We start from the raw sequence: 144,179 nt of genomic DNA, 5'->3' as shown, positions 1-144,179 counted from the left end.
AACTATTGCGTACCGTATCTACCTATAATAAAATTTAAATATTTAAATTATCATTATAATTGTTATCTGTTTTAAATTTGAAGCAAGTTATATGATCTATCAGCTATCTATCAGCTATCCTCATAACAATCATCTTAACGTAAAATTTGCAATATTATGATGCGTTAGTTGTAAGACGGATATAACACATGGGTACCACATGCATGAAACGTGCTCTTAATAGTAATATAATACAGGTATAAAAAACATGTTGTATTATTTATTATTTTTTTATTATTATTTATACTAAATATGTTATCTTTATATCAATCAATTTTAGATTCTGAGTGGAGGTATTGATTTTACAGTGATGTATGTTTTTTTTGTCTGTCACCAACATTTTGGATAGAAAAAATGCTCGGAATTTCAAGATCATCATTTTTTCTGATATAAAAGTGAATCTAGTATTAGTACTTTTGGGAGGTCAAAAGGAAATATCATCCCATGATCTATTTTTCAATATTTATAAAGAAAATAATGTTGATGTATCCACAAAAATAATTTATTTTTATAATCTGATAAAGTAATAAGTATTAATTTGTAATAACAATTTTTGATACCAGAAAATAAGAAAATATATGAAAATATAAGGAAATTATTTTTTTTTTTTCTGATTATATAAACGATAAACTCTGGTACCTATCCATAGTAAAGTTAGTAAAGTTTAGTAAAGTTTCACAAGAACAGCCGTTGGCAATAGAACACAATATCTTATAATTCCTATGTTGCGCGTATGTTAGACAAAAATAGATAATCAGCGCTTCCGATCCCGCCCATTTGTATTTTCTGGGCACGTTTCGTTTTCGTGTCGAAATCCTAAAAAGAATCCATAAATTAAGTTAGACTCCCTTGGATAATAACACGCTTATGCGTGTAAATGGATGTGTGTGTGTGTGTGTGTGCGGGAAAAAAAATGCTTTAAACGAATTACACCGACACGCGTGACTACAATTTTTTTTTATTTACTTGGTTTATAGGTACGTATTGCTATAATATTCTAATAATAACTACATAATGTGTACAATGTACATAGAACCTACACTGAACTGCTATACAGTGTATATAGTGCATGCGCGATGTAATTTTACATTTATTCCTAACAGTAATAATAATAATATGCACGCGTGTTTGACCGCATCGTCGTCGCATGTATAATATTTATACCTATTATAATATATATAGCTGTAAGATGGCTGCCGGACAATTTATCATCCTATGAAAGCTTTTAGCGCGCGTAAAAATTATTCCCGTAGACGTTTATTATATCATCGTAAATAAAAATATAAGACAGTTTTAATTTTTATCTTTTTCAAGAAACCTCAGGTGGACTCATAAACCGCCTCCTCACACACTCCTTCAATTCCTCCAATATGCCACGTGATCTATTTAAGTATGTACACTCATTATTTCGAAAAGTTTCAACTATTTTGAAAACCTTTTTTTACATATTTTGATGTAATTTTCAAACAAAATTAGGTACTGAAAAAATTATACTTTTACTATAGTTATAATTTCCTAATTTTTTTTCTTTATTGAACGACACCGCCGCATACATCATTGATTTCACATTCCAAAGCAGAATATTATTCAAAGTATTTCAATCTATAAATATCAAGTTTCGGACGAGTATAGTTCTGCCCTAGGTAGGTATAGTTAAAAGCATAATATAATAATCTTCTTTATGAACGGAGTAATAGAGTTGTGATACAGGAGAATAAACTATACTATTGTATGAAATTTGATTTGTATAGATTGAAATAGTTTGAATAATATTCTGCTTATTTTTTTATATATTATGTTGAAGCCAACAAATGAAGATACATTACAAAATATACAAGATAAGTATTAAAGTAACATATAGGAGCGATATAAAAGTGATAACAATGGATAAATAGCCTAGGTACAATATTGGTATGTATGAATTTCCTTCACGTTGACGTTCAATATGTATTATTATTTGATGTAATGATGAGTTCACGTTCACATGTGGACAGTGTCTTTTGCTAAATATTATGAACGTCAATTTCGATGGGGGATTAAGACTGCAATATTTTAATCGTTACACAAAATACAATATATTAGATGACATCGAAGGAAAGTCAGCTCAAAATAAACACATCGTATTTAATCGATTGAAAATCTAATTCATTTCACCGTCTAATTAGAAGGTGCGATTATAAATTATTCGTGGATATTATTATTTTTATTTCTCAAATGTTAGGTCCGGTAAATTTGATGTGATATACTCTTACAGAAAATTTATATTAAAAATTACCATATATTACATAATATTTACATCACAATGTGTAAGACATACTATAAAATAATTATTTAGCGACTGTGGTAATAATATACAAGGTGAGTATAAATATATATAACCTTGAATAATATATTATACAGTTTAAATTTATTTTACTCATATTATACTGTGAATTTCAACCCCGAGCGAATGCGTGATCTGTTCTCCGATTATAAGCAACCACCTGTGGTGTCACGCTCACAATAATAACTAAACGTGTGAAAAACGTACTATGATGTGTAATCAGTAGGGTAATTGCGGCGAGGGGGGGAAGTACCCCCCCCCCCCCCCAGAAATGTTTGTGAAGGCAAAAGTATCATTTTGCCCCTCCAAATAATCCACATTTAAAAAGTATTCTTAACAAGACACTGTTAACATATTATTATTATAATATTAAAATATTTGTTTCCTCAAAAAATTTTATAAAAGTTTATATTTATTTTAGGTTTCTCTTGTTGAATAATATTATGTTGACGTATTGTCAGTGTTACTGTTATTGCAATAATCGTTTTATTCATGACTGTTATTATCCGTGATTCGCGAAAACGTTATTATCTTGAAATCGTGATTATGACTGCAGGAACGGCCGAACGGGAGGTTAATTATTTTGTCTAGATTTTTATCCTGTTACGCCACTGTGTGTAAAAATATAAATTTGATTTTTTTTCCCAGATCATCCCGTAGAGTGTTTTGTTTTTCTGTCCGAAAATTATTTTAACGAAGACCATAAAAATAATATTATATTATATTATATATTATGTACTGTATGTCTGTATATAATACAAATCCGTTATAATGTCACGGCCGTTGCTGCTGACGATCGCTTTGTTTGCATTTGTGTTTGGGTTACTGACCGTTCTATTGCAGTCGGCCGATGGTGCGGGAGCCGACGTCGGTGATCATACTTTGCAGCGGGATGCCGCCACCGACCCGATACCCAGTGTTTGGTTGTCCGATCTGTTATACCGGGCGCCGGCCAACTTCACAATCCGCCATGTACGAGGGCCATTTGTGCAATCACACTACCACCAGTTGGGCCGTCAGAAGTGAGTGATGACTGATGATTATAATATTATATTATTAGGTATGTTAATTATTTGCAAATTATCTCCGTGTTGTTCTTAGATGACAAACTCAGTGTATAAAATACATTTTGAACTATATAACATCAGGTTATCTGGTTTTAAGTCAAAAGACAAGGCTGAAGTTTATCTTTATACCACACCAAACATTGGCGTGCGCACGGGGTGGTGTAGGGTATGTGCTTGCGTACCCCGCGGGAGGACTCTTGTTTTAGGAGGCACATGAAAAGTCTCAAACAAGTAACAACACCGAACTCTCAGTTCATAATTTTGACCGGTGGTTAATGATATATAGCGATATCAATATGTTCGTATAATGGACTTGTTTTTGAATTTACTGTGAGTGGATTATTACTAAACCATTTAGTAATTGATGGCTCGCGGAAACGATAAATAGGTTGACCATGGCGTAGAAATAATATAAGTATTTGATATTATGTAAAATGGAAATGTATAATTGGCACAGTTTAAAATATTGTTACTATAAGTCTATAATAATATAGTACCAACTATATGCTTATTATGTACCTAATAATATTATTATCTTCAAAATAATATATTGTATACATGAAAAAAAAAATTATTATTTATTATTCAAATGTATATAATTTATACATCATAGGTACGTCATGAACATACGTACACAATGAACATACGTACACACATAATTTTATTAAGTTTAAAAACCTTTAAACTTAATTAAAATGTTTTGAAAATGCATTAATTACATAATATAGTACAATATTTACGTATTTTTGCGTGGACATTTTTTTAAGAAAAAATTAAATAAATATAATACAGAAAACCACATTTGGTGATCACTTCAAGTATTCACAGTTATTTGTTTTTAAAATACGCCAAAGAGGGGGAGATATATGACCCCCCCCCCCCCATTACATAATAAATTTGTTCAATTTTTTTTTACTGCACTCGTCATCGATCGACTTGTACAAAAAAAAAAGCGCAGGAAAAACGATGAAAAAAGATCGGAAAATGCGAAAAAAAAATGCAAAAAAATTCGGACTGTGGTCTGGATGTGACGGCGGGGCTGCGAACAGGCGTCCACTCGCAGACGCTATCCCGTTATTGCTCACCGCGGATACTTTTGGCTGCTGGGTTTCCCCCCTGGCCCTGTCCGCCGCCCCTTAGCTGACCTGGGTCCGGTGGGCTACACCGCCTGACCCATATCGACGACAAGCTTAGCGCGGACGTCCGTTCGACGCGTACCGACCTGCCACAGTTGCCCCCACCGCCCCCACCATCAACGCATTCCGACCTCCGAGCAGCCGGGTTACAGGAGCGCGCCACGGCTCCCGGTCGAAAACACGAAGCAAAATACTTCTATTTAAGATGATGTTTTTACACGCCGTCGACGGCGGCGATCCCGCTATTATTTTTTTCAATAATCAATCAAATATAATGATATAATGCCTTAAAACATAACAATTATTATTTTTTCACAGATCGCGAATATATTTTTTTGTCGAATTAAAGAGAATATTTTTTTTAGATTCTGAGCGAAGCGATAAATGTATTGATTTTACAATGATGTGTGTTTTTTTTATTTTTTTTTTTTTTGTGTCTGTCATCACATTTTAGGACAGTAAAAATGCTTGGATTTTCTTCAACAGTAACTTTTCTGATAGGAAAGTGAATCTAGTTGGTACTTTGAGAAGGTCAAAAGTAAAAATTTCCCAGTAGTTTTCAAAAGCGACGTGAAAAATAAAAGAAAAATTAAGGAAAAACGGGAATTATTACGCAAAATCTGTTTTCGAGAAAATCGATTTTGGTTTTTGGTGTAACTCTAAAACAAATGACCATAGGGACATGAAATTTTGAGTGAATGTTTAAAACAAATAAAACTTACTTTTGAAAAAACCTCTGTGCTAATCAATATAAATTTTTTTTTATACATAATTTATAGTCACTCGCGCTACACATTTGCTGTTATGCATTTGCAACAGTAAAATAATGTTTTTACTGTTTCGGATAATTGCAGGCAACTTTCACTAACGTTAATTTATCATTTAGCTTTTCGTTTTTATACTTGTAGAACTCATTTTAAGTAAAGCCTAAAAAGAAAATAATTTAGTTTATAAAATGGTTTACATCATACAGCTGAATAGCACAAACAAAATAATATCGAATGCTAACCAATCTATTGGCTGCTGGATAAGTGCAGTGTTAGGCAGTAAACCAAGCACTTCGAAATTGGGTCCTACTAAAAATATGTGCAGGGCACATCGTTTAAACCGTTTTCAGTATCAAAATCATATGATTGGATCGATGAACATGATAATGGAATGAAAATTTATAATTTAGCATAAGATCATAACGCGTATACTGCCTACCACGGTGACATTCACAGAATTTCCAAAGGAGGGAGTGGTCAGTGATTTTAAATCAAAAACAATTATATGTTAAACATTTTCATGTTTTTATACCAAATAGAGGAGCTGAATAATATATAGCATAAAAATAACATTTAAAGTACAAGAGAAAAGGTAAAAGAGTTGGACAGTACAGATGATAGGAAAAGGATAGTACAAGATTTTTTTGAAAAAACAAAATTTAATTCTAAGACTGTGTAGATAAATTCATACATGTTTTTCGAAAAAATGTTTTCGAACGTCAGGAAAAAAAGAATGAAAAATAAAATAATATACATTTTACATGACTAATGTATTATGTTTGACACATAAAGCATCAGATAACTTATATTTGGTCAGACAAGTCAAAATTATACAACACAAATGAAAGCTAGTCAAACTGTTAAGTTACACGATTTGTTGTGCAGTATTTGTCTAAGAATTCAGTCTTAAGAGTTACTAGAGAAAAAATACACACACGCTCGCGCTTTTGTAAAACAAAATAAAATCGTAATAAAAATTCAAAACGACGTTAGTGGTAAAAAGTAAAAGGTATTTTGATTTTTCCATTAAACACACATTATAAAATTATAATATAAACATGGATTGTGAATTGTGAACAACTTTCTTACGGTATTTGGCACAATCTAACGAGAGAAAAATAAGTCTAACAGAGAATGCGTATTGTGCGCGAACATGATATTATTAGGATATATCCCTCAGCACTTTCCTTCCATCCCTCCCGTCACCCATCCGTACGAAGACGACCAAAATATTATCTTCTCAGACGATGGTCAGCCCACCGCCCTGGGCCTTATCACCACCGCCGGTCTGCTCGGCGACCATCTGTTCATAGGACGGACCGTGGTTCTGTTCGTAGGTCTGCACCACGTTGTGGAGGTTGTGCTCCGGCGACGAGTTAAAGGAGTCCGAGCTGCACGTGAAACAGCCGCTCAGGTACCGGTCGTTCGGGCCGGGCGTGAACAGTTCGTCCAGGTTCCGGGTGAGCGCCGAGTCCAGTTCCACCGACTTGTCGGACGACCCGCCGCCCGACTGCGAGCTGGCCCGGGAGGCCGGGACCACTTCTCGCCGCCAGCCGGTCCGCGCGCACGCGTCCGCGACTTGCCCCCCGACCGCAGACTGCTGGCCCGGCGCACCAGCCGAGTGGCGATCTCCGACGGTTCCTCTTCCACCTCGAACACGTACGACAGCGAATCGTTCTTCTTCATCACTCCCAGTATCCGGGCCGGCGCCTCCGAGTCTACCTCTACCAGTTGGCTAGTCATCGTGTCTTCGTCACCGCTGAATACCAAACACAACCGACAATATATTATAATTAGTTTTGATATACATATTGACATTTTATTCTCGTAAAATTTATTACTGGGTAGGAGGGTTGCAAGGGTGAGCTATCGAGGCCAAAGTGGAAATATAAATACTATACGTTCCGTATTTGAGAGAAAGACATTTTTGTGTGTGCTCAAGTACACGGGAAAAACACGGTTTTTACAATACGCGGAAGTAGAAATACGTATTCGATATTGAATATGAAAATGTAATAAATCGGAAAAATTCCGAAATACCATATGTTCAACAACATTTTTGCAAGACAGAGTGCGTGTTAGTAAAATTTATATTTTTAATTCAGTTAGAAGTAACTAGAGTCAAGGATTTTTATTTTTTTAATTAAATGTTAAGTTAATAGAAATTTTAACAGTTTATGTTAACATAAACTCATTTAGTTTTAAAATATTTTAATTACATTTTTTCACTAAAAAACAATTAACGTAACACCGGTATAGTACAAATAAGCAAAGGCATTAAAAAAGAAAATAACATGCATACTCGGGAGACAAACATAAAATATGTAGTTATATAATGTATAATATGTAGTTGTTAATGAAAATTCAAATTTAACTTAATTGGGAAGTTGGAACAGACGAACAGTTGCGAAACATATTGCGTTACTTTAAGTCATAACACAAGGGCAAATAAATTAAGTTAATAAAAAAACTGAAATTATATAGGTAGTGCGTTAAATTAATTTAAATCGCCTAAACTTGTTGACTCGTTAATGCACAGGACTTCGAAAGTACAAGCTACAAGACTAATTCCTACAAAGACGACAGTACAATTCGTATTGCGGTGATAACATTTGATAGCGAGATAACATAAGAATATCGATCACGGATAACACACACTACAATAAAATTACTTCATAAAGATAACACCCATGAAAACACGCGACGCTCGACTCGGGCCCGCTCAAAATAATGAACAATAATGTGTAAATTAATAACTAATAATATTATTATAATATTACCTGTTTTCCGAATTGGAGCTCTTCCTGCTGCATAGTTTCTGATAGTTGTTTTGTGCCTCTCTCATAGCTGCAAGGTCTTGCGGTGTTTGGCCTGCAGAATTAAACATTTTTATTTATAAAACAGATCAAACAGATCGTTGTTCAGACGAGTTTCGACGACTTACTCAGTCTCTTTGTTGAAACAGCTAAATGATTAGCCACTTCGGTGCTCTTTTTCAGTTTCCACTGCAGTTCTTCGTTGTGGCACGAAAGCCGTTTCTTCTTTTGTTTTTCCAAGTCAATTTCCCGAGCCATTTGATCTTTTTCTTGACTGAGTTGCCTGTATAACGTGTCAAGAGAAACGATTGTATTATAATACATTTTTTTGAACTGCAATATGTAACGATTTACGAGATTAACCATGTGTGAGCCATATCCGCTCTGATTGTTATTCCCATAATTATTGCGGTTGTTGTGGTTAACATATCTGTTGTTATACCCGTTGAAATTATTATTTCTATTGCTTTGATTTGAATTACTGTTTCCTTCGCGATTAACTGCGTTATTTGTATTACCCCCATTTTGTCGTTTTTCCTCGTTATTGACGTCTGCCTGTTTTCCATTACCAATTTGTCTCTGCAATTTATCCATTTCTACTTTTGACTCATATTCGAGCATCTCATCGATCGCCGTTTTGAAACATTGTTCCAATGTACTGGGATTTCGACTTGTCAGTACTGTATATAGGTGATGAGGTAACCCTGTCATAAATATGATCATTGCCTGTTTCTTTGTTTGTTTTTTCACTATATCTGCCTCGGCCTGAGATAGACCTACCGTACTTGCCGCGCAGAGTTTATAATATAACTCTTCGATTCTACTAGTGAATTTTGCCACACTGTCTCCCTCGGCCATATGTGCCGTGTTTAAAGCTATTGATAGGGCCCTCTCCGATACTTTTTGTTGGAATGCCCCCTCTAATATTGTTTTTATTGCTCCCCATGTCTCTAAATTTCGATATTTTGTTACTTCTAACGCATTTCCTGTTAACTTAGAAGTAATTATTTTTAATAATATCGGTGTATCTGCTTCCGTTGTCTCCTTAATTGCGATTTCAGAAATATTTATAAATTCGGCTACGTCCTTTTTGCCCGTGCAAATAGGTATCATAGCAATTGCTTTATCTAAATCCATTTTACTCATTTTTTTCTTAACCACTGACTCTAACTGCACGTGAATTACGCTTGAGTCTGACCTAGTACCTAAACGACCTACGGTTTGTTTTCGTTGCGTGGTACCTATCTGTTCTGTTAAACTATGTGTTCTTACTAACTTTTCTTTACTAGTTTTTTCAGTTTTAACTATGTGTTTCCTAGTTTGTTCTAAAAATTCTTTCTTTACAACGTCTTTTAAAATTGCCTCTTTTAATTCTTTCCTAGATTTATATTTTTCAACTTTTATTGAACTGTCCGCAGAACTAGTGTCAATATCTGAACTATCGGATTCTGACATATATTTATCTAAACATTACATATATATAATTTTTACTAAATTATATCTACTAAATTTATTAATATCCTATCCACGTGAGTAATTACCAACAGTATTTACTCTACATGTATATTCTATTATTGATTTATAAACTAATAATACGTAACTACCTTCACCAAAATTAATAATACGTAAAAATTATTACTTATAAAATAACTATCATGCACAAATAATAAAAAGAAATTACGTAAACGCGCGTCGTACGTTGGATATGGATGAGTACCTACCCACATGGAAAATATATATTGCCAAAATATTTCACAAGTATTTTACTTAAAATCTAAATATTATCAGAAAATTGTATTAACGTTTTCATATGATTTTAAAATTTTGTCAAAATATTTTCACATCACATTACTGTAGAAGATAAAATATTGTAATTAAATTGTTTCACAATATATTTTAAATATTTTATCTAAATATTTACACATTAAGACTTATGAATATTTCAAACATATTTGAGTGAAATATTTACTCATTATTGGCTTTTAAAAATTATGTATATATTTGAGCAAACACCTTTTCAAAATATTTTCAATATTTACATATTCTATCATACACATAATATATATAAAAATACATACATAAAATGTATAGGATAAACCATTTTCCAAAACATTAAATGTATTTACTTTATTTATTATACATATAATATAGGTTAGGTATTATAATCTCATGTAAGTATGTAACAATGCAGGGTATAATCAAGTTTAATAAAGATAAAAACCAATATTATATTGAACTTATATAATATATATTACTCACTTTGTTATTATAATTATAGTAAAAATCAACTTTTTTATTTTAGAAAATATAATAATTAAAAAAAAAAAAATTCAAAACCTACACAATGGCAAAAACTTTGAAAAAAATCATATTAAAAATAAAAATTAATATTTCTAACTTATTATAATATTCATTACTATTACTAGTAATAATATTTTATAAATTATGCAACTTTGGAGACCTTTGCAAAACAATTTAGTACAATAAACTTATATTATTCAAAACCTACACAATGGCAAAAACTTTGCAAAAAATCATATTAAAAATAAAAATTAATATTTCTAACTTATTATAATATTCATTACTATTACTAGTAATAATATTTTATAAATTATGCAACTTTGCAGACCTTTGCAAAACAATTTAGTACAATAAACTTATATTATTAACAACTTTTTTAAAAAAAAAAAAAAATATTTTAATGAACTTTAACAACTGTGTGTATTGAGTGAACTATGCTTTTCGCCTTGGTCAGGTAGTGCAATTTTTTTTAGTCGTGGAGTAGCCTGCGCCATCCAATTTTTGAGAGGCTTTTCAATTTCAAAATCAGTGGAATTGGAAAATTTTTTCATTTTTCTGATTGACTCTAAACATGTTAAAAATCAATATATTATTATTAGCAAATAAATAATTATAATCAGATCTAAAGTGTAGGTGATTGCAATGATATATAATACAAAAGGTACAATATTGCAGGGCATCTATTAAATCACCAAAAAGGTTCCCAATAAGATCAAAGTTAAACTGCAGTTATCAGCACTCTTTAGGCCAAGAAAAACTTTCTGTAGTTATTTGTTAAAATGAGAGTAAATATCAATAATTAAATTGTTTTGAAAAAATAAATTATATATGTTTTTCAATGATTAGCTGGTTACATATTCCAATTACATTTATATTCATTTAGTGTGATGTATTGTGTACATTATTCCTATTATAATTATTTAATAAATTTAATTACCAAATATGACTTTGCAAGTTTTTAGTGTTGAAAAATTATTTTTTCCTTTAAATCCGATGTAAGAAAATTCACTGAGAAATGAATCAGTGAAAAGAGTTTTCATAACTTTCCTCACTGTCTCAGGTATAGTTTGTCCCATCAAACGGCTTAACTGTTTAATCTATAAATATGTCATTGTTAATCTTGTTGCATGACTACGTCATAGTAAATGTAATATATATATAAATAATTTATTTTACCATAGATTTCTTGAACCATTCATCATCGTTTAACTTTTGTTCCATAATATTCAGGTCCGCTTCATTGTCAATACACATTATATCAAAATCATTTAATTCATCTAAAGAAGCATTGTTTTTAACTTGTGAATTACATAAATGTTCATACATCTTTTCTTGCATATTGATGACTATATCTAATCGATCTTGCATATTTTTCATTTCATGTTTTAATGTTATAATATTTCGGTTTACAATCTTATAAGAAAAAGCTAAAAAATTTTAAAATATAACTGTTATTTTACAATGTATGATTTTATATTATATTAGGTAAACTACCTAGTGCTTGACTTGGAAAAATTAAAGTAGAGAGAATGTTTACTTTTAAAAAAACAGTATCCCCATCACTTGTTAAACATTAATGAGAAGTTGGGTCTCTGCCCCCACACTGCCTAAAACCCCTCTTTAAATTATATAAAAACTATATAATATACCTTTATAAAAAATTAAAAAAAAAAATTTTTAGTTAATATAAGACAGGTAATTACTGAAGGTGCCTATAAATATATTATTATATTATTGTTATAAATAATAACAAACTCAAACAGATAATAAAAGTTAATAAATTAATAGTTTATTAATAATTAGTTAATATTAGTCGAATCTCGATAACACAAATTTTTTTTTGTCCTTAGGAAATTAAAAGTATGTAAATAAAGTTATATGTAACTCGAAAAATATATACGTCAAATTAATTTTTATCTCCCTTGACATTCGAGTTACCAAGACTCTAGTGTAATTAGTTTAATGAATAATCCATAAGACAAATATTATGATGGTACCTATAGCAGGTATCTCGCCTATTTTGATAAAAATACAAAATGATGAAGTGTCCTGTATGTTCCCCTAAAAAATAATAGAAGAAGTACGCTAACATTTTTGAAAAATTAGTTGGGGTACTCTGTCCCTTTGCGCCCTTTCCCCAATAAGCAAACACTGATATTACCACAATTTATTATAGTATTATAGCCAAAGTTGGTATATTATTACATATTATTCAACTAGTCATGTTAACCTTTTTTATCACTTTTACTGTGCACTGCTACTGGTTTCATAATTGGTGTTGATGTTGGTGTTGTATATTGGTGTACATCAGAAGTTAATTTTATTTTTTTAGTCGATGACGGATTATTATCATGAAGTGAGACTTGGTTTTCATCAAATTCATTTAAGTTTATATCTTTATTACTTGCAGATATTGTATTCAACCAATTTTCAGGTGTATGATTTTTTCCATTAACATTAAGTTCCAATCCTCCATCTAAGTCTAAACGTATAATAAATAATAATTTTACTAATATAGGTACTTTTACAAGCATGTATTTAAATAATGTAAAGCAATAGTTACCATTAAATAATGAACCAAAATCAGGGAAAGTTGGTCCATTATTATTTTCTTCAGTAATAACACATACAGATGATGACTTTTCAGATCTATTTGGAGGAAACAAACTGGTTGTAAATTTTGGCTTTTCTTTATAGCTTTCATTTTCAGTACTGGATAAATCAGATGTTTGTTGTGCTTTAGAAGCTTTCTTTCGAGCTATATTAATATCATCTAAAAGTATATTTAAAAACAAAATTAAGCATTAGAGGTACCTACTTTAATTGATTCTTAATTATCATTATATAACCAATATAATTACCAAAAGGATTTTTGCTTAAAATTCTTGCATCATAATAGCGAAATTCATCTGAGCGTTCATCAGGATCAATACATTTTCTATGTAACTACTTATGTTGGCTCTCTTTTTTGGCCAGGCACATGATCCCTTATTATTGTACCAGATATTTGGGACACATTCAACAGACATATCTGCATTAAAATAAACAACGATCCACATGGTTCTGAAAAAAATATGGACATTTAGCTATTATTCTAATAAATATTATTAACATTATGAATTTCTAAATAAATTTTAGAATTACCTACTATTTATATTCCAGCTAGTTATAAGTAAATTATATTGGTCCAAACTTATATTTACAATTGGTATATATTATTTTATTATTATAATATAATTATATGCTTTTCTTAAAATTATAGGTATTATTATATTACAGATATTTACAGTTAAATTTTAATTTTATAAATTAATCATGATGAAGAATTGGTATAGCTATCATTGTATTTTTGAAACCAAACATAATCATTTTTCTTTTGATATCAGACATTTTCCATTGTTTTTCAATGTCAGACAAATTTTGAACTATATAAATATCTAATTTAGATGATTTTAATGGCATAGTAAAAAGCTCTTTTTTTTCAATAAATGTTTTACCAACAATTATAGAACATTTTTCAGCAATTGATTTTTTTAAATCTGTTATTTGAACAATTTCATCATCTTTAGTAAGAACATAACAATCTGGTTTTTTAGTTTTAAATTGTAATTTTTTAGTATTGTTAATTTCTAAAATTTCATTATTGTTACAATATTCAGTGTATCGTCGAACTACCTGTTGTAATGGTTTGTCATGTTTGCGGATCATTTTTTTTAGTACTTTCATAAAGTTTTCAAAGGGAAATGTACTACACACATTGAGGGAGCCATGTCTTTCATAATCGTCACATAAATGCAATAACCCATGTACATTTTGTGATACATATTTAACACCATATATGTATTGAAAGGATTCTACAAAATATTTTAGAAGTTCACGAGTAAAATTTAAATAATGATGATTATTTTCACATAATAGAATTCTCATTGATATACAAAGAGCTAAAAAATTGTTATAACTATCGTTGGGTAAAATATCTTTCAGTACAATGATTCCAGTGTAAAGAATAAATTGACGAAATTCTGTGGCTTTCCACCTTAAAACTTCTTTTACAGGCCTAGGTTTTCGAGCAAAATCACACGTTATACTGCCTTTAACTTTTAAAATCCCATCGGTAATTTATTGAATCTGCCGACTCGGCAAACGACCATTTGATTTGTTTTTACCTAATCCTAACCAAAGAACAAGTAATTTTTTAGTAATTCCAAGGCATACTAAGTGCATATAATCCATCGAAAATAGTTTCACAATATCTGTATCCGGTATTAGTGCAAGACATGATATTGTAGGATGTGTATGGTGTTCTTCATCCTTCATACAAATATAATCGGCATAATATCTTTCAGTATTGCCATTACTATTATACGGAAAACAAACACTTGAAAAATACTATCCTTCGTGAGTACATCTAGGGCATGAAAAATATCCAGAATGAATTTTAATTCTCATAATAAAGGATTTGGCCGGCGAATCACAACATATGACATTAATAGAAATTTTTTTTTTCACATTATTTATCATAACTCCATTTTGAGTTAAATCTAAAATTTCTTCAATTAAATCTTTAAGGAATATATTGCTATCTTTAGGCTTTTCATATCCATGATAAATCCCGACGATAAATACATGCTTACTATAAGGCTGAATATAAGCTAAAATTGGCCAAAAACAACTACCACTACTTTTGGATATTGGGAGGCCATCAATTCCTAATGAAATTTTTATAAGACTGTCAGAAAAATTAACAATTGATTTAAATCGCTTAATACCGAAAGCTAAACCAAAATGGTAGTACATACCAGGCTCTACTTGACGTATGTTAATTACTTTAGATGATCCTAAGCCCATCAATGTTTTACAACTTTTGGGGAGGAAATCTAAATCAAAATCATTTTTCAAAACATTAAGAAGCCCATCAACTGCAGTCTGAGGAACATTATAATTTACTGCCCAGTGACAAAGTTTATTTTTTTTAAATTCTTCTAGACTTTTTTTTTTTTTTTTTTTTGGTACAATTTCCTCTTTATCACTAGATACAATAAAATTGAATTCTGAAAGATTCTTATTTAATTCGTTTCTACTTGGATCACTTTGATCACTTTCAGACTTATCAGACTTATAACTGTTATAACTGTTAAAATTAATATTTTTATTTTCAATTAATTTGTCAGATTCCTTCAGTGGCGAGAAAACTAAATTAGTATCATCTGTATCATAATCAGTAGATTCTAAACCTTGTAATTCAATTTGTATTTTACTTCGTTTATTACTATAGCTAGCCATAGTGAAAATTAAAATTCTTATTATAATTTATAATACCTGTAATAAAAAAAAGAAATCTACTTTTAATTTATTTAAAATGTATTTAATTTATTTAAGTCTATGTATTATCCTAGCAACTATTCAAATATGTGAATAAATAAAATATAAGTTATAAGTACAGATTTAATTTAAATGAAAAAAATAATATAAAATGAACAATTAATACAATTTATAAAATAACAAACTAGATAATATATATTATATAATATATACCTATAACGTTATATTGAAATAATTTTCTACTTTCATCACTATATATTTTATTTTAATTTCAGCGCTACACATCACATGGCATATTATAATATTATATATAGGTACCTACTTTTTTATCAATAAAATGTTAAGGAACCAAAGTAGTGACACAATTTTTTTTCATCCATCAAAAATCTTAATATTATTTATGGACTTCTGTTAAAACATAATATACTTATGCTGGGTTGCATAAAATTTTTTTAAATTTAATGGTTCACTAAAAATGTAATGGACCAATAATGGGCCACTAAATCTTGTTTAAGGGACCATTAGCTCACTATTGATTCATTAAATGTTTTGTGCAACCCGGAATTAGAATATTAATTAAAGGTAATAATAAAAGAATAAAATAGGCAAAGAAACTTTTTACAGCTATGGTAATAAATTCATAAATTCACATCATTTAAATATTAAATAAGAAATTATCTTTAATATAGTAGGTACATATTATGTATAACTAATATAAAATTCTTTTATAAATAGGTCTAAGTATCAAGTGCTATATTAAAAAAATAATAAAAGTTTTGCTAATGTTGATAGATGTAAGATATGCACCTATACCTATAACTATGTTGGTATGATTTCAAATTCAATTTTTTAATTATTATCAGATCTGTAGCTAGGGTACATCAAGCAAGCCATTGAAATGGAAAAATGAAATTAATAGTCATAAAAAGACTGAATTAAAATGTTTGATTTACAGCGGAAAATATCTTATGACCCGCCAATAACTATTTTGGTATAGGTATAATAAATTATAATTTTATCATACTATGATGAGTATGATGAAAAATATAATCATCAATATACGTTTGATATTATCTAATTTAATAGGTAAATAAAATGTGTTTTTAGTTATAGGTACCTATGGTATATATACCTATGAGTGCTATGACTAGCTATGAAGCATGAACAGTAATCTTCATATTATAATGTAGAAAATAATCTATATTTTATAATAGATAATCATTATTGATTATGAAATATAAATATTGATGTCAGTCTCTGATGTTCAAAGAACATTATTGGTATAATATGTAGGTACCTACCTAAGTACTTAACCTCTATATCTAACCTATACTTAACAATAATAAATAATATAATATCATTTTCTTAATAGGTACTATAATATTGTCAATAGATAATAGGTAATGTGAAGGTAGATAATTATAGTAAAATATATAAGTATAATACAATTATAGGTACTTACGCGTACAGAGTGTAGACGTGGAGTACTTGTAGTCAAAAACCAGATCAAAAACACAGATTGCGAAAACGGATTGCAGTAACGGTTGCCGTCCTGACGAAATATCAAGTCGTGCAAAATATACTTTTAGATAATTATAATAAAATATATAAGTATAATACAATGATAGGTACTTACGCGTACAGAGTGTAGACGTGGAGTACTTGTAGAATGTAGTCAAAAACCAGATCAAAAAAAAAATTGCGAAAACGGATTGCAGTAACGGTTGCCGTAATGCCGTCCTGACAAAAATCGAGTCGCGCAAAATGCCACTTGCCGCGTCGTCGTGACGTCTTCGCTAGTTCGCTCACTGCTCAGCTATAACGCGGCAACGGGCATAATGGTTTTGGCGGGGAGAAGCGACGCGAGTCGTGGTCGGGCCCCGCATTGGATTTACTGATAAACAATTAGATATTGTAGACGGATAACGGAAATCGGAATTACCCATCAAATAAGTACTTATTTTATTTTTATATTCTTATTTATTTTGATTGGCCGGAGCAGCGGGGTGCGGGGGCTGTACGCTATCTATTTAGTTATATGGTAGGTACATCGTACATAGGTACCTATAGGAATTACAATTTACTATTTAGTATTTACAGCTGACTACATCGGTGTTTTCTGTTGGATCCAATTATATTATTTCAGATTTCTTTTTTATTTGACTAATTGACTATAATAATTATTTGAAACCATAGTACTAAGTTGCGTTGCGCGTCGCGTGGAGTGTGGAGCAGTCATAGACTTATAAACTAATGGACAGCGCTTAGAGAGAGAAGTCAGGGGTACGATATAGATTATAGAGAGAGCGTAAAAAGAAACAAATTAGTAAAATGTATGTAGTTCCTTATGCGGGCTTTATGCGGTGCAGTTCATTACTTTATGTTTTTTCTCTCTCAGTTATATGGTTATATAATATAGCCACGGAGTGCGCTGTCCATTAGTTTATAGGTCTATGGGAGCGGTATAGCGTGGTATAGTTGACGCGCCGTATAATTTGTGTTGCATGGCAAGATTTGGATGCGCGGTGTGTCTCTTTCCGACACATTTTTTATTCGTGACAGAAAACACCGAATAGCCCTCATTTGGCGACCAAACGTCAAAATAATTTAAACGCCATAATCCTTAATATTATCGTACAAGTTTTTAAGTTTGTTTTACAGACAAACAAGACGTGATGGAAAACGCCGAGTTCTTACCATAATTATTATTTTATATTATTCACCATTTAATTGTAAATAATTAAATCTATGAAATTGAATCAGACCTATACAGTATCGCGGGGCCGTCTTTATAAGTTATATGCACCCCGGGGCGGCGGGGCATCTTATAAAATTACACGCCTCTTTGAAAGATAGTAGTGACTAGAGGGGGGTAGATTTACGGGATTAGAAATAAAAAAGAGTAGGTCAGCATATTGCGGTGGTGGACGATTCTGACTTTCTGAGCTGACGAAAGAAAATGTATGAATCATAAATATTAAAATTATATGTATTAAATATTAATAACTGCAGTTTAATAAGTAACCATTAATAATATAATATAATACTGCACCTAGTATGGGAATTAGGTAGGTAGTTTCTAAATTTCATTCGTTTCTATGGCGATGAAATTATTCAGAAAATCACGTTTTACGTATTTTTTCGGTGGTTTTTCACGTAGTGTTAAATAATTATTCACAAAAATTATCTCTTTCAAGTACCATTTGATCAAGATCCGATTTGCTAAAAGATAATATACTATATCTATAATATGTTAAAATCGAAGCACCGAATTCTAGTCGTTCTGGTAAAAATGTTTGTTTACTGGATAAAAAGATTCTAACTAGCTTCCTTGCTCCTGCAGCCGCTTAAAATCAAAAATATAAATAGTAAATACCTATACCAATGATAAAATGATTAAAAATAAGGTGTTTAGATACGCTTAATACGTAAAAGTTTAGTAAAATTATGATTTTTTGTTATACCAGTATACAACTAACAACTATAAAAACGCCTGCTATTGGTGTATTGTGGAAATATAAAATGTGTACCTAGTGTCATGATATTATACTCGCAATTATAACCAAGAAATCATTCAACAAATTCGTCTAAAAATGGATTATTGAGAGATATTCAATAGTAAACCTTGGCTAAATTTTGAACTATATAATCGACAATATATTATAATATTATAGGTAGTACTATAGTATATTATATATATTATATATACCTATTACAGGTACAAAATAAATCATATTTGCCACATAAAATTTTTGACTTTTTGAGAAAAATGCCTTTTTATATTTTAACACCTTGTACATTTTAATTATTTAATTATGATATATGTTTTCCAGCTTAATTTTACCCGACGAATGCTATGTAATAACAATAAATATGATTCAATTATTTTTTAATAATCAAATTTTTAGAGTACTATATATTTATATTTAGTTGCAAAAAAACAATAAAATGCTTGTTATGATAAGTATCATCTTGAATTAGGTAGTGCCTACAATATGGAAACTATCTTTATTAATTTTGGTAAGTCTAAATAAGAAATTTATAAAATGTGATCGCCTTTATATTATCCGTCTTAAAATTGCCAGTTTATATTGTTATTATATTATAATAAATCCTAATATTGGAATTAATTTAATGTATTAATAATTTTAAGGAAAATTATGGGGATATTGTTTATATACTTTAAGCATGTCTAAAATATTATATAATATGGATTATTATTATTATATAACCATAATAGTTGAATATTATATAAAATACAAGCTATATATTATAATATATAGTTAAATTTTTTTTTAATACATATTTTACGAAAATATTATGAAAACTTTTTGGTTAAATTTCAGTTAAAATATATAGGTGACCAATATTTTGAAAACACAAGCTAAGATAAAAACGTCATAATATTTGATAGATAGTATTTTAGAAATTTTTTGATTATATCTGAGCTTCAATATTTGGACAGTAACCATTTTAAAAATGTTTGTAGAAAATGTTAATGTAATATTTTATACGCAATGTATTGAACATTTTTTGGCTTAAATATTTGGCAGACCAATATTTTCATAATATTTGTTTAGAATTAGAACTATAATATTTAGTATGCAATGTATTGAAAATAATTTGGATATATTTCTTTATAAATATTTGATAAACAAATATTTTCAAAACAGCTTGGAAATATTTTCATCATAATATTTTCGACAAAATCATTTTATAAAATTGTGAAAATATTTATATTTTTAAATTTCCATGTGGGTATCTAATAACACGTAAAACGTTCGACCGCCTATGTTAGGCGTGTTAAATTTCGATACGGTATCCCCTCACCCGTTTCTCTCGTACTGTTCCGCGATGTTTTTATGCGTACGCGCTCGTACTACGCTCGAATATTATAACAAAAAAATTCCCGGTTAATTACTCCGTAAATCCCTCCAATAATATTCGATTTCCTATCCCTTATTTTTCTTATTACTAATTTTTTCCTAAATGATTTAATTTCCTAATTTACGCGCTTTACCATTTAATCTTCTAAATACTAACAATTTATTTTGATTTTTAATAATTATTCTATCAACTTATTCTTAGTAACGTTATACTATTTCTTATCCTAGGGCGCCCCTATAATTAATTCCTTCTTTTTTTTTTTTCAAAACTTTTCAAAATTTGACGTCAATTACATTAACAAGGTCATCTACTGCCTTTTAATTCAAAATCTCTTTTCTTCAATATATATCAATTAACTTCTTTCAACAATTATATTCTATATTTCAATTCAAAATTCAATATTTCACTTTAATCAACTATTCTCATATATAATTCAAAAATGCTACGCGCGTGCATCAATTTCCTAGATCAGCCTATCGCCGTCTACTTTAATTTATTAGATCAGTCTCCGCTGTCTATCACAAAATACCATAAAATACTTAGGTCAGTCCCTGCTGCCTATCACAAAAAATCTTAGATCGGTCCTTGCCGTCTATTTACCATAAAAATCCTAGATCAGTCTACAGCTGTCTATCATAAAATACGTATATAGTTCTTCCCAAGCTTGTTTCCTATATTTTTTTTTTTTTATTTAATTTTATTCGAATATTTTAACCTAACCTATCGTAGTGCTAATAGTAGATAAGTGGCTGCCAAGATTTATAGATTTATAGATGCAGGTTGCAGACACTTTATTTGATGTTGAAGTCGTGGTTGTTGAATAAATAAAAGACAGATGTTGTTTATTGTGAATTTTATTATATTGTTCGATAATTTTCTAAGTCCAAAATAATGTTGTACAGAGTGGCGTGAAGGTGCTTGCACTAATGGGTGGTAGTACACGTCTGAAAACAGGCCGATTCGGGCTCCCTTTTATATGAAGTTCCCCGTACCCCTTGCCTATAGATACTGTATCTCGGCTCACGGATGTGGTTTGTGTGAACATCGTTCCAGCCCACGCCTTTTATGACTTGCAGTATAATTCTGTGTATTCGATTTGAGATAATCATTTTTAATATTTTTCATATTGAATATCGTCACGTACAGCGTTGTACTAAAAATAATCATTCTACTGTTTCATATTTTTAACTTTTGTACATTGTGGTATACAGAGCAATTATATTGTTTAGTGCGTTTCTTAACAAGAAATAATAATGTAATATTATTTACTAAACAGAAAGAACCCTTATTTCCGTTTCTATTATCCGATATATGCCGAATTACAGTATCTAAATTATAGTATAGTATAATTATGTACCTGTGGGATTTGTTTTATTGTTAAGTAGTAACTTGCTTACTACAATAACATTTGTATGTGGGTAACAACAATGTAGCATAATCAAAATCAAAATGTTGAGGCTTACGTTTTCATAATATGGCTTACAGCATTTGTAACTATTTATCATATTGGCTTACGACGTTAAAATAAATTAATAATGTTAAAAATTATAGTGATTAAATCGTAATGTCGGTTAAACACAAGCAAATAATATGCATTTTATAATATTGTTGTAACCACAATTTCAACAAAAGTGAAGATATTTGGCCTTTGCACCATCAATATATATGCTATGGTCAGAAGCACATGTGCTGTTTTAACACATATGATGGACCTATACACAAAGAAGACATTCGACTTTACTCCAGATGAACACAAAGACTATTGTCGCCGCCGCGACAATATGAGTACTTAGGCTCCGCCACCGACCGGCACACACATACACGCACACAGTCTTTATTATTATAATTTGTATAAATGTTTATTGTGAATTTATTATTGTTATGTAATATGCAGATTATAAAGCCCGTTATCGCATGCCACCGCGTCGGCTGTTTAGTTATGATTTTTGCACGGCCGCCGAAAGAGTCCAGTCCGCTCGGCAGTGCTAACGCTGAATTACATTATATTGTCTAGGCGCTAATCGCCATCAGTTTTTTTTATATCGTAATTTTTACGTGCACGAATCGCCGTATTTGTATAAAGTATATATTGTATTTTAGTGTGTGCTAATCACCACGAAATAACGTCTGTTATTGTTCATATTGTACATGGGCGTGCGCACGGGGCGAGCCGGTTGAGCCCCGGCTCGACCGGAATCTTTTTTGGGGCATAGTAAAATGATTGTATCTATTTATTATAATAATATGTTTGAAAATTTTATTTGTAGTGAAAATGAAATAAAATAACAATTATTTGTGTGTACCTCTTTATTCATATAACAAAAACATTGTGTACAAAATATTATGTACTATGATTAAATACATTAATAGGTTGGTTATAAATAGTATACATAAACATCGTGTTTATTTAATATTAAGATAAGCCGAGTGCGGACCGTCGGTAGATGCACTGCTCCACGGAGAAACCTATACGTTTATAATTAGTCGCTTTCAAATAGAAGACCGTAAACAAACTGACCTCTCATTTCTCAATAATCTATTCAGTTTGTTAACTCTTTACTGTTGTCACTCAGTCACTGCACACTGGTAATGTATTTTGTTTTTATACATAACTGTATTTATATCGTTTTAATTTTAACATTAAAAATATATGACTAGAAATTAGCACATATAATAATATGTTGTGTACATATTTAACTTAATTATATTTATACATATTATAAATATTACACTTTTTATATTACACAAAATTTACATTTTACAATAACAATGTATGTTAGGTAATGTGTAAAAAAAAAAAAATAGGGGCACTGTCAAAGTATTGGGGCACTAATTCTACCAGGCTCGACCGGAAATTGAAGTCTGCGCACGCCTATGATATTGTATAACTTTTCCTTATCGGCGAGATTATGGTGTATATTTAATTTAGAATATTATGGAGTTTCCTCCATTTTTAACTGGAATGCATTTTGTTGTTTTTTTTTTTTATATTAGTAGACAGTGGTAACCAAAATGTTTTTTTCGTTTACTATGATTAATATTTCTTTGGGCGAAAACCAAATAATCTTTTTTGTGTTTGGGTAAAAATGTAATTTGGGTGAAAACCAAAAGGTCGATTTTAGGTGAAAACCGATCCGCCCCAAATATTGACAAAATACGGAAAAATCACGAAAATTAGCAAATTATTTTGAGTTGAAAATTCATAAAAAATGTTCTTTTTAAATCTAAGACTTCAAAATGTAATACAAGATTCCTCATAAGTTTTTCTACCTTTATCAAAAAAAAAAATGTCATCAAGCAAATCAAATTAAATGTTTATGAGTGTTTGAAGTTCATAGTTTTACCTAGCGATTTTGTTATTTTGTTGTAACTCAAAAACAAATAACTGTAAATACATAAAAACTTCACTGAATATTCATTTTCTTTACACGATAAAATTTTGAAAATATTTTGACTCTTCTTGGGCAATTTACGGGCATTGTCAGTTTTCAATTTATTTGGTTTTTTTTTCTACAATTGTCAATAAAATATTGTTAGTTGGGTAAAAAAGCGTGAAAATGTAATACAAAGTTCCTGATATTTTGCTTAGATGGCAGTTAGAAATATAAAAAATACATAGACACAATTTTTTTATAAGCATTTAAGGTGAGCATCTTTACAAAATTTATCAAATTTAAAATTTAATAATTATACTGTAGTTAAAAATGTATAAAAATGTTCAACTTTTATAGCTATAAGGATTGAAAATTTATAACAAGGTTCCATGTAAAAAGGTTATATATTATATAAATTACTTTATTCGCAATAATATCATCAAATATACTTGGTATAGTAATATCATAGGCTGACTGACCGTTTTCGCTCAGAATCGCTTTTCTTATACAATGATATTATATTATTGAATTCAAATTTAACACCATCCGTAACAGTGACCAGTGGCATATTTAGGGGGGGGGGGATCAATGGCCCCGGGGTGCCGAAATTTGAGTCCTCAACGGGGCGCTGTCGCTAGAGGTAATAACAAAAAAAAATGATTTATTTATGTATTTTAAAACTGTTATATTATAAAACGAGAATCTTCTTTTTTACTGCAAATATATTACAAATATTACATCCGAGGCGAAACTTCAAAATTCGCCTTTATATGTAGGTATTTTAATTATTATTATATAAACTCAATGCTGAAATTTTTAAATCAATAATAATTAGTTATGATATATTAGTATAATGTGCGGTATATTCACTTATATTATTATAAATAAAGACCATATATTTATATGCATTTTAAATTGTAAAATATATATATAAATATGTGCTAAAAAAAGTCAAAATATGCCAGAAAAAAATTCATAAAACTACAATTTTTATTAAATTTTATATTTATTCTAATTTTGCAGTGCTAATTATTTATTAATTTTATTAGAATTGTATACTGCACAGATATGCAGTTCCAAAATTTAGGTAATTTGTTAAATTATAATTTAACTTTTAATTATTTATACATTGAGTGACCGCCGTTGTCTGTTTTATAATGCATACACAAGGTCAAACTCAAAATGAACAATAAATCTGCAGCGACATCAAGTGCTATATAATATGAAATTCCTATAAAAAAAAAGCCACTCTTGGTGTGTGTAGCTAATAGCTAGGTAGCTAGTAGATACCTATAAACCAAACAATGTCATCGATGATCGATTTATATGATAATTTATAATCATAAATTCTTAGGTCATTGACCGATATTCGAGCGAGACTTGTGTGATGTGATGTGCAACTTTATCGTCATATATATATTTTATAGTATATAGTTATATTGTAGTATGCGCGGCTGAATAATGTTCTATTTTATCAATGATCGAACGATCGAACAATAATCAACATAATATAATACAATATTATGAAGGTTTAAATAGGTACTAATTCTTATAATACATTTTTTTTTTTTGTAACGAATATTCAACGCGTATTTATGTTAAGCTTTTCGACTTGTTTTTACATGACGCTTTATTATAGCAATGCATATATTAAATAATGTTATATACAGTGTTAAGAGACATGTGAAACGAAAATTAAACATTCCAGTGTTCACAAATGGTATGTTAACTGAATGTCACTATATGAGCGCTTATTGACCGTCTTACGAAAACAAGAACTCGGTCAACTCTGCTACATCGATATCATGATCAATATAATAAACATATAATAGGTATTATTACGTATGGATCATATGGGTAAGTACCATTATGACATTAAAATAATATTACCTATATTATTGGTGACAAATTATTTCACGTATCTATAAAACAATAATTTGGGTACGCTTATTTAAAAAAAAAAAATAAAAAAACTATTTGCAATATTTATCAGTTATTGCGTTACAATGATTCACCTACCTATCTATCAATCGAACGATTAAATTAAATCAAATTTTTTGCAAAATTCCTCGCAACCAAAAAAATATTGGAGACGCCACGCGCGCATGGTAAAACGATCATGCACACATTATATAATGCACAAGAATAATTAATAATTAATATTAATAAATAATAATATTATATAATTATACAATAACTAGCTGATCCTGTGCACTTCATTGCTCGTTAAATGTGTCAACTCTATATGACTCAAACTTTGTTCAATTCGTTATTTAATATTCGGTGTATGGTGTTCAAAATTTATCTCAACTTTTCCATTGCCCGGAAAAAAATTCTAATTCCCAGCAGTATATCATCCGGTAGGCAATCTACCTGCAGCAAATCGCAGACCCCGTGCTGTTTGTGCATAAGTGTATGATTTAACTCTAAAGTATCAAGGTTATACCAAATTTGTCGTATTCCACCTATGGTGGATTAATATAATCAATTAATACAAAATCCTAATCTACCTAACCGTACTAATATCAGATGAATAAAAAAACCAAATTTAACCATTTTTAAACTAGCCTGTCTTCTTCCCAGAGATCTAATCTACACACAAACATTAATTTATGTATGTATATATATTGACAAATAATAATAATACAAATCAACAAACATGCCCGATTAACCAATAGCAACCAATATAATTTAATACATTGTTGCGCCACTGATGTATTTTTTACATCCAGATTTCCTACTTTTCCGGTGGATTTTCCTAAAATTTTCTTTCGTAAAATTTTTTCCCGGCAATTACAAACATCTTAAAAAACATTTGAGCCAAATCGGACCAGCCGTTCTCGATTTATGAGGTAACGTAAATATTTCACGCTCCATTTTTATATATATAGATATAATCATAATATTATACATACAGGTGATTGTTTTATCATGAAAAACTCAGTATTTATGTTATAAAAGTATTAATGTTTTTGAAAATATTTTTTTACATACTTTCAAGTTGTTAAAAACAACGTTTTTATTAAAAAAATTATATTTTTAAATATTTTTTATCCTTATAATTATTTAAGTTTTTACTTTTTTGAATGGCAATATAGAGTTTTAATTTCATATTCCAAAGAAGAATATTTTTCTAAGTATTTTGATTCATAAAAATCTAATTTAGGGCAAGTAGTTTATGAGTTATAAGTATTTAAAGTTTAGATGGGCGGGGTGGTGTGGTACGGGGTTACCCCTCAAAATGTTTGTCCGCCAATTCGTTTGTCTAAAGTTTAAATACTTATAACTCTGAGTTAGAATGAGAATAAGAAATATAAGATATAAAAAATCAGAATATAAGAATAAGAACAATTTTTACCGTAATATATATATACGTATACGTATTAATGTATAATACTAACCAACGTATGTCAGCATGGGTTCACTTTGCTGTGTACTTTCAACTTAGAGTGCACACTACACATAACACATAGTTAATTATTCAATTTCTTTGAAATTCCCTTTAAAAATATTATTAAAAAAAGGAGGGTAAGTGGATGTCCATCTACTGTACAGTAGGTTACAAGTGGGTCACTGTAATGGATGGTGTTAAATTTGAATTCAATGATATAATAATAAATGATATAATACCATTGTATAAGAGAAACGATTCTGAGCGAAAACGGTCAGTCGCCTATGATAATATAACCAAGTATATTTGATGATATTATTGTGAATAAAGTAATTTGTATATAACCTATTGACGTGGAAACTTGTTTTAAATTTTCAATTCTTAGCTATAAAAGTTCAACATTTTATACATTTTTAGCTACAAAATAATTATTACATTTGAAATTTGATAAACTTTGTCAAAATTTGAACTTTAAATGCTTATAAAAAAAAATTATGCCTATGTATTTTTAATTTTTTTCAACTGCTAATGTAACGATTTATCAGGAGCCTTGCATTAAATTTTCACGCTTTTTTACTCAACAAATAATATTTTATTGATCTTTATAGAAAAAAAAAAACTAAAAAAATTGAAAACTGATAAAGTCCGTAAACAGTTCAAGTTTTTCATAATTTTATCGTGTATAGAAAATAATAATATAAACATTCAGTGAAATTTTCTAATATCTACAGTCATTAGTTTTTTAATTGCAACAAAATAAGAAAATTGTTTTATGAGAAATCAAGTGAATATCAAATGTTGTAAAAATATGAATTTCAAACGCTCATAAAAATTTAATTTAACATTCTTATAGACATTTTTTTTTTGATAAAAGTGACAAACTTATGAGGAATCTTGTATTATAAATCTTAGATTTAAAAGGAAATTTTTTTATGAATTTTTAACTCAAAACAATTTGCAAATTTTCGTCATTTTTTCGTATTTTGTCAATATTTGAATTTTAAATGCTTAAAAAAAAAATTGTGCCTAAGGATTAAAATTTGCCTAATATTTTTCAACCCTATTGTAACGCTTTATAAGGAGCCTTGCATTAAATTTTCACGTTTAATTGTCTAACAAATAGAATTTTATTGATATTTATAGAAAATAAAACTAAAAAAATTGAAAACTGACAATGTCCGTTAACAGCTCAGAAAGAGTCAAATTATTTTCAAAATTTATCGTGTATAGAAAATGATAATATAAACATTCAGTGAAATTTTCTAGTATTCACAGTCATCAGTTTTTAATTGCAACAAAATAAGAAAATCGTTACATGAGAAATCAAGTGAATATCAAATGTTGTAAAAATATGAAGTTTAAACGCTCTTAAAAATTTAATTTGACTTTCTTGTAGACATTTTTTTTTTTTGATAAAGGTGACAAACTTATAAAGAATCTTGTATTATATATTAAATTCTTAGATTTAAAAAGAAAATTTTTCATGTATTTCTAACTCAAAATAATTTTCAAATTTTCGTCATTTTTACGTATTTTCAATATTTGAACTTATAAAAGATGCTTATAAAAAAAAATTGTGACTGGATTTTTAATTTTTTTCATCTACCTTTGAAACAATATACTAGAAGCCTTATATACACATATATTTATACACATACATATACATAATAATATATATGGATAATACGGTTGAGGCATATAGGGCCTTTTGGCCCATGAAAAATCACAGGGCGAAGTATCAAAATACAAGAAAAATATTCTGCTTGGGCATATGAAATTAAAACTTTATGTTGTCATTCAAAAAAGTAAAAACTTAAAAACTATAAGAATAAAAAACATTTAAAAATATGATTTTTTTTTAATAAAAACGTTGTTTTTCTAACAATTTGAAACTGTTAAAAAAATATTTTCAAAAATATTAACACTTTATAAAATAATGAGTTTTTCATGATAAAAGAATCACCTTGTATAGGCATGTAATAAGTAGCTAGGAACGGTATCGGAGGTGATTGGTTTATCTTCCGATATAAATATATAAACAGAGTGGTATTATAATTGGTAGATTTAATTTACAAGAGCTAAATCATTTTTTCTTATAACTACCTTTTTTATACAGTTAAGTAGTTTATTCGGTAATCTAATGACACTCAACAAAAAAAAAAAAAAAACATAAACAAAATTGTTGGCAAACATAGTTCATTATTTTTTTTTAACATACCAATCATCAATATCAATATTATTATTTTAATTTGTTATGATAGGTAATCATAATTAATTACTTCACAGTTACTTTTCTTACAATATCATAAGTTTGGATTCTTTATTAGGTGGCTTAAGTAATAATGGTAAATTGGTAAATGGTATTCGATTGTTGATATTAATGCCTTATGTATGTATGGGGGTTAAAAAAAATTGTGTAATGAAAAAAGTGCAATGTTTTGTAGCGCTCTTCTCGTAGTGGGATAAACTTGAAATTTGAACCATATTGGTTATACTTATTGGTAGGTATCGCGTGCAAAGTATGAATTTAGGAGTTGAATTTCATAACCCTTCTTATTTTTTAGTTTAGGATAATTAAATTTTAAATTTTATTTCGTACTTTTCCTATCATAAATTCCTACCATACTTTTTTACAATAGCATTAATTCGGATTCTTTATTAGGCAGCTAAGGACTATGGTAATAGGTACCTAATAGCATTTGATTCATGTTAAAATAATATTAAAAATCTATAATTAACTTGGATTAAAAGTATGTCTAAGTTAAGTTACAAACCTATATTGAGATTGACTATTTATCTAAATATCTTGCAAATAGTTTATTTTAAATTACGATTATTAAATAATTCTTAAAGAATTTCAACTGTTAAATTCATACTTTGCATGCGATACCTACCAATATAGGAAACTTATGGTTCAAATTTCAAGTTATAAAAGTTAGTTAGAAGAAAAATGTATTTAGCTCTTGTAAATTAAATCTATACCAATTATTTCAATTAAAAGTATTAATGCAGATTTTACTAAACTTTAAAGGGTCATAGTTAATAAAATAGCCAACCAAAACTGATGATTTGACTATCAACATATTTAGAATAAAAAGCTCTCCAGAATCCATTAAAAATATAGAAGTTTCCATTTGAAAAAATAAAGTTGATTTTGATATCGGTATATACACACCTGCGTGCTTAAACATTTTGAAATTTTTATGAAAAAATTGCCTGTTAAAAATAAAGAAACACATCTTTTTTCGTTTTAACGAAATTCCGTGTCATCGATCCATAATCGTTAAAAAAACCCGCGTACAATGACATAAGATACACACTGTATAATAATAAATTATCGTATACGCCAGCCGGTATAGATGAAACGCGCGCGAAAATAACGTTGTATTTTGATTGTTTCACGAATACACCTCCGGCGATAAGGTGCAGAGCGGTGACTCAAAACGTTCCGGCGCGCACGCACACGATATAACAATAATAATAATAATAATAATAAATTCCCGTCGTCCGTCTGCCCATACTAAAATTATTGTTACATCTCATTCAGTTTTCGCTCCATAACGTGCATAATACGATAATATTATTATTTTGCGGACTACAATTTTATAACTATAATACGCAAAAGTGATGTGTGCACAGTGCGCGTGTGTTGTACGTACATATCATTATACTGCGAATCGCAGCTTAGTGCCAACGTACGCGCGCTCCCCCCGCTTGACCGTCCCGCAAAATCCGAACACACGGTACATCGTTTTTATTGTATATGATAAATTTAGTGATGGGCGCAACCGAGTGAAAACCATCTAATTATTCGATTGTTTTATAAAACTATCGAATAATTTTGGTTTAATGACCAATAATAATCGACTATCGAGAAAAACTATCGAACTATCGAAATTTTTTTTTACCATCGCTCGGACGACGAACATGTGAAATTTTGAACCACATTGCACACAGTAAGCGCTTATCAATTATCAATTAATACTATCAATAATTAATTAATTCATTCATTCATTCATTTCACTATGTAGTTTTTCAAACTATCGATAGACAATCGATAGTCAAAACTAGTCGGTTGCGCCCATCACTTATATTAAGCTGCCGCAACGACCGGACGCGATGGACGGCACCGTCAATACTACTTCAGGTTGCTGAACACGGCAATACCCAAAGGTGGGCATTAACTTGTTAAAAAGTCAAAGTTAAGTTAAAAATACATTTTTTTTTAACTTTTAACTTTACTAGTTAATTGTTTTTGTTTTTAACTAGTTAACCTATTCAGTTAAAATGTTTATTGTTGTAACTTTACTTTTTATAGTTAATCATCATTATCGTGCAGTTAAGTCAATTTTTTTTTCGAATCATCTATAATCAACTAGACAATACTGATTCATCGACTCTTTTTCGATTTTGGTTATTTATTTTCGAATTATATGTTATAATAATCTAATTTTTTACACAGTGTTAAACATCTTGGTAAATGTTTGTGTATAACAAAATACTAGACAGTTTGTGACTTAAAAATATTGAACCTTGAAAAAAATCAACTTTTTTTTAACTGAGATAAGTTAATTGTATTTTCTATCTAAACTTTTAACTTTCTTTCTTTTGGGTTATTTGGTCGCTATGACCATCTCACAACCAATTCTCCAGCCGTCTCTGTTCATCGCCAAATCCTTACCGTTTACTCCGCCTCTTAATAACTTTAAACTTATCTAATTAAATTTTTTTTTGTTAACTTTTAACTTAATTGAAGGCAATTTAATTGAATTAACTTAACTTGCCACTGTTAATTATTTTCACTAACTTTCACACCTTTGGCAATATCGGAGAACTGTGCGTAACGTCACCACTCACCCGGTGTCTGCACTTCACGGATCCGACGACGGCAATAATGGACGCGTTGGCCGTCGCGGCGATCCTGATGCTTGCGCTGAGGGCGGCTGTCTGCGTGGACGCGGCCGCTAACGTGGACATCGGTCGCAGCGTGGACTTGCTCCAGCGGTTCGGTATTATCGGCGACGTGCTGTACGGCGACGTGTCCAACACCAAGGAGTCGGTCACCCACGACATAATCGACGGGGCCGATCGTTTCACGTGAGTGTGCTTAAAAATAATATTGTACTAAGCCTATAAGTAATCACAACAAATTTATAATCACAATGACAGAAAAAAATTTTCCAAAAGTTCAATTATTTTGTTGTTTTATTTTTTTACATTTTGGGCTGAAAATAGTGGCAATAGAATAATCTTTGGGTAACTACTTGCTATTGAACTTAATTAAGATATATTTATACACAATTAATTTGAAATCACCTATTTTGTTGATAACATTTTTTAAAAAATAGCTCTTTAAATCAATAATCAAAAGTGAGTAGGCAATTCGTTAGGTAATGACGTTATATAATGTGTGTTCATTTTTCAGGAGTAATAAATATGAACAATTTATGTTTTAGGTAGGTATTTCAAAGTTCAAAATCTTAGCATTTTAATATTAAAGTTTCAGTTTTTAAACAAAATAAATAGTTGGATTCCAAAGTATAACACTCATCTAGTTCATCTTAGCACTCGGCAACCGTTATATTATATATTGAAAAATATAGTTTTCGGACTACTATTTTTATAAAATCGTAACGGTTGCCGAGTGCCAAGATAAACCGGCCGAGTTATCAATTTAACGTTATTTTTGATAATTTTACAAAATATTGTACATTTGTAAATCTAAGATCCAACCAAAGACATTTTGTCCATAGGTATTGTAAAAAAATCGCGTTCAACATGACTATTAGTAGTCTATTTGTGCATTGCCTTCACCTAGTCAAAAATATCAGCCAAATAGTTGTTGTTTAATAATAAAATGTTTCAATTGTAATTTTGTTGAACGCTAACATAATGAAAACTCAGTGCTATAGCTATAATACACCTTACAATACATATTATAATACATTAATTATTAAAGGGTGTGCTGGTGTAAACGCATCACGCACACACACACCTTTATGATAGTAATAATAATAATTAATAACGCTATCGCTATACAACGATTTAGTGCAAATCGTACAATGTATTGGTTATTAATTGTCCATAGAATAACTGTTAAGATAAACTCTAACGTCAAAGCGTAACGTGATAAAATTAGAATTAGGAACCGTACATGGGTACGTCCATTTACGACACAATAAGTAGAAAAAAACCGCAGGTGATTAATGTGGTTAATCAAACGCAATAAATATTTCACAAATAGGAATTGATGGAATATTAAAAAAAAAAAAAATTCTTCATAAAGTTACATTTTCATTATTATATGTTAAAATTTGAACATTAGTGAAACATTACATTTACATCTTCATTTCATTTAACACCGAATATTTGTTCAATATTATTCTTCCAACTATATTTTATTTAAAATTTAAATATTATTAATAATAATAACCATTTGTATTTATATTTTGTTATAAATTCGTAGAAATTATACTTACTCATTAGTCATTATAATATACGAATAATATTGATAAGCTCCGTGTACCACCACTCCGCCACCGAACAGCTCACACACGCACACACACACAACACATTATTATATATTTTATTTTTCAATGTTAATATTGTGTCGTCCGTGAATTATTATATTTTAATGTAATATAAATGTGATAAATGTAGATTATATAATTATGTAATATGGCCACCACAGTCCATTTACTAAAAAATAATTATATGTACCGGACTTTTTTTCCTAGGATTTTTTTACCTCGGACTGTTAGTTTGTATAGGCCGTGTGCCACAGATCAGTATTGATAATTTTTCCTACATGTATAGATTGTATATAATATATTATTATATATTATATCATATCTACTTATATTTTCTAAAAATTTTGTTTTTTTATTACCATGTACTATGTAGGTACAGTGAATTGAATACATGCTGCAGGCTTCGTGTTTTTATGAGCATATATATTTTATAATATATATATATATATACAGTAGGTATCAATGTAATATGATTAAGCAGCCCACTTAAATAGTTAGCTACATTATGTGGTCTGCCGGCTGTGGTTTGAACTTCGAAGACCTCTGGACTATTAATAGTTGAATAACCACTATAACTATAGACATAAAGCTAGCGATAAGAAATTAGAACATTATTTTATAAAACTACCATTCTTTTGGTTAGTTTAGTCAATTAGTTTAGTTTATTTAGTCTATGGTTAAATATTTGTACGAGCCTGCAGTATACATTATAAATAAATATTATAGGATTATGAATCATAAAATACCAAAATGTCATAATACACGGAAAAAAATAAATACTATAACCAAATAATTTTTTCCGTGTGTAAATAACTGAAAAATCGAAACACATATTATTGCATTTTGCGTATTTACAAATATCATATAATTTACCATATTAATTTCGACATAGGTTTTACTCTTTTTTTTTATTTATCGAGTATTTTCCAAATCTTTTTGTAATAGGTAATTAATATAAATTATTATTTTTTTTTTCAGTGAAGTTTTAAATGTGACCAAAAACCATACAAATCTACTAAACATCACGTTTTGTCCCGATTTGGACTGCCTATTCGACGTATATTTTGATGGCTTTCAAGTTGATCTAACCGATAAACCATGGAAACTGTTGACAACAAGTAGATCACGACATATGGTATCTGAACGTTTTGGTGTGCCTGATATAGCAATGGGATTCGGACAAAAATTCGTAATTGTGTCTTATAGGCGACCGGTGAAACGTATTAAAACATTTGATAACTTTACACAAGTTGCAGAACTAAAATCATCAATATCCGACAAATTTAAATGTATGTCCATTGGTATAGAATCCTTGGTGACGGATTTTATTACAGAGCATGGATCACATTATATTGATGAATACACATTAGGAGATACTGTTTTCCAGGTATAGCCAGGTATATATTGTCAGTAGAATAAGGCCATAACTCAAAATGACCAGGAAATCAATATGAAAGTTTAGAATAAAATGACAATTTTTTCATCACACAAAAAAATAATGAGAAGGGTAGATACATATTTATAATGTTGTCGTGATTATAATCAAGTGATTTTTATCCTTGTAAATAGCTTTACTTTTGTGTGATTTCAACTTGAAAAAACAAAATTTCAAATTTTGCCATGGCTATATAAATACTACTTTATTGTACTACCTTTTGAATTGATTTTAATATTATTTTGGCCGTAAACAAAATATATGAAGTGTTAAAAATTATCATTTTATTAATGCAATAATATTATAAAATAAGTTTATGTTGATTGAAAAACACTTAAACGGAAAAATAAAATAATAGCATAATATGATATTTAGTTTATAAAATCAACAACATCAGTCTCTTGAATGTTTGATTATTATTAATAATATTATCATTGAATTATAACAATTTGTATATTAAATTATTATTATAACAAAATAATATTATAATTTTAAATTGGCGCTACTACTGAAAAATAGAGAAAAAAATTACGAATTTATAGTCACCATGGACATAAAAATCATAAATTTCGAGTTGTGGCCTTATTGGCTTATTGTACTGACAGTGCGAAAACGAGGACGATCTCAAAATTAACCTCCAGAGATGGGACAGAATATATTTTTTAATAAATATAGAAAACAAAAATTATTTTACTAACATTTAGGTCAATTATTTTTCTTTATAGTCGTCGTTCAATTCCATACACTTTTTGTGTCATAGTACAAATTGTCCATATTATCTAATATCTATATTTTTCCTAAAGAATGGTGTCGCAAGTGTCCCGAGCCATTGGTGATTGGTTTACTCCGTTCAGCAGGTTATCAAAGTATAATATTGTGATTCGGTTGACGATTTATTCTTTCGGATAAAAGTTGATAGTCACTCTGTGCCAAATCGGGACTTTAGGACCCCAATTAAACTCATTACTCATCCTTAGTTAATAATGGTTTGCGTGCAGCAGTGTGTTGGCTGTGTGTTTTAAACATTTAAACGCCTTTCATAAGCATTCCTCTGCACTTTGTTTTGTAATGCTCATCTACGCAGCGGCGGCTCCAGGGGGGCCTAGGGGCCGCGGCTTCCCCAAGCTATATTTCTAAACAATTTTATACTGTTAAAAACAGAATTACAAAAAAAAAAAAACCATAGACATTTTCTGAAAATTATGACTAGACCCCCTACTAACCATGTCTCTGGAGCCGACCCTGCATCTACGTATCATGTATGTGCCATTTCCAAAGTTGAAACTGTTAATCGAAAAAAACAATGAGGATCTTTTAAACGGAGTGAACCAATGGTTCGGGAGTCGGGACACCGGTTACACCATTCTCAAAGGAATAGAAAATCTCGTACAAAAAAGTGCACAGAAATTAGAATTAAACGTGGACTATGTAGAAATGTAATTCAAATGTTAATAAAACTTTTAATACTATGATTTATTATTTTATATTTTTTAATACATATTAGTATATTTTGTCCGGAGGTTGATTTTAATATAGCTATCGACATGCCTAAGTATTATTATGTGTATACTGTATATATGGATATCCGTTTAACGTAAGGCATACATTGTTACAGAAAAACACTTAAGTGTTTGAAAATATTTACATTAATATAATACAAATAATTTACATAACTAATAATATTTTTGGAAAAAAAATATAATTTTTATCGATATATATATTTTAGTTTCTTACACTTTCTGAAAAACAATATACGTTTTTAATTTCATATTCTAAAACAGAATATTATTCGGAGTATTTCGATTTCCTGTCTATAAAAATCGAATTTTGAACAAATAGTTTATTAGTTATAACTTATAAGTACTTAATGTTTTAGTGAACGGAGTAATGGATCAGTATTTTGGCCAGGGGTATCCCTGTACCATTCCACTCCGCTTAAAGTACTTATAACTCATAGACTACTCCAGACTCCTACAAAATTTAATTATTATCAATCAAAATACTCCAAAAAATTAAAATTAGTAAAACGTTTATTTTTTTAGAAAAATGTTTTTTTCAACGACTTCAAATTATATGAAAAATAATATAGTAAAACGTAATAGTATTTTAAAATAATGAGAGTCATATACGTAAAACGGATCACTCGGTATAATATAACTCATAACCACATATTATACGGTGTCGCTGTTCCGCGTATAGGTGTTGGTGTACCTTCCGGTGTTCTACGACAAGTTCTACAAATGCGTGCTCAACAACTGTTCGGAATCGGACACGACGTTGTTGCTGTCGCCACTGTACACCGAATACCAGGGACGTGTGACGAGCGTCGGGTTGGACGCGGTGGAGAAATGGGTCGACACCAACCTACAGGTCGAGTCCAAGCTGGGCCACACGTATATCAGCCTGTACGCGCTCAAGAACCGACCTGAGCTGTTCGCCGAAATCGTCGCGCTAATGAACGAGCAGTCGGTGGTCGGGCTGCACCTCAAGGTCGTGTCCGCGTTCCTCGCCGAGCCAGTCAAGCGGAAATGGTTCACCGAGGTGCTGGACAACCATGTAAAACTCCGCGAACTCAACCTCTAAACCATCGGCCGGAAATTATGAAGAACGGTCCGTTTGTATTAAATAACATAAAATATTATAGATTACACCGTTAAAAAATAGTATTATGTTCGAAACGTGTAAATTGTCTATACTCTAATAATATAATACATAGGAATACCGTATATACAATAATTGCAGCACATCGATGGTTGGTGGGAGACCGTCAACGTGAACGAAAAGAAAAAAACAATTTATTATTTATTATTTTCGAGCATTTTATTATAATAATTGTATATAACTATATGTTTGCATTGTCCAATGTTTGTTTAAAAATAAAACTAAGTAAATTTTATTGAAGAAAATTCAATAATTCTATTTCGTGTAAAATAATTTTAATTTTTTTATCATAGGTACTTATATATATATAGGTACACTTATATACTCGTAAATCGTAACGTTAACTTGTATACAGTATAGTAGGTACCTATACTACCTATGATACTTAAATATTTATAAATAAATACAATATGCATACATAATATATATTTTTATTTTTTATTTTATTTTTATTGATCATTCAGCCCGGCAACCATTGCTATTAGCTGTTTGTTTGTTTCTTTTTAGGGGAGGATACTGTAGCTTGGTAATCACGTGTGTTTTAGTTTGGCAGAATTTTCAAGTGGGCACCTGCAGGTATCTGCCATGCCCGGGTGGGTTATGGCGGTCTCTCTCTCGCAAAATCGTATTGTAGGTGACAAAACCTGTGTGCAACGGTTAATAGATATTAAATAAGAGATATTAAATTTAGAACTATATCGTTTAAAAACTCCAAACGTTTAATCACAAATCCAAACGTTTAATTGACAAATATATCATCTGATTACGATGGATCGTCACGTCATGTCAGTGCGTGCAAGCAGTCTTGTCACAAAACTTTTGTGTTATAACATATTATAAATTCGCAATCAACTGACTTATTAAATTGATATTTATTTGTATAGATATTATAATTTATTATTGAAATCATTTTATAAAATCGCTATTAACTGATTTATTAAATTTATATTTATTTGTATAGTTATTATAATTTATTATTGAAATTTTTTTATAAAATCAGAATCAACCGATTTATTAAATTTATATTAATTATTTGTATACATAATATAATTTATTATTGATATTTATTTTTATAAAATTATATTTATATGTATACATATAACATATTTTTTTTTTTAGATTCTGAGCGAAGCGATGAATGTATTGATTTTACAATGATGTGTGTGTTTTTTTTTTTTGTGTGTCCATCATCACCTTTTAGGACAGTAAAAGTGCTTGTTATGCTTTAGGGGAAGTAATGCTTTAGGGGAAGTAATGCTAACGCGGTTCCTCCTCCGGTCATCGATTTAACCGGAAAAAAAAAAAAGTAAAAGTGCTTGGATTTTCTTCAATAGTAACTTTTCTGATAGGAAAGTGAATCTAGTTGGTACTTTGGGAGGTCAAAAATAAAAATTTCCCAGTAGTTTTCACAAGCGACGTGAAAAACAAAAGAAAAATTAAGGAAAAACGGGAATTTTTACGCAAAATCTGTTTTCGAGAATATAGATTTGGTTTTTGGTGTAACTCTAAAACAAATGACCGTAGGGACATGAAATTTTGACTGAATGTTTATATTAGCATTTTCTATACACCATAACATTTACAAAATATTTTGACTCTTTTTGAGCTGTTTACGGACATTGTCAGTTTTAAATTTTTTAGTTTTTTTTTCTATAAATATCAATTAAATTTTATCTGTTGAGTAAAAAAGCTTGAAAATTTAATAGAATGCGCCTAGGTTATTATTTCAAAGGCAGATAAAAAAATTAAAAATCCTCAGTCACAGTTTTTATTTATAAGCATTTAAAGTTCAAATTTTGACAAAATACAGAAAAATCACGAAAATTAGCAAACTATTTTGAGTTGAGAATTCATAAAAATTTTTCTTTTTAAATCTAAGATTTGATAATGTAATATAAAATTACTCATAAGTTTGTCAACCTTTATGAATAGATTAAGTAAAATAAATAGGTACGGTCATGTAAGTAAACACTAAACATATTCATATAACTGCAGCATTGAGTAAATTACATTTGAAAAGTTATAAAATTATGTTACTCGTTACATTAAATATTTTTATTTAAATTACATTCACGTTACTCGACATTATTTGTATCACGTTACTTTACTTTTTTTAAAAAAAAATTTATTTAGAAAATATACAATCTGTAAGGTTTTTTACAATAGGTATATATGCGGTGTTTATATGATTTTAACGTGAGTTAACATGATTTTAAGGAACTACCCAACAGTAGTACTTATGGCTTGAGGGACATATATTATAGACATTTTTAAATAACTACCTATATAATAATATATTCATTTTGGCGCAAATGATAGGTCATTTTTGTACCGTTGGCGCTTATGTCATACAGTCAAGAGAAATGCCACCCGAGGCCCAGGTTCGAACCGGCTACGGTGCGTGTTGCAGTCGACGTCTTAGTCCGCTCTGTCACTCCGTCCCCGTATTTAATATAATAAAATTGTAAGATACTATTACTATTATTTCATATCATATACAAGGTATATTTATTGTCATTACTCATTACTGGATTACCTATACCTACATTGATCATAACAAAAAACGTCAGTGTCAATATTATGTTTAGGAAATTTATTATTATTTGTTATTTTATATACTGTTGTAAATTGTCACTTGTCCTGAAACTGTTAAAATAAAAAAAGTTGGATAAGTGGATGTCGCTCTGATTTACAGTAGGTTACAAGTGGGTTACTGTAATGGATGGTGTTAAATTTGAATTCAATGATATAATATCATTGTATAAGAAAAACGATTCTGATCGAAAACGGCCAGTCAGCCTATGATATTACCAAGTATATTTGATGATATTATTGTGAATAAAGTAATTTATATATAACCTATTTACGTGGAGCCTTGATTTAAATTTTCAATCCTTAGCCATAACAGTTAAACATTTTATACATTTTTAACTACAAAATAATTAATAAATAATGAATTTGATAAATTTTGTCAAAATTTGAACATTAAATTCTTATAAATAAAAATTGTGCCCGTGTATTTTTAATATTTTTCAACTGCTATTAGAACGATATATCAGGAGCCTTATATTAAATTTTCACGCTTTTTACCCAACAAATACAATTTTATTGATAATTATAGAAAAAAAACAAAAAAAATTAAAAACTAACAATGCTGTAAATAGCTCGAAAAGAGTCAAATTATTTTCAAAATTGTATCGTGTCTTTGAAAATACTAATACAAACATTCAGTGAAATTAAAACGTATGAACGGAGTTGTATTTCTGTTGAAATTTCAAATACCTACCAAATAATCGAATGATTCAAAAGTCGGCGAACAATAAAATAACATTATGTTGTTATTCATTTGATAACAATTATTACTATCTTAGTGATAATCAGAACGGTTATCTATTGCATGTGCTACTTCTGGCCGATGTGGCGGGAATTTAAATTTTACTAAAGTCCGAAACTTCGTAAACGCTGACTCCATAAGCACGAATTCAGCGGACGTGAAACGTCACATGGGCATTTTATTGTCTGCGTCTTGTGTAGCAAATTTACGATCAACAGACCACATTAATTAGCATCGTTAGCTTAAAAATTAGAGTGAAACGACCTATTTTGAAACTATTAGCGCTTTAAGCTCTGCGTAATAATTTTATTTTCCAATTTTTTGTGTCTGTCTACAACATAAGTAGTTGAAATAATGCTTTGCTTCTCATTTTTTCCGGTTGGAAAGTAAATCTTGTTGGCGCATTGGGTAGGTCGAAATTCCCAGAGTCTGTGAGGACAGTGGCGTACACACGGGGGGGGTTTTGGGTGTTCAAACCCCCCCCCTTTAGTATTTTTTCAGTTTACGTAATTACGTAAAAATGATGACAATTTAAAAAAAAATTAATAGTACTAATAAAAATTAATACAAAATTAAATTAAGAGAATTTTAGTGTTACCGTCACAATCGAGTTTCGATTAAAAATGTACGGCGAGAAGACCGTCGTCACCGAAGTTATTATTAGATATGGGATATTACAAATTATACTCCATTATATTATAACTTATGAGCAACCCAGTTTGTTGTTATAATATATTGTAGATATTATTGATATCTTGTTACAAATTAATGAAATTATTGGGAAATTTGTTCAAACACAAACATGAGGGTCGACAATCGTAGAATATTTAAAGATCTGTGTAATCCGATATAATATGCCTTAATAGCTATCGCAGTATCGCTAATACTATAGTATAGAATCTATTTCTCAATTTTCAATCAAATTCCTGACGCTTTGAACGTTTAGTAAATTGTACTTACTGTTTAAATATTTTATAAAACAATAAAAATGAAAAGAATAAACGAATATTTTTCTACTAATACGAATAAAAGAAGTCCCGTGCCTGCTATTCCAATAGCAGAAGAAGAATCATCACTAATTTGTGATACAATTAACTCGGAGGAACCAGGTAAATATTTAATACATTATATTATCAACCTAGGACCTAGGTACAAAAAAATGATTAATATGGTAAAAATAAATTTCTCTTTTATTGAATTGTATATAATATATTATTATATACATATTGTATGTACGCGTGTAGCGTTGTAGTTATACTAAATAATTACCTGTAGGTAATAGGACAGGTATATATTTTTAATTAATAATCGAGTATTGTAAAAATATTTTTAATTTCACCTTAAGTCATTGCTAATGAGCCGATTACTTATTATGTACAAAATAAATACTAAATAGGTACATCGTCCTCAAATGTTGTTATGTCCCGAGTTAATGATGTTGGTATGTTTATAAAAGTGGATCGCAACTTAACTGATAATGAAAAACATATAGTAAGTTATTAATTTATTTTATGATTTTTATGTTATAATAAATTGTATATTGTGAATTTTATTACTGTCCATTTTCTAGGTTCTCACAAATGCATGGATTCCGCCTGTTTCTTACTCGTTTCCTATACTAGAGCCTAATAAAGAACGAAAATTAAAGTTTCAACACCACTGGTTAACTTCATACAGCTGGTTACTGTATTCCGAAATAAAATCTGGTGCATTTTGTCGATTTTGCGTGGTTTTTGCTAAATGTGGTGGTGTGGGAAATCAAAAACTAGGTTTTTTGTCCTCTGAACCATTTAACAATTGGAAAAAGGCTAAAGAAGTAATTTTATTAATTATTTTAAATTTAATTTTAATATTACAAACAACTCATAATAATATAATGTATTTATACATATTATTATATTTAATTTTTTATAAAAGGTTTTTAATAAACATTCATTGTTGGAATACCATAAAACTGCTGCTTTGAAAGCTGATAGTTTTTTAAGTGTTTTTTCTAAAAAACAAAAATCAATTGTTGATGCTTTGGATGATGATAGGTAAAATATATCTAAGTATACTAATAACATATTATAATTACATGTAAATATAATAGGTAACAGGTATCATTATTATTTATTTTACAGGTCAAAACAGATAATTAATAATAGAAAAAGGCTTTTACCAATCGTAGAATGCATAATTTTATGTGGCAAACAAGAAATTGCTCTACGGGGACATAGGGATTTTGGCCCAATTGACTTTACATGTAAATTAATGATTTTATATTTTTTAAATGATTTGTTTATTAATTTATTTTTATTTTTTTAATATAAATTATATAGCAGCGTCAGCTAAAAATGAAGGTAATTTCCGAGAAATTTTAAAATATAAAGTAAAAGACAACGATTGTATTAGATCATTCCTTGAATCAGATTCACGTAATAAATATTTAAGCCCTAGGATACAAAATGAAATAATAGCTATATGTGGTGATATATTATTAAAAAAAATTGTTGAAAAAATCAATGCATCCAAATGTTTCTCAGTCTTGGCTGATGAAACAACAGACATTTCAGTTACAGAACAACTAACAATATGTGTAAGATACTTAAGTGGAACGGGGAATGATGTACAAATCAATGAAGATTTTATCATGTTTGTTGAGATTCATAGTTTAACAGGAGTTGATTTAGCATCTGCAATTCTAAATGGTAATTAAAAATAAATATTATTATTTTAAATAATAGTTATTAAATAGTTTTTCAGGTCTCAATGTTAGTGGTATTAACTGTGATTTTTTGTATGGCCAAGGGTATGATGGTGCTGCAAATATGTCCGGGCAATTTAAAGGAGTAAAATCTATTATACAAGCAAAGTATCCTAAGGCATTGTACGTGCACTGTGTTGCCCATTCCTTAAACTTAGCAGTATCCTCTGCGTGTGATTTACAACCAATTCGAAATTGCCTTGGGGTCATTGAAAAATTGTATTGTTTTTTTAATACACCTAAACGCAAAAATGCACTTTTTGAAGCTATTAGTAATAGTGATTTGATACCAAGCATAAAATCATTAAAACGATTATGTGCAACCAGATGGATTCAAAGGTATGATGCCGTTAATGATTTTGTTCAGTTATTTCCATACGTTGTAGTTTCATTAGAAACTATGTCAAGTTGGAAAGATGTAACTGCAGTTGAAGCCAATATGTTAAGAAATGCAATGGACTCAGAATTTCTTATATCAGTACAAATTATAAAGGTACCTAATTCAATATATTAAATCATGTAGTTGAGTTAAAAATTAAATGTTTATTTGTTTTTTAAAAGGTTTTATTTTCATATGGGCTGCCATTGTGCAAACAACTACAAAGCAAAGACATTGATTTAAAAGAAATGGTTGGTTTAGCAGAAGATAATGTTAATGCTCTTAAACAACTAAGAACTAATATTGAACCTGAATTTAAAAAAATATTTGATGAGGCTCAAGTAACTAACATTAATGATTAATATATATTATGCTTATACAATATTTTAATTAATTAAAATCACTAGTTTGCTTCTTAATATCATATTTATAAATACAGTAAAGATTATTTAAATTATTTCTTTTAATTTAGAAAATGGCTGAAGTTCTAGATTTTCAAATTGTAGTAAAAAGAATAAACAAAAGGCAAATAAACCGTGCTAATCCATCATTATCATCCGAAGAACCAGAAGATTATTTTAGAGTTACTATTTGTATTCCTTATATTGAATCATTCATAAATCAACTAGAGCTCAGATTCTTAGAGCACCATAATATTTTTAAAGGTTAGTTCCCAATAACATAAATTTATATTAATATATTATTTTTAAAACCTCCGTTATTTAGGTTTTTATTGTTTATTTGACAACAACGAAGATTCTAATGAAGCTGATTTTGAATCTCTCGTTTCATTCTACTTGACTCATAATGATTTGTCTACCACTCTTGGTGAACTTAAAATGTGGAAGTTAAAACTTGCCCGTCTAAATATTAAACCATCTAATGGAATTGATGCATTAAAACTTTGTAGTCCCGTGATCTTCCCAAATATTCATATGTTATTAAAAATTCTATGCACACTGCCGGTATCAACAGCTACTCCAGAGAGAATGTTTTCAAATTTAAAAAGAGTAAAATCTTATTTGAGAAATACTATGAAAGAGGTAAACAGTTTTTTATCATACATATTTGTAATCCTTATTTATTACATTTTATACTGAAAAATAATTATTTACACAGGACAGATTAAATGGATTGACCATGTTGTCGGTATACCGAAATATAAATTTAACTCCTGAAGAAGTCATTGATGAGTTGGGACAAAAACCCAGGAAAATAGACATTGTTTTATAATGAAAATAAATATTAGTTAAACGACATATTATTTTGATTTATCAATGTATAATATATATATATATATATATATATATATATGTATATAATTTTTACTATGTAAGCCCCCCCCATTGAAAATAGCTGTGTACGCCACTGTGTGAGGAAGGGCAATTGTGGTTGAAAAACGTATATTATAGTAGGTAAATCATTATGTTGACGCAGGGGCGTAATTACGGTGGTGGTGATATGGTAAAAGACCCAATGAGCTGTATTTACAAACTGTTATATACCTACAAATAGTTCAAAATCAAACTTATAAACTGTTACGAAATTTATAAAAAAAAAAACCGGTAAGCTGTATTAGTAGTTTTACCTACCTATATTATTAGGTTATAAATAACCTAATATATATAAATGGTTTCAATATAAATGGTACGTTACACTTTCATCGTTATCTTTGTTAAATCTTAATCTTAATAAACACGGGATCGTGCCCCTGCTGGCTGTCACATACTGTACCTAATTAGGGATTAGGTATAGTACCAGCCAAGGCTGGGCAAGCTAACTAATTTTAATTAAGTTAAGTTATTTTAGAAAAATTAAGTTAAGTTAAAAGTTAACTTTGAAAAAAATATAACTTCACTTAGTGTAAATTTTAATTTGCTTATTTGCAAATATAAAAAATTCCAGATACATAAAATGGTTTATTAGGTAGTTTTTCTTTACGTTCAAGAAAATTACTGGGGAAATAGCTACCAATTGATTTTTTTTTTTTTTTTGAAACATGTATTTTAACAAGTCAAGACCGATGGTGCAACAACAAATTTGCGCAAATCATTATTTTAGAAGTTTGCAATTTTACGTTTTTATAAATCCACAGAACGCTGTACTTTCCTGCCGCGTCTATAACAAATTTTTCATTTTTTTTTTTTTTTTGGCGGCTGTGTAAATCAACGTTTTAAAACTGATAGTGATAATACAAATTTGAATAGGTTAACCATTTTTTTAAAATAACTACCTATGGCATTTCAATTCATATAACTGTTATTTTTTTTATTCAGTTAATTTATGTGTGACATATTATATGCAACTTATTAATTAATATATTATGGATGAATAAATGGGGAAAAAATGACAACATAGTGTATCTAATAATATTAATGAATGGACCATTACGAACTACAAAGATTATATTGTTATTTATTAGGTCCTTCCTTTTAAAAATCCATGTAGTCAATAATAAAATATTATACAATTACGTAGAGATATCTAGATATCTAGATATTGCGATGACATTTTTGAGCCGTGTTTTTTAGTTAAAAATTCCCAAAGGTTTGCTTTAACATTTTACAGCATGGACGATCAAAATTCAGAGTAAAATTTAAATCTTAAAAATCTCGAACGACGATATCGTTACGTTACGTTTCAATACTTTCAATTACATCTGTGTCTACTTCATAGTGTGTGTTATTTTGGTATATTAGATACAAACATTTTTCTCCAAGTTTTGGGTTACCTTTTTAATTAATATTCTTAAAAAGCCACTAAGTGTGTGTCAGACTACTAAATATATATACTGAAGTTTTAAAATAAATAGCAGCGGCAATTATTTCGGTATCAGTACCGCAAACTTCTATTACAATCAGTTATAGGTTTTATCAATGGTTGTATACTTGTAAATACTTATTTGGAATAATTAATATTTACATACATTTTCTATTCTGTTTTGTTTTAAATATGATTGCAACTGTTCTCTACCTAAACATTTAAAAAATTTAATAATTATTTGTGTACCTACATCATCAAAATATTAAATTACTGTCACCATAATTTTATAATACATAGCGTGTTGTGAAAATTAGGATTAATTAATTTAAATTTGGACTACCTATTGTGTTATAATAATAGGTATCTCTCAAAAATTGTGTAAGTTCTTATGTTTTTTTTTTTGGTTTTAAGTTTTTGGCTTTTATAATAATACAAAAAAGAGTAACAATTTAAAAATACCTTCTGAAAGATACTAACAACCAATTCCTATAAAAGCCATTACTAACTTATACTTTCTAAGATATAAAAATTATACAAAATATAAACAACAGAAGACCTAATATTTTAATTTATATTAAAACTTCTAACGATTATTTAACAAATCTATTTTGGAACTGACCTCGAAATTAGTTTTAATAATAAATTAATATAAATAAATAATATATGTGGGGAGGACAATATATATAGTAACCCTACTATGAGACTTTTATATTATATTAAATATTTTTTTTCTTATATCAAAATATTAATTATGTTGTAATTATAAAAAAATAGTATAAATATGACATTCCTCTCATTGATAGACTACTCTGCAAAGTTTCTTAAAACTTGTTTTTGTTGAATTCTCCGGTAAAAATATTGTCCTCGATTATACTACTATCCTCATTTGGGAAAGTTTGAAGTCAACTAGAAGTAGTGGCTCTCTTTGGAATAATAAAAAAAATGACGAATATTTAGTTTATGTTTGTAGTACGCCCGGTTTGCAAAGAAAACACCTTGTAAAACGTTAGGCCATTAAATTTTATTTTCAAAATATCTAAAACTGATATTATTGTATTTTTAATAATATATTATTTTATATTTATTATACAAAAAGAGTTAACATACATTGAGCAAATAATTTAAAATGGCGCGATTGAATCTTTGTGGATAGTATGGTGAACTAACTTTATGAATAGTTCCAGTCAATTATTACAAAATTCCTGACACTGGTCGCTAATCACAATTTTTGGTAGGAATGTCAACAAATAATAATTATTATTATTTCACCATAAATATAATAAGCTACAGTAGTTGCTCTTGTTCGGACAATGGCAACACCTCACACCTTTTACTGCAATAATCAATGGCAACTGCTGCATACTGTAGGTAATTAGGTGGTTCCAAAATGCTTGAAAACCTAAATATTATATTTTATTAGGTTATTACAAATTAGTTTAATAATTTTTAATTTATTAGTTAAAAGTAATATACCTTTTTTGGTAGAGGAACTGGGTGTAGTTCAGGTATCACTTTTAGTGTTGTAACTGGATTGACACATTGACAAATATTACATTTTTTAATGTATTGCTTTGTATCCAAAGTCATCAAATATAATATAATACTGCTGGTTTATTAGATGAAGTGTTGCCTTCCCACCACGATGACTAGAAAAGGCAAATGCATCCTCAGTGGAACCTTCATAAACAATTTTGAATATATTCATCTGACATCTGTTATTCAATATCAAACTGGCACAATGTATTTTATGATACAGAGTATCATTGTCCAAAAAGAATGATTTTTGCTGTTTACTAAAATTGGAATTATCATTTTTATGATGTACATTATTAGAGTATACGGCTTAAAAATATAACAACACAGCTCTCAAGTTAATAGGCTCTAAAGATTATTGTCAATCGGGTATTTCTCCAATTTTTGGTTGACTCTTGGTGTTCTCCCATGGCCTAAACATATTTACAACAACTATAAATTAAAATAATAAATTACATATTTATAAATTAGTAAAATTCTCATTCACTTAAAATGAATAATAAATTTGATTGAGGAAAGATTAAATTAATACCTATTCAGCTATTCTAAAACTAGTATTACAGTAGATTGAAATAGCCCAAAAATAGCATTTTAAATAATCATTGTGAGATCAAAAATAATAAAACACTTTAAAAGATTGAAGTACCCACAAATAATATTTTTAAATTAACACAAGATTACTAAAATCGTTATTCGCCGATTAATATTTAACTGTGACTTAGTAACCTATTATCTGCCATTTTATTTATACAATTGTATAATAAAGTTTTCTTATAATTATAAATAAGTCAAAGACAAATAGTTTTATTTAAAAACATGATGGAGTAAAACTGAAGGTAATTAGTTTTGCTTACTTTTCTTTCAAAGAAATTTGTCTATCCTTGTTGAGAGGTAAGTTCCATGAATGGGAACAGTATTGACAACCAGTAATCCTATAATTTACATATTTAATTAAATTTGATAATTTATATGACTACGATCAATAAATGTACATACCGTGTATGTACGTATGTAGACCACTCAACTTCTTTTAACAACCTATCAGCAACATCTTCAATATATACCTTTTCACAGATCCTGCCAACCATTTTGACAGAATAAGCGTTTGACAAAAAAATCTTGTACAATAGTCGTGTCTTCACAAGTTATATGTGTGATAACAGCTGGAGATGTCTTTTGATCCAATTGTTTAGAATAAGACACGGGAAATTTGTGTGTAAAATCTATAAACATAATAATAATAAAATAGGAGATACAATATTTTTAGTAGGTGTGCATTTGGAAAGTAAATATATACATTTTTGAGCAGATTATTTTTTAAATAAGATTTAATATTGTAATTAACATTAAAATTTGGCAATAACCATTGCTTGAAACAACCATTAAGTGTAAGTCACATCTACTAAACAACAATACATGGGAACTGAAAGATATGTGTTATGAATAAATGTAATATTGTATGTAAAATAAACAAATCATATTAACCTATGCCAATAATTAAGGTGTAAACCTTATTATCTTGTAATTTATGACATTTTAGTTGTTCACAATGTTCACATGTTTACACACCTCAATAGAACTTAATTTGTATCAAGTTGCCACTTACTCGCAACGTACCAAAATACAGATTCAATTGTCATAACAATCAGATCAATAGTGACGGGACGAGTTCTAAAATAACTTTTTGTTTCAAAAAACAAATGTAGTTGATAACCGTATATTCTCATCATTTTTATCAATTAGGTATGAGATTTGTTAAAATTACAGTAATTAAAGAAAAGTTATGATTTCAATGTAATTCCACTAAAATGTCTTATCCCTCTATAGTCCAAACTAGTTATGTATACCTATTTTCTTTGCAATTTAAATATATTGAGGCCCTCTGAGTTATTGAAATTGGATTCCTGCTAAGCAAAATGTATTGTATAAAAAACTTAAACTTTGTTAAAAATATGTCAGTGCACCATTTGTTTTCTCTCATTGAACTACGAGCAACATGCAATTGTGAGGACAGTAGATCCAATTATGTACTGTCAGGTTTAATAGTATAGTAAAATAACATAATATTATAATCAAACTTAAAACAAAAATAATTATTAAAGAACCTCATAGAGAAGCTCTAAACTTTGATTGGTATTTTACTTTTAAAGCAAGCTATGGATATTTTAAGATTGTAACCTAAAATTGTTTATTTATTAATTTATATTGACTAAACGTGCTGAGGCCTTCGATAAGAATATTATACAATGTGTCCCGTGAAAAGGTGGGTATGTTAGTTAATAGCACAGTAAAATAGTTTGAAATAAAATCCTATCAATTATATTCTCAGAATATTCTCTTTGAGTTTCATAATTCACTCCAATATTGTAAGGCTACATCAGAACCACCAGAATTATCTACAAGTAAGTCATTGTCTGAAATTTGTTGGCGCGACTTTTTAATTCCTTGTATGTGGTACATCATATATTTCAGTTTTTAAAACCATAATAAGCATACTCTTATACAGTGGACTAAAAACGATAAGCTACTAAGTAACATTTGGTTTTGGCAAACATTTAAAATCAGAGACTTGAGTAATATACTTACATAGGTATGTGTGAATTAGACATTTTTCGGTTTCTGAGGCTTTTCTGGGTGAATTAAAATCATCAACTGTAACGTCTCCAAATCCTTTGTTTGTCTGTTCGTGTTCTTTCAACCCATCGTCAAAGAAATACAATTTTCTGAAAATGTCAAGTTGTTAAAAATATCTAAATACCTAATACATGAATCATATTAAATGAATTTACCTCTTAGATGATTTACTGAGCCTTGTCTATAATCACTGGTTGTGAAATAATTACCGCAGATTCTGTACCAGATAGAAATCGGATAATCATTTAATTAGAAGATTTGTAGCCATTAGTTACTTGTATTTTCTATTTTGGAAATCTATTTTTGTGAACAAATTAGCAAATTAGTCTGGCCTCATATTATTAAGAAATATAATCAGTACAACTAGAAAATAATACTTACTAATGATAATTAACGTAATGTGGCGAGGCGATACTTTGGATGTTTTACTAAAAAGAGTACACTTTTGCATGGCAATTTTTTACTAAAACGTATGAACGGAGTTGTATTTCTGTTGAAATTTCAAATACCTACCAAATAATCGAATGATTCAAAAGTCGGCGAACAATAAAATAACATTATGTTGTTATTCATTTGATAACAATTATTACTATCTTAGTGATAATCAGAACGGTTATCTATTGCATGTGCTACTTCTGGCCGATGTGGCGGGAATTTAAATTTTACTAAAGTCCGAAACTTCGTAAACGCTGACTCCATAAGCACGAATTCAGCGGACGTGAAACGTCACATGGGCATTTTATTGTCTGCGTCTTGTGTAGCAAATTTACGATCAACAGACCACATTAATTAGCATCGTTAGCTTAAAAATTAGAGTGAAACGACCTATTTTGAAACTATTAGCGCTTTAAGCTCTGCGTAATAATTTTATTTTCCAATTTTTTGTGTCTGTCTACAACATAAGTAGTTGAAATAATGCTTTGCTTCTCATTTTTTCCGGTTGGAAAGTAAATCTTGTTGGCGCATTGGGTAGGTCGAAATTCCCAGAGTCTGTGAGGAAGGGCAATTGTGGTTGAAAAAACGTATATTATAGTAGGTAAATCATTATGTTGACGCAGGGGCGTAATTACGGTGGTGGTGATATGGTAAAAGACCCAATGAGCTGTATTTACAAACTGTTATATACCTACAAATAGTTCAAAATCAAACTTATAAACTGTTACGAAATTTATAAAAAAAAAAAACCGGTAAGCTGTATTAGTAGTTTTACCTACCTATATTATTAGGTTATAAATAACCTAATATATATAAATGGTTTCAATATAAATGGTACGTTACACTTTCATCGTTATCTTTGTTAAATCTTAATCTTAATAAACACGGGATCGTGCCCCTGCTGGCTGTCACATACTGTACCTAATTAGGGATTAGGTATAGTACCAGCCAAGGCTGGGCAAGCTAACTAATTTTAATTAAGTTAAGTTATTTTAGAAAAATTAAGTTAAGTTAAAAGTTAACTTTGAAAAAAATATAACTTCACTTAGTGTAAATTTTAATTTGCTTATTTGCAAATATAAAAAATTCCAGATACATAAAATGGTTTATTAGGTAGTTTTTCTTTACGTTCAAGAAAATTACTGGGGAAATAGCTACCAATTGATTTTTTTTTTTTTTTTGAAACATGTATTTTAACAAGTCAAGACCGATGGTGCAACAACAAATTTGCGCAAATCATTATTTTAGAAGTTTGCAATTTTACGTTTTTATAAATCCACAGAACGCTGTACTTTCATGCCGCGTCTATAACAAATTTTTCATTTTTTTTTTTTTTTTGGCGGCTGTGTAAATCAACGTTTTAAAACTGATAGTGATAATACAAATTTGAATAGGTTAACCATTTTTTTAAAATAACTACCTATGGCATTTCAATTCATATAACTGTTATTTTTTTTATTCAGTTAATTTATGTGTGACATATTATATGCAACTTATTAATTAATATATTATGGATGAATAAATGGGGAAAAAATGACAACATAGTGTATCTAATAATATTAATGAATGGACCATTACGAACTACAAAGATTATATTGTTATTTATTAGGTCCTTCCTTTTAAAAATCCATGTAGTCAATAATAAAATATTATACAATTACGTAGAGATATCTAGATATCTAGATATTGCGATGACATTTTTGAGCCGTGTTTTTTAGTTAAAAATTCCCAAAGGTTTGCTTTAACATTTTACAGCATGGACGATCAAAATTCAGAGTAAAATTTAAATCTTAAAAATCTCGAACGACGATATCGTTACGTTACGTTTCAATACTTTCAATTACATCTGTGTCTACTTCATAGTGTGTGTTATTTTGGTATATTAGATACAAACATTTTTCTCCAAGTTTTGGGTTACCTTTTTAATTAATATTCTTAAAAAGCCACTAAGTGTGTGTCAGACTACTAAATATATATACTGAAGTTTTAAAATAAATAGCAGCGGCAATTATTTCGGTATCAGTACCGCAAACTTCTATTACAATCAGTTATAGGTTTTATCAATGGTTGTATACTTGTAAATACTTATTTGGAATAATTAATATTTACATACATTTTCTATTCTGTTTTGTTTTAAATATGATTGCAACTGTTCTCTACCTAAACATTTAAAAAATTTAATAATTATTTGTGTACCTACATCATCAAAATATTAAATTACTGTCACCATAATTTTATAATACATAGCGTGTTGTGAAAATTAGGATTAATTAATTTAAATTTGGACTACCTATTGTGTTATAATAATAGGTATCTCTCAAAAATTGTGTAAGTTCTTATGTTTTTTTTTTTGGTTTTAAGTTTTTGGCTTTTATAATAATACAAAAAAGAGTAACAATTTAAAAATACCTTCTGAAAGATACTAACAACCAATTCCTATAAAAGCCATTACTAACTTATACTTTCTAAGATATAAAAATTATACAAAATATAAACAACAGAAGACCTAATATTTTAATTTATATTAAAACTTCTAACGATTATTTAACAAATCTATTTTGGAACTGACCTCGAAATTAGTTTTAATAATAAATTAATATAAATAAATAATATATGTGGGGAGGACAATATATATAGTAACCCTACTATGAGACTTTTATATTATATTAAATATTTTTTTTCTTATATCAAAATATTAATTATGTTGTAATTATAAAAAAATAGTATAAATATGACATTCCTCTCATTGATAGACTACTCTGCAAAGTTTCTTAAAACTTGTTTTTGTTGAATTCTCCGGTAAAAATATTGTCCTCGATTATACTACTATCCTCATTTGGGAAAGTTTGAAGTCAACTAGAAGTAGTGGCTCTCTTTGGAATAATAAAAAAAATGACGAATATTTAGTTTATGTTTGTAGTACGCCCGGTTTGCAAAGAAAACACCTTGTAAAACGTTAGGCCATTAAATTTTATTTTCAAAATATCTAAAACTGATATTATTGTATTTTTAATAATATATTATTTTATATTTATTATACAAAAAGAGTTAACATACATTGAGCAAATAATTTAAAATGGCGCGATTGAATCTTTGTGGATAGTATGGTGAACTAACTTTATGAATAGTTCCAGTCAATTATTACAAAATTCCTGACACTGGTCGCTAATCACAATTTTTGGTAGGAATGTCAACAAATAATAATTATTATTATTTCACCATAAATATAATAAGCTACAGTAGTTGCTCTTGTTCGGACAATGGCAACACCTCACACCTTTTACTGCAATAATCAATGGCAACTGCTGCATACTGTAGGTAATTAGGTGGTTCCAAAATGCTTGAAAACCTAAATATTATATTTTATTAGGTTATTACAAATTAGTTTAATAATTTTTAATTTATTAGTTAAAAGTAATATACCTTTTTTGGTAGAGGAACTGGGTGTAGTTCAGGTATCACTTTTAGTGTTGTAACTGGATTGACACATTGACAAATATTACATTTTTTAATGTATTGCTTTGTATCCAAAGTCATCAAATATAATATAATACTGCTGGTTTATTAGATGAAGTGTTGCCTTCCCACCACGATGACTAGAAAAGGCAAATGCATCCTCAGTGGAACCTTCATAAACAATTTTGAATATATTCATCTGACATCTGTTATTCAATATCAAACTGGCACAATGTATTTTATGATACAGAGTATCATTGTCCAAAAAGAATGATTTTTGCTGTTTACTAAAATTGGAATTATCATTTTTATGATGTACATTATTAGAGTATACGGCTTAAAAATATAACAACACAGCTCTCAAGTTAATAGGCTCTAAAGATTATTGTCAATCGGGTATTTCTCCAATTTTTGGTTGACTCTTGGTGTTCTCCCATGGCCTAAACATATTTACAACAACTATAAATTAAAATAATAAATTACATATTTATAAATTAGTAAAATTCTCATTCACTTAAAATGAATAATAAATTTGATTGAGGAAAGATTAAATTAATACCTATTCAGCTATTCTAAAACTAGTATTACAGTAGATTGAAATAGCCCAAAAATAGCATTTTAAATAATCATTGTGAGATCAAAAATAATAAAACACTTTAAAAGATTGAAGTACCCACAAATAATATTTTTAAATTAACACAAGATTACTAAAATCGTTATTCGCCGATTAATATTTAACTGTGACTTAGTAACCTATTATCTGCCATTTTATTTATACAATTGTATAATAAAGTTTTCTTATAATTATAAATAAGTCAAAGACAAATAGTTTTATTTAAAAACATGATGGAGTAAAACTGAAGGTAATTAGTTTTGCTTACTTTTCTTTCAAAGAAATTTGTCTATCCTTGTTGAGAGGTAAGTTCCATGAATGGGAACAGTATTGACAACCAGTAATCCTATAATTTACATATTTAATTAAATTTGATAATTTATATGACTACGATCAATAAATGTACATACCGTGTATGTACGTATGTAGACCACTCAACTTCTTTTAACAACCTATCAGCAACATCTTCAATATATACCTTTTCACAGATCCTGCCAACCATTTTGACAGAATAAGCGTTTGACAAAAAAATCTTGTACAATAGTCGTGTCTTCACAAGTTATATGTGTGATAACAGCTGGAGATGTCTTTTGATCCAATTGTTTAGAATAAGACACGGGAAATTTGTGTGTAAAATCTATAAACATAATAATAATAAAATAGGAGATACAATGTTTTTAGTAGGTGTGCATTTGGAAAGTAAATATATACATTTTTGAGCAGATTATTTTTTAAATAAGATTTAATATTGTAATTAACATTAAAATTTGGCAATAACCATTGCTTGAAACAACCATTAAGTGTAAGTCACATCTACTAAACAACAATACATGGGAACTGAAAGATATGTGTTATGAATAAATGTAATATTGTATGTAAAATAAACAAATCATATTAACCTATGCCAATAATTAAGGTGTAAACCTTATTATCTTGTAATTTATGACATTTTAGTTGTTCACAATGTTCACATGTTTACACACCTCAATAGAACTTAATTTGTATCAAGTTGCCACTTACTCGCAACGTACCAAAATACAGATTCAATTGTCATAACAATCAGATCAATAGTGACGGGACGAGTTCTAAAATAACTTTTTGTTTCAAAAAACAAATGTAGTTGATAACCGTATATTCTCATCATTTTTATCAATTAGGTATGAGATTTGTTAAAATTACAGTAATTAAAGAAAAGTTATGATTTCAATGTAATTCCACTAAAATGTCTTATCCCTCTATAGTCCAAACTAGTTATGTATACCTATTTTCTTTGCAATTTAAATATATTGAGGCCCTCTGAGTTATTGAAATTGGATTCCTGCTAAGCAAAATGTATTGTATAAAAAACTTAAACTTTGTTAAAAATATGTCAGTGCACCATTTGTTTTCTCTCATTGAACTACGAGCAACATGCAATTGTGAGGACAGTAGATCCAATTATGTACTGTCAGGTTTAATAGTATAGTAAAATAACATAATATTATAATCAAACTTAAAACAAAAATAATTATTAAAGAACCTCATAGAGAAGCTCTAAACTTTGATTGGTATTTTACTTTTAAAGCAAGCTATGGATATTTTAAGATTGTAACCTAAAATTGTTTATTTATTAATTTATATTGACTAAACGTGCTGAGGCCTTCGATAAGAATATTATACAATGTGTCCCGTGAAAAGGTGGGTATGTTAGTTAATAGCACAGTAAAATAGTTTGAAATAAAATCCTATCAATTATATTCTCAGAATATTCTCTTTGAGTTTCATAATTCACTCCAATATTGTAAGGCTACATCAGAACCACCAGAATTATCTACAAGTAAGTCATTGTCTGAAATTTGTTGGCGCGACTTTTTAATTCCTTGTATGTGGTACATCATATATTTCAGTTTTTAAAACCATAATAAGCATACTCTTATACAGTGGACTAAAAACGATAAGCTACTAAGTAACATTTGGTTTTGGCAAACATTTAAAATCAGAGACTTGAGTAATATACTTACATAGGTATGTGTGAATTAGACATTTTTCGGTTTCTGAGGCTTTTCTGGGTGAATTAAAATCATCAACTGTAACGTCTCCAAATCCTTTGTTTGTCTGTTCGTGTTCTTTCAACCCATCGTCAAAGAAATACAATTTTCTGAAAATGTCAAGTTGTTAAAAATATCTAAATACCTAATACATGAATCATATTAAATGAATTTACCTCTTAGATGATTTACTGAGCCTTGTCTATAATCACTGGTTGTGAAATAATTACCGCAGATTCTGTACCAGATAGAAATCGGATAATCATTTAATTAGAAGATTTGTAGCCATTAGTTACTTGTATTTTCTATTTTGGAAATCTATTTTTGTGAACAAATTAGCAAATTAGTCTGGCCTCATATTATTAAGAAATATAATCAGTACAACTAGAAAATAATACTTACTAATGATAATTAACGTAATGTGGCGAGGCGATACTTTGGATGTTTTACTAAAAAGAGTACACTTTTGCATGGCAATTTTTTACTAAAACGTATGAACGGAGTTGTATTTCTGTTGAAATTTCAAATACCTACCAAATAATCGAATGATTCAAAAGTCGGCGAACAATAAAATAACATTATGTTGTTATTCATTTGATAACAATTATTACTATCTTAGTGATAATCAGAACGGTTATCTATTGCATGTGCTACTTCTGGCCGATGTGGCGGGAATTTAAATTTTACTAAAGTCCGAAACTTCGTAAACGCTGACTCCATAAGCACGAATTCAGCGGACGTGAAACGTCACATGGGCATTTTATTGTCTGCGTCTTGTGTAGCAAATTTACGATCAACAGACCACATTAATTAGCATCGTTAGCTTAAAAATTAGAGTGAAACGACCTATTTTGAAACTATTAGCGCTTTAAGCTCTGCGTAATAATTTTATTTTCCAATTTTTTGTGTCTGTCTACAACATAAGTAGTTGAAATAATGCTTTGCTTCTCATTTTTTACAGTTGGAAAGTAAATCTTGTTGGCGCATTGGGTAGGTCGAAATTCCCAGAGTCTGTGAGGAAGGGCAATTGTGGTTGAAAAATGTATATTATAGTAGGTAAATCATTATGTTGACGCAGGGGCGTAATAACGGTGGTGGTGATATAGTAAAAGACACCCTCCCCAATGAGCTTTATTAACAAATTGTTATATACCTACAAATAGTTCAAATACAAACTTATAAACTGTTACGAAATTTATAAAAAAAAAAACCGGTAAGCTGTATTAGTAGTTACCTACTTATATTATTAGGTTATAAATATTTACTCGGTAAACGGCAAGCTGCATGGTTTCAATACAAATGGTACGTTACACTTTCATCGTTATCTTTGTTAAATCTTAATCTTAATAAACACGGGATCGTGCCCCTGCTGGCTGTCACATACTGTACCTAATTAGGGATTAGGTATAGTACCAGCCAAGGCTGGGCAAGCTAACTAATTTTAATTAAGTTAAGTTATTTTAGAAAAATTAAGTTAAGTTAAAAGTTAACTTTGAAAAAAATATAACTTAACTTTGTGTAAATTTTAATTTGCTTATTTGCAAATATAAAAAATTCCAGATACATAAAATGGTTTATTAGGTAGTTTTTCTTTACGTTCAAGAAAATTAATGGGGAAATAGCAACCAATTGAGTTTTTTTTTTTTTTGAAACATGTATTTTAACAAGTCAAGACCGATGGTGCAACAATAAATTTGCGCAAATCATTTTTTTAGAAGTTTACAATTTTACGTTTTTATAAATCCCCAGAACGCTGTACTTTCCTGCCGCGTCTATACCAAATTTTTCATTTTTTTTTTTTTTTTTTGGCGGCTGTGTAAATCAAAGTTTTAGAACTGATAGTGATAATACAAATTTGAATAGGTTAACCATTTTTTTCAAATAACTACCTATGGCATTTCAATTCATATAACTGTTATTTTTTTTATTCAGTTAATTTATGTGTGACATATTATATGCAACTTATTAGTTAAAATATTATGGATGAATAAATGGGGAAAAAATGACAACATAGTGTATCTAATAATATTAATGAATGAACTACATTATGAACTACAAAGATAATATTGTTATTTATTAGGTCCTTCCTTTTAAAAATCCATGTAGTCAATAATAAATTATTATACAATTAAGTAGAGATAGTAATTGCAATTTTTTTTAAAAAATATAAACAAAAAAAACATACAAATCTATATATCGCGATGACATTTTTGAGCAGTGTTTTTTAGTTAAAAATGTCCAAAGGTTTACTTTAACATTTTACAGTATGAACGATCAAAATTCAGAGTAAAATTTAAATCTTAAAAGTTTCGAACGTATATAATCACTGGTTGTGAAATGATTACCGCAGATTCTGTGCCAGATAGCAAACGGATAATCATTTAATTTGAAGATTTATAGCCATTATTTACTTGTATTTTCTATTTTAGAAATCTATGTAACCTTGTGAACAAATTAACAAATTAGTCTGACCCCATATTATTAAGAAATATAATCAGTACAACTAGAAAATAATACTTACAAATGAAAATTAACGTAATATGGCAAGGCGATACTTTGGATGTTTTACTAAAAAGAGTACATATGGTAATTTTTTACTAAAACTTATGAACGGAATTGTATTTCTGTTGAAATTTCAAATATCTACCTAATATTTAATAATCGAATGATTCAAAAGTCGGCGAACAATAAAATAACATTATGTTGTTATTCATTTGATAACAATTATTACTATCTTAGTGATAATCATAACGGTTATCTATTGCATTTGGTACTTCTGGCCGATGTGGCGGGAATTAAATTTTACTGAAGTCCGAAACTTGGTAAACGCTGACTCCATAAGCACGAATTCAGTTGACTGCGTCTTGTGTAGCCAGATTAAGATCAACAGATCATATTTAGCATCGTTAATTTAATAAATAGAATGAAACGACCTATTATAAAACTATAAGCGAATTTATGATTTGCGTAATAATTTTTTTTTTAATTTTTTCTGTCTGTATACAACATAAGTAGTTTAAATAATGGCTATATCTAAACCTATAACCAGAAATAATTTTTTTTAAGAAATATTTTTGAATGTTTTCCAATTATGATTTCCATGAAAATTTTACGTACTAAAAAATATACATACCTAATACGAAATGTGCAAATTCACAAAGTTTGGAGTTTTAGAATTTCTTAACTTTTATAGTAATCGTTTAACGGTTTATTTTCTTAATCGGATAACTATCATATATTATTATGAAGGGTTCGGGAAAAATAGTCGAAATATGCATATAACATATTACAATTTTGGAAATAAAAATATCAAAAATAAGTTGTTACATAAACATAATATAAATAATTTAGACACGATTGCATGTTGTCTTTGGCATTTTTAAACTATAGTGAAATAAAATAAATTATTTTTTAAAAACATTACCACATAGACTGGGTTGAATAATAACGAACAATGTCATAATATGAGAACACGTATATCTACTGATTTTCATTTTTTCGTACAATCTAAAATCTATATGTAGATTCGTATTACCACAGAAGTGTCACAATGAGACTCATATAAAATCTGACGTACCTAACGTACCATATGCGCATATAGGGGGAATTAAAGGGCAAGCCTTCACCAACAGTTTAAACAGCCCTCCCAACCATTTTCTAAATTTTGTTTAGGCTTATTCAATATTATAATAGTAGGGCTTCACCAAATCTCAACCTATAACTAAATATAATTTTCTTTAAGTAATATTTTTGAATGTTATCCAATTATGATTTTTCCTGACAATTTGACGTACATATAAAAATAAATTATACAAAATATGCACAAAAATAAAAATTCAAACTTTGTATTTAATCTCACCATTTCATTAACCAAATTTATAACTTATCTAGAATAATCGACGTCCACCACAAAAAAAAAAAACATTCAAATGCAAGAAGTCCTGAACCCTACAGTCATATACCTATTATAATTATGACGTTGTAACATTGTGGAAACGTTGAAGGCAGTTACGTTAGTGATGGACCTCATAAATGCGCGATTTCTTTGTCAAATTTTCTAATTCCAACGATACGAGGTATCAACAATTTTTATTTTATTTTGGTTTATGCAACTCTCTGTAAGCTCGTAGAAATATAGAATAACTTGATAGTATATTATCAAAAATGTCGATAATTATTAGTAAAAATCACCTACTTAATAAATTACTTAATTGTCTACCTATAAATTATAATAAATAAAAGCCGTTAAATAAATTAAATTATCTGGATAAATTCATCTAGATAACGGTGATTTTTATCTTAGATAACTGTGTAAATTAATAATCTCTATTTATCTAGATAAGATAAGAGATAAAAGAATATTTATCTAGATAAACTCAACACTGCTAATATGTACAAACCGACTACGAGGGATCGATCGACCCATATTTTAAATTCTGAGCTGAGCAATGAATGTATTAATTTTAACAATGATGTGAGTTTTATTTTTTATTTGTCCCTGTGTACGATTAGTAGTCGAAATAATGCTTCGATTTTCAACTTCGGTATCTTGTTCGACGGGAAAGTGAATATAGTTAGTGCATCAAACATTTAAAATTTCCACTAGTTTTTAAAAAATCGATTTTGGTTTTTAGTGTACGTATAACTCTAAAACAAATTACCGTAGATTTGTGAAATTTTATTTACTGAATGTTTATATTAGCATTTCCTATGAACCATATAATTTTTAAAAATTTTGATTTGTTTTGAGCTGTATACAGATAATTTCAGTTCCTAATTTGTTAAGTATTTTTTCTATAGATTTCAATAACATTTTATTCATTGGCATAGGTTCAAATAGGCAAAAATTTTTTTATAAGTATTTCAAGTTAGATTTTTGACAAAATATATCAAATTTAAAATTGATTTTGTAGTTAAAATATATAAAATGTACAACTTGTATAGCTAAGGATTGAAAGTTTAAAGTTCCACGTAAGTGGGTTTCGTTTTAACAAAAAAACCATATAAATATAAAAACAAGTTTTTTTATAGTTCTTTTAAGTTTAAATTTGAAAAAAATTACATATTAAATAGCTGAGCATTACGATTTTAGTATGTTTCTCAGTATATTTAATGATATGATTGTCAATAAAATAATTTATAAATAACCTATTTACGTGGAACCTTGTTTTAAATTTTCAATCTATAACTATAAAAGTTGAACATTTTATACATTTTTAACTACAAAAGAATTATTATATTTTAAATTTGATACATTTTGTAAAAATCGAACTTTAAATGCTTATAATTAAAAAATTATATTCTATATATTTTTAACACTTTCCAACAACTATTGTAACAATACATCAGGAGCCTTGTATTAAATGTTCATGCTTTTTTACCCAACAAATAAAATTTTATTCATAATTATAGAAAAATAAAATTACAAAATAAAAATAAATATACTCAGTAAAATTTTCATGTGTCAACAGTTATTCGTTTTTGAGTAACAACAAAATATCAAAGTCGCTACATGAGAAATCGAGCGAATATCCAATATTGTAAAAATATAAACTTCAAACGTTCAAAAGTTTTATTTTATTTGCTTATAGACATTTTTCTTTGATAAAGGTAGACTAACTTATGAGTAATCTTGTATTACATTTTCAAATCTTAAATTTAAAAAAAAAACTTTTTATGAATATTTAACTTAAGATAATTAGCAAATTTTGGTGATTTTTCAGTATTTTGTAAAGATTTTATGCTTATAAAAAAAACTGTGACGAAGGATTTTTAATATTTTTCAAATTTCATTATAACAATATAGTTTGAGCTTTGTATTAAATTTTCAAGCTTTTTTTACCCAACAAATAAATATTTATTGATATTCATAGAAAAAAATTAGTATTTTATGACAATGTTGTCGATTGGAAATTGTTTTTACTTACCTTTTAACATGGTTGGACATAACTGTTTTACACGATCATAAAATGCTAAGATAAAAGTATTAAATTATAAAAATGAAATGTTGATCCTAAATTGAGTAAATTATATTCTCATTTCTTTGTTACGTAGTTCTTAGTCATAAATCATTACCTAATTATTACCTACTGGCTATTAAAATAAAACCCAGTGGAAATAATATATAAATAGTACAATATTAGATTTCTAGGCTCCGAGCCTTTTATTATTCATCCGACTATTTATAGAAAAAAATTAGTTTTTTCCAGGGCCGGTTTTAGTCTAACCTAACTTAACCTAAAAAAGTTGGAACCTGAGTATATCCGTAAACAGCTCATAACAAGTCAAAATATTTTGAAATTTTTTTCATGTATAGAAAAGTCTAATATAAACATTCAGTGAAAATTTCATTTTACAATCATTTGGTTTAGTGTTACACGAAAAGCCAAAATCGATTTTGTTAAAAACCGATTTTAAATAAAAATTTCCGTTTTTCCGTTATTTAATTTTGTTTTTCCGGGCAATGTTGTAAATTATTGGGAATTTTAAATTCTGACTTCCCAAAAGTACAAACTAGATTCACTTTTCCATCAAACAAGATACTGAAGTTGAAAATCAAAGGATTATTTCGACTAATTCGACTACTCGTCGTGTACACAGAAAAAATAAAATAAAAAACACACATCATTATAAAATCAATACATTCATCGTTACGCTCAGAATATAAAAATTTACTTGAAGTATGTAAACTACGTGAGTCATTGAGTATGTTGAATAATATAGTCACCAAATTATAAAAATGTATAGCGCTATTTCTGGCTATTTCTGTGGATTTTATTTTATTTATTTTGGTAATCACTCGGTCAGTACTCACTTCTCAGTGTATCGTGGTGTCCGTGATCGTTGATCGTAGTAATATTTAAAACATAAAATATAAACCATGTCTTGAAAAAATACGTTTTCAAACGTAAAAAAAAAATTGTCAAACAATTAGTATAATGAAGCAGTTTGCTTAATTTGTATAACACATTATGAACATGGTCATGGGCTGTCAAATTTACGTGAATATTTGCGACGAGTTCATTAAACAAAATTAGATACGGATAAACACAATATGGAGTTAGTGAAAGATTTAGATCAAGAAGAAAATAATGACCGGCCAAGTAATTCAAAAACTGTAAATTATGGTAAGTACTAAGTAATTAGTTTAAGTATACTTAAATTATAATTCGCCGGGTTTAAATACTAGTTAGTTCTAAGTATATGTATATTATATTAACGGTGCCTTCAAGCTTGTATAGGCACCACTACCATTTTTACCAGGGGATGCTATAGAAAATTCGACTTGGGATAAAAAAATAAAATTAAAAAAATTATTCGTTTTTCAGGGACACTAAAAAATTATATGGATTTTGATAAAAACTGGTTTTGCGTAAAAATTGACGTTTTTCCTTAAAAGTATTAATTAAATTAAATTTGTTATCAGAAACCACCCTCAAAGCTGAAGATCGAAACATTTTTTTCAAATATTTACCGTCTAAACGGCATCGTGTATTAATTACACATTACTAGAGCGCGGATTTCTATGCAATTGCATATTTTTTTCCTTTTAATATTTTTGGATTGTTGTCAGTTATCTCCACGAATCATCATAATTTGAAGCTAATGGAGAAAATTTTTTTTGCATATTTCTGCATATTTAAAGGTTATTGCATATTTTTGCATATTTTGGCAAAATTCAAAATTTATTGCATATTGAAGCGAAAATTTAAAAAAATGTATAAAATAATATTTTGTCAAGTAGAAAAATTAAAACTAAATTTCATAGTCACTAAATAATAATGTATACATATATTCATTTAAACCTTTATAAGATAAATAATCGATTACGACGTATACTTAATCGCTCTTGCTGTGTCAGTCGGTTATCGACATACCACTTGGCACTCGGTTACATCGTTTTTCGTTGTCCGTAAATCGTTAATATGCCGAAAATAAATGTGTGTCTACCTATAATCTAAATTGCTCTTGCTGTATCAGTCAGTTATCGACATACCAGTATACAACTGAGTTTCGTCGATTGTCGTTGTCCGTAAATTGTAAATATGCCAAAAATAAGGAGTTCGTATTCTAACAAAATTCGCGAATGGATTTCCACAGCAAACACAGACACCGAGGTTTTCACTACTGACGGGAAAATAGTATTTTGTAACCCTTGTGGAAAATCTATTGTTTGTGAGAGAAAGTCTCAGGTAGATCAACACATAAAAACAGGTCGGTACTTATAAAAATAGAAAAAGATTTTATTTATTTATTTTCTATATTTTTTTATTTTAATTTTATATTTTAGCTGCACATTTGTCTGCACTTAAAAATAAGTTATCAAAATAACAATTACTTTCAACTAGTTCTAGATCAAGTTCTACCAATAACACTTTTTTTGAAGATTTATGTTTTGCTATGGTCTCTTCTGACATACCCTTACACAAGTTGAAAAACAAACAGTTTCGTAATTTTTTGAATAAATACATTAATCATCCTATCCCAGATGAAAGCACATTGCGAAAGAGCTATGTAAATATATGCTATCAAAAAACAATGAATGAAATTAAAGAAACAATTGGGCAAAATTTTATTTATATTGTTGTTGACGAGACAACTGATGCACGGGGCTTATACATTGCAAATTTACTTGTAGGAGTTATGAATAAAAACTTTTCTGGGAAACCTTATCTTTTAGCATGTAAACAATTGGAGAAAACAAACAATGAAACGATTACACGATTTATCAATGATTCCTTGAAATTATTATGGACAGATGTGGGAATGGAACAGCGTGTATTACTTTTGTTAACATACGCGGCGTCATATATCGTGAAAGCAGGGAAGTCTTTAAAGATATTATGTTGTACTAATATGATCCATGTAACGTGTACCACTCATGCTTGTAATCGTCTTGCAGAAAAAGTAAGGGAGTTATTTTCAAAAGTTAATACTTTAATTAATAATGGGAAGAAAATATTTTTAAAAGTGCCGAGTCGAATCTCTATTTTTAAAGAAGTAATGAATGATACCCCTTTACCACCGGTCCCAGTTCTTACAAGGTGGGGAACATGGGTATATGCTGCGTTATATTACGCAGATTATTTTACCAAATATAAAAAAGTCATCGAGAGACTGGCAATGGATGATGCACAGAGTATTAGAAAAGTTTTGGATATAGTTGAAGATGGTACTGTTGTCAATGATTTAACATTTACTCATTTGGCATTTTTAGTGATAGTCATAAAAAAACTTGAAACTCAAAATATGACTTTACATGAAAGCATTTAAATAATTAACGAAACGAAAGAAAAATTAATTCTATTCCTGGATCGAAAGGGGCAACACTTGCAACAAAACTAAACGAGCTTTCCAACAAAAGTGAAGGTCTGAAGATTCTACGAAAAATTAATTCAGTGTTATTAGGCGAAAACGTTCAGCTCGAAGATCTTTATGAAGACCTGACAATACTAAGTTGCTTCATATATGCCCAATAACTTCGGTTGACGTCGAACGTTCGTTCTCAGTCTTTAAAAATATGTTAACCGATAAACGATACAGTTTCACAGAAGAAAAACTTGAAATGCACATGATTATTCATTTTAATAATAAATACAATTTTAAAAATAAATTAGGTTTTTCAGAAAATTCCCTAAATTTTTTTTTATGAAGTACCTATTTAAGTAATTAATTATTATAAGTTGTATTGTAAATTTTAAATAAATAAAACATTTTTGCATATTTTTTACATATTTTCATGATTTTTACTGCATATTTTTTGCACATTTTCATGATTTTTACTGCATATTATATGGCATATTTCAATACTTTTAAGTGCATACAAATCCGCGCTCTACACATTACACACAAAACCACACATCGATAATAATACAATATAATATTGGTTGTTGAATTGCGTCCCGAGCCACCAGGGTCCCATGCCGTAACGCCGCCATTCACGACGAGCTGCCGCCTGAAACACGGCGGCAAATCGGAATGAGAAAAGATCTCATCAACATAATATAATTTTATTATTTTTTTTACACCTATCCATCACGCATAACCACCACCGGTGTCATAAACACTGTTAGTTTTACGTGTATAATAGATTTTTGTCATATATTTATACTGTCTTTATTGATATAAATTTGTTTATACTAACTGGGTATCGATTATTGGCCGAATAATAATTTTAACACTAACCGGTTATCGAGTATAGGCCGAGTAGAAATGTAATTACAAAATGCGTATTATACTACTATCAAGTATCAACTATATAAACATAGGACAGTAAACACATTATTTTTGTACTATGAAATGTTAATAATCAGATATTTATTCCTAAAACCTTAAAAAACTTAATTGTGTATCTATAAGTACTAAATAATAATAAACGGAATTCGGAAAGTTATAGTTAAATTTATAATTATAATTTAAGTCCCTCAGAGAAATTATTATTTTTGTTATAACTTTTACGAATTATATATTTTGTAAACCAGTATTAAAAATTATTTTTGAATTAGATTTTATTAATTAATAATTTATGACATTGATGAATAAAAATAATTTTAAAAAAATGGCCGTGATAATTGATGGTACTACTATCGGGAAATCGGATTATCCGGTGAATGGGTGAAATCACTATTACAAAACAAAATTGGTATTGCAAATTGTTGCGGGGGGTGGTAATCCGTGAAGTTGGCATTATTATTTTTACACCTATCGATCACGCATAATCGCCACCAGTGTAATAAACACTTTTAGTTTTTACGTGTATTATAGATTTTTGTTATCATTACGATTATTGTTACAAATATTGATCCCATTCAACGTGATAAGTGTCCATATTGTACAGGATTTCGAGATTTACGATGGAAATATTTGTTTAGTATTCCAATACGAATTAAAATATAAAATAATAAAGGTGGATAAGTGGATGTCGCTCTGCTGTACAGTAGGTTACAAGTGGGTCACTGTAATGGATGGTGTTAAATTTGAATTCAATGATATAATATCATTGTATAAGAAAAACGATTCTGAGCGAAAACGGTCAGTCAGCCTATGATATTACCAAGTATATTTGATGATATTATTGTGAATAAAGTAATTTATAAATAACCTATTTACGTGGAGCCTTGTTTTCAATTTTCAATCCTTAGCTATAAAAGTTGAACATTTTATAAATTTTTAACTACAAAATAATTATTAAATTATAAATTTGATAAATTCTGTCCAAATTTGATCTTTAAATGCTTATAAAAAAAAACTGTGCCTATGTATTTTCAATATTTTTCAACTGCTATTGTAAAAATATATCAGGAGTCTTGTATTAAATTTTTACACTTTTTGGCCCAACAGATAAAACTTTATTGATATTTATAGAAAAAAAAACTAAAAAAATTGAAAACTGAAAATGCCCGTAAACAGCTCAAAAAGTGTCAAAATATTTTCAAAATTGTATGGTGTATAGGAAATGCTAATATAAACATTCAGTGAAATTTTCATATATCTACAGTTATTCGTTTTTGAATTACAAGAAAATAAGGAAATCGGTACATGAGAAATCGAGTGAATATCTAATGTTGTAAAAATATGAATTTAAAACGCTCATAAAAATTTAATTTGACTTTCTTGTAGAAATTTTTTTTTGATAAAGTTAGACAAACTTATGAGGAATCTTGTATTAGATTTTAAAATCTTAGATTTAAAAAGAAAATTTTTTATGAATTTCTAACTCAAAATAATTTGCAAATTTTCGTGATTTTTCCGTATTTTTTCAAGATTTGAACTTTAAACGTGTATAAAAAAAACTGTGACTAAGGATTTTTAATTTTTTTCATCTGCCTTTGAAACAATAACCTAGGAGTCTTCTATTAAATTTTCAAGCTTTTTTACCCAACAAATAAAATTTTATTGATATTTATAGAAAAAAAATTTAAAAAAACTGAAAACTGACAATGTCCGTAAACAGTTCAAAAAAAGTCAAATTATTTTCAAAATTGTATTGTGTATAGAAAATGCAAATATAAACAACCAGTGAAAATTTCATGCATCTACGGTCATTTGTTTTAGAGTTACACCAATAACCAAAATCGATTTTGTTAAAAATCGATTTTGCGTAAAAATTCCCGTTTTTCCTTAATTTTTCTTTTGTTTTTCACATCGCTTTTGAAAACTACTGGGAAATTAAAATTTTGACCTCCCCAATGCACCAACGATATTCACTTTCCCATCGAACAAGATACTGAAGTCGAAAATCGAAGCATTATTTCGACTACTTATCGTGTACACAGACACAAAAATAAAAAAATAAAAAAAAAAATAAAAAAAAAAAACACACATCATTGTAAAATCAATACATTCATCGTTTCACTCAGAATCTAAAATTTAAGTGTAATATTTTGGAATTTTTGAAATTGAATTATAATTTTCTTGAATTTATTAATTTATAAATTAATTTAAACAATTTTAAATTTTTTCGCGTAATTTTTCTATGGTTTTTACTCATTGACTAAATACCTAAGAGCGTTTGAATATTACAATTCCAAACGAACACTTATATGTTGTTTTAAATTCAATTATATGTTGAACGTATGACTTTAGATCAATCTTTAAATAACATGTAAAATATTATATTCTTTTTTAGTATTTAAATATTTTCTAAAAAAGAAAGATGATAATATATGTAATGATTATTTATTAAATATATATTATATTCAAACTATACTGTGAAGTGTGAACTGTAATGTTAAAAATATAATAATAACAAATTATTATTATTATTATTATTATTATTATTATTACAATAACGATACACGTTGTTACTTTTCAGCGCGTATTTTAATATTTTAAGTGGAGTTTTGGGAATTTTTTTAATAAAGTAACAATAAATATTATTAGTTTTTTACTGCTACAATATCCATGCTCAAATTATAATATATTATCTATAAAGTATACGACAGTACCCCAATACAGGGTGTAACAGAAAGATCTGAAAAAAAATTGTGACATTTACATGGATAATAAATAATTTAAGAAATATATAGGTACTTATGTCAGGGTTTAATTACCTATTGACACTTGTTTTCCGCAGTATTTTTATTTTATATTTTATCTAGGTTTGCCGTATAAAATGGTTCAGAATAAACCGGTGAAAGATCGCGCGGTCAAGATGTCGAACTCGTGCTGCAGCATGCAGCCAACTGTTGGTGGCAATAAAGGACGAGCGCGCAGTGCTTTTGCAAAAGTTGATGAACCTTACCAAAACGATACATATGATGGGAAATTATATTTTTATAAAAATTAAAATGGACCTGTATCGTCGAAAAAGTAATTTATAATACATTATAATGACCTATCCCTCTAACAAATATAGAATTAAATTGCAAATAATTTTCTCGATAAGGCCCATCCATGAGTATATAACGTCACTACGTCAGAAATCTGCGTCCGTATGATTATAGGGGGATTTTGACGTGAGGAATTCATCGATGAATAGGTCTCAGCTCCTAGAAAATTCATGTTCTCGATTTATGCTGAAAATTTATTAGGGGCACAACGCTTGGACGCCTTGGCAACCGGTATTTTTATTTAATTTTTTCTCAAATGAACCACGGCTTCGTTTTTGAAATAAAAATTTAAAAAAAAAAGAATCATTATAATTATTTAATCAATATTATTAATTACCGATCCCAAATCACGGTATTCCGTTTAACATACAACATTATATTTTTTATCAAATTTCTAAGATTTCCCAAAATGGATTCACTTTATTTTTGATGGATGATCATATTGCGTATTTTAACTAGGTTCCTCTATATTCTAAAATGTCGCTATTTAATGTGTTCAATATACATTCCCTTCACATCAGCCGAGTTTGAGCAATAACTGAAATATTTTTTTAAGTCTTAACATTAAGAGGCCTGACGTGACCTATTTTTTTGCTCAAAAACATTCAATTTTGATAATTTTTGGAAATTAAAATAATTCTTACATGGTGCATTGAAATTAGATTTTAAAAATTCTTTTTCTAAACCATAATATATTATATACGATTTAGAATATGACCAATTTTAACAAGCTTGCAGAAAATTAATTTATTAATTAACATAAATGTCACGGTGGTAACGAAATTCCTAAATATTGCCCCTGTAAATGAAGTGCGAGCAGGCTTTTTTAAGAAATTTTTGAACCCGAGCTAAGCTCGGTAGGCTGTGGTACCAATATAATATAATTTATTATATTATAATTTTAGATTCTGAGAGGAGCGATGAATGTATTGATTTTACAATGATGTTTGTTTTTTTATTTATTTTTGTGTCTGTTATCAACTTTTAGGACAGTAAAAATGCTTAGATTTTCTTCAACAGTATCTTTTCTGATATAAAAGTGAATCTAATTGGCACTTTGGGAAGTCAAAAAGTTTGTAAATTTGTTTTCAAAAGCAACGTGAAAAACAAAAGAAAAATTCAGGAAAAACAGGAATTTTTCCGCAAAATCCGTTTTTGAGAAAATTGATTTTGGTTTTTGGTGCAACATTTTCTATACACCATAACACTTTCCTAATATTTTGAGCTATTTACGGACATTTTCAGTTTTAATTTTTTTCAGTTTTTTTTTTCTATAAATATTAATAAAATTGTATTTGTTTATTAAAAACGCCTAAACATTTAATGGAAGGCTCCTCTTTGTAGGTATTAAAGGCAGATGAAAAAAATTAAATATCCAGTCACAATTTTTTTTTTTATAATCATCTAAAGTTCAAATAATATTGACAAAATACGTAAAAATGACGAAAATGTGCAAATTATTTTGAGTGAGAAAATTATTATCTAATAAAATATAGTGTCGCCGCCGCGACAATACAATAAGCGCCAATAATATATCCCACCACCGACAGGCTCACACACACACCTATATTATTACCATTTTATTATTATTTACCTTGTTTAATTTTGTATTAATTACGTAAGAATTATATTATAATATGTAGATTACGCGTATATAACACGGCCGCCCAAAATTATTAGCACTGTTCGCAGAGCCAAAGGCCAAAGACCGTCACCCGTCGAATTTATTGCTATACACGTGCGCTAATCGCCGTTGCGTTTCTTTTTTATATTATTATTTTAATTGTAGGCGCGAATCGCCACAATTTACTATTGCAGTTAATTGTAAGGCACAAATTGCCATTTCATAATATTATATTTCTAAGGCGCTAATCGCCAACGTTTTATTTTGTTTTTGGTTAGGCACAAATCACCGGCCTTATTATTGTCAATTATTGTTACAACGCTTTGTCGGTGTCGTGTGTCAGTATATTATGTTCTTATAACCATAGGATAGGTAGCAGCTGGCCCCAGTAGCACACCGTCGTACCTGTGAGTTTTATATATCTTATTATTATATTATTATTGTGTAGGATCTCTATATATTATAATTATATATTGTATTATGTTGATACCATTATTATAAACCAATACTTGCCCATATTTGTTATTTATACTATTGCTATTGCGAATTAATTACAGAAACTATAAATACAGAAACTATATACCTACCTAAAACCACGTTATAATTTTTGTATCATAAATCTAATTATTCCACACACATATACACATCTACACACCCACCACTCTAGCACTCACAGGTTTTGCTCGGCGAACCTGTCCAATTCCTGTTGAGTGCTAATACACATATACACACATGCGACACAGGTCGGTCGGTGAGTAGTGGTGTAACAGCGCTATTTTGGTGACCGGGCGACACCGACTATTATTGTCCGTACCCGGCCCGTACATATGACTTTAGATACTTGAAAATTTCACTGAATGTTTGTATTAGCATTTTCAAATACACGATACAATTTTGAAAATAATTTGACTCTTTTCGAGCTATTTACAGCATTGTCAGTTTTTAATTTTTTTAGTTTTTTTTTTTATAAATATCAATAACATTTTATTTGTTGTGTAAAAAAGCGTGAAAATTAAATATAAGGCTCCTGATATATCGTTATAATAGCAGTTGAAAAATATTAAATATACATAGGCACAATTTTTATTTATAAGCATTTAAAGTTCAAATTTTGACAACATTTATCAAATTTATAATTTATTAATTATTTTGTAGTTAAAAATGTATAAAATGTTTAACTTTTATGGCTAAGGATTGAAAATTTAAAACAAGGCTCCACGTAAATAGGTTATATAATATATATAAATTACTTTATTCACAATAATATCATCAAATATACTTGGTAATATCATGGCTGACTGACCGTTTTCGCTCAGAATCGTTGTTCTTATACAGTGATATTACAATTATTGAATTCAAATTTAACACCATCCATTACAGTGACCCACTTATAACCTACTGTACAGCAGAGCGACATCCACTTACCCACCTTTTTAGTTCTGATATCAGAAATATAAATACAATGCATTTTATTTGTATTTAAGTGTAATATATTTTTACATGGTTTGCAGAATGTTTAACATCAGTTCTGATGGACCTGAAATGGAGAAAAATCAAACAAATTTATTACTCATGGATACTGTGCTGCAAGAAGTATGTGATTACCTTTTATAAAATGTGTTGCATAGTTGTATTGTGCCGCATGACACAGGAGTATATTTTATTATTTTTGGGTTGATTGGAGTCTAGTTGGTACTTTAGGGGGGGGGGGGGGGGTCAAAAGTAAAAATTTCCAAGTAGTTTTCAAAAGCGACGTGAAAAACAAAAGAAAAATTAAGAAGAAACGGGATTTTTTACGCAAAATCTGTTTTCGAGAAAATCGATTTTGGTTTTTGGTGTAACTCTAAAACAAATGACCGTGTGGACATGAAATTTTGACTGAAGGTTTATATTAGCATTTTCTATACACCATACAATTTTGAAAATATTTAGACTTTTTTTGAGCTGTTTACAACATTGTCAGTTTTAAATTTTTTTAATTTTTTTTTCTATAAATATCAATAAAATTTTATCTGTTGAGTAAAAAAGGTTGAAAATTTAATAGAAGGCACCTAGGTTATTGTTTCAAAGGCAGATGAAAAAAATTAAAAATCCGTAGTCACAGTTTTTATTTATAAGCATTTAAAGTTCAAATATTGACAAAATACGAAAAATCACGAAATTTAGCAAATTATTTTGAGTTGAGAATTCATACAAATTTTTCTTTTTAAATCTAAGATTTAAAAATGTAATACAAGATTATCCATAAGTTTGTCTACCTTTATCAAAAAAAAAATGTCTACAAGTAAGTCAAATTAAATTTTTATGAGCGTTTGAAATTCATATTTTTACAACATTTGATATTCACTTGATTTCTCATGTAACGATTTTCTTATTTTGTTGCAATTAAAAAACTAATGACTGTGAATACTAGAAAATTTCACTGAATGTTTATATTAGCGTTTTCTATACATCATAAAATTTTGAAAATATTTTGACTCTTTTTGAGCTGTTTACGGATATTGTCAGTTTCAAATTTTTTTAGTTTTGTTTTCTATAAATATCAATAAAATTGTATTTGTTGTGTAAAAAAGCATGAAAATTGAATGCAAGGCTCCTGATATATTGTTACAATAGCAGTTGAAAAATATTAAAAATACATAGGCACAATTTTTTTTATAATTTAATATATTATGCATTCAAGTTTAATATTTGATAAAATTTAATAATTATTTTGTAGTTAAAAATGTATAAAATGTTCAACTTATATAGCTAAGGATTGAACATTTAAAACAAGGTTCCACGTAAATAGGTTATATATAAATTACTTTATTCACAATAGTATCATCAAATATACTTAGTAATATCATAGACTGACTGACCGTTATCGCTCAGAATCGTTTTTCTCATACGATGATATTATATTCAAATTTAACACCATTAATTACAGTGACCCACTTGTAACCTACTGTACAGCAGAGTGACATCTACTTACCCACTTTTTTTTTCATTTGTAATCATGTTGTCATATATTTACCCTTTACCTTAGGTTGACTTAGGTCTTATAGTTTTATTTATCAATTATGTGTAAAATTGCATATGTTAATTTTTTTTTTAAACCTTAGCTTTGATAATTGTAATACGATTAAATGCATGTGAAGAAATAATAGATCAGGCGGTTCAAAACATCATCGTCCATCACCAATAGACCGATACACAAAAATGTTCGTTCAATCTAAGGACCAATCACAAGTTATGAATGAAGATTAGTCAGTAAATTTATATTCTTTGGAAGAAACATTATTTATGTTGACCACGCAATAACATCAACTTCTTTTTATATACAAAATCCAAATCATTTAAATTTCACTCTTAACTGAAATAATTATTTTAAAATATGATGACATATTTTATGTTACATCGGGGTGTGTGTTATATCATGCATTCATGCATAATATATTAAAGATATTAAAATTAAAACTATTAACTAGGTTAAGAAAACAATCTTATTTAACAGGTAACATACCAAAACAAATAAGAGTATAATACAATATTCAATAAGCTATAGCCTATAAGTAACAATGTAGAAACAAGTATTCCGTCAAATTAGGTTAAGATAACAATTATTATCTAATAAAATAATAATTAGTATAATTTTAAGAATAGTCAATAAGTAATAGCACAATGTTAATAGTACAATGTAATTGGGTAAAACCTAATATCGATATTACCAATAAAGATTTGATAGTAAAATTGATATATTATAAAGAATATGTGTAGACAGAAAATCAGTGGGGTGAACGTTAATGTTTAATAAAATATTATATTTAATATAATTGGCTCGTTTATTTGTGTACGTTTGAAGTGATCGACGTATACGACAATAGGAAAGTCTACCGTCCGAACTCACCGTCTACTCGTACCGACTGACCTCATTGGCTCCAACTACCTCCAACTATCCGTAAAATCTATCCGTTTCGATCTTTAAATAAATAAACAATCATTCGACATCCACTCATATTGTTTATAATATTATTTCGCGTTGGCTACGTGAGAAGCAAACTTCCTTTCGCCCGTACGCCACATTATCTTATATTATCTACATAGTGGACTCCACGTATTTAACACACTACACAGCATATTAATCTATGACCTATATTAATATTTTCTTTTTTTACATAGCATCGGTACGCTACTGCATCATACATGTATACAATAACAATTATTAAACTCAAAATTTAAATTTAATGTACTTAATATTATGATATCAATCATATTATCAGTTATCACTTATCAAAATTATAACAAAATTCATTTCCATGCGGAACGGTATGTAAATACGAAAACTTTAATGATAAACAGAGAGCAAACAATCACATTTTACAAAAGATAAAACACGTACGGGGTCTTAGCAACAATCTCCGTGTACAGGCAAGCGTAAACATTCATAGAGTTAATCGTCCAACAAGGATTTCAAGTTCATCTCATTTCTGTGCACGGACGCGTCATTAAACACAATACCTACATATTATTATAAGTTTTTGTGATAATATTAACGACGTACCTACATTCAAATTTATTGACTTTCGAAATAATTATTCCATTCTTACCGGTAAGAGTTGATTATTATAAATTAATTATAAAAGTGCGTTTTTCCTGAAGCATGAGGACGTGGCGTCTAGCGTCCACTATCAGTCCGGACATAGGCCGGCGTCTAGACAAGGCGTCATGACGCTGCAAGGAAAACCGTCCCTTTATCGATTAAATATCCACGTTAAAAAAACATTATTTGACTGAATTTCCCAAACTAAATTTATTGTTGTTTTCAGTTTAATGCTTACGATTGTTGGCTATTGCCTATACCTAGTATAACGTGTTATTTGTTATAGTTTCTCTGCAAGTACCCAAGTAAGTTATAAACTGTACATTTTTTTTTACATTTATCAGAATGTTATTTAAATTGTATAGTATAATTTTTTTTTTTTATGATATTTATAGAATGTCTAATATCAATGAAAAATTCACAACGAAGCTAAGAGGTAACGAGACATTGAAAAATCGTTGCCAAATTCGGCCAAGTTATGATTCTGGCTTGCAGGCATCTGGCTATTCTCAAAATGCAGTTGTATGTATCACTTAATTAATTATTTTATTGATTTTAAAATAATTATCTAATTTTTCATGATTGAATGAGTAGCCGAACATTAAATCTGAACCAAAACGTCAAAAATATGGTGGTAGAGGAATGGCCATTCAAGAACTAGCTGAGTCTATGTCTTCAAATACCACGAGAATAACAAATTTGGTTTGTATGATAATTTTAACTTTTAATGTATACTGAATACGTTATGTATTATTTAATTGTATTATAAAATTGGACCAGACCATAGACAAATTTAGGATTTTATTTTTTATTTTATTTTTTTTTTAGGGGGGGGGGGGTTAGTCTCAAACAGTCTAATTAATATTAATACTAATATTTATGTAATACTGCAAAGGTTTTTACTATTAAAATTATAAATGTGTACAGAATGATCAGTAAAACTACAGTTAACATAAAAATTTAATTTATCTAAGTAGGTACTTACAACTTTAAATTTAATTTTGTCTCAATAATTTTTGCAAAAACTTCTACTTTTTAATTTCAATATTTGTTAGTTCACTCTCAATATTTAAAATAGATAAATTAGTGAAATTTTCTTGGATTGTTGAAGAATGTAGCCAATTTTTAATTCTTCTCACCACTGATAATGATATCTTGCATTACTAACTGGTAGTATTAATGCAATCTTCATAATTTTATACAGATTTTGAAATATATTTCCAGCATCCATTAAAACTGACAAAAGATCTTAAAAATTGCCAACTATATATCTTTTTTTAATATAATTTTTAGCAACTATTATTTCAGCATTCAATTCATGTGTATTGATTTTAAGTAATGATTTATAAGCGTAGAAGATAAGTGAAGTCAAGTGAATAAGTTAATGATAATACTTCAGGTGTAAATAGAGATTTTAGCATCCATAACTTGGTTGTATAAATTAATTTTCCAAAATTTGTGTCATTCTGAGTGTTTACGGAATTTTCATAAATATCCGTTGGTATCGTATACTCAATATCATAATTTCTGTATTTAATATTTAGAGCTGTTTTTCTTTTTTTTGAAATAGGTGTTGGAACTTGTTAGTTCTTTCCATAATATTCTAAATTTATCATTGATTAAATAAATGCTTCTCTTCCTGTGGTCTAAATTCGTCACACATTAGTGTAAACATGCCACATTGGTTTATTTCATAAATTAGGGGTCTCAATTCAAAACAGACCTTTTCCATTTTTCTTATTTTTCAGGACAGCTATTTTTTTGTTTCTTTGATTTTTTAATGATTTAAATCAGGGTGGTCCAACCCGCGAAGCTCTTTTTTTTTGGCCCCTCCAACAATTTTAAATCAGAATAATATTATAACAAAATCGCAATAAGAAGGTATAAAACGTATACGATCTTATTAGGGATTTATACTTTAAATTTTAAATTTTATTGTTATAGGGCGGGAGTTCCCGGGAGTCGGTCATATCGCGATAAGACGCGGTGAACGGCGTGAATACTATTCACAATCGCACTATTGCGAGCATTAAATATTTCTCTAAACTAAATATAATCAGTAATCATTAACCAGTCGACCCCGTGTGCTCGTGTGACAGTGCCCGTGTTATTACGTTTTGAATTTTTCTCTTGAAATCTTGTCATTATTTGGCAGTATGTAAATTTGTGAATCGGCATTTTCTATAATGAGTTTAATAAAGTCTAAATCAAGCAACCGTATTTACAATTCGGCTTTAGAATCGTGCATCAGATTAGCCACCACAGGGTGTTCAGTTGAAATTGATAAATTGGCTACTGAAAAACAATGACAATCATCACATTAATAGTTTATTTTTTATTTTTTTTATTGTAATAAGACTTTTAAACATTAAAACATTAAATAATAATAGTAATAATAATAATAATAATAATAATTAATAATTTGTGCATTATATAAAATAAAATATAAATAGGTAATAATATAATTTTTTTCTTCTGGCGGGCCCCGGTGTTTTTATGGAAGTGTAAATTGGCCTGCTAACCACAAAAGATTGGACCACCCTGATTTACATGTGATGTATTGAAAAATAGGTAAAAAAAATTAAATAAAAGTTCCTTTTGGAAAAAAAACAAATCAATATTCATCAAAATGCAATATTTTCAAAAGTACCTAGTTTTTCTTTTGATAAAAATTACTGAAGACTCATATGATTTTATTGATATAACTTGTAGGTACTGATGTCACAAAATGTTAAAAAAAAATAATGAACATGTACAAAAACAGTTTTAAAATGTATTCAATAGTTTTAATGTTTAGGATAAAATATAATAATATAACAAACAGAAATAAAATAAATTAATAGCCCCTGATAGTAACTTAGTAATAGTCATATAAAATAAAATAAAACAAAATAAAAACATATTAAGGAAATCATACTAAATGTTATATGATAAAACTAAATATAAAAATAATATATCAGCCTTTTTAGTAACTAAATAAAAATAAGTTATACAAAATAAAACAAATTAGATTAGTTTTAGGAACTTTTATTCATTCATAATCGTCATTTTTTTGATAATCTGCAATTTCTTCTAAGTCATTATTATTAATAAAAATGTCATTTTAAAATGCTTGTGCTTCTGGTAGTATACTAATGCATTTTTTAAATTGTATACATAATTTTGTTTAGATTTCATTACATGATTTTTTTTGTAGTTTTTGGCGAAACTAATATTTTCTAGTTTTCCATTCCTTTTTAGAATATTAACACAAATTGGCTTCAATTCATAAGATTGTGAAACACTATATTTATATTTTAGAGTGCTTCTAAAATCAATTGGTATCTTTACAATCCGTTTTATTACTGATTTTTCATAATAAAGAACAGTAAACAGTTCATAACTCTTTACTGTCTGTTATATACTGTTTAAATATTTCATAGTATTCTTCTGGTTAATAATTGTTTCTCTCTGTCTTATTTGTTTTTCAATGCAACCAATCACTTGGTCTAGTGTTAAATAACTATGCCCATGCACTAGAAAAATTATGGTTAATTTCCCCGACCATCTTTACTTTATAATTGATAAAATGTAATAGGGCAACTATTACTAACTCATTTTAATTTCTTAAATAATATGTGGCGTTAGAAAGCCAAGAGGTGTATTTAGGCAACTAGGTAAACATTTGAAATATAACTTAATTTCTATTACAACAATTAATAAATAATTTTATATACCTACCTATTCTAATAAGTGTTTAAAAATAACACACATCTTTTTTTGGATAGGTAATTCTATAGTACACTGGCATTAAAAATACAAATAGTATTATTGTGAATAAAGTAGGAAATAGTTAGAAAATAGGTATTTCAATTATATATTATATATAATATATTTTAAAATGTATAAATAATAATCAAGAGTAGACATATACACCTAATCAAATTTGTTTATTAATTATATACCTATTATTAAAAATTATCTACAAAAAATATTTGATTGCACTGGAAAATAAACAATTGGTATAAAATATTTTATTAATTTTTTATTAATCATTGTTAGTAATTTCCCCGGTTATTTATTACATTTAAACACCTATTAACAAGTTTGTACTTAATTTATTTTCTAATATAATAATAATGACTATAACAATAAGATAAGACACTAGTCAAACAAGCATGTATATTGTATATTATATTCTTTATCATAAATTTAAACTTAGTAATATTATACATTTTTTAATATCAGCAGACAAATGATTAAATAATTCTATATCCCTATTCATAATTTTCCATCAACGTGGTATTTGTTTTAACTAATCTTAGGTTACCACCTCGGGTTATCACTATTCTCTCCTCGTGTATTGCATTTATTTTGGTATTCATATTCAGTTTTATTCATGAAAACTTTAGTGGTTGATAATTTGTCATACAATTTTATTGATCTAATGTCAATATTTTTTATTTTACTAAATAAATCATTTGTACTACAATTTTGATTAATATAATAATTTTTAATTATTACTTTTCTAAGCATTCAATTAGTTATCTTAAATGGTTCCAAAACATTTTTATAAGCAAAGCTGATTTCCATACAATTAGAGTAATTAGACCATACGTTAATATAGATTGTACTAATGCAAAATACCATTTTTAAGCTAGGAGGATCAAAGATATTCTGTAGCACTTCAAAGATATAAAAACATTTTCTTATACACATTATTACCATTTCAATGTGAGGTTTCCACTTTAAATGCTCATCAAATATTATACCGAAGTATTTATCTGAACTTACTCTGGAAATATCTACAATTTGATTTACATACAATAATTATATTTATTTTTTTGACAGTTGTTATTATGTAATTTAATTGTGAATAGTTCTGGTGTGTTAAGACTAGACAAGGCAAAGGGAATAAAAACTTACTTTTCTTTATATAACTTTAAACTATTTTCAGCATACCAATTATTATATATGGTATGGTAGTAGAAAATTGAAATAAATAAAATAATTGTACTGAATTAAAATTGGTGGGAGGGAGCTGACCTTTGACCTTCCCTTAATTCGTCCATGTTGGTAACTATCTGGTCCACTTCTTATATTATTTAGATTCCTTATATACTATTTGTATTCTTAAACTTATTCACTGATGTATCATTAGTTAATTTGTAAATATTATTAAGTATCCATATATTTTAATAGTGTATAATAACATAATGTTTATAGGACTTTTCAAACGCTTGCATAGAAAACCATTTCAAAAGTCTTAGAGAAGAAAATGAAAAAAGTAAGTTTGTAATATGATTATTGATTACAAATTTTTGTACTAGTTACAATATTTATTATTATACTTATTATACCTAATAATAATAATAATAATATTGTTATTCAGTATAAGTTTTTAAATATTTAAATTTTGCTGAGAAGAGAATTAGTTTTAAATTTGTAATAGATATAGAATTGATTATATATTAGTATTAACTCTAATAATTTAAGTTATATATAGGTATTGTAATTACCAATCAATTTTTTTTCAGAACTTAAGGAAACAAATGAAAAGATTTGGGGAAAATTCATACATTCTGATAGAAGTTCATAACATTTAGAAGGTAAAACAAATAATTGAAATGTTTTAATGATGTAATAGATTAATGTATCCAACAGAAGAATCTTGATAATCTGAAAGAATTCAGACAAAGTTTTGTTAAGATTAGGGATTCTTCTGGATAAGTAGTTCCAAGTAGTTTGGATTTGAGATTGCGTTTAGATATTAGGAAGGGCCTTAAATATGGAGTTTGCTACTTACAATTTTTCTTTTACTTTTAAGTAAAGGCCCCATGTTAGAAGTTTGTCTAGAATAATACTGAGGTATTTTGTTTCATTATATCATACAGTATTTAATTTTATTATTGGACATTAATTACGGTGGATGGAGAAAGTAACTTGGGTTGATTTACTCTTGTTGATTTTAATAATTCAGTTTTCGGACCCAGTTGTGATGAGGTTTGTGTAATATTGTAAATGAATCGCTTTTTGTAAAAATGTTTTAACAGTTGGATAGTTTCTGAAAATTATATAAAACTATAACTTCCAAAACATGGTAACTATGTGAATTATTTTTTTTTATGTGCATTATGTGCACGGTACTCAGTATTTATACAACATTTTGATACTAAAAATATTTAATTCAAGTTTGTACAAGTTTAAAGTTGCTTCAAATGTGCCCTTTTAAGAAACATTAGAAAAATTGCATATAAATATTTAGAAGTATATCGAGTTTTGGTATTTTTTTTAAATTAAAAGTGTATATTTAGGTATTAAAAAACTACATAATATCATATTCTAGATAGCCAGCAATGAAATTTTTACTAGATAATAGTTGTACGGGCCGGGAACAAACAATAATAGGCCGTGGTGCCCGGTCGCATATTAGCATTCTGGGGTTGGTCTCGGCACCGGTTATCATTTTAGCCTTCTGATTGGTCGTTTCTACTATCTATATAAAAATTAATATTAATTATCTATATTAAAATTAATTTTCTTATCGTATTATATCAACTTGAGACATAGGTACAAAAAAGGATAAATACATTATTCTATACCTAGTTAAATCAACATTTTTTTATACCAGTAGTATTATACCTAATAAAGTAGTAACAAATTAATAAAGTCTCAATAAAGTTAGTGCTTAGAGCATATTATGTTATGAACAATTAGTTGTCAAACAGTGAAAAATAATTGCTAATCGTTATTGTGTTTTATAAAAGTTTATAGTGAATAAAATAATAATAATAATAATAAGTTTATTGTGAATAACTAAAAAGGGACATGCTAGAACACAGAATACTAAAACTAAATACTAAAAAACAGTTTAAAAACACAAAAAAAGGATAAATATATTAGAGTAAGTAGATGAGTTTCACTTGTCCAATCTGCTAAGTCATTAAAAACTTAATTCAGTTATTAGATTCTGAACTGAGAAAAATATATTTTTATTTTTTTATATACCTACTATATATTCAACTTTCATCCATTTACTTTGCTTACTGTAGATTTATATTTTTAAGACCTATCATTGAAGTTAGAATTAAATATGACAATTATTTCAATGACTTTAGATAAATATTTATCTCCTCTATAATGAATAATAATTAAGTAGGTAATAGTTATTTAACTGGAAGTTAATAACATAGGACATATGTAATATTTAACAGTAAGGTACAATATTCTTAGAAATTAGGGTAATATATATTACTTATATGTTACAAATAATAAAAAATTAATGGAAAATTCAACTTGGCAGTTTTACATTTTATGTAATTATAATATTTTAGAGCAAATTAATGAATGTTTTAAAAAAAATGTTGGTATTATTATTATTATTAAAAATATAAATACACAGACAAAAAAAAAAAATACAGAAAAAGTAATTATAATAATTATATAAAGTACCTAAGTATAGTAATTATAAAATATGTATATAATAATAATAAAAAATATGCTTTATAAAATTTGACGAAAATAGTAAATACATAATAGGTTGATACTAGTAATAGCAATCAATGACCTTTGGCATTTGGGACATTTTTCCTCACATTTTCGGCTAAATTTCTTTTTCTTTTTATTACATTTCTTTTGTTATTGTCTGTTTTCACTGGTCATCCTACTAATCGACGTTTACTACCTCTTGTGACACCTGGCTTTCTTCTACTTATGGTAGTAGGCTGTACATGAATAGTTGCACGAGATCGATGTCTTAGTGATATAGTACTACCAGCAGTACTCAAAAATGATTCCCAAGTAGCAATCGACTTAACTTTCTTCAAACGATCTAAACATTTAGAGAGTACAGAAACTGAAGTATTACTTTTAAATTTTTCAAAATTTGTTTTAATTAATTCTTGAATCTGGTCACATATTCATCCGACTGTTGATCAATATTATGATTATCAAGATGATCATCAGTTTCAACTATAGTATTTCTTATTGGAGATGATAATACATTATCTTCAACAATTTCTGTTGTTTCTTCACTGGATTGACAATTATTTTTTTCGAGATGAAGTGGCTTATAAAATGCTATTTCAGGTACATTTTCTCCAAAAGCTAATTTAGCTATCATATAGCGAGAATCGACAGTAATAGCTGGTAAATTAGGCATGGCTCTGTTAAAGTGATGGTATACTACTGCCTGATGCTTGCAAAAAGCTCCCAAGTTTCCTTTTGAACAAGTACAAAATCCATGAGTAACATCTACTTCATAATAACCACAATCGGACCCTGATGGTACTTTAAATATATTGTTAGGCAATTTTTCTATTGAATCTTTATTAATATTAACAGCTCTTTTTATTTGATCTTCAAAAAGCAATCGAGCTGTGTCATTTCTACCATTAACAAAAGTCCTTAAACGTCTTAAGTAGTAATCTTCAAGGCCAGTACAAATAAAATCCACCAGTGCAATGGCATTATGTGCCTTATTTCTAGAGAGTACTATGTCTTTAAAATTCTGTACATTAACTTCACTAAAATTATTGGTCTGATTACCATGGACAGTAGCATCTCTAAAAGCTAGACACCATAATTCTTTCCTCGCCCAATAATTATTCATATATTTCACCCATTTTTTATACTTAAGAGATATAATTTCATCACTTATACTATTATTTATAGTGTTTGTTTTGCCAATAGCAGTAGTATAGGCATTGTGAGCACTATTATAATCAGGTGCAATTAAAATACTTTTAAATAATGTAAATAACAATTTTCTGTGTTCATTTTTGATATTATGTTTTACATCCCATAACCATCTCCAAACTGACTGTAATACATGGAACCTACAAAGCAAAATATTTGATTGTGGCCAAATTGATTTTAGTGCTTGTCTTTCTGCCTCACTATCATCAATTATAAAATGTCTTGGAAAACCTTGGCCATAAAAACTATTAGGAACTGAATCTTTCAGTAATGAAAATGCAGTCTTATAGTCATCAACTGTTTGTCCTTTTGTTATAAACATGCCCAGAGGAATAGCTCTAATACCACATGATATTAGCATAAATGTAACAGAATGACTCTGAGTATCACATGATGCAGTACTGTCTGCAAAAGCAATATCTTTAGAAAAAGCTAATTGATGAGCTCTTTGCATAATAGGAGTGACCACTAGTATAGCAAATGGATTTTCATTAAACCTTACAATTATTCCACATTTTTCATAATCGGTTTTCTTATCTTTCTTATCTTCTAAGTTTCTACAAAATATTTATTTAAAAATTAAGTAATACAAATTTAATATCAGTTTTACAGTGTATTAGGTACTGTAGGATATAGATTATAAAAGTACATTGTCCATTGGTAATTTTAAAAATGAAATATTTTTTTTAAATTTTTTTAATAAAAAATAAGTACCTAATTTAATTATTTATTGTATTTAATTAGATTCTTTTTACTTGGTAACAATATAAAAAATTTTTATTTAAAAATAAGTGGTGATATAAATTAATATGGAATTTTATGGTATGGTATTATGGTCACTTGCCCAAATTTATTTAATTAATATAATAGGTACAACATAATAAATTGTTAAGAAGACTTATTAATATAAAATTATAAAGTAACTTGTATTTATTCATTTACCTATTTATATTTTTTTATATAATTTATTAAATCAGAATAATAATACATACATAATCATATATCCACATTCCACATGTATATTTAACATTATTAGACTTGAGAACTAGGTAATTCTCAGTTTTATATATAATTTTATTTTATTTCTATTATTATTTTTTACTTGATCCTTTTAAGTTAAACATATAGTGGGATTAGGGAAATTATAATAAATTTATAATATTAGTATATATAATATTAATTATAACAGTGGATGTAAATTATGTACCTACTAAAAAAATAATATATAAACTTATTTTTATATTCAAACAATATTAACATCAATTTATGATGTAAACATTGAGTAAAATTACATATTTGACTTTTGTGAAAAATTATAGATAGTAGGTAATGATGTAAGTAATGATAATATAAGAAAATGTAAAAATATATGTTTTAAATTGGTCAAAATTATATGTATTTATTTCAAGAGTTAATGATTAAATGTTTATATTATAATTTATATTTACCCATTATATTAGGTAAGTTCAATAAATTGTAAATAATATGTTGAAATTTAAATTTATGAAGTCAACAATTAGTTATATTGCTTTATTCCTTCAAGGAAACCTCCTAACCTTTGACACACTTTAACATACATTGTTATTTTAAATGTTTTAATTTAAATTATTAATATATTATTTTACAGATCTATATTTTATTTTAAGGTTTAAATAATCAAACTAATTTTTTTATTATGGCTATTACTAGTATTAAATTGAAATTTATAATTATCACTATGCATACCTGTAATACACTAAGTTCAGTAGAAGATCCGAGGTTATTTAATTTCCAAGTGTCATACCAATGACGAACGGTCCTATACTTAGGGTTAATTGAAGCATCAGCTAGTTCTTCGGAATTTATACCATACTCTAATTCCAATTTTGTTTCATGGATACTTATAGACTCTGATATGCCTATATGCATTAATTAATATAATATACTTAAAAGTTTGTATTTTGAAAAAATAAAATTAATTTAATACATTTTTTTTTTATAATTGGCACACCATTTTCAATATCACTACAATGCAGTTTTTTGGGTAATAGTTATTCATATACAAAAATGCCATCCCACACAAACATTAACAAATTATACCAATATTTACCTACTTTCTTTACAACTCAAACACTCAGCTGTTTGAGAAATGTGTTAAAATTACAGTTTAAAACTAATTTTAAATTAAATTATTATGTAATATGAGGCAGATTAATTGTACATACATTTTAGTTTTTATTGTTTCAAAATATTTAACTAATTTTCCCTAAAGTAATATAATATTATAACATGTAAAAATGTTGATTTCGTTGAATTTAATTATTAATTTTTATAGTTAAATGTTTGTAATATGCACATATTTTGTATCTGAGGATATTGTATTTTTTCTACTGTTAAAATATATTATATTATATTACTTATTATTCTATTAACTTCCAGGTAAATAGCTATTATTTAATTATTATTTATTATAGAGGAGATAAATACTCACCTAAACCATCATTGAAATAATTTTCATATATTATTCTAACTTCATTGGTAGGTCTTAAAAAAGATAAAGCTTCAGCAGAAGCTAAATTATGGTTATGTTCATTCACAAATTTAACAATTGCTGGTAAACCGTCCTATTATTTTAAATTATAAATTATGCTATAGTAAGCAAAATAAATGGATGAAAGTTGAATATATAGTATATAAAAAAATATTTTTCTCAGTTCAGAATCTAATAACTGAACTAGGTTTTTTAATGACTTGGCAGATTGGATAAGTGAAACTTATCTACTCACTCTAATATATTTATCCTTTTTTCTTGTGTCCTTAGTATTAAGTTTAATTTTAATGTAAATTTGAGCTTGGCATTCTGTGTTTTTTGATCTCCCTTTTTTGTTGTTCTCAATACTAACTTTATTAAATCCACTATGGTGACACATATAAACTTTTCTAAAACACCATACCAATTATTTTAACTTAACAAAATAGGTAGATAATATATAATTGTATAAATACTGCTGGTATATATGTGTGTGTATTGACTTCTTACCTACAAACATATCTTGAACTTTCACTGTTTGACAATTTATTGTTCACACACCAGCTTGTATTGGTCTGTTTACTATGAATACTAATCCATTTACATATATCTTGTTCAGAAAACATATTAGAACAAAATGAATTATTATTAAATTCCACTAATTTAAACATTTTAAGAATTTTTTAGTTAAAAAGCTTCCTACAAAAAGTCAAAACCCTTTTAAAGGTTAATGATACCTACTCATACTCTATATATAGATTATGTCTCAAGTAGTCTAGAATATAATATGATATAATATGATAAGAAAATTAGATTTTTATATAGATAGTAGAAACGACCAATCAGAAGGCTAAAATGATAACCGGTGCCGAGACCGACCCCAGAATGCTAATATGGTGCCCGGTCACCAAACTACTTCGCACGCTCACTCACACACCGACCGACTTGTGTGTAGTGGTGTAATAGCTCAACTAACATTGGTTGGGTTCGCCGCGCAAATACTAGTGAGCTAGGTGGTATGATATGTGTATTGGTGTGTATATATGTGTGTGTGCTTAAAACTATGGAAATAAACTATACCAATAGGTTTATGGTTCAAAATAATAAATATGCGTGTATATTTTCAATATACAAGTTATTATATTATTGATAATAATACGCGTTTTAGATAATATAATAATAATGGCTCAACAGCAATACAACAATAAATATAATAATAATATAAAAAGGAACTCACATAATTTGGCGGTGCACTGCTGGCCAGCTGCTACCTGTGCCTAAATAATTTGTGTCCACATTAGTGGCAATAATAATAATATAATTTGTAATATAATTCACAATTCGTATAGTATAAGGTATAATAAATAGCGTACACGGTCAATAATCAATATTATGCGACAATATGAACAATAACAGACGTTATTTCGTGGTGATTAGCACACACTAAAATACAATATATACATTATACAAATACGGCGATTCGTGCACGTAAAAATTTCGATATAAAAAAAACTGATGGCGATTAGCGCCTAGACAATATAATGTAATTCAGCGTTAGCACTGCCGAGCGGACTGGACTCTTTCGGCGGCCGTGCAAAAATCATAACTAAACAGCCGACGCGGTGGCATGCGATAACGGGCTTTATAATCTGCATATTACATAACAATAATAAATTCACAATAAACATTTATACAAATTATAATAATAAAGACTGTGTGCGTGTATGTGTGTGCCGGTCGGTGGCGGAGCCTAAGTACTCATATTGTCGCGGCGGCGACAATAGTCTTTGTGTTCATCTGGAGTAAAGTCGAATGTCTTCTTTGTGTATAGGTCCATCATATGTGTTAAAACAGCACATGTGCTTCTGACCATAGCATATATATTGATGGTGCAAAGGCCAAATATCTTCACTTTTGTTGAAATTGTGGTTACAACAATATTATAAAATGCATATTATTTGCTTGTGTTTAACCGACATTACGATTTAATCACTATAATTTTTAACATTATTAATTTATTTTAACGTCGTAAGCCAATATGATAAATAGTTACAAATGCTGTAAGCCATATTATGAAAACGTAAGCCTCAAAATTTTGATTTTGATTATGCTACATTGTTGTTACCCACATACAAATGTTATAATAAGAAAACGTAAGCCTCAATATCTTTTTTTGGTGATGCCACATTGTTGTATCCCACATATTGAAAGCTGAAATGTTAATCAAACACCGCACATTTAATAAACACAAAAATGCAGTAAAACTGTAAAACCAGTTGTTGATAATTATTCCATCATAAATATGCTGAATATCCGTGAATAAATATTGAAAAGTCTTTATCCACCAAAAATAAAAAGATATATGTATATTAATAGATTGTTGACTTGTATATTAGATTATTATTATCTGCTAATAGTCTGTAATTTTTAGGTATTGTAAACATTTTCTACCAAATAATACATTTTAAAATATTAAATTTAAATTTAAATGACTATTTTAAGATCTGTTATCATAAAAAATGGTTTAATAATCAAAACGTGGATTACAATACCAAATGCAGTATCCCTAATACATCATCACAAATGTTTATTATGAAATTATTATTATTATGTAGCCAAATGCTGTAAGCCTCAACTAAGTCATAAATAAAACTAAATTAACAATATAAATAACTATTACCAAATTTCAATTCTTAAGATTATTGATTATCCAGATATCACATTAAAAAAAAATATTAGCGAATTAGATAAAAACAATTATGTTGGTAAATATTGTGTTTAAAGTGTCTCCCGTAAACTTATGTTTTTATGGGTTACGACACTTGGCCTTTTGACCATCTATTATCATTATATATCATTTTTATTTTATAAGTTTTGTTAAAAGAGTACTTGTGCCGTATATGTGTCCGTTGACTAAAAATGTTATATCCCTGTGAGGGTCAGTATCGCAAATGTCTGTTGTATGGAAAAAAAACAAAACGTTTTAAACAAAAAATGTAACATGTGGCCTTTTAACAAAAAATGATTTAAATGGTACGCAGCTAAATGTATATATTTATCTGTGGATAGTATGGACTTGTCATCAGCGAAGGTTACTTAGAGTGTATTGTTCGTTTAAAGGATATCAGTTATGAAAACATTATAAAGCTCAGGTGCTAAATCAATACCTTGAGGAACCCATGCATTGATTGTGTATTGAGGAGAGAATGCCATACCATGTCCAACCAAAATCTGTCTATCAATCTTCTATTGTTCTAATATAAGTTTTAGCTTACTGATTGTTTAAAAATATTTAGCGTTTAAACACATTTTATACAAATAATAAGTCGAGATCATGTAATCAAAGGTTTTGTGAAATACTGTCTTACGAATAATTCTCATAGCATAAATAATAAAATAGTATAACAGTCTATTAGGGTGGACTGAAAATATATAACTAACAGAAAATTGTATGAAATCAATAAAATACAAACAGTAGTTTTTTTGGTTTAATACTTTGTTTAACATAAACTTATCTAATCTTCTCTAATTTTTCAGGTATTTGTTTTGGATTTGAAAACAATAGTTAAACATTTGCAGTGATTTACTACTGGACAATAAAAACTTCATCAATATTCAATTTTTTTTTATAACAATTGATTTATTATGATTGATGATTTATTACTATTTGCAAGCATTAAGTTAATTCAAATTATATTTCCTATTTCATTTTATGTTTCATTTTTATTATGCTATATATTATGTTGTGGTATAATTTAATTTGTAAAGATAACATTTAAATAAAAATTACTCATTTATTCAATAAACGGTCAAATTGTTTAAATTTGTTTATAATCTTTAACATTACATTAAACTAACATCTGCATTAAAATACATATTTCTATATTTCAAACTCAATAACTATTAATATGAAATGAGGACTGCCAAGTCCAGACTATGACAAACATTTTTGTCTTTCTCTAAAAATGTCCAGCTCGTATTATTTATTTTCATGTTTTTACCTATATTCATTGGAGTGTAAATATTACTCAAGGACTGCATTATTGCAATTTAATGTTTACTTGGTGAGGACATTTCTATGATAAAAAAATAACTACATTATTAGTTATTGTAAATGGGCATTTTTTACCGGTGTGATAAAAAACAATTACTAGAATAAATAAATACTGTATTTTACAACAGGGTACCAACAGGGGCCTAACTACAGGGTAATTTGTGATCCTCATACACATTTTAGATTTTGAGCAAAGAAAATAATTTTTTGGTTTAACAATAAAGTCTAATTTTTTAATAAATTGTTTAGTAATATCATGAACAAAATTATCGTTTAGAATCTTAATAGTTAAATGTATTGTTGATAAAATTAAGTGCCTTTTTTTATTTTATTAATTATGCAAAATGTTATATATTATTTTATCAAGTTTTAATACGTACATGGTTTTACATACTTTAGAATTTTAAGTATAAATGTTTAGTTAGTGCAACGTTAAGATCCTTAATTTATAAAAAAAAAAAAAATAATAATTTCTTCTCATTCACAGATAACTATAATTACATTAGTTGTTTACATTTCTAACAGCTTAATACATTATTATTTATTAATATACTTTTATAATATTATATAATATATTATCAAAATAATTTCAGTTTTAAAAGTTTTAATAATTCACAAGAGCACGCATTTCCGACCACAACATTTTGGTATCCGAGGCAGTTGTCACTCCCCCCTAAATTGGGCCCCTAAATTATTCGGCGTGGATGTCGGTCGGTCGACGAAAAAAAAAACGACATGTGATCGTTTATCGTGTAAAGTTGATGTGTTTTACGCAAACACTGTTTTTGAGAAAATCGATTTTGGTTGTTGGTGTAACACTAAAAAAAATGAACGCAAAGACATGACATTTTTAATGGTTGTTCATATTTGCATTTTCTATACATGATTAAATTTTAAAAATATTTTGATTTGTCTTGAACTATTTAGGAACATTTTCAGTTTTCAATTTTATTAGTATTTTTTTCTATGGATGTCAATAAAACTTAATTTGTTGGGTAAAAAAGCTTGAAAATTTAATACAAGGCTCCTTCAATATTTTTACAATAATATTTGAAAAAATACTAAAAATCCTTAGTCACATTTTTAATTTATAAGCATTTAAAGATCAAATCTTCACAAAATACGGAAAAATCACGAAAATTAGCAAATTATTTTGAGTTGAGAATTCACAAAAATTTTTCTTTTTAAATCTAAGATTTAAAAACGTAATACAATATTATCTACAGGTTAGGTTAAAAAAAAAAAAAAAAAAAAAATGTCTACAAGTAAGTCAAATTAAATTTTTATGAGTGTTTGAAATTCATATTTCTACAACATTTGATATTCGCTCGATTTCTTATGTAACGATTTTCTTATTTTGTAGTAATTAAAAAACGTATGACTGGAGATACTTTAAAATTTCACTGAATGTCTAAATTTAATTAGCATTTTTTATTCACGATACATTTTTGTAAATAATTAGCCTCTTCTTGAGCTGTTTATGGACATTGTCAGCTTTCAATTTTTTTAGTTTTTTTTTCTATAAATGTCAATAAAATTTTATTTTCCGGTAAAAAAGCGTGAAAATTTAATGCAAAGCTCCTGATATAATGTTACAATTGCAGTTGGAAAATTTTAAAAAAAAATATATAAACACAATTTTTTTTTATAAGCATTAAAAGTTCAAATTTTGACAACATTTATCAAATTTATAATTAAAATTTTGAATTTTGACAAAATACGGAAAAATCACGAGAATTAGCAAATTATTTTGAGTTGTTTACGGACATTGTCAGTTTTCAATTTTTTTAGTTTTTTTTTTTTAAATATCAATAAAATTTTTTTTTTGGGTAAAAAAGCGTGAAAATTTAATATAAGGCTCCTGATATATCGTTCTAATAGCAGTTGAAAAATATTAAAAATACATATGCACAATTTTTTTTTATAAGCATTTAAAGTTCAAATTTTGACAACATTTATTAAATTTATAATTTATTAACTATTTTGTGGTTAAATTTATAAATTTTTAACTTTTATGGCTAAGGATTGAAAATTTAAAACAAGGCTCCACGTAAATAGGTTATATATAAATTACTTTATTCACAATAATATCATCAAATATACTAGGTAATATCATAGGCTGACTGACCGTTTTCGCTCAGAATCGTTTTTCTTATACAATGATATTATATCGTTGAATTCAAATTTAACACCATCCATTACAGTCACCCACTTGTAACCTAATGTACAGCACAGAGACACCCACTTATCCACCTTTTTTAAGGAATTGTGCTTAGGCAATTCATTCGTCTCTGTTCGTTTTTGTGTGTGTAGTAAATGATCATTAGTGTATGTATACTTCCCACCAATCACCTGCATTATACATATTACGCAGGCACCATGCACATGTAATTTTGTCATTAGATCAAAATAATCAAAACCAATTTATGGACGTGGAATAGTTAGCTATACGCCTGCCAATATTTTAAGTACTTCTAAAGCTTCGATTTAAAAAATGTATAAGATTTTTCAATGCATAAACTAGATTACTATGCCTCAACCGGAACACTTTTTCAATTTTAACAAATCATTGACGGGAATAGACATTTTAAATGTTATACATTTTTAAAAATTTATATTAAATGTATTAAAAACTATTAAAAATATTAAAATATTGAAAACATGCACCGACCGATGCTCAGTAAACTCCACTCAACAATTTTTTTAATTATTTTAATCGAACCACTAAGTACCTTAATTGTTCTCAGTCGCTAAGGTCATTTTGTTTTAAAATTTTTGTTAAAAAATTGATAGACTTTGCAGGTGCTTTAACATAATCCTTATATGTGAATATGCGATAACCCCGATGTCATATTATACACTTACCCCCAATATATGCAAAATACAATTTCATACTTTAACCCTCTAAAAACTAACACTCTGCAGTTGTTTTGCCCATATGCAAACCCGGATATTGTACATCAAGTTTTATTTGTAAAATCACTGGTTTGTAATAAAGTTTTTGTGAGAACTTTATATTTGGTATAATTGAACACCTATACTTTGGTGGAATTTTCTTAATTAAAAAAAAACTCGTAAATCGTTACATATTGCAGTTCAAAAAAATGTATTATAATACAATCGTTTCTCTTGACACGTTATACAGGCAACTCAGTCAAGAAAAAGATCAAATGGCTCGGGAAATTGACTTGGAAAAACAAAAGAAGAAACGGCTTTCGTGCCACAACGAAGAACTGCAGTGGAAACTGAAAAAGAGCACCGAAGTAGCTAATCATTTAGCTGTTTCAACAAAGAGATTGAGTAAGTCGTCGAAACTCGTCTGAACAACGATCTGTTTGATCTGTTTTATAAATAAAAATGTTTAATTCCGCAGGTCAAACAACGCAAGACCTTGCAGCTATGAGAGAGGCACAAAACAACTATCAGAAACTATGCAGCAGGAAGAGTTCCAATTCGGAAAACAGGTAATATTATAATAATATTATTAGTTATTAATTTACACATTATTGTTCATTATTTTGAGCGGGCCCAAGTCGAGCGTCGCGTGTTTTCATGGGTGTTATCTTTATGAAGTAATTTTATTGTAGTGTGTGTTATCCGTGATCGATATTCTTATGTTATCTCGCTATCAAATGTTATCACCGCAATACGAATTGTACTGTCGTCTTTGTAGGAATTAGACTTGTAGCTTGTACTTTCGAAGTCCTGTACATTAACGAGTCAACAAGTTTAGGCGATTTAAATTAATTAAATTAATTTAACGCACTACCTATATAATTTCAGTTTTTTTAGTAACTTAATTTATTTGCCCTTGTGTTATGACTTAAAGTAACGCAATATGTTTCGCAACTGTTCGTCTGTTCCAACTTCCCAATTAAGTTAAATTTGAATTTTCATTAACAACTACATATTATACATTATATAACTACATATTTTATGTTTGTCTCCCGAGTATGCATGTTATTTTCTTTTTTAATGCCTTTGCTTATTTGTACTATACCGGTGTTACGTTAATTGTTTTTTAGTGAAAAAATGTAATTAAAATATTTTAAAACTAAGTGAGTTTATGTTAACATAAACTGTTAAAATGTCTATTAACTTAACATTTAATTAAAAAAATAAAAATCCTTGACTCTAGTTACTTCTAACTGAATTAAAAATATAAATGTTACTAACACGCACTCTGTCTTGCAAAAATGTTGTTGAACATATTGTACTTCGGAATTTTTCCGATTTATTACATTTTCATATTCAATCTCGAATACGTATTTCTACTTCCGCGTATTGTAAAAATCGTGTTTTTCCCGTGTATTCGAGCACACACAAAAATGTCTTACTCTCAAATACGGAACGTATAGTATTTATATTTCCATTTTGGCCTCGATAGCTCACCCTTGCAACCCTCCTACCCAGTAATAAATTTTACGAAAGTAAAATGTCAATACGTATATCAAAACTAATTATAATATATTGTCGGTTGTGTTTGGTATTCAGCGGTGACGAGGACACGATGACTAGCCAACTGGTGGAGGTAGACTCGGAGGCGCCGGCCCGGATACTGGGAGTGATGAAGAAGAACGATTCGCTGTCGTACGTGTTCGAGGTGGAAGAGAAACCGTCGGATATCGCCACTCGGCTGGTGCGCCGGGCCAGCAGTCTGCGGTCGGTGGGCAAGTCACGGACGCGTGCGCGCGGACCGACTGGCGGCGAGAAGCGGTCCCGGGCCAGATCGCAGTCGGGCGGCGGGTCGTCCGACAAGTCGGTGGAACTGGACTCGGCGCTCACCCGGAACCTGGACGAACTGTTCGCGCCCGGCCCGAACGACCGGTACCTGAGCGGCTGTTTCACGTGCAGCTCGGACTCCTCCAACTCGTCGCCGGAGCACCACCTCCACAACGTGGTGCAGACCTACGAACAGAACCACGGTCCGTCCTATGTACAGGTGGTCGCCGAGCAGACCGGCGGTGGTGATAAGGCCCAGGGCAGTGGGCTGACCATCGTCTGAGAAGATAATATTTTGGTCGTCTTCGTACGGATGGGTGACGGGAGGGATGGAAGGAAAGTCCTGAGGGATAGATCCTTATAATATCATGTTCGCGCACAATACGCATTCTCTGTTAGACTTATTTTTCTCTCGTTAGATTGTGCCAAATACCGTAAGAAAGTTGTTCACAATTCACAATCCATGTTTATATTATAATTTTATAATGTGTGTTTAATGTAAAAATCAAAATACCTTTTACTTTTTACCGCTAACGTCGTTTTGAATTTTTATTACGATTTTATTTTGTTTTACAAAAGCGCGAGCGTGTGTGTATTTTTTCTCTAGTAACTCTTAAGACTGAATTCTTTAAAAAAAAAAAAAAAATTGACCGAGTCTTGGGGAGAATTTTTTTTTTTTTTTTGAAAATGTGTCAAGAGAACATAATAATTATTATTTTTTTAATTGTATCGCTTACACAGTGTAACTATGTTTTTATTTTAAGATTTAAATGTTTATAATGTAGTCTAACGTTTTATTTATTTTTTAGTATTAGTTTCCGCGAGATAGAGGTATGCCACCTTCATTTTATTTAAATTCCCCGTGACCATTATACCATATTACTTAAATCTTGTGACTTACGCGTCTTACTGCGCTGCGTCATTGTTAGTCTTTACTGTTGTAATTTATTTATATTTTTTAAAACAATACTGCACAACAAATCGTGTAACTTAACAGTTTGACTAGCTTTCATTTGTGTTGTATAATTTTGACTTGTCTGACCAAATATAAGTTATCTGATGCTTTATGTGTCAAACATAATACATTAGTCATGTAAAATGTATATTATTTTATTTTTCATTCTTTTTTTCCTGACGTTCGAAAACATTTTTTCGAAAAACATGTATGCATTTATCTACACAGTCTTTAGTTTTTCAAAAAAATCTTGTACTATCCTTTGCTATCCTCTGTACTGTCCAACTCTTTTACCTTTTCTCTTGTACTTTAAATGTTATTTTTATATTATATATTACTATATATATTTTTATACTATATATTATTCAGCTCCTCCATTTGGTATTAAAACATGAAAATGTTAAACATAATATAATTTTTTTGATTTAACATCACTGACCGCTCCCTCCTTTGGAAATTCTGTGAATGTCACCGTGGTAGGCAGTGTACGCGTTATGATCTTAATATGCTAAATTATAAATTTTCATTCCATTATCATGTTCATCGATCCAATCATATGATTTTGATACTGAAAACGGTTTAAACGACTCAAAATTGTTACTCTGGATCTTACGAATAACGTTATCTACCTATTTACTTAATTATCTAAATGTTTAAAATAAATTAAGAATATCTTGTACACCTTTATACTTAATAAGACAAAAATGTTGATAAGTATAGGTCATCTATGTAATACCTTTTTTTTCTGTTATATTATTAATTAATTTATACAATCTGTAAATTAATTTTTTTACAATAAGTACAAGCCCTGCACATATTTTTACTAGGACCCAATTTCGAAGTGCTTGGTTTACTGCCTAACACTGCACTAATCCAGCAGCCAATAGATTGGTTAGCATTCGATATTATTTTGTTTGTGCTAATCAGCTGTATGATGTAAACCATTTTATAAACTAAATTATTTTCTTTTTAGGCTTTACTTAAAATGAGTTCTACAAGTATAAAAAACGAAAAGCTAAATGATAAATTAACGTTAGTAAAAGTTGCCTGCAATTATCCGAAACAGTAAAAACATTATTTTTCTATCTGCTAGGGTAGCGTTCACTAAAGATTTGAATAATTTCTCTAAAAATGGTATGTTACCAATTATTTGTATAGATAGGTATATTGTATACCTGTCTAGTTTATTATTTTACTTGCCTTAATTTTTTTTTTTGATACCACGATTGTTTTCAATATCTGACTTAGTGAAAAGGGGCCTACTCACTTCAGTTATCGGTGTGGACGGACGATTGAAGCAGCGAAAAATGTACAAACATTATAATCTTAATAAGCTGTACTTAGTATACTGAGCACCTACTTTGCCTATTTAACTTCAGCTGTATGATTGAAACCTTATACAAAAATATGACTGTATTAGGTTTATGGAAATAAATAAATTATTTCTGAATAAATGCTTTTGTTTATACAATTACTATTTTGAATGACAATATACATTTTTAGTTTCATTCTTTGAATAAAAATAATTTTCTAAGAATTCTGTTTAATAAAATCGAATTTTTACCAAGTAATAAATTATAATTATTTATGATAAACGGTTGTATGAGCGGAGTGTCAGTGTGTCACATGGGTTGACTATCTAGGTAGTGGGTACCCAGCAAAACTTTGGCATTCCAATAACTGCTCAATAATAATTAACTATACTCGTCAAAATTTAATTTGTATATATCGAAGTTCATGGACAAGCATGTAAAAAAAAATTTCTGTTTTGTCAATTTACTGTGGTAAAATATACATATCTCTTAAAAAAAATAAACGCATTTCATAATGACATCAAATTAAGTAAAAAATATATAATCTACACTAGTAACATATTTTGTTTTTGTTCTTCATCCAATTCCAATATTCATTAAAATCTTCCATTTTTGTACAGGTCATTCTTCCATATCATTGTCCATTGACTACTTACTTCGAGGGAATTTATTAACTATTTATTATTAATTAAATTTGGCACATTATAATATTGTATCATTATCTTATAGCTTAACAATAAATATCATACACCTATTATATAATAGGAATAAATGGAAATACGCCAAGACAGAAAATGAATACCTGCCAACAAATTATTACAATATTGTAGTCTGTCATATATTTTGGTCTACGAATCTTATATAATATGAACGGTGTAACAGAAAGACTTGAAAAAAATTATGCTTCTTAAACTTATGATATGACAAAAATAATTGTTAAAATTATATGATTAGTAAATAATTTAAGGAGTATACTTATGTCAGCAAATTCCCAAAAAAAATATTTTGAAAAAAGTAATTACGTTCCAAATTCATTTAATCAAAAAAATATTGATATTTTAAAAATTCTAAAAAATAAACTACTTGACGTGGATAAATATTTTTACCATCAAAATTGTTCTTATAATCTGATTCACAAATTGGCTATTTTTAAATTTTTAATATATCCAAAAAAATGTAAATCAAATTTAAAATTTTTATTTTCAGTGTAAAAAAATAAAAATAATTGTTTGTATAACAGCAAATGTGTAGCGCGAGTGACTATAAATTATGTATAAAAAAAAAATTTATATTGATTAGCACAGAGGTTTTTCCAAAAGTAAGTTCTATCTGTTACAGGGTGCAGTATAAGAAACTGAATAAATAAAAAAGGTGGATAAGTGGATGTCGCTCTGCTGTACAGTAGGTTATAAGTGGGTCACTGTAATGGATGGTGTTAAATTTTAATTCAATGATATAATATCATTATATAAGAAAAACGATTCTGAGCGAAAACGGTCAGTCAGCCTATGATATTACCAAGTATATTTGATAATATTATTGTGAATAAAGTAATTTATATATAACCTATTTACGTGGAGCCTTGTTTTAAATTTTCAATCCTTAGCCATAAAAGTTAAACATTTTATAGATTTTTAACCACAGAATAATTAATAAATTATAAATTTGATAAATGTTGTCAAAATTTGAACTTTAAATGCTTATAAAAAAAAAATTGTGCCTATGTATTTTTAATATTTTTCAACTGCTATTAGAACGATATATTAAGAGCCTTATATTAAATTTTCACGCTTTTTTACTCAACGAAAAAAATTTATTTATATTTATAGAAAAAAAAACTAAAAAAATTGAAAACTGTCCATAAACAGTTCAAGTTTTTCATAATTTTATCGTGTGTAGAAAATGCTAATATAAACATTCAGTGAAATTTTCAAGTATCTACAGTCATTCGTTTTTTAATTACAATAAAATAAGAAAATTGTTACATGAGAAATCAAGTGAATATCAAATGTTGTAAAAATATAAATTTCAGACGCTCATAAAAATTTAATTTAAGTTTCTTGTAGACATTATTTTTTGCTAAAGACAGACAAACTTATGAGTAATCTTATATTACATTTTAAAATCTTAGATTTAAAAAGCAAAATTTTTATGAATTCTCAACTCAAAATATTTTGCTAATTCTCGTGATTTTTCCGTATTTTGTCAATAACCTAGGAGCCTTCTATTAAATTTTCAAGCTTTTTTACTCAACAGATAAAATTTTATTGATATTTATAAAAAAAAAAACTAAAAAAATTGAAAACTGACAATGTCCGTAAACAGCTCAAAAGAATCAAAATATTTTCAACATTTTATGGTGTATAAAAAATGCTAATATAAACATTCAGTCAAAATTTCATGTCTCTATGGTCATTTGTTTAAGAGTTACACCAAAAACCAAAATCGATTTTCTCGAAAACAGATTTTGCGTAATAATTCCCGTTTTTCCTTAATTTTTCTTTTATTTTTCACGTCGCTTTTGAAAACTACTGGGAAATTTTTACTTTTGACCTTCTCAAAGTACCAACTAGATTCACTTTCCTATCAGAAAAGTTACTGTTGAAGAAAATCCAAGCACTTTTACTGTCCTAAAAGGTGATGACAGACACAAAAAAAAAAATAAAAAAAAACACACATCAATGTAAAATCAATACATTTATCGCTTTGCTCAGAATCTAAAAAAAATATTCTCTTTAATTCGACAAAAAAATAAATCCGCGATCTGTGAAAAAATAATAATTGTTATGTTTTAAGGCATTATATCATTATATTTGATTGATTATTGAAAAAAATAATAGCGTGATCGCCGCCGTCGACGGCGTGTAAAAACATCATCTTAAATAGAAGTATTTTGCTTCGTGTTTTCGACCGGGAGCCGTGGCGCGCTCCTGTAATCCGGCTGCTCGGTGGTCGGAATGCGTGGATGGTTGCGGTGGGGGCAACTGTGGCAGGTCGGTCCGCGTCAAACGGACGTCCGCGCTAAGCTTGTCGTCGATATGGGTCCGGCGGGCTAGCCCACCGCCCAGGTCAGCTATGGTGTGGCGGGTCAGGGTCAGGGGGGAAACCCAGCAGCCAAAAGTCTCTAGCAGCGCGGGATAGCGTCTGCGAGTGGAGGACGTCCGTTCGCAGCCCCGCCGTCACATCCCCCCAGACCACATTCCGAAATTTTTTGCGTTTTTTTTTTTCGCATTTTCCGATCTTTTTTTACCATTTTTCCTGCGCTTTTTTTTTGTACAAGTCGATCGATGACGAGTGAAGTAAAAAAAAATTGAACAAATTTATTATGTATGGGGGGGGGGGGTCATATATCTCCCCCTCTTTGGCGTATTTTAAAAACAAATAACTGTGAATACTTGAAGTGATCACCAAATGTGGTTTTCTATATTATATTTATTTAATTTTTTCTTAAAAAAATGTCCACGCAAAAATACGTAAATATTGTACTATATTATGTAATTAATGCATTTTCAAAACATTTTGATTAAGTTTAAAGGTTTTTAAACTTAATAAAATAATGTGTGTACGTATGTTCATGACGTACCTATGATGTATAGATTATATACATTTGAATAATAAATAATAATTATTTTTTCATGTATACAATATATTATTTTGAAGATAATAATATTATTAGGTACATAATAAGCATAAAAATCCTTCGTCACAGTTTTTTTTATAAGCATAAAATCTTTACAAAATACTGAAAAATCACCAAAATTTGCTAATTATTTTAAGTTAAATATTCATAAAAAGTTTTTTTTTTTAAATTTAAGATTTGAAAATGTAATACAAGATTACTCATAATTTAGTCTACCTTTATAAAAGAAAAATGTCTATAAGCAAATAAAATAAAACTTTTTTGAACGTTTGAAGTTTATATTTTTACAATATTGGATATTCGCTCGATTTCTCATGTAGCGACTTTGATATTTTGTTGTTACTCAAAAACGAATAACTGTTGCCACATGAAAATTTTACTGAGTATATTTATTTTTTTTTGTAATTTTATTTTTCTATAATTATCAATACAATTTTATTTGTTGGGTAAAAAAGTATGAACATTTAATACAGGGCTCCTGATGTATTGTTACAATAGTTGTTGGAAAGTGTTAAAAATATATAGAGTATAATTTTTAGTTATAAGTATTTAAAGTTCGATTTTTACAAAATGTATCAAATTTAAAATGTAATAATTCTTTTGTAGTTAAAATGTATAAAATGTTCAACTTTTATAGTTATAGATTGAAAATTTAAAACAAGGTTCCACGTAAATAGGTTATTTATAAATTATTTTATTGACAATCATAATATTAAATATACTGAGAAATATATTAAATTGGTAATTCTCAGTTATTTAATATGTAATTTTTTTCAAATTTAAACTTAAAAGAACAATAAAAAAACTTGTTTTTATATTTATATGATTTTTTTGTTAAAACGAAACCCACTTACGTGGAACTTTAAACTATCTATCCTTAGCTATACAAGTTGTACATTTTATATATTTTAACTACAAAATCAATTTTAAATTTGATATATTTTGTCAAAAATCTAACCTGAAATACTTATAAAAAAATTTTGCCTATTTGAACCTTTGCCAATGATTAAAATGTTATTGAAATCTATAGAAAAAATACTAAACAAATTAGGAACTGAAATTATCTGTATACAGCTCAAAACAAATCAACATTTTTAAAAATTATATGGTACATAGGAAATGCTAATATAAACATTCAGTAAATAAAATTTCACAAATCTACGGTAATTTGTTTTAGAGCTATACGTACACTAAAAACCAAAATCGATTTTTTGAAAACTACTGGAAATTTTAAATGTTTGTTGCACTAACTATATTCACTTTCCCGTCGAACAAGATACCGAAGTTGAAAATCGAAGCATTATTTCGACTACTAACGTACACAGGGACAAATAAATAATAAAACTCACATTATTGTTAAAATTAATACATTTATTGCTCAGCTCAGAATTTAAAATATGGGTCGATCGATCCCTCGTAGTCGGTTTGTACATATTAGCAGTGTTGAGTTTATCTAGATAAATTATCTAGATAAATATTCTTTTATCTTTTATCTTATCTAGATAAATAGAGATTATTAATTTACACAGTTATCTAAGATAAAAATCACCGTTATCTAGATGAATTTATCCAGATAATTTAATTTATTAAACGGCTTTTATTTATTATAATTTATAGGTAGACAATTAAGTAATTTATTAAGTAGGTGATTTTTACTAATAACTATCGACATTTTTGATAACATACTATCAAGTTATTCTATATTTCTACGAGCTTACAGAGAGTTCCATAAAACCAATATAAAAAAAAATTATCCGATAATTTATCTAGATAAAAAAAAAATTTTTTCATCTTTATCTAGATAAATAAATGATTAAGTTATCTTTATCTTTACCTAGATAAAATTATATTTATCTCGGCTCAACACTGCATATAAGGGTAAACCGAATATTTTTTCAGTGTGAAAAAATGAATAATGAACCCTTCATAATAATATATGATAGTTATCCGATTAAGAAAATAAACCGTTACACGATTACTATAAAAGTTAAGAAATTCTAAAACTCCAAACTTTGTGAATTTGCACATTTCGTATTAGGTATGTATATTTTTTAGTACGTAAAATTTTCATGGAAATCATAATTGGAAAACATTCAAAAATATTTCTTAAAAAAAATTATTTCTGGTTATAGGTTTAGATATAGCCATTATTTAAACTACTTATGTTGTATACAGACAGAAAAAATTAAAAAAAAATTATTACGCAAATCATAAATTCGCTTATAGTTTTATAATAGGTCGTTTCATTCTATTTATTAAATTAACGATGCTAAATATGATCTGTTGATCTTAATCTGGCTACACAAGACGCAGTCAACTGAATTCGTGCTTATGGAGTCAGCGTTTACCAAGTTTCGGACTTCAGTAAAATTTAATTCCCGCCACATCGGCCAGAAGTACCAAATGCAATAGATAACCGTTATGATTATCACTAAGATAGTAATAATTGTTATCAAATGAATAACAACATAATGTTATTTTATTGTTTGCCGACTTTTGAATCATTCGATTATTAAATATTAGGTAGATATTTGAAATTTCAACAGAAATACAATTCCGTTCATAAGTTTTAGTAAAAAATTACCATATGTACTCTTTTTAGTAAAACATCCAAAGTATCGCCTTGCCATATTACGTTAATTTTCATTTGTAAGTATTATTTTCTAGTTGTACTGATTATATTTCTTAATAATATGGGGTCAGACTAATTTGTTAATTTGTTCACAAGGTTACATAGATTTCTAAAATAGAAAATACAAGTAAATAATGGCTATAAATCTTCAAATTAAATGATTATCCGATTGCTATCTGGCACAGAATCTGCGGTAATCATTTCACAACCAGTGATTATAAACGTTCGAAACTTTTAAGATTTAAATTTTACTCTGAATTTTGATCGTTCATACTGTAAAATGTTAAAGCAAACCTTTGGACATTTTTAACTAAAAAACACTGCTCAAAAATGTCATCGCGATATATAGATTTGTATGTTTTTTTTGTTTATATTTTTTAAAAAAAATTGCAATTACTATCTCTACTTAATTGTATAATATTTTATTATTTACTACATGGATTTTTAAAAGGAAGGAGCTAATAAATAACAATATTATCTTTGTAGTTCATAATGTAGTTCATTCATTAATATTATTAGATACACTATGTTGTCATTTTTTCCCCATTTATTCATCCATAATATTTTAACTAATAAGTTGCATATAATATGTCACACATAAATTAACTGAATAAAAAAAATAACAGTTATATGAATTGAAATGCCATAGGTAGTTATTTAAAAAAAATGGTTAACCTATTCAAATTTGTATTATCACTATCAGTTCTAAAACTTTGATTTACACAGCCGCCAAAAAAAAAAAAAAAAAAAATGAAAAATTTGGTATAGACGCGGCAGGAAAGTACAGCGTTCTGGGGATTTATAAAAACGTAAGATTGTAAACTTCTAAAAAAAAGATTTGCGCAAATTTATTGTTGCACCATCAGTCTTGACTTGTTAAAATACATGTTTCAAAAAAAAAAAAAACTCAATTGGTAGCTATTTCCCCATTAATTTTCTTGAACGTAAAGAAAAACTACCTAATAAACCATTTTATGTATCTGGAATTTTTTATATTTGCAAATAAGCAAATTAAAATTTACACTAAGTGAAGTTATATTTTTTTCAAAGTTAACTTTTAACTTAACTTAATTTTTCTAAAATAACTTAACTTAATTAAAATTAGTTAGCTTGCCCAGCCTTGGCTGGTACTATACCTAATCCCTAATTAGGTACAGTATGTGACAGCCAGCAGGGGCACGATCCCGTGTTTATTAAGATTAAGATTTAACAAAGATAACGATGAAAGTGTAACGTACCATTTATATTGAAACCATTTATATATATTAGGTTATTTATAACCTAATAATATAGGTAGGTAAAACTACTAATACAGCTTACCGGTTTTTTTTTTTATAAATTTCGTAACAGTTTATAAGTTTGATTTTGAACTATTTGTAGGTATATAACAGTTTGTAAATACAGCTCATTGGGTCTTTTACCATATCACCACCACCTTAATTACGCCCCTGCGTCAACATAATGATTTACCTACTATAATATACGTTTTTCAACCACAATTGCCCTTCCTCACAGACTCTGGGAATTTCGACCTACCCAATGCGCCAACAAGATTTACTTTCCAACCAGAAAAAATGAGAAGCAAAGCATTATTTCAACTACTTATGTTGTAGACAGACACAAAAAATTGGAAAATAAAATTATTACGCAGAGCTTAAAGCGCTAATAGTTTCAAAATAGGTCGTTTCACTCTAATTTTTAAGCTAACGATGCTAATTAATGTGGTCTGTTGATCGTAAATTTGCTACACAAGACGCAGACAATAAAATGCCCATGTGACGTTTCACGTCCGCTGAATTCGTGCTTATGGAGTCAGCGTTTACGAAGTTTCGGACTTTAGTAAAATTTAAATTCCCGCCACATCGGCCAGAAGTACCACATGCAATAGATAACCGTTCTGATTATCACTAAGATAGTAATAATTGTTATCAAATGAATAACAACATAATGTTATTTTATTGTTTGCCGACTTTTGAATCATTCGATTATTAGGTAGGTATTTGAAATTTCAACAGAAATACAGACTCCGTCGTTCAGAGTTGTATTCATACATTTAGTAAAAAATTGCCATGCAAAAGTGTACTCTTTTTAGTAAAACATCCAAAGTATCGCCTCGCCACATTACGTTAATTATCATTAGTAAGTATTATTTTCTAGTTGTACTGATTATATTTCTTAATAATATGAGGCCAGACTAATTTGCTAATTTGTTCACAAAAATAGATTTCCAAAATAGAAAATACAAGTAACTAATGGCTACAAATCTTCTAATTAAATGTATCCGATTAATAATATGAATATCCGATTTCTATCTGGTACAGAATCTGCGGTAATTATTTCACAACCAGTGATTATAGACAAGGCTCAGTAAATCATCTAAGAGGTAAATTCATTTAATATGATTCATGTATTAGGTATTTAGATATTTTTAACAACTTGACATTTTCAGAAAATTGTATTTCTTTGACGATGGGTTGAAAGAACATGAACAGACAAACAAAGGATTTGGAGACGTTACAGTTGATGATTTTAATTCACCCAGAAAAGCCTCAGAAACCGAAAAATGTCTAATTCACACATACTTATGTAAGTATATTACTCAAGTCTCTGATTTTAAATGTTTGCCAAAACCAAATGTTACTTAGTAGCTTATCGTTTTTAGTCCACTGTATAAGAGTATGCTTATTATGGTTTTAAAAACTGAAATATATGATGTACCACATACAAGGAATTAAAAAGTCGCGCCAACAAATTTCAGACAATGACTTACTTGTAGATAATTCTGGTGGTTCTGATGTAGCCTTACAATATTGGAGTGAATTATGAAACTCAAAGAGAATATTCTGAGAATATAATTGATAGGATTTTATTTCAAACTATTTTACTGTGCTATTAACTAACATACCCACCTTTTCACGGGACACATTGTATAATATTCTTATCGAAGGCCTCAGCACGTTTAGTCAATATAAATTAATAAATAAACAATTTTAGGTTACAATCTTAAAATATCCATAGCTTGCTTTAAAAGTAAAATACCAATCAAAGTTTAGAGCTTCTCTATGAGGTTCTTTAATAATTATTTTTGTTTTAAGTTTGATTATAATATTATGTTATTTTACTATACTATTAAACCTGACAGTACATAATTGGATCTACTGTCCTCACAATTGCATGTTGCTCGTAGTTCAATGAGAGAAAACAAATGGTGCACTGACATATTTTTAACAAAGTTTAAGTTTTTTATACAATACATTTTGCTTAGCAGGAATCCAATTTCAATAACTCAGAGGGCCTCAATATATTTAAATTGCAAAGAAAATAGGTATACATAACTAGTTTGGACTATAGAGGGATAAGACATTTTAGTGGAATTACATTGAAATCATAACTTTTCTTTAATTACTGTAATTTTAACAAATCTCATACCTAATTGATAAAAATGATGAGAATATACGGTTATCAACTACATTTGTTTTTTGAAACAAAAAGTTATTTTAGAACTCGTCCCGTCACTATTGATCTGATTGTTATGACAATTGAATCTGTATTTTGGTACGTTGCGAGTAAGTGGCAACTTGATACAAATTAAGTTCTATTGAGGTGTGTAAACATGTGAACATTGTGAACAACTAAAATGTCATAAATTACAAGATAATAAGGTTTACACCTTAATTATTGGCATAGGGTAATATGATTTGTTTATTTTACATACAATATTACATTTATTCATAACACATATCTTTCAGTTCCCATGTATTGTTGTTTAGTAGATGTGACTTACACTTAATGGTTGTTTCAAGCAATGGTTATTGCCAAATTTTAATGTTAATTACAATATTAAATCTTATTTAAAAAATAATCTGCTCAAAAATGTATATATTTACTTTCCAAATGCACACCTACTAAAAACATTGTATCTCCTATTTTATTATTATTATGTTTATAGATTTTACACACAAATTTCCCGTGTCTTATTCTAAACAATTGGATCAAAAGACATCTCCAGCTGTTATCACACATATAACTTGTGAAGACACGACTATTGTACAAGATTTTTTTGTCAAACGCTTATTCTGTCAAAATGGTTGGCAGGATCTGTGAAAAGGTATATATTGAAGATGTTGCTGATAGGTTGTTAAAAGAAGTTGAGTGGTCTACATACGTACATACACGGTATGTACATTTATTGATCGTAGTCATATAAATTATCAAATTTAATTAAATATGTAAATTATAGGATTACTGGTTGTCAATACTGTTCCCATTCATGGAACTTACCTCTCAACAAGGATAGACAAATTTCTTTGAAAGAAAAGTAAGCAAAACTAATTACCTTCAGTTTTACTCCATCATGTTTTTAAATAAAACTATTTGTCTTTGACTTATTTATAATTATAAGAAAACTTTATTATACAATTGTATAAATAAAATGGCAGATAATAGGTTACTAAGTCACAGTTAAATATTAATCGGCGAATAACGATTTTAGTAATCTTGTGTTAATTTAAAAATATTATTTGTGGGTACTTCAATCTTTTAAAGTGTTTTATTATTTTTGATCTCACAATGATTATTTAAAATGCTATTTTTGGGCTATTTCAATCTACTGTAATACTAGTTTTAGAATAGCTGAATAGGTATTAATTTAATCTTTCCTCAATCAAATTTATTATTCATTTTAAGTGAATGAGAATTTTACTAATTTATAAATATGTAATTTATTATTTTAATTTATAGTTGTTGTAAATATGTTTAGGCCATGGGAGAACACCAAGAGTCAACCAAAAATTGGAGAAATACCCGATTGACAATAATCTTTAGAGCCTATTAACTTGAGAGCTGTGTTGTTATATTTTTAAGCCGTATACTCTAATAATGTACATCATAAAAATGATAATTCCAATTTTAGTAAACAGCAAAAATCATTCTTTTTGGACAATGATACTCTGTATCATAAAATACATTGTGCCAGTTTGATATTGAATAACAGATGTCAGATGAATATATTCAAAATTGTTTATGAAGGTTCCACTGAGGATGCATTTGCCTTTTCTAGTCATCGTGGTGGGAAGGCAACACTTCATCTAATAAACCAGCAGTATTATATTATATTTGATGACTTTGGATACAAAGCAATACATTAAAAAATGTAATATTTGTCAATGTGTCAATCCAGTTACAACACTAAAAGTGATACCTGAACTACACCCAGTTCCTCTACCAAAAAAGGTATATTACTTTTAACTAATAAATTAAAAATTATTAAACTAATTTGTAATAACCTAATAAAATATAATATTTAGGTTTTCAAGCATTTTGGAACCACCTAATTACATACAGTATGCAGCAGTTGCCATTGATTATTGCAGTAAAAGGTGTGAGGTGTTGCCATTGTCCGAACAAGAGCAACTACTGTAGCTTATTATATTTATGGTGAAATAATAATAATTATTATTTGTTGACATTCCTACCAAAAATTGTGATTAGCGACCAGTGTCAGGAATTTTGTAATAATTGACTGGAACTATTCATAAAGTTAGTTCACCATACTATCCACAAAGATTCAATCGCGCCATTTTAAATTATTTGCTCAATGTATGTTAACTCTTTTTGTATAATAAATATAAAATAATATATTATTAAAACTACAATAATATCAGTTTTAGATATTTTGAAAATAAAATTTAATGGCCTAACGTTTTACAAGGTGTTTTCTTTGCAAACCGGGCGTACTACAAACATAAACTAAATATTCGTCATTTTTTTTATTATTCCAAAGAGAGCCACTACTTCTAGTTGACTTCAAACTTTCCCAAATGAGGATAGTAGTATAATCGAGGACAATATTTTTACCGGAGAATTCAACAAAAACAAGTTTTAAGAAACTTTGCAGAGTAGTCTATCAATGAGAGGAATGTCATATTTATACTATTTTTTTATAATTACAACATAATTAATATTTTGATATAAGAAAAAAAATATTTAATATAATATAAAAGTCTCATAGTAGGGTTAGTATATATATTGTCCTCCCCACATATATTATTTATTTATATTAATTTATTATTAAAACTAATTTCGAGGTCAGTTCCAAAATAGATTTGTTAAATAATCGTTAGAAGTTTTAATATAAATTAAAATATTAGGTCTTCTGTTGTTTATATTTTGTATAATTTTTATATCTTAGATAGTATAAGTTAGTAATGGCTTTTATAGGAATTGGTTGTTAGTATCTTTCAGAAGGTATTTTTAAATTGTTACTCTTTTTTGTATTATTATAAAAGCCAAAAACTTAAAACCAAAAAAAAAAAACATAAGAACTTACACAATTTTTGAGAGATACCTATTATTATAACACAATAGGTAGTCCAAATTTAAATTAATTAATCCTAATTTTCACAACACGCTATGTATTATAAAATTATGGTGACAGTAATTTAATATTTTGATGATGTAGGTACACAAATAATTATTAAATTTTTTAAATGTTTAGGTAGAGAACAGTTGCAATCATATTTAAAACAAAACAGAATAGAAAATGTATGTAAATATTAATTATTCCAAATAAGTATTTACAAGTATACAACCATTGATAAAACCTATAACTGATTGTAATAGAAGTTTGCGGTACTGATACCGAAATAATTGCCGCTGCTATTTATTTTAAAACTTCAGTATATATATTTAGTAGTCTGACACACACTTAGTGGCTTTTTAAGAATATTAATTAAAAAGGTAACCCAAAACTTGGAGAAAAATGTTTGTATCTAATATACCAAAATAACACACACTATGAAGTAGACACAGATGTAATTGAAAGTATTGAAACGTAACGTAACGATATCGTCGTTCGAGATTTTTAAGATTTAAATTTTACTCTGAATTTTGATCGTCCATGCTGTAAAATGTTAAAGCAAACCTTTGGGAATTTTTAACTAAAAAACACGGCTCAAAAATGTCATCGCAATATCTAGATATCTAGATATCTCTACGTAATTGTATAATATTTTATTATTGACTACATGGATTTTTAAAAGGAAGGAGCTAATAAATAACAATATTATCTTTGTAGTTCATAATGTAGTTCATTCATTAATATTATTAGATACACTATGTTGTCATTTTTTCCCCATTTATTCATCCATAATATATTAATTAATAAGTTGCATATAATATGTCACACATAAATTAACTGAATAAAAAAAATAACAGTTATATGAATTGAAATGCCATAGGTAGTTATTTTAAAAAAATGGTTAACCTATTCAAATTTGTATTATCACTATCAGTTTTAAAACGTTGATTTACACAGCCGCCAAAAAAAAAAAAAAAAATGAAAAATTTGTTATAGACGCGGCAGGAAAGTACAGCGTTCTGTGGATTTATAAAAACGTAAAATTGCAAACTTCTAAAATAATGATTTGCGCAAATTTGTTGTTGCACCATCGGTCTTGACTTGTTAAAATACATGTTTCAAAAAAAAAAAAAAAAATCAATTGGTAGCTATTTCCCCAGTAATTTTCTTGAACGTAAAGAAAAACTACCTAATAAACCATTTTATGTATCTGGAATTTTTTATATTTGCAAATAAGCAAATTAAAATTTACACTAGGTGAAGTTATATTTTTTTCAAAGTTAACTTTTAACTTAACTTAATTTTTCTAAAATAACTTAACTTAATTAAAATTAGTTAGCTTGCCCAGCCTTGGCTGGTACTATACCTAATCCCTAATTAGGTACAGTATGTGACAGCCAGCAGGGGCACGATCCCGTGTTTATTAAGATTAAGATTTAACAAAGATAACGATGAAAGTGTAACGTACCATTTATATTGAAACCATTTATATATATTAGGTTATTTATAACCTAATAATATAGGTAGGTAAAACTACTAATACAGCTTACCGGTTTTTTTTTTTTATAAATTTCGTAACAGTTTATAAATTTGATTTTGAACTATTTGTAGGTATATAACAGTTTGTAAATACAGCTCATTGGGTCTTTTACCATATCACCACCACCGTAATTACGCCCCTGCGTCAACATAATGATTTACCTACTATAATATACGTTTTTCAACCACAATTGCCCTTCCTCACAGACTCTGGGAATTTCGACCTACCCAATGCGCCAACAAGATTTACTTTCCAACCGGAAAAAATGAGAAGCAAAGCATTATTTCAACTACTTATGTTGTAGACAGACACAAAAAATTGGAAAATAAAATTATAACGCAGAGCTTAAAGCGCTAATAGTTTCAAAATAGGTCGTTTCACTCTAATTTTTAAGCTAACGATGCTAATTAATGTGGTCTGTTGATCGTAAATTTGCTACACAAGACGCAGACAATAAAATGCCCATGTGACGTTTCACGTCCGCTGAATTCGTGCTTATGGAGTCAGCGTTTACGAAGTTTCGGACTTTAGTAAAATTTAAATTCCCGCCACATCGGCCAGAAGTACCACATGCAATAGATAACCGTTCTGATTATCACTAAGATAGTAATAATTGTTATCAAATGAATAACAACATAATGTTATTTTATTGTTTGCCGACTTTTGAATCATTCGATTATTAGGTAGGTATTTGAAATTTGAACAGAAATACAGACTCCGTCGTTCAGAGTTGTATTCATACATTTAGTAAAAAATTGCCATGCAAAAGTGTACTCTTTTTAGTAAAACATCCAAAGTATCGCCTCGCCACATTACGTTAATTATCATTAGTAAGTATTATTTTCTAGTTGTACTGATTATATTTCTTAATAATATGAGGCCAGACTAATTTGCTAATTTGTTCACAAAAATAGATTTCCAAAATAGAAAATACAAGTAACTAATGGCTACAAATCTTCTAATTAAATGATTATCCGATTTCTATCTGGTACAGAATCTGCGGTAATTATTTCACAACCAGTGATTATAGACAAGGCTCAGTAAATCATCTAAGAGGTAAATTCATTTAATATGATTCATGTATTAGGTATTTAGATATTTTTAACAACTTGACATTTTCAGAAAATTGTATTTCTTTGACGATGGGTTGAAAGAACATGAACAGACAAACAAAGGATTTGGAGACGTTACAGTTGATGATTTTAATTCACCCAGAAAAGCCTCAGAAACCGAAAAATGTCTAATTCACACATACCTATGTAAGTATATTACTCAAGTCTCTGATTTTAAATGTTTGCCAAAACCAAATGTTACTTAGTAGCTTATCGTTTTTAGTCCACTGTATAAGAGTATGCTTATTATGGTTTTAAAAACTGAAATATATGATGTACCACATACAAGGAATTAAAAAGTCGCGCCAACAAATTTCAGACAATGACTTACTTGTAGATAATTCTGGTGGTTCTGATGTAGCCTTACAATATTGGAGTGAATTATGAAACTCAAAGAGAATATTCTGAGAATATAATTGATAGGATTTTATTTCAAACTATTTTACTGTGCTATTAACTAACATACCCACCTTTTCACGGGACACATTGTATAATATTCTTATCGAAGGCCTCAGCACGTTTAGTCAATATAAATTAATAAATAAACAATTTTAGGTTACAATCTTAAAATATCCATAGCTTGCTTTAAAAGTAAAATACCAATCAAAGTTTAGAGCTTCTCTATGAGGTTCTTTAATAATTATTTTTGTTTTAAGTTTGATTATAATATTATGTTATTTTACTATACTATTAAACCTGACAGTACATAATTGGATCTACTGTCCTCACAATTGCATGTTGCTCGTAGTTCAATGAGAGAAAACAAATGGTGCACTGACATATTTTTAACAAAGTTTAAGTTTTTTATACAATACATTTTGCTTAGCAGGAATCCAATTTCAATAACTCAGAGGGCCTCAATATATTGAAATTGCAAAGAAAATAGGTATACATAACTAGTTTGGACTATAGAGGGATAAGACATTTTAGTGGAATTACATTGAAATCATAACTTTTCTTTAATTACTGTAATTTTAACAAATCTCATACCTAATTGATAAAAATGATGAGAATATACGGTTATCAACTACATTTGTTTTTTGAAACAAAAAGTTATTTTAGAACTCGTCCCGTCACTATTGATCTGATTGTTATGACAATTGAATCTGTATTTTGGTACGTTGCGAGTAAGTGGCAACTTGATACAAATTAAGTTCTATTGAGGTGTGTAAACATGTGAACATTGTGAACAACTAAAATGTCATAAATTACAAGATAATAAGGTTTACACCTTAATTATTGGCATAGGTTAATATGATTTGTTTATTTTCATACAATATTTATTTATTTATTTATTTATTGAATATATTCAACGGGCAATAGCCCTTTACAAAGTATATAATATAACAATATGACAACAATCAAAATATATATAAATTAAGTAGGTAATAAAAATACAAAAATTTAAATAATGTTTTAAAAATTAAAAATAAATGACTAATAATAAATGTATACGACAAGTAACAATATTAAGTAATAATAATAATTAGATAAAATGTGGTTTTTTTAGAAGCAATACAGTATTTAGTTTAAAATTAACACGAGTAGAATTAAAAAAATCAAGATGGTGGGAGATTAAATTGGCTAACCTAAGAGCTCTTGGTAGAAAAGAGAAGGCTCCACTATTAGTTCTATAATGTGGAATAACAAATAAATCTAGATTGCGCGTATAAAGACGAGGAATTCGGAAACCAATCATTGCTAATAATTCAGGACAAAGAACAAAACCATTAATAATGTCAAAAATAAACATTATATCTGTTAGATTCCGTCTCAGAGAAAGACTATCAAGATCCAATGATACCTGAATTGGTATAATTGAGTCTCTGGAGAAAGGAAGATTTAGTTTATATGAAATATTTTTGAGAAACTTGTTTTGAACATTATCAAGTTCAGAGTAAAATGTTGTTAGATTTTGCGACCAAACAAGGGAGCCAAATTCAAGGTTAGATCTAACTAAAGAAGTATAAAGTAATTTTAAGCATCTAGGATTTTTAAATTCTTTAGTATTTCTATTTAAGAAACCTAACATCTTATATGATTTGTTGAGGATTGATTTATGATTCAATTTGAAGCCAAGATCACTATCAAAGTGAATTCCCAAATCTTTGATTGAATTAACTCTTGATAAGGGACACTCATTAATTATATACTGATTCAAAAGAGGATTAGCTCTACGGGTAAAAGAAATTACATTACACTTATTAATATTTAATGGTAAATAATTATTTTTACTCCAAATAACAAACTTATCTAATATTGATTGAAGATTTATTTGATCAGCTACAGAATTTATCTTGCAAAAAATTTTGGCATCATCAGCAAATAATAAAATATGTGCTATGTTAGAGTTATCTAATATATAATGTGGTAAATCATCAATGAAAATTAGAAACAGTAGAGGACCTAAATGGGAACCTTGAGGGACACCAGAAGAGACCTGAAAATTTTGTGATGAGTGAAATGAGATTTTGACGGCTTGAGTTCTATTTGTGAGGTACGAATATAGCCATTTAAGAAAGTTTCCATCTATACCAAATGATTTTAATTTATAATAAAGTAAAATATGATCAACTTTGTCAAAAGCCTTCTGAAAATCAGTGTATATGGTGTCAACTTGAAGACCTTGATCTAAAGCATTAGTTAGAAAATTTTGATACAATAGTAAATTGGTGAAAATCGAGTGCTTCATTAAGAAGCCATGCTGAGCGGGACTAATATAATTTAATAATAAACTGGACAGTTTTTTAGAAATAATAGCTTCAAATACTTTAGGTATAGCAGAAAGTTTAGAGATTGGCCGATAATTACAGATATCATTCTTACTCCCAGATTTATGTATAGGTGTAACAAATGATTTTTTCCAAAAGGTGGGAAAAACACCAGTTGATAAAGAGAGATTAAATAAGTAGTGCAATGGCTTGATTAACAATGAAAAGCATTTTTTTAGGAAAATCGGTGGAATACCATCGGGACCAGTAGATGATTTATCATCAATAGATATTAAATAATCAGCAATTTCATCCTCAGAAATGTACATTGAGTTAATATTTATATCATGCATATTAACATTAAGAGATTCAAGAATATCATCAGGCAATTTATTTTTAGAGTAAACAGAGGAGAAATGATTAGCAAATAATTGAGAGATTTCTTCTATATTATGAGCAGTTGTATTATAAAAAAACATTGACATTAGAATATTGGATTTATTTGATTTGAGAGATTGAATATATTTCCAAAATGATTTTATATTAATATTAATGTTATTTTCAATCTTAAGTATGTAATTTAATTGAAGTTGTTTATATAGTTGTTTACATTCCTTGCGTAAATTAGAAAAAATAGAATAATCAGATAAAGAATTTGAAATTTTATATTTTTTATGCGCTAATTTTTTTAATTTAATAATTTTTCTTAAATTATAATTTGACCAAGAAACGTTATGATCAGTATTAAGATCTAAAGTTATCATTGGAACTAATAAATCAAAAGAATGATTAATTATTTCATGGAATTTCAATATAGCATTTTCTAAATTCAAGGTAGTTATATTATCCATAATATCTATATGAGACAAAAAAGCATGAATGTCATTAAAATTGCAGGAATTAAAATTGAAAATTACAGGAGAAATAGTTTGGAAATTAATATTTGGTGTTGGAAAGTGAGAGATAAATTCTAAAGGTGGATGATATGAATCAATTAAAGGTATTAATGAACAATTAGAGGCATGCATAGAATCAACAGTAGAGTTTGAAAATATCAAGTCTAGAATACCATTGTGACTATTAGTAATGTTATTAACCTGCTTTAAATTTAAGTAATCAATATAAAAATTAACAAGTGTAGTGGATATAGGATTTCTAAATAAAGTATAATCAGTGACTGAAAATTCATTTACATTAAAATCACCAATAATTAAAAAATTTTTAATAGAGTTTTTTAGTAAAAACTTTTCTATTATATCACAATGCTTATTATATAATTCGATTTTGGAGTTTGGTGGGAAATAAACGCAACCTAGAAGTATGTTAATATTATTATAAGAGAATATTACATTTATTCATAACACATATCTTTCAGTTCCCATGTATTGTTGTTTAGTAGATGTGACTTACACTTAATGGTTGTTTCAAGCAATGGTTATTGCCAAATTTTAATGTTAATTACAATATTAAATCTTATTTAAAAAATAATCTGCTCAAAAATGTATATATTTACTTTCCAAATGCACACCTACTAAAAACATTGTATCTCCTATTTTATTATTATTATGTTTATAGATTTTACACACAAATTTCCCGTGTCTTATTCTAAACAATTGGATCAAAAGACATCTCCAGCTGTTATCACACATATAACTTGTGAAGACACGACTATTGTACAAGATTTTTTTGTCAAACGCTTATTCTGTCAAAATGGTTGGCAGGATCTGTGAAAAGGTATATATTGAAGATGTTGCTGATAGGTTGTTAAAAGAAGTTGAGTGGTCTACATACGTACATACACGGTATGTACATTTATTGATCGTAGTCATATAAATTATCAAATTTAATTAAATATGTAAATTATAGGATTACTGGTTGTCAATACTGTTCCCATTCATGGAACTTACCTCTCAACAAGGATAGACAAATTTCTTTGAAAGAAAAGTAAGCAAAACTAATTACCTTCAGTTTTACTCCATCATGTTTTTAAATAAAACTATTTGTCTTTGACTTATTTATAATTATAAGAAAACTTTATTATACAATTGTATAAATAAAATGGCAGATAATAGGTTACTAAGTCACAGTTAAATATTAATCGGCGAATAACGATTTTAGTAATCTTGTGTTAATTTAAAAATATTATTTGTGGGTACTTCAATCTTTTAAAGTGTTTTATTATTTTTGATCTCACAATGATTATTTAAAATGCTATTTTTGGGCTATTTCAATCTACTGTAATACTAGTTTTAGAATAGCTGAATAGGTATTAATTTAATCTTTCCTCAATCAAATTTATTATTCATTTTAAGTGAATGAGAATTTTACTAATTTATAAATATGTAATTTATTATTTTAATTTATAGTTGTTGTAAATATGTTTAGGCCATGGGAGAACACCAAGAGTCAACCAAAAATTGGAGAAATACCCGATTGACAATAATCTTTAGAGCCTATTAACTTGAGAGCTGTGTTGTTATATTTTTAAGCCGTATACTCTAATAATGTACATCATAAAAATGATAATTCCAATTTTAGTAAACAGCAAAAATCATTCTTTTTGGACAATGATACTCTGTATCATAAAATACATTGTGCCAGTTTGATATTGAATAACAGATGTCAGATGAATATATTCAAAATTGTTTATGAAGGTTCCACTGAGGATGCATTTGCCTTTTCTAGTCATCGTGGTGGGAAGGCAACACTTCATCTAATAAACCAGCAGTATTATATTATATTTGATGACTTTGGATACAAAGCAATACATTAAAAAATGTAATATTTGTCAATGTGTCAATCCAGTTACAACACTAAAAGTGATACCTGAACTACACCCAGTTCCTCTACCAAAAAAGGTATATTACTTTTAACTAATAAATTAAAAATTATTAAACTAATTTGTAATAACCTAATAAAATATAATATTTAGGTTTTCAAGCATTTTGGAACCACCTAATTACATACAGTATGCAGCAGTTGCCATTGATTATTGCAGTAAAAGGTGTGAGGTGTTGCCATTGTCCGAACAAGAGCAACTACTGTAGCTTATTATATTTATGGTGAAATAATAATAATTATTATTTGTTGACATTCCTACCAAAAATTGTGATTAGCGACCAGTGTCAGGAATTTTGTAATAATTGACTGGAACTATTCATAAAGTTAGTTCACCATACTATCCACAAAGATTCAATCGCGCCATTTTAAATTATTTGCTCAATGTATGTTAACTCTTTTTGTATAATAAATATAAAATAATATATTATTAAAACTACAATAATATCAGTTTTAGATATTTTGAAAATAAAATTTAATGGCCTAACGTTTTACAAGGTGTTTTCTTTGCAAACCGGGCGTACTACAAACATAAACTAAATATTCGTCATTTTTTTTATTATTCCAAAGAGAGCCACTACTTCTAGTTGACTTCAAACTTTCCCAAATGAGGATAGTAGTATAATCGAGGACAATATTTTTACCGGAGAATTCAACAAAAACAAGTTTTAAGAAACTTTGCAGAGTAGTCTATCAATGAGAGGAATGTCATATTTATACTATTTTTTTATAATTACAACATAATTAATATTTTGATATAAGAAAAAAAATATTTAATATAATATAAAAGTCTCATAGTAGGGTTAGTATATATATTGTCCTCCCCACATATATTATTTATTTATATTAATTTATTATTAAAACTAATTTCGAGGTCAGTTCCAAAATAGATTTGTTAAATAATCGTTAGAAGTTTTAATATAAATTAAAATATTAGGTCTTCTGTTGTTTATATTTTGTATAATTTTTATATCTTAGATAGTATAAGTTAGTAATGGCTTTTATAGGAATTGGTTGTTAGTATCTTTCAGAAGGTATTTTTAAATTGTTACTCTTTTTTGTATTATTATAAAAGCCAAAAACTTAAAACCAAAAAAAAAAACATAAGAACTTACACAATTTTTGAGAGATACCTATTATTATAACACAATAGGTAGTCCAAATTTAAATTAATTAATCCTAATTTTCACAACACGCTATGTATTATAAAATTATGGTGACAGTAATTTAATATTTTGATGATGTAGGTACACAAATAATTATTAAATTTTTTAAATGTTTAGGTAGAGAACAGTTGCAATCATATTTAAAACAAAACAGAATAGAAAATGTATGTAAATATTAATTATTCCAAATAAGTATTTACAAGTATACAACCATTGATAAAACCTATAACTGATTGTAATAGAAGTTTGCGGTACTGATACCGAAATAATTGCCGCTGCTATTTATTTTAAAACTTCAGTATATATATTTAGTAGTCTGACACACACTTAGTGGCTTTTTAAGAATATTAATTAAAAAGGTAACCCAAAACTTGGAGAAAAATGTTTGTATCTAATATACCAAAATAACACACACTATGAAGTAGACACAGATGTAATTGAAAGTATTGAAACGTAACGTAACGATATCGTCGTTCGAGATTTTTAAGATTTAAATTTTACTCTGAATTTTGATCGTCCATGCTGTAAAATGTTAAAGCAAACCTTTGGGAATTTTTAACTAAAAAACACGGCTCAAAAATGTCATCGCAATATCTAGATATCTAGATATCTCTACGTAATTGTATAATATTTTATTATTGACTACATGGATTTTTAAAAGGAAGGAGCTAATAAATAACAATATTATCTTTGTAGTTCATAATGTAGTTCATTCATTAATATTATTAGATACACTATGTTGTCATTTTTTCCCCATTTATTCATCCATAATATATTAATTAATAAGTTGCATATAATATGTCACACATAAATTAACTGAATAAAAAAAATAACAGTTATATGAATTGAAATGCCATAGGTAGTTATTTTAAAAAAATGGTTAACCTATTCAAATTTGTATTATCACTATCAGTTTTAAAACGTTGATTTACACAGCCGCCAAAAAAAAAAAAAAAAATGAAAAATTTGTTATAGACGCGGCAGGAAAGTACAGCGTTCTGTGGATTTATAAAAACGTAAAATTGCAAACTTCTAAAATAATGATTTGCGCAAATTTGTTGTTGCACCATCGGTCTTGACTTGTTAAAATACATGTTTCAAAAAAAAAAAAAAAAATCAATTGGTAGCTATTTCCCCAGTAATTTTCTTGAACGTAAAGAAAAACTACCTAATAAACCATTTTATGTATCTGGAATTTTTTATATTTGCAAATAAGCAAATTAAAATTTACACTAGGTGAAGTTATATTTTTTTCAAAGTTAACTTTTAACTTAACTTAATTTTTCTAAAATAACTTAACTTAATTAAAATTAGTTAGCTTGCCCAGCCTTGGCTGGTACTATACCTAATCCCTAATTAGGTACAGTATGTGACAGCCAGCAGGGGCACGATCCCGTGTTTATTAAGATTAAGATTTAACAAAGATAACGATGAAAGTGTAACGTACCATTTATATTGAAACCATTTATATATATTAGGTTATTTATAACCTAATAATATAGGTAGGTAAAACTACTAATACAGCTTACCGGTTTTTTTTTTTATAAATTTCGTAACAGTTTATAAATTTGATTTTGAACTATTTGTAGGTATATAACAGTTTGTAAATACAGCTCATTGGGTCTTTTACCATATCACCACCACCGTAATTACGCCCCTGCGTCAACATAATGATTTACCTACTATAATATACGTTTTTCAACCACAATTGCCCTTCCTCACAGACTCTGGGAATTTCGACCTACCCAATGCGCCAACAAGATTTACTTTCCAACCGGAAAAAATGAGAAGCAAAGCATTATTTCAACTACTTATGTTGTAGACAGACACAAAAAATTGGAAAATAAAATTATAACGCAGAGCTTAAAGCGCTAATAGTTTCAAAATAGGTCGTTTCACTCTAATTTTTAAGCTAACGATGCTAATTAATGTGGTCTGTTGATCGTAAATTTGCTACACAAGACGCAGACAATAAAATGCCCATGTGACGTTTCACGTCCGCTGAATTCGTGCTTATGGAGTCAGCGTTTACGAAGTTTCGGACTTTAGTAAAATTTAAATTCCCGCCACATCGGCCAGAAGTACCACATGCAATAGATAACCGTTCTGATTATCACTAAGATAGTAATAATTGTTATCAAATGAATAACAACATAATGTTATTTTATTGTTTGCCGACTTTTGAATCATTCGATTATTAGGTAGGTATTTGAAATTTGAACAGAAATACAGACTCCGTCGTTCAGAGTTGTATTCATACATTTAGTAAAAAATTGCCATGCAAAAGTGTACTCTTTTTAGTAAAACATCCAAAGTATCGCCTCGCCACATTACGTTAATTATCATTAGTAAGTATTATTTTCTAGTTGTACTGATTATATTTCTTAATAATATGAGGCCAGACTAATTTGCTAATTTGTTCACAAAAATAGATTTCCAAAATAGAAAATACAAGTAACTAATGGCTACAAATCTTCTAATTAAATGATTATCCGATTTCTATCTGGTACAGAATCTGCGGTAATTATTTCACAACCAGTGATTATAGACAAGGCTCAGTAAATCATCTAAGAGGTAAATTCATTTAATATGATTCATGTATTAGGTATTTAGATATTTTTAACAACTTGACATTTTCAGAAAATTGTATTTCTTTGACGATGGGTTGAAAGAACATGAACAGACAAACAAAGGATTTGGAGACGTTACAGTTGATGATTTTAATTCACCCAGAAAAGCCTCAGAAACCGAAAAATGTCTAATTCACACATACCTATGTAAGTATATTACTCAAGTCTCTGATTTTAAATGTTTGCCAAAACCAAATGTTACTTAGTAGCTTATCGTTTTTAGTCCACTGTATAAGAGTATGCTTATTATGGTTTTAAAAACTGAAATATATGATGTACCACATACAAGGAATTAAAAAGTCGCGCCAACAAATTTCAGACAATGACTTACTTGTAGATAATTCTGGTGGTTCTGATGTAGCCTTACAATATTGGAGTGAATTATGAAACTCAAAGAGAATATTCTGAGAATATAATTGATAGGATTTTATTTCAAACTATTTTACTGTGCTATTAACTAACATACCCACCTTTTCACGGGACACATTGTATAATATTCTTATCGAAGGCCTCAGCACGTTTAGTCAATATAAATTAATAAATAAACAATTTTAGGTTACAATCTTAAAATATCCATAGCTTGCTTTAAAAGTAAAATACCAATCAAAGTTTAGAGCTTCTCTATGAGGTTCTTTAATAATTATTTTTGTTTTAAGTTTGATTATAATATTATGTTATTTTACTATACTATTAAACCTGACAGTACATAATTGGATCTACTGTCCTCACAATTGCATGTTGCTCGTAGTTCAATGAGAGAAAACAAATGGTGCACTGACATATTTTTAACAAAGTTTAAGTTTTTTATACAATACATTTTGCTTAGCAGGAATCCAATTTCAATAACTCAGAGGGCCTCAATATATTGAAATTGCAAAGAAAATAGGTATACATAACTAGTTTGGACTATAGAGGGATAAGACATTTTAGTGGAATTACATTGAAATCATAACTTTTCTTTAATTACTGTAATTTTAACAAATCTCATACCTAATTGATAAAAATGATGAGAATATACGGTTATCAACTACATTTGTTTTTTGAAACAAAAAGTTATTTTAGAACTCGTCCCGTCACTATTGATCTGATTGTTATGACAATTGAATCTGTATTTTGGTACGTTGCGAGTAAGTGGCAACTTGATACAAATTAAGTTCTATTGAGGTGTGTAAACATGTGAACATTGTGAACAACTAAAATGTCATAAATTACAAGATAATAAGGTTTACACCTTAATTATTGGCATAGGTTAATATGATTTGTTTATTTTCATACAATATTTATTTATTTATTTATTTATTGAATATATTCAACGGGCAATAGCCCTTTACAAAGTATATAATATAACAATATGACAACAATCAAAATATATATAAATTAAGTAGGTAATAAAAATACAAAAATTTAAATAATGTTTTAAAAATTAAAAATAAATGACTAATAATAAATGTATACGACAAGTAACAATATTAAGTAATAATAATAATTAGATAAAATGTGGTTTTTTTAGAAGCAATACAGTATTTAGTTTAAAATTAACACGAGTAGAATTAAAAAAATCAAGATGGTGGGAGATTAAATTGGCTAACCTAAGAGCTCTTGGTAGAAAAGAGAAGGCTCCACTATTAGTTCTATAATGTGGAATAACAAATAAATCTAGATTGCGCGTATAAAGACGAGGAATTCGGAAACCAATCATTGCTAATAATTCAGGACAAAGAACAAAACCATTAATAATGTCAAAAATAAACATTATATCTGTTAGATTCCGTCTCAGAGAAAGACTATCAAGATCCAATGATACCTGAATTGGTATAATTGAGTCTCTGGAGAAAGGAAGATTTAGTTTATATGAAATATTTTTGAGAAACTTGTTTTGAACATTATCAAGTTCAGAGTAAAATGTTGTTAGATTTTGCGACCAAACAAGGGAGCCAAATTCAAGGTTAGATCTAACTAAAGAAGTATAAAGTAATTTTAAGCATCTAGGATTTTTAAATTCTTTAGTATTTCTATTTAAGAAACCTAACATCTTATATGATTTGTTGAGGATTGATTTATGATTCAATTTGAAGCCAAGATCACTATCAAAGTGAATTCCCAAATCTTTGATTGAATTAACTCTTGATAAGGGACACTCATTAATTATATACTGATTCAAAAGAGGATTAGCTCTACGGGTAAAAGAAATTACATTACACTTATTAATATTTAATGGTAAATAATTATTTTTACTCCAAATAACAAACTTATCTAATATTGATTGAAGATTTATTTGATCAGCTACAGAATTTATCTTGCAAAAAATTTTGGCATCATCAGCAAATAATAAAATATGTGCTATGTTAGAGTTATCTAATATATAATGTGGTAAATCATCAATGAAAATTAGAAACAGTAGAGGACCTAAATGGGAACCTTGAGGGACACCAGAAGAGACCTGAAAATTTTGTGATGAGTGAAATGAGATTTTGACGGCTTGAGTTCTATTTGTGAGGTACGAATATAGCCATTTAAGAAAGTTTCCATCTATACCAAATGATTTTAATTTATAATAAAGTAAAATATGATCAACTTTGTCAAAAGCCTTCTGAAAATCAGTGTATATGGTGTCAACTTGAAGACCTTGATCTAAAGCATTAGTTAGAAAATTTTGATACAATAGTAAATTGGTGAAAATCGAGTGCTTCATTAAGAAGCCATGCTGAGCGGGACTAATATAATTTAATAATAAACTGGACAGTTTTTTAGAAATAATAGCTTCAAATACTTTAGGTATAGCAGAAAGTTTAGAGATTGGCCGATAATTACAGATATCATTCTTACTCCCAGATTTATGTATAGGTGTAACAAATGATTTTTTCCAAAAGGTGGGAAAAACACCAGTTGATAAAGAGAGATTAAATAAGTAGTGCAATGGCTTGATTAACAATGAAAAGCATTTTTTTAGGAAAATCGGTGGAATACCATCGGGACCAGTAGATGATTTATCATCAATAGATATTAAATAATCAGCAATTTCATCCTCAGAAATGTACATTGAGTTAATATTTATATCATGCATATTAACATTAAGAGATTCAAGAATATCATCAGGCAATTTATTTTTAGAGTAAACAGAGGAGAAATGATTAGCAAATAATTGAGAGATTTCTTCTATATTATGAGCAGTTGTATTATAAAAAAACATTGACATTAGAATATTGGATTTATTTGATTTGAGAGATTGAATATATTTCCAAAATGATTTTATATTAATATTAATGTTATTTTCAATCTTAAGTATGTAATTTAATTGAAGTTGTTTATATAGTTGTTTACATTCCTTGCGTAAATTAGAAAAAATAGAATAATCAGATAAAGAATTTGAAATTTTATATTTTTTATGCGCTAATTTTTTTAATTTAATAATTTTTCTTAAATTATAATTTGACCAAGAAACGTTATGATCAGTATTAAGATCTAAAGTTATCATTGGAACTAATAAATCAAAAGAATGATTAATTATTTCATGGAATTTCAATATAGCATTTTCTAAATTCAAGGTAGTTATATTATCCATAATATCTATATGAGACAAAAAAGCATGAATGTCATTAAAATTGCAGGAATTAAAATTGAAAATTACAGGAGAAATAGTTTGGAAATTAATATTTGGTGTTGGAAAGTGAGAGATAAATTCTAAAGGTGGATGATATGAATCAATTAAAGGTATTAATGAACAATTAGAGGCATGCATAGAATCAACAGTAGAGTTTGAAAATATCAAGTCTAGAATACCATTGTGACTATTAGTAATGTTATTAACCTGCTTTAAATTTAAGTAATCAATATAAAAATTAACAAGTGTAGTGGATATAGGATTTCTAAATAAAGTATAATCAGTGACTGAAAATTCATTTACATTAAAATCACCAATAATTAAAAAATTTTTAATAGAGTTTTTTAGTAAAAACTTTTCTATTATATCACAATGCTTATTATATAATTCGATTTTGGAGTTTGGTGGGAAATAAACGCAACCTAGAAGTATGTTAATATTATTATAAGAGAATATTACATTTATTCATAACACATATCTTTCAGTTCCCATGTATTGTTGTTTAGTAGATGTGACTTACACTTAATGGTTGTTTCAAGCAATGGTTATTGCCAAATTTTAATGTTAATTACAATATTAAATCTTATTTAAAAAATAATCTGCTCAAAAATGTATATATTTACTTTCCAAATGCACACCTACTAAAAACATTGTATCTCCTATTTTATTATTATTATGTTTATAGATTTTACACACAAATTTCCCGTGTCTTATTCTAAACAATTGGATCAAAAGACATCTCCAGCTGTTATCACACATATAACTTGTGAAGACACGACTATTGTACAAGATTTTTTTGTCAAACGCTTATTCTGTCAAAATGGTTGGCAGGATCTGTGAAAAGGTATATATTGAAGATGTTGCTGATAGGTTGTTAAAAGAAGTTGAGTGGTCTACATACGTACATACACGGTATGTACATTTATTGATCGTAGTCATATAAATTATCAAATTTAATTAAATATGTAAATTATAGGATTACTGGTTGTCAATACTGTTCCCATTCATGGAACTTACCTCTCAACAAGGATAGACAAATTTCTTTGAAAGAAAAGTAAGCAAAACTAATTACCTTCAGTTTTACTCCATCATGTTTTTAAATAAAACTATTTGTCTTTGACTTATTTATAATTATAAGAAAACTTTATTATACAATTGTATAAATAAAATGGCAGATAATAGGTTACTAAGTCACAGTTAAATATTAATCGGCGAATAACGATTTTAGTAATCTTGTGTTAATTTAAAAATATTATTTGTGGGTACTTCAATCTTTTAAAGTGTTTTATTATTTTTGATCTCACAATGATTATTTAAAATGCTATTTTTGGGCTATTTCAATCTACTGTAATACTAGTTTTAGAATAGCTGAATAGGTATTAATTTAATCTTTCCTCAATCAAATTTATTATTCATTTTAAGTGAATGAGAATTTTACTAATTTATAAATATGTAATTTATTATTTTAATTTATAGTTGTTGTAAATATGTTTAGGCCATGGGAGAACACCAAGAGTCAACCAAAAATTGGAGAAATACCCGATTGACAATAATCTTTAGAGCCTATTAACTTGAGAGCTGTGTTGTTATATTTTTAAGCCGTATACTCTAATAATGTACATCATAAAAATGATAATTCCAATTTTAGTAAACAGCAAAAATCATTCTTTTTGGACAATGATACTCTGTATCATAAAATACATTGTGCCAGTTTGATATTGAATAACAGATGTCAGATGAATATATTCAAAATTGTTTATGAAGGTTCCACTGAGGATGCATTTGCCTTTTCTAGTCATCGTGGTGGGAAGGCAACACTTCATCTAATAAACCAGCAGTATTATATTATATTTGATGACTTTGGATACAAAGCAATACATTAAAAAATGTAATATTTGTCAATGTGTCAATCCAGTTACAACACTAAAAGTGATACCTGAACTACACCCAGTTCCTCTACCAAAAAAGGTATATTACTTTTAACTAATAAATTAAAAATTATTAAACTAATTTGTAATAACCTAATAAAATATAATATTTAGGTTTTCAAGCATTTTGGAACCACCTAATTACATACAGTATGCAGCAGTTGCCATTGATTATTGCAGTAAAAGGTGTGAGGTGTTGCCATTGTCCGAACAAGAGCAACTACTGTAGCTTATTATATTTATGGTGAAATAATAATAATTATTATTTGTTGACATTCCTACCAAAAATTGTGATTAGCGACCAGTGTCAGGAATTTTGTAATAATTGACTGGAACTATTCATAAAGTTAGTTCACCATACTATCCACAAAGATTCAATCGCGCCATTTTAAATTATTTGCTCAATGTATGTTAACTCTTTTTGTATAATAAATATAAAATAATATATTATTAAAACTACAATAATATCAGTTTTAGATATTTTGAAAATAAAATTTAATGGCCTAACGTTTTACAAGGTGTTTTCTTTGCAAACCGGGCGTACTACAAACATAAACTAAATATTCGTCATTTTTTTTATTATTCCAAAGAGAGCCACTACTTCTAGTTGACTTCAAACTTTCCCAAATGAGGATAGTAGTATAATCGAGGACAATATTTTTACCGGAGAATTCAACAAAAACAAGTTTTAAGAAACTTTGCAGAGTAGTCTATCAATGAGAGGAATGTCATATTTATACTATTTTTTTATAATTACAACATAATTAATATTTTGATATAAGAAAAAAAATATTTAATATAATATAAAAGTCTCATAGTAGGGTTAGTATATATATTGTCCTCCCCACATATATTATTTATTTATATTAATTTATTATTAAAACTAATTTCGAGGTCAGTTCCAAAATAGATTTGTTAAATAATCGTTAGAAGTTTTAATATAAATTAAAATATTAGGTCTTCTGTTGTTTATATTTTGTATAATTTTTATATCTTAGATAGTATAAGTTAGTAATGGCTTTTATAGGAATTGGTTGTTAGTATCTTTCAGAAGGTATTTTTAAATTGTTACTCTTTTTTGTATTATTATAAAAGCCAAAAACTTAAAACCAAAAAAAAAAACATAAGAACTTACACAATTTTTGAGAGATACCTATTATTATAACACAATAGGTAGTCCAAATTTAAATTAATTAATCCTAATTTTCACAACACGCTATGTATTATAAAATTATGGTGACAGTAATTTAATATTTTGATGATGTAGGTACACAAATAATTATTAAATTTTTTAAATGTTTAGGTAGAGAACAGTTGCAATCATATTTAAAACAAAACAGAATAGAAAATGTATGTAAATATTAATTATTCCAAATAAGTATTTACAAGTATACAACCATTGATAAAACCTATAACTGATTGTAATAGAAGTTTGCGGTACTGATACCGAAATAATTGCCGCTGCTATTTATTTTAAAACTTCAGTATATATATTTAGTAGTCTGACACACACTTAGTGGCTTTTTAAGAATATTAATTAAAAAGGTAACCCAAAACTTGGAGAAAAATGTTTGTATCTAATATACCAAAATAACACACACTATGAAGTAGACACAGATGTAATTGAAAGTATTGAAACGTAACGTAACGATATCGTCGTTCGAGATTTTTAAGATTTAAATTTTACTCTGAATTTTGATCGTCCATGCTGTAAAATGTTAAAGCAAACCTTTGGGAATTTTTAACTAAAAAACACGGCTCAAAAATGTCATCGCAATATCTAGATATCTAGATATCTCTACGTAATTGTATAATATTTTATTATTGACTACATGGATTTTTAAAAGGAAGGAGCTAATAAATAACAATATTATCTTTGTAGTTCATAATGTAGTTCATTCATTAATATTATTAGATACACTATGTTGTCATTTTTTCCCCATTTATTCATCCATAATATATTAATTAATAAGTTGCATATAATATGTCACACATAAATTAACTGAATAAAAAAAATAACAGTTATATGAATTGAAATGCCATAGGTAGTTATTTTAAAAAAATGGTTAACCTATTCAAATTTGTATTATCACTATCAGTTTTAAAACGTTGATTTACACAGCCGCCAAAAAAAAAAAAAAAAATGAAAAATTTGTTATAGACGCGGCAGGAAAGTACAGCGTTCTGTGGATTTATAAAAACGTAAAATTGCAAACTTCTAAAATAATGATTTGCGCAAATTTGTTGTTGCACCATCGGTCTTGACTTGTTAAAATACATGTTTCAAAAAAAAAAAAAAAAATCAATTGGTAGCTATTTCCCCAGTAATTTTCTTGAACGTAAAGAAAAACTACCTAATAAACCATTTTATGTATCTGGAATTTTTTATATTTGCAAATAAGCAAATTAAAATTTACACTAGGTGAAGTTATATTTTTTTCAAAGTTAACTTTTAACTTAACTTAATTTTTCTAAAATAACTTAACTTAATTAAAATTAGTTAGCTTGCCCAGCCTTGGCTGGTACTATACCTAATCCCTAATTAGGTACAGTATGTGACAGCCAGCAGGGGCACGATCCCGTGTTTATTAAGATTAAGATTTAACAAAGATAACGATGAAAGTGTAACGTACCATTTATATTGAAACCATTTATATATATTAGGTTATTTATAACCTAATAATATAGGTAGGTAAAACTACTAATACAGCTTACCGGTTTTTTTTTTTATAAATTTCGTAACAGTTTATAAATTTGATTTTGAACTATTTGTAGGTATATAACAGTTTGTAAATACAGCTCATTGGGTCTTTTACCATATCACCACCACCGTAATTACGCCCCTGCGTCAACATAATGATTTACCTACTATAATATACGTTTTTCAACCACAATTGCCCTTCCTCACAGACTCTGGGAATTTCGACCTACCCAATGCGCCAACAAGATTTACTTTCCAACCGGAAAAAATGAGAAGCAAAGCATTATTTCAACTACTTATGTTGTAGACAGACACAAAAAATTGGAAAATAAAATTATAACGCAGAGCTTAAAGCGCTAATAGTTTCAAAATAGGTCGTTTCACTCTAATTTTTAAGCTAACGATGCTAATTAATGTGGTCTGTTGATCGTAAATTTGCTACACAAGACGCAGACAATAAAATGCCCATGTGACGTTTCACGTCCGCTGAATTCGTGCTTATGGAGTCAGCGTTTACGAAGTTTCGGACTTTAGTAAAATTTAAATTCCCGCCACATCGGCCAGAAGTACCACATGCAATAGATAACCGTTCTGATTATCACTAAGATAGTAATAATTGTTATCAAATGAATAACAACATAATGTTATTTTATTGTTTGCCGACTTTTGAATCATTCGATTATTAGGTAGGTATTTGAAATTTGAACAGAAATACAGACTCCGTCGTTCAGAGTTGTATTCATACATTTAGTAAAAAATTGCCATGCAAAAGTGTACTCTTTTTAGTAAAACATCCAAAGTATCGCCTCGCCACATTACGTTAATTATCATTAGTAAGTATTATTTTCTAGTTGTACTGATTATATTTCTTAATAATATGAGGCCAGACTAATTTGCTAATTTGTTCACAAAAATAGATTTCCAAAATAGAAAATACAAGTAACTAATGGCTACAAATCTTCTAATTAAATGATTATCCGATTTCTATCTGGTACAGAATCTGCGGTAATTATTTCACAACCAGTGATTATAGACAAGGCTCAGTAAATCATCTAAGAGGTAAATTCATTTAATATGATTCATGTATTAGGTATTTAGATATTTTTAACAACTTGACATTTTCAGAAAATTGTATTTCTTTGACGATGGGTTGAAAGAACATGAACAGACAAACAAAGGATTTGGAGACGTTACAGTTGATGATTTTAATTCACCCAGAAAAGCCTCAGAAACCGAAAAATGTCTAATTCACACATACCTATGTAAGTATATTACTCAAGTCTCTGATTTTAAATGTTTGCCAAAACCAAATGTTACTTAGTAGCTTATCGTTTTTAGTCCACTGTATAAGAGTATGCTTATTATGGTTTTAAAAACTGAAATATATGATGTACCACATACAAGGAATTAAAAAGTCGCGCCAACAAATTTCAGACAATGACTTACTTGTAGATAATTCTGGTGGTTCTGATGTAGCCTTACAATATTGGAGTGAATTATGAAACTCAAAGAGAATATTCTGAGAATATAATTGATAGGATTTTATTTCAAACTATTTTACTGTGCTATTAACTAACATACCCACCTTTTCACGGGACACATTGTATAATATTCTTATCGAAGGCCTCAGCACGTTTAGTCAATATAAATTAATAAATAAACAATTTTAGGTTACAATCTTAAAATATCCATAGCTTGCTTTAAAAGTAAAATACCAATCAAAGTTTAGAGCTTCTCTATGAGGTTCTTTAATAATTATTTTTGTTTTAAGTTTGATTATAATATTATGTTATTTTACTATACTATTAAACCTGACAGTACATAATTGGATCTACTGTCCTCACAATTGCATGTTGCTCGTAGTTCAATGAGAGAAAACAAATGGTGCACTGACATATTTTTAACAAAGTTTAAGTTTTTTATACAATACATTTTGCTTAGCAGGAATCCAATTTCAATAACTCAGAGGGCCTCAATATATTGAAATTGCAAAGAAAATAGGTATACATAACTAGTTTGGACTATAGAGGGATAAGACATTTTAGTGGAATTACATTGAAATCATAACTTTTCTTTAATTACTGTAATTTTAACAAATCTCATACCTAATTGATAAAAATGATGAGAATATACGGTTATCAACTACATTTGTTTTTTGAAACAAAAAGTTATTTTAGAACTCGTCCCGTCACTATTGATCTGATTGTTATGACAATTGAATCTGTATTTTGGTACGTTGCGAGTAAGTGGCAACTTGATACAAATTAAGTTCTATTGAGGTGTGTAAACATGTGAACATTGTGAACAACTAAAATGTCATAAATTACAAGATAATAAGGTTTACACCTTAATTATTGGCATAGGTTAATATGATTTGTTTATTTTCATACAATATTTATTTATTTATTTATTTATTGAATATATTCAACGGGCAATAGCCCTTTACAAAGTATATAATATAACAATATGACAACAATCAAAATATATATAAATTAAGTAGGTAATAAAAATACAAAAATTTAAATAATGTTTTAAAAATTAAAAATAAATGACTAATAATAAATGTATACGACAAGTAACAATATTAAGTAATAATAATAATTAGATAAAATGTGGTTTTTTTAGAAGCAATACAGTATTTAGTTTAAAATTAACACGAGTAGAATTAAAAAAATCAAGATGGTGGGAGATTAAATTGGCTAACCTAAGAGCTCTTGGTAGAAAAGAGAAGGCTCCACTATTAGTTCTATAATGTGGAATAACAAATAAATCTAGATTGCGCGTATAAAGACGAGGAATTCGGAAACCAATCATTGCTAATAATTCAGGACAAAGAACAAAACCATTAATAATGTCAAAAATAAACATTATATCTGTTAGATTCCGTCTCAGAGAAAGACTATCAAGATCCAATGATACCTGAATTGGTATAATTGAGTCTCTGGAGAAAGGAAGATTTAGTTTATATGAAATATTTTTGAGAAACTTGTTTTGAACATTATCAAGTTCAGAGTAAAATGTTGTTAGATTTTGCGACCAAACAAGGGAGCCAAATTCAAGGTTAGATCTAACTAAAGAAGTATAAAGTAATTTTAAGCATCTAGGATTTTTAAATTCTTTAGTATTTCTATTTAAGAAACCTAACATCTTATATGATTTGTTGAGGATTGATTTATGATTCAATTTGAAGCCAAGATCACTATCAAAGTGAATTCCCAAATCTTTGATTGAATTAACTCTTGATAAGGGACACTCATTAATTATATACTGATTCAAAAGAGGATTAGCTCTACGGGTAAAAGAAATTACATTACACTTATTAATATTTAATGGTAAATAATTATTTTTACTCCAAATAACAAACTTATCTAATATTGATTGAAGATTTATTTGATCAGCTACAGAATTTATCTTGCAAAAAATTTTGGCATCATCAGCAAATAATAAAATATGTGCTATGTTAGAGTTATCTAATATATAATGTGGTAAATCATCAATGAAAATTAGAAACAGTAGAGGACCTAAATGGGAACCTTGAGGGACACCAGAAGAGACCTGAAAATTTTGTGATGAGTGAAATGAGATTTTGACGGCTTGAGTTCTATTTGTGAGGTACGAATATAGCCATTTAAGAAAGTTTCCATCTATACCAAATGATTTTAATTTATAATAAAGTAAAATATGATCAACTTTGTCAAAAGCCTTCTGAAAATCAGTGTATATGGTGTCAACTTGAAGACCTTGATCTAAAGCATTAGTTAGAAAATTTTGATACAATAGTAAATTGGTGAAAATCGAGTGCTTCATTAAGAAGCCATGCTGAGCGGGACTAATATAATTTAATAATAAACTGGACAGTTTTTTAGAAATAATAGCTTCAAATACTTTAGGTATAGCAGAAAGTTTAGAGATTGGCCGATAATTACAGATATCATTCTTACTCCCAGATTTATGTATAGGTGTAACAAATGATTTTTTCCAAAAGGTGGGAAAAACACCAGTTGATAAAGAGAGATTAAATAAGTAGTGCAATGGCTTGATTAACAATGAAAAGCATTTTTTTAGGAAAATCGGTGGAATACCATCGGGACCAGTAGATGATTTATCATCAATAGATATTAAATAATCAGCAATTTCATCCTCAGAAATGTACATTGAGTTAATATTTATATCATGCATATTAACATTAAGAGATTCAAGAATATCATCAGGCAATGTATTTTTAGAGTAAACAGAGGAGAAATGATTAGCAAATAATTGAGAGATTTCTTCTATATTATGAGCAGTTGTATTATAAAAAAACATTGACATTAGAATATTGGATTTATTTGATTTGAGAGATTGAATATATTTCCAAAATGATTTTATATTAATATTAATGTTATTTTCAATCTTAAGTATGTAATTTAATTGAAGTTGTTTATATAGTTGTTTACATTCCTTGCGTAAATTAGAAAAAATAGAATAATCAGATAAAGAATTTGAAATTTTATATTTTTTATGCGCTAATTTTTTTAATTTAATAATTTTTCTTAAATTATAATTTGACCAAGAAACGTTATGATCAGTATTAAGATCTAAAGTTATCATTGGAACTAATAAATCAAAAGAATGATTAATTATTTCATGGAATTTCAATATAGCATTTTCTAAATTCAAGGTAGTTATATTATCCATAATATCTATATGAGACAAAAAAGCATGAATGTCATTAAAATTGCAGGAATTAAAATTGAAAATTACAGGAGAAATAGTTTGGAAATTAATATTTGGTGTTGGAAAGTGAGAGATAAATTCTAAAGGTGGATGATATGAATCAATTAAAGGTATTAATGAACAATTAGAGGCATGCATAGAATCAACAGTAGAGTTTGAAAATATCAAGTCTAGAATACCATTGTGACTATTAGTAATGTTATTAACCTGCTTTAAATTTAAGTAATCAATATAAAAATTAACAAGTGTAGTGGATATAGGATTTCTAAATAAAGTATAATCAGTGACTGAAAATTCATTTACATTAAAATCACCAATAATTAAAAAATTTTTAATAGAGTTTTTTAGTAAAAACTTTTCTATTATATCACAATGCTTATTATATAATTCGATTTTGGAGTTTGGTGGGAAATAAACGCAACCTAGAAGTATGTTAATATTATTATAAGAGAATATTACATTTATTCATAACACATATCTTTCAGTTCCCATGTATTGTTGTTTAGTAGATGTGACTTACACTTAATGGTTGTTTCAAGCAATGGTTATTGCCAAATTTTAATGTTAATTACAATATTAAATCTTATTTAAAAAATAATCTGCTCAAAAATGTATATATTTACTTTCCAAATGCACACCTACTAAAAACATTGTATCTCCTATTTTATTATTATTATGTTTATAGATTTTACACACAAATTTCCCGTGTCTTATTCTAAACAATTGGATCAAAAGACATCTCCAGCTGTTATCACACATATAACTTGTGAAGACACGACTATTGTACAAGATTTTTTTGTCAAACGCTTATTCTGTCAAAATGGTTGGCAGGATCTGTGAAAAGGTATATATTGAAGATGTTGCTGATAGGTTGTTAAAAGAAGTTGAGTGGTCTACATACGTACATACACGGTATGTACATTTATTGATCGTAGTCATATAAATTATCAAATTTAATTAAATATGTAAATTATAGGATTACTGGTTGTCAATACTGTTCCCATTCATGGAACTTACCTCTCAACAAGGATAGACAAATTTCTTTGAAAGAAAAGTAAGCAAAACTAATTACCTTCAGTTTTACTCCATCATGTTTTTAAATAAAACTATTTGTCTTTGACTTATTTATAATTATAAGAAAACTTTATTATACAATTGTATAAATAAAATGGCAGATAATAGGTTACTAAGTCACAGTTAAATATTAATCGGCGAATAACGATTTTAGTAATCTTGTGTTAATTTAAAAATATTATTTGTGGGTACTTCAATCTTTTAAAGTGTTTTATTATTTTTGATCTCACAATGATTATTTAAAATGCTATTTTTGGGCTATTTCAATCTACTGTAATACTAGTTTTAGAATAGCTGAATAGGTATTAATTTAATCTTTCCTCAATCAAATTTATTATTCATTTTAAGTGAATGAGAATTTTACTAATTTATAAATATGTAATTTATTATTTTAATTTATAGTTGTTGTAAATATGTTTAGGCCATGGGAGAACACCAAGAGTCAACCAAAAATTGGAGAAATACCCGATTGACAATAATCTTTAGAGCCTATTAACTTGAGAGCTGTGTTGTTATATTTTTAAGCCGTATACTCTAATAATGTACATCATAAAAATGATAATTCCAATTTTAGTAAACAGCAAAAATCATTCTTTTTGGACAATGATACTCTGTATCATAAAATACATTGTGCCAGTTTGATATTGAATAACAGATGTCAGATGAATATATTCAAAATTGTTTATGAAGGTTCCACTGAGGATGCATTTGCCTTTTCTAGTCATCGTGGTGGGAAGGCAACACTTCATCTAATAAACCAGCAGTATTATATTATATTTGATGACTTTGGATACAAAGCAATACATTAAAAAATGTAATATTTGTCAATGTGTCAATCCAGTTACAACACTAAAAGTGATACCTGAACTACACCCAGTTCCTCTACCAAAAAAGGTATATTACTTTTAACTAATAAATTAAAAATTATTAAACTAATTTGTAATAACCTAATAAAATATAATATTTAGGTTTTCAAGCATTTTGGAACCACCTAATTACCTACAGTATGCAGCAGTTGCCATTGATTATTGCAGTAAAAGGTGTGAGGTGTTGCCATTGTCCGAACAAGAGCAACTACTGTAGCTTATTATATTTATGGTGAAATAATAATAATTATTATTTGTTGACATTCCTACCAAAAATTGTGATTAGCGACCAGTGTCAGGAATTTTGTAATAATTGACTGGAACTATTCATAAAGTTAGTTCACCATACTATCCACAAAGATTCAATCGCGCCATTTTAAATTATTTGCTCAATGTATGTTAACTCTTTTTGTATAATAAATATAAAATAATATATTATTAAAACTACAATAATATCAGTTTTAGATATTTTGAAAATAAAATTTAATGGCCTAACGTTTTACAAGGTGTTTTCTTTGCAAACCGGGCGTACTACAAACATAAACTAAATATTCGTCATTTTTTTTATTATTCCAAAGAGAGCCACTACTTCTAGTTGACTTCAAACTTTCCCAAATGAGGATAGTAGTATAATCGAGGACAATATTTTTACCGGAGAATTCAACAAAAACAAGTTTTAAGAAACTTTGCAGAGTAGTCTATCAATGAGAGGAATGTCATATTTATACTATTTTTTTATAATTACAACATAATTAATATTTTGATATAAGAAAAAAAATATTTAATATAATATAAAAGTCTCATAGTAGGGTTAGTATATATATTGTCCTCCCCACATATATTATTTATTTATATTAATTTATTATTAAAACTAATTTCGAGGTCAGTTCCAAAATAGATTTGTTAAATAATCGTTAGAAGTTTTAATATAAATTAAAATATTAGGTCTTCTGTTGTTTATATTTTGTATAATTTTTATATCTTAGATAGTATAAGTTAGTAATGGCTTTTATAGGAATTGGTTGTTAGTATCTTTCAGAAGGTATTTTTAAATTGTTACTCTTTTTTGTATTATTATAAAAGCCAAAAACTTAAAACCAAAAAAAAAAACATAAGAACTTACACAATTTTTGAGAGATACCTATTATTATAACACAATAGGTAGTCCAAATTTAAATTAATTAATCCTAATTTTCACAACACGCTATGTATTATAAAATTATGGTGACAGTAATTTAATATTTTGATGATGTAGGTACACAAATAATTATTAAATTTTTTAAATGTTTAGGTAGAGAACAGTTGCAATCATATTTAAAACAAAACAGAATAGAAAATGTATGTAAATATTAATTATTCCAAATAAGTATTTACAAGTATACAACCATTGATAAAACCTATAACTGATTGTAATAGAAGTTTGCGGTACTGATACCGAAATAATTGCCGCTGCTATTTATTTTAAAACTTCAGTATATATATTTAGTAGTCTGACACACACTTAGTGGCTTTTTAAGAATATTAATTAAAAAGGTAACCCAAAACTTGGAGAAAAATGTTTGTATCTAATATACCAAAATAACACACACTATGAAGTAGACACAGATGTAATTGAAAGTATTGAAACGTAACGTAACGATATCGTCGTTCGAGATTTTTAAGATTTAAATTTTACTCTGAATTTTGATCGTCCATGCTGTAAAATGTTAAAGCAAACCTTTGGGAATTTTTAACTAAAAAACACGGCTCAAAAATGTCATCGCAATATCTAGATATCTAGATATCTCTACGTAATTGTATAATATTTTATTATTGACTACATGGATTTTTAAAAGGAAGGAGCTAATAAATAACAATATTATCTTTGTAGTTCATAATGTAGTTCATTCATTAATATTATTAGATACACTATGTTGTCATTTTTTCCCCATTTATTCATCCATAATATATTAATTAATAAGTTGCATATAATATGTCACACATAAATTAACTGAATAAAAAAAATAACAGTTATATGAATTGAAATGCCATAGGTAGTTATTTTAAAAAAATGGTTAACCTATTCAAATTTGTATTATCACTATCAGTTTTAAAACGTTGATTTACACAGCCGCCAAAAAAAAAAAAAAAAAATGAAAAATTTGTTATAGACGCGGCAGGAAAGTACAGCGTTCTGTGGATTTATAAAAACGTAAAATTGCAAACTTCTAAAATAATGATTTGCGCAAATTTGTTATTGCACCATCGGTCTTGACTTGTTAAAATACATGTTTCAAAAAAAAAAAAAAAAATCAATTGGTAGCTATTTCCCCAGTAATTTTCTTGAACGTAAAGAAAAACTACCTAATAAACCATTTTATGTATCTGGAATTTTTTATATTTGCAAATAAGCAAATTAAAATTTACACTAGGTGAAGTTATATTTTTTTCAAAGTTAACTTTTAACTTAACTTAATTTTTCTAAAATAACTTAACTTAATTAAAATTAGTTAGCTTGCCCAGCCTTGGCTGGTACTATACCTAATCCCTAATTAGGTACAGTATGTGACAGCCAGCAGGGGCACGATCCCGTGTTTATTAAGATTAAGATTTAACAAAGATAACGATGAAAGTGTAACGTACCATTTATATTGAAACCATTTATATATATTAGGTTATTTATAACCTAATAATATAGGTAGGTAAAACTACTAATACAGCTTACCGGTTTTTTTTTTTATAAATTTCGTAACAGTTTATAAATTTGATTTTGAACTATTTGTAGGTATATAACAGTTTGTAAATACAGCTCATTGGGTCTTTTACCATATCACCACCACCGTAATTACGCCCCTGCGTCAACATAATGATTTACCTACTATAATATACGTTTTTCAACCACAATTGCCCTTCCTCACAGACTCTGGGAATTTCGACTTACCCAATGCGCCAACAAGATTTACTTTCCAACCGGAAAAAATGAGAAGCAAAGCATTATATCAACTATTTATGTTGTAGATAGACACAAAAAATTGGAAAATAAAATTATTACGCAGAGCTTAAAGCTCTAATAGTTTCAAAATAGGTCGTTTCACTCTAATTTTTAAGCTAACGATGCTAATTAATGTGGTCTGTTGATCGTAAATTTGCTACACAAGACGCAGACAATAAAATGCCCATGTGACGTTTCACGTCAGCTGAATTCGTGCTTATGGAGTCAGCGTTTACGAAGTTTCGGACTTTAGTAAAATTTAAATTCCCGCCACATCGGCCAGAAGTACCACATGCAATAGATAACCGTTCTGATTATCACTAAGATAGTAATAATTGTTATCAAATGAATAACAACATAATGTTATTTTATTGTTCGCCGACTTTTGAATCATTCGATTATTTGGTAGGTATTTGAAATTTCAACAGAAATACAACTCCGTTCATACGTTTTAATTTCACTGAATGTTTGTATTAGTATTTTCAAAGACACGATACAATTTTGAAAATAATTTGACTCTTTTCGAGCTATTTACAGCATTGTTAGTTTTTAATTTTTTTTGTTTTTTTTCTATAATTATCAATAAAATTGTATTTGTTGGGTAAAAAGCGTGAAAATTTAATATAAGGCTCCTGATATATCGTTCTAATAGCAGTTGAAAAATATTAAAAATACACGGGCACAATTTTTATTTATAAGAATTTAATGTTCAAATTTTGACAAAATTTATCAAATTCATTATTTATTAATTATTTTGTAGTTAAAAATGTATAAAATGTTTAACTGTTATGGCTAAGGATTGAAAATTTAAATCAAGGCTCCACGTAAATAGGTTATATATAAATTACTTTATTCACAATAATATCATCAAATATACTTGGTAATATCATAGGCTGACTGGCCGTTTTCGATCAGAATCGTTTTTCTTATACAATGATATTATATCATTGAATTCAAATTTAACACCATCCATTACAGTAACCCACTTGTAACCTACTGTAAATCAGAGCGACATCCACTTATCCAACTTTTTTTATTTTAACAGTTTCAGGACAAGTGACAATTTACAACAGTATATAAAATAACAAATAATAATAAATTTCCTAAACATAATATTGACACTGACGTTTTTTGTTATGATCAATGTAGGTATAGGTAATCCAGTAATGAGTAATGACAATAAATATACCTTGTATATGATATGAAATAATAGTAATAGTATCTTACAATTTTATTATATTAAATACGGGGACGGAGTGACAGAGCGGACTAAGACGTCGACTGCAACACGCACCGTAGCCGGTTCGAACCTGGGCCTCGGGTGGCATTTCTCTTGACTGTATGACATAAGCGCCAACGGTACAAAAATGACCTATCATTTGCGCCAAAATGAATATATTATTATATAGGTAGTTATTTAAAAATGTCTATAATATATGTCCCTCAAGCCATAAGTACTACTGTTGGGTAGTTCCTTAAAATCATGTTAACTCACGTTAAAATCATATAAACACCGCATATATACCTATTGTAAAAAACCTTACAGATTGTATATTTTCTAAATAAATTTTTTTTTAAAAAAAGTAAAGTAACGTGATACAAACAATGTCGAGTAACGTGAATGTAATTTAAATAAAAATATTTAATGTAACGAGTAACATAATTTTATAACTTTTCAAATGTAATTTACTCAATGCTGCAGTTATATGAATATGTTTAGTGTTTACTTACATGACCGTACCTATTTATTTTACTTAATCTATTCATAAAGGTTGACAAACTTATGAGTAATTTTATATTACATTATCAAATCTTAGATTTAAAAAGAAAAATTTTTATGAATTCTCAACTCAAAATAGTTTGCTAATTTTCGTGATTTTTCTGTATTTTGTCAAAATTTGAACTTTAAATGCTTATAAATAAAAACTGTGACTGAGGATTTTTAATTTTTTTATCTGCC

At 28.1% G+C, this 144,179-nt stretch overlaps 5 protein-coding genes, 6 long non-coding RNA genes and 2 pseudogenes across 11 annotated transcripts; 10 read left to right on the top strand and 3 right to left on the bottom strand.

Annotated features, from left to right (window-relative positions):
* The first annotated feature begins 31,949 nt into the window (after nt 1–31,949).
* LOC132936273 (torso-like protein) lies at nt 31,950–38,320 on the top strand. The gene is made up of 3 exons (XM_061002965.1): nt 31,950–32,520; nt 34,932–35,340; nt 37,588–38,320. Exons 1-3 carry the CDS (start codon nt 32,318–32,320, stop codon nt 37,969–37,971), a joined length of 996 nt encoding a protein of 331 aa, XP_060858948.1. The 5' UTR covers nt 31,950–32,317; the 3' UTR covers nt 37,972–38,320.
* A 4,051-nt stretch (nt 38,321–42,371) lies between these two features.
* Nucleotides 42,372–43,974, top strand: LOC132935436 (uncharacterized). The gene is made up of 7 exons (XM_061001985.1): nt 42,372–42,492; nt 42,780–42,874; nt 42,954–43,199; nt 43,301–43,419; nt 43,507–43,628; nt 43,705–43,851; nt 43,967–43,974. Exons 1-7 carry the CDS (start codon nt 42,372–42,374, stop codon nt 43,972–43,974), a joined length of 858 nt encoding a protein of 285 aa, XP_060857968.1.
* On the top strand, nt 43,361–45,765 carry LOC132936420 (52 kDa repressor of the inhibitor of the protein kinase-like). The gene is made up of 9 exons (XM_061003144.1): nt 43,361–43,419; nt 43,507–43,628; nt 43,705–43,725; nt 43,795–44,073; nt 44,129–44,622; nt 44,691–44,849; nt 44,981–45,173; nt 45,235–45,551; nt 45,628–45,765. The coding sequence occupies exons 4-9, from the start codon at nt 44,016–44,018 to the stop codon at nt 45,739–45,741; spliced, it is 1,335 nt and encodes a 444-aa protein (XP_060859127.1). The 5' UTR covers nt 43,361–43,419; nt 43,507–43,628; nt 43,705–43,725; nt 43,795–44,015; the 3' UTR covers nt 45,742–45,765.
* A 2,615-nt stretch (nt 45,766–48,380) lies between these two features.
* On the bottom strand, nt 48,381–51,968 carry LOC132936461 (uncharacterized). The gene is made up of 7 exons (XR_009663467.1): nt 51,820–51,968; nt 51,594–51,735; nt 51,391–51,527; nt 49,801–50,027; nt 49,659–49,736; nt 48,745–49,217; nt 48,381–48,670 (listed from the first exon to the last, which is right to left on the bottom strand). It is a non-coding gene; the product is annotated as an uncharacterized LOC132936461 (long non-coding RNA).
* Nucleotides 51,969–54,932: 2,964 nt separating this feature from the next.
* LOC132936503 (uncharacterized) lies at nt 54,933–58,520 on the bottom strand. Its single transcript, XR_009663475.1, has 7 exons — nt 58,372–58,520; nt 58,146–58,287; nt 57,943–58,079; nt 56,353–56,579; nt 56,211–56,288; nt 55,297–55,769; nt 54,933–55,222 (listed from the first exon to the last, which is right to left on the bottom strand). It is a non-coding gene; the product is annotated as an uncharacterized LOC132936503 (long non-coding RNA).
* A 7,494-nt stretch (nt 58,521–66,014) lies between these two features.
* On the top strand, nt 66,015–71,257 carry LOC132935428 (uncharacterized; annotated as a pseudogene).
* A 5,795-nt stretch (nt 71,258–77,052) lies between these two features.
* LOC132935713 (uncharacterized) lies at nt 77,053–92,616 on the top strand. Its single transcript, XM_061002327.1, has 7 exons — nt 77,053–77,515; nt 77,733–77,811; nt 77,902–78,028; nt 78,101–78,208; nt 82,712–82,772; nt 83,023–83,094; nt 92,229–92,616. The coding sequence occupies exons 3-6, from the start codon at nt 77,903–77,905 to the stop codon at nt 83,082–83,084; spliced, it is 357 nt and encodes a 118-aa protein (XP_060858310.1). The 5' UTR covers nt 77,053–77,515; nt 77,733–77,811; nt 77,902; the 3' UTR covers nt 83,085–83,094; nt 92,229–92,616.
* Nucleotides 85,045–89,317, bottom strand: LOC132935418 (uncharacterized; annotated as a pseudogene).
* A 2,187-nt stretch (nt 92,617–94,803) lies between the features above and the next one.
* On the top strand, nt 94,804–98,542 carry LOC132935467 (uncharacterized). Its single transcript, XM_061002029.1, has 3 exons — nt 94,804–96,045; nt 96,119–96,209; nt 97,240–98,542. The coding sequence occupies exons 1-3, from the start codon at nt 95,850–95,852 to the stop codon at nt 97,748–97,750; spliced, it is 798 nt and encodes a 265-aa protein (XP_060858012.1). The 5' UTR covers nt 94,804–95,849; the 3' UTR covers nt 97,751–98,542.
* A 9,467-nt stretch (nt 98,543–108,009) lies between these two features.
* On the top strand, nt 108,010–111,697 carry LOC132936231 (uncharacterized). The gene is made up of 7 exons (XR_009663432.1): nt 108,010–108,146; nt 108,231–108,390; nt 108,457–108,593; nt 109,957–110,183; nt 110,248–110,325; nt 110,767–111,239; nt 111,314–111,697. It is a non-coding gene; the product is annotated as an uncharacterized LOC132936231 (long non-coding RNA).
* Nucleotides 111,698–114,568: 2,871 nt separating this feature from the next.
* LOC132936263 (uncharacterized) lies at nt 114,569–121,044 on the top strand. Its single transcript, XR_009663437.1, has 7 exons — nt 114,569–114,735; nt 114,820–114,961; nt 115,028–115,164; nt 119,304–119,530; nt 119,595–119,672; nt 120,114–120,586; nt 120,661–121,044. It is a non-coding gene; the product is annotated as an uncharacterized LOC132936263 (long non-coding RNA).
* Nucleotides 121,045–123,913: 2,869 nt separating this feature from the next.
* On the top strand, nt 123,914–130,389 carry LOC132936262 (uncharacterized). Its single transcript, XR_009663436.1, has 7 exons — nt 123,914–124,080; nt 124,165–124,306; nt 124,373–124,509; nt 128,649–128,875; nt 128,940–129,017; nt 129,459–129,931; nt 130,006–130,389. It is a non-coding gene; the product is annotated as an uncharacterized LOC132936262 (long non-coding RNA).
* A 2,869-nt stretch (nt 130,390–133,258) lies between these two features.
* LOC132936351 (uncharacterized) lies at nt 133,259–139,734 on the top strand. Its single transcript, XR_009663444.1, has 7 exons — nt 133,259–133,425; nt 133,510–133,651; nt 133,718–133,854; nt 137,994–138,220; nt 138,285–138,362; nt 138,804–139,276; nt 139,351–139,734. It is a non-coding gene; the product is annotated as an uncharacterized LOC132936351 (long non-coding RNA).
* Nucleotides 139,735–144,179: the final 4,445 nt, after the last annotated feature.

This window comes from Metopolophium dirhodum, chromosome 1 (genome assembly GCF_019925205.1).
Source record: "Metopolophium dirhodum isolate CAU chromosome 1, ASM1992520v1, whole genome shotgun sequence".
NCBI classification, from domain to species: Eukaryota; Metazoa; Arthropoda; class Insecta; order Hemiptera; family Aphididae; genus Metopolophium; species Metopolophium dirhodum.
The sequence above is the reverse complement of the archived record's forward strand: the minus strand, read 5'-3'. Positions and strand labels throughout refer to the sequence as shown.

Coding starts and splice junctions, on each gene's coding strand:
- LOC132936420 (XM_061003144.1), top strand. CDS start 44,016: ATGTTTGTTGAGATTCATAGTTTAACAGGAGTTGATTTAGCATCTGCA. Junction 44,074..44,128: donor AGCATCTGCAATTCTAAATG/GTAATTAAAAAT, acceptor ATAGTTTTTCAG/GTCTCAATGTTAGTGGTATT. Junction 44,623..44,690: donor TATCAGTACAAATTATAAAG/GTACCTAATTCA, acceptor GTTTTTTAAAAG/GTTTTATTTTCATATGGGCT.
- LOC132936273 (XM_061002965.1), top strand. CDS start 32,318: ATGGACGCGTTGGCCGTCGCGGCGATCCTGATGCTTGCGCTGAGGGCG. Junction 32,521..34,931: donor GACGGGGCCGATCGTTTCAC/GTGAGTGTGCTT, acceptor TTTTTTTTTCAG/TGAAGTTTTAAATGTGACCA. Junction 35,341..37,587: donor TAGGAGATACTGTTTTCCAG/GTATAGCCAGGT, acceptor TTCCGCGTATAG/GTGTTGGTGTACCTTCCGGT.
- LOC132935436 (XM_061001985.1), top strand. CDS start 42,372: ATGAAAAGAATAAACGAATATTTTTCTACTAATACGAATAAAAGAAGT. Junction 43,200..43,300: donor ATTGGAAAAAGGCTAAAGAA/GTAATTTTATTA, acceptor TTTTTATAAAAG/GTTTTTAATAAACATTCATT. Junction 43,420..43,506: donor GATGCTTTGGATGATGATAG/GTAAAATATATC, acceptor TTTATTTTACAG/GTCAAAACAGATAATTAATA.
- LOC132935713 (XM_061002327.1), top strand. CDS start 77,903: ATGTCTAATATCAATGAAAAATTCACAACGAAGCTAAGAGGTAACGAG. Junction 78,029..78,100: donor GCTATTCTCAAAATGCAGTT/GTATGTATCACT, acceptor TTGAATGAGTAG/CCGAACATTAAATCTGAACC. Junction 78,209..82,711: donor CCACGAGAATAACAAATTTG/GTTTGTATGATA, acceptor TAATGTTTATAG/GACTTTTCAAACGCTTGCAT.
- LOC132935467 (XM_061002029.1), top strand. CDS start 95,850: ATGTATTATAATACAATCGTTTCTCTTGACACGTTATACAGGCAACTC. Junction 96,046..96,118: donor TGTTTCAACAAAGAGATTGA/GTAAGTCGTCGA, acceptor TTAATTCCGCAG/GTCAAACAACGCAAGACCTT. Junction 96,210..97,239: donor AGTTCCAATTCGGAAAACAG/GTAATATTATAA, acceptor TTTGGTATTCAG/CGGTGACGAGGACACGATGA.